This window comes from Battus philenor, unplaced genomic scaffold, assembly GCF_028537555.1.
Source record: "Battus philenor isolate CCGP_79_NKW_IND1 unplaced genomic scaffold, ilBatPhil1.0.hap1 SCAF_9, whole genome shotgun sequence".
Classification (NCBI taxonomy): domain Eukaryota; kingdom Metazoa; phylum Arthropoda; class Insecta; order Lepidoptera; family Papilionidae; genus Battus; species Battus philenor.
In genome coordinates this window covers 9,297,838-9,419,292 of record NW_027181759.1, presented here as the reverse complement: position 1 = coordinate 9,419,292, position 121,455 = coordinate 9,297,838, and the positions used below count along the sequence as shown (strand labels likewise).

At 31.6% G+C, this 121,455-nt stretch overlaps 7 protein-coding genes across 9 annotated transcripts; 3 read left to right on the top strand and 4 right to left on the bottom strand.

Annotated features, from left to right (window-relative positions):
• Positions 1-2,794: 2,794 nt before the first annotated feature.
• Positions 2,795-9,457, bottom strand: LOC137932300 (uncharacterized). Its single transcript, XM_068775906.1, has 9 exons — positions 9,272-9,457; positions 8,975-9,097; positions 7,969-8,076; positions 7,115-7,269; positions 6,480-6,641; positions 5,642-5,748; positions 4,482-4,593; positions 3,985-4,115; positions 2,795-2,961 (listed from the first exon to the last, which is right to left on the bottom strand). Exons 1-9 carry the CDS (start codon positions 9,434-9,436, stop codon positions 2,795-2,797), a joined length of 1,230 nt encoding a protein of 409 aa, XP_068632007.1. The 5' UTR covers positions 9,437-9,457.
• A 1,067-nt stretch (positions 9,458-10,524) lies between these two features.
• Rpn5 (regulatory particle non-ATPase 5) lies at positions 10,525-20,283 on the bottom strand. 3 transcript variants are annotated; one of them, XM_068776114.1, is made up of 9 exons: positions 20,213-20,283; positions 14,790-14,842; positions 13,847-13,963; positions 13,633-13,745; positions 12,660-13,038; positions 12,247-12,470; positions 11,521-11,677; positions 11,095-11,258; positions 10,525-10,749 (listed from the first exon to the last, which is right to left on the bottom strand). In XM_068776114.1, exons 2-9 carry the CDS (start codon positions 14,823-14,825, stop codon positions 10,611-10,613), a joined length of 1,329 nt encoding a protein of 442 aa, XP_068632215.1. In that variant the 5' UTR covers positions 14,826-14,842; positions 20,213-20,283; the 3' UTR covers positions 10,525-10,610. The 3 variants fall into 3 exon arrangements, with proteins under 3 accessions (XP_068632215.1, XP_068632214.1, XP_068632216.1); XM_068776113.1 differs by lacking the exon at positions 20,213-20,283 and adding an exon at positions 14,943-15,033; XM_068776115.1 differs by lacking the exon at positions 20,213-20,283 and adding an exon at positions 14,943-14,999 and having other exon boundaries at positions 14,790-14,836.
• Marf1 (meiosis regulator and mRNA stability factor 1-like protein) lies at positions 15,652-39,300 on the top strand. Its single transcript, XM_068776112.1, has 17 exons — positions 15,652-16,007; positions 16,115-16,275; positions 16,393-16,536; positions 16,975-17,135; positions 17,236-17,353; positions 18,372-18,559; positions 25,936-26,089; positions 31,290-31,437; positions 32,050-32,243; positions 32,680-33,263; positions 33,542-33,717; positions 33,933-34,068; positions 34,410-34,515; positions 34,804-35,830; positions 36,138-36,316; positions 36,476-36,575; positions 37,334-39,300. The coding sequence occupies exons 1-17, from the start codon at positions 15,872-15,874 to the stop codon at positions 37,369-37,371; spliced, it is 3,750 nt and encodes a 1,249-aa protein (XP_068632213.1). The 5' UTR covers positions 15,652-15,871; the 3' UTR covers positions 37,372-39,300.
• A 1,378-nt stretch (positions 39,301-40,678) lies between these two features.
• ND-PDSW (NADH dehydrogenase (ubiquinone) PDSW subunit) lies at positions 40,679-42,439 on the bottom strand. Its single transcript, XM_068775824.1, has 4 exons — positions 42,247-42,439; positions 42,035-42,170; positions 41,748-41,887; positions 40,679-40,867 (listed from the first exon to the last, which is right to left on the bottom strand). The coding sequence occupies exons 1-4, from the start codon at positions 42,347-42,349 to the stop codon at positions 40,761-40,763; spliced, it is 486 nt and encodes a 161-aa protein (XP_068631925.1). The 5' UTR covers positions 42,350-42,439; the 3' UTR covers positions 40,679-40,760.
• Positions 42,440-43,520: 1,081 nt separating this feature from the next.
• On the top strand, positions 43,521-56,017 carry Usp15-31 (Ubiquitin specific protease 15/31). Its single transcript, XM_068775740.1, has 14 exons — positions 43,521-43,948; positions 44,026-44,217; positions 44,526-44,660; positions 45,161-45,295; positions 46,614-46,717; positions 47,140-47,260; positions 47,684-47,831; positions 47,995-48,141; positions 48,816-48,991; positions 50,107-50,213; positions 51,274-51,405; positions 52,009-52,104; positions 52,357-53,375; positions 53,800-56,017. Exons 1-14 carry the CDS (start codon positions 43,616-43,618, stop codon positions 53,838-53,840), a joined length of 2,886 nt encoding a protein of 961 aa, XP_068631841.1. The 5' UTR covers positions 43,521-43,615; the 3' UTR covers positions 53,841-56,017.
• A 743-nt stretch (positions 56,018-56,760) lies between these two features.
• On the bottom strand, positions 56,761-69,780 carry LOC137932299 (uncharacterized). The gene is made up of 6 exons (XM_068775905.1): positions 69,560-69,780; positions 68,095-68,242; positions 63,565-63,684; positions 60,133-60,329; positions 58,070-58,293; positions 56,761-57,044 (listed from the first exon to the last, which is right to left on the bottom strand). The coding sequence occupies exons 1-6, from the start codon at positions 69,778-69,780 to the stop codon at positions 56,761-56,763; spliced, it is 1,194 nt and encodes a 397-aa protein (XP_068632006.1).
• Positions 69,781-90,403: 20,623 nt separating this feature from the next.
• On the top strand, positions 90,404-120,487 carry yellow-e (L-dopachrome tautomerase yellow-e). Its single transcript, XM_068775446.1, has 7 exons — positions 90,404-90,673; positions 95,796-95,993; positions 103,453-103,600; positions 114,369-114,555; positions 116,192-116,386; positions 118,436-118,568; positions 120,074-120,487. The coding sequence occupies exons 1-7, from the start codon at positions 90,404-90,406 to the stop codon at positions 120,179-120,181; spliced, it is 1,239 nt and encodes a 412-aa protein (XP_068631547.1). The 3' UTR covers positions 120,182-120,487.
• The last annotated feature ends 968 nt before the right edge of the window (positions 120,488-121,455 follow it).

Genomic DNA, 121,455 nt, shown 5'->3' with positions numbered 1-121,455 from the left:
ATAGCGAAATATATGTACACTGACAAATGTAAGACATTATCATATAATTATCAGACCGTGAACAATCACTATGTTTGAAGTTTTATTTGTATGTTTGTATCGCATTAAGGAATGTGGAAAATAAAATGTTTTGTTAGTGCTTACAGAACTTACAATTAGCTGTTAAACCTTTTTTTTTGTTTTACGTACAATCAATTGTTTATTAAAAGTAGCCAAAGAGAGAAAAAATTGTATTTGTTTTTATTTAAATAAACCGACGATCTTTTGTATTTATATGAATTTATTTATAATTCAATTTAACTGTTTTTTATAGAAAATATTAATGTTGTGACTAAAAAATTAGATACATTAATAGATAGAGAAAATCTTTTATAATATAATCGTGATAACTTTAATTGAACCAGAAACATAATTTATAATTCAATAAGCATTACTTTAAAAGTCTTTTGTCTGGAGGACAAAAAAATTATTTTGACACAAAGTCAAATCTGTCAATTTACATTTGGTCTGTCAAGAATGTGAAGTGATATAAATGTAATTTAAAATTGTAATATATTAAAAATGTCATTTTGTCTAAGGAAAAAACATTGAATTTATGCACAATTATTATTGATACTATATTAAGTTTATTTTAAATTTATTGATTGATTTTTTAACTACTGCACTATGATTTTTTTCAATAAGATACCTGTGCTATGGTATTTACAGAAACTGATTTTTGGTGTTGCTATACCAAAATTATTCCTCAACGTAATTGTAATTTTCTACCTGTCTTCCATAATTTTTAGACAGTTCCCAAGCAACTTTTGTGCTCGTAATTAAAACGTAGTGTATGGTATGTGTCTTTGTGACTTGTAATGTGGTAAAAAGAAATACCATCACGAATAATTACATGAACACAAAATAATTTAACTTCAATTTCAATTTGAACCAGTAAATAATATTAGAGAAATTTTAATATTAACTTAGTATTGCTTAAAGTATGTATAAACTATTTTTGAGATTTAAATGTACATGTGTAGTCCAAAATTATGGATAAGCCACTATAAATTGTTCATATATACGTAATGTGGTACACTGGTGCCTGTGGGGTACTCTGACCGACTTTCATTATACCTAGACTTTGTCCGACAGATACAAGACCGAAGTAAAACATTTATTAATAATTATTTTACTTTTAGCAATATTATTGAGAAAGATTATTTTCAAAATTGGATTCTATAGGGTGAGCCATAATAAATTTACTAAACAAAGGAAGTAATGTAATTTATTACTTGGTAATGATATCGTCAAATTGTCCTTCGGATCCTAGGGGATATACTTCTAAACGATATTGAAGTTTTTTAAACACGTTTGCAACTTAAAACTATTGCAACCGCCTTCATGTCTTCTCCAATGTTATTCTTTCATTCATCAAGTGTTACAGATAACTGCTTTTGAAATGTTTAAAATAAGGTGGCAAATCTGGACTTCCTGGTGGCCACTTTAGGTCACACCCCTTGAATAAGGCTTTCCTTAGAAACATTTCTCCTACGACCACCATGTTGGCATTAGATGTGTTACAGGTTGCATAAAGTTATTTAAGAAACAAAAGATAACTTATGGTCCACCCTGTTTAACAATAACTATTGAAAGAAGAAACATAACTAGACTCAGCTTTTATAGATATTTTTTGCTAATAGTCAATTCAACCTGTTGTTCTTTATTAGTTTGGTGATCAAAAAATTGTCTTAATTATTCAACATTACGTCCAGAAACGTGCTTATTGAAAATTTTCCAATAATTTAGATTGATTTATCCATATCAATGTACTTACTATCACCGATAACACTTGTTTGTTTATAAATTATTAAAATGTTGCTATAATTTAAAATTTTTATTACTATTTTTGCTTTCAATGTTTGTATTAGTATCAATGTTCCCTGATATTTAATATATTAATGTATTAGTATTGTGTGTATTGTGTTAGTTGAAATTTGTTTAAATTTAAAGATAACTTGTCTTGAATCCTTAGTTAATATTTTAAAATTACAGAACATTAAATTGAAATATATACACAGACTGTTCAGGAATATGTTTGTATTATGGTGTATTTATTACATTAATGCAACTATACACAATATTTAATTATTGTTTAACATGCTAGTCCGTGTTTTCTATAATGTTTAGTTGCTATAAAAACTGTAAAATGTTAATTAAATATATCTTTACATAACTAGCTATGTGTTTTATTTGTTTTTATTCTATACATGCTTGGAAACAAAATTTTAGCCAAGAACAGGACTTATCAAATATGCACTTATGCTCAATTTTTTATTGTTTTTCAGCCTTCCTCGACTATACTATAAACAATTACTCTCCCTGTAATCTCTCTAAAATATCATGTAATACATTAATGAATTTAATTAAACAAAAACATGTAAAAAAATTTACAACATCTGTGTAACTTACACTTTCTCCTTTTTTTGCCAAAAATTAAAGCTTGAAAAAATACTGATAAACTTTTAAATAACGTAAATTATTAAATAATGTACTACGAGATTTTGTGGGTAATTGAAAATTAATTTGCGGTTTATTGTTAGCGCTCTAGGTGATAAATAACCGGTGCAGGATAATATGATATAAAAATTACATCAAACACTCAAAGAGAGTTTTTTGAAAATATTTAATGAAGTAATACTAATACCCTAAACAATTTTTTTCATATTTTTCTACAACACTCCGATTGTCCCATGCAAATAAATACCAAATTTAAATACAGCAAGTTTTTTTCCCCCATAGATTTTAGTTATTTTTATCCATTTCGCACATTGTTGTAATGCCATTCAACACAAGACCAGCCTTTTATACCGTTAATCTCAACAGAGCACCAACGTTCGTAGAATTTCGCTTCCCTATCTTTACCAATATAAAATACGTCTTCGTCGTTAACTTTAATCTTAACAGCGTACGATTTGCCACCTGGAACAATTTTAAAATAAACGTGTGTGAAACATTTTTATTTTAAATTTGTACTATTATTCATTTTTAATTTTATGAAATAATGATTCATTCATAACTAATTCATCAAAGAAGCAAAATATTATTTGGCAAATACCAAAAATTGTGTAGTGTGTTTAAAAATCCAGTATTAATGTATGATGAACATCATCATTTCAGTCGTAGAACGTTCACTAGGCAATCTCTGTTCTGCGCGCTATGTGGTCAGATCATTATCATTTCAACTTGCAAATTCCCTGAGTTAGGTTTGTTATTTCATTCGTCTAAGGATCTTCTTATTTTGGATTCGATCCCGTAAAGAAATCTCTGAGCATGTCAAAGGGACCCTTAACTAAGTACTGAGTACCTTGAATCATAATTCTTAAAATAACACTTGTCTTCAAGTCTCATCAATGGCCTGCAGAGAAATATTATATTTTCTCATATATGCTAATATTATATTTATGTTGTAGAATAAGAAGTGGCAGGGCGAAAATAAGAAAAACTATGAATTTCTAAATGAAAATTGAAACTAAATACCTAGAACTCCTTTATTTAGTAAAGACTCGAGGGTTCCGCCTGAAGCTTCAGGCCGGACAATGACAGATATTTCACTGGATTGGGAGACTTCTAAGGTCGCTTGCTGGATGAAGTGAAACGATGCTTGAGGTGGCCGAACATTAGCTTCACCGGCTGCCATTATCAGGATTTATATTTGCTCACAATTGCAGGGAAGCATGAGTTTGTAATTAAAATAACATATACTTTTCTATATAGACGCAATTATTCCCGTTGTCCGAGGCAAGCCAGTTCAGCCAATCTGATCTATGATGGCCACAGGTAAGAACAACGATATAATCTAATCATGTTTCGTCATCGATTCCGATATTTTTTGTGCGCCAAAATAGGCAGTTAAGTAGTGAAAAATATATAAAAAAATTCTAGCCTGTTACGAAATTTTTCTGATTTTTTATAAGAAAAAAACAATTGAAAATGTTACCGTACCAGCTCCAAAAACAAATCCATAATCCTTAGGAAGTACTTCGTTTTCTCCATGTTGATATAACTGAAAATCGCAGGAATCTACCGGTAAAACTGTATGGCTCGACTTAAGGCATACGTATCCGATAGTTAAACTAAAATAAAAATAAATAAAGTAAATTAAGACAAAAAGATGCTTGACACAATTGACGTTGTTCATATAATTGATCAAACTAATTTTTATTATAACGCAAATGATATATTTGAAGCTTCTTTCAAATTGCTTCTGTTAAAGGGAAATTAAAAATACCTTAAAAATAAGTTTTTTTTTCTAAAACCCATTAAAACTAATTCAAAATGATAAAATAAAGCATACATTATCAGTGACTAAAGGAGCACTGTTGTTATTAAATACGTTCTGCATCTAGGGTATTTCTAATACTGTCTATTTAACACCCAATTCTAGTGTTACTAGGTGTAATATGTACAATGATATGCCAAAAATTAATAAAGGCACTTACTGCGATAAAACAGTTGGCTCGGACACGGTGCCTACAGCCATACTATCTCCGTTCTCGAGAAATATAAAGTGATAAACATAACGGTGGAAATTTCGCCATTCCCTTAAAGGCCCTGAAATGAAGATCGGTGAAACAAGTATATATCAAAGAAGAGAAAAAAAACTGTACACTAACTATCTACATATCGATAAGCCGCTTAGTTGGGACCTATGACTGTAAGACCTGGACGCTGACATAGAAAGAACTTAAATTGTTACGAGAATATAATGGCGTGTGTCGTATAAGTATGAATCTGGAGCTGATCGATTCGATTCCGAACAAAATGATGGTCAGGTTCTACAAGTTCTGAAATGGGCAGGCCACTTTGAACACCATCTCGCAGTGGACAACGCAACAAAAAAGACACCGAGGAAGACTCAGGAAGAGGTGCCTGTGATATGTAAGATCTCAGAAGGATAGCATAGTGGAGATCAATATATACAAAGAATTGAAGCTCCACAGAAGGAAATGGAAGAAGAAAAATGCTATTAACAACTGCTGGTTATAATAATCTGTTAATATACATTAAGTAATTAAATTGATAATAAACTTTTTTATTGATTTATTAAGAAATAATTAATATTTGAGATTGCTCGACTAATTCGCTTTATCTTTTTAATTGGTTTGCACTAACAAACAACATTATCCGCAATCATAAACACCCTACATAACCAAACAAATCATTGAAAGTATAATTGTTCTATAGTCATTATAAATAATAGAGAACACCAGAAAAAAAAGTGTTATTGAATTAAACATGACAATCAAAACTGTTTTTTGCGATATTTAAAAATTTTAATGAAAATGAATCATAATTGACGAAGTTATCAATTTAAAATATAGTATGTCGGACCTTATATGTCAGACATATAAGGTTCTAGCATATCTATTTAATCAGTTTACACATGTTGTACATGTGATCAAAGACTACATATAGAATGAAAAGAGTCTTTAAATAAAAGCAAAGTAGTAAAGGGCTAAACCGATTTGAAATGTATTTCATTAAGTTTGATTTGTTTTCTATGTGAGGCTTTTTATGGGATCATTGTTCACTACATAAAACCTGTGTGAATGTATACAAACTCTTAATTTAAATTAAAAAAAAATCATCAAATGATTACCAAAACTACGATCCCTTACACATGGCATATTTAATAAATATTCTTTTCCATCAACTACAGCTGTTCCTTTAATGAAACCCATTTGTTCGTAATGAGTTTGATGTAACCTGTAAAACGGAAATAACTTAAACATATTTCTTAAATTCACCTATATAATTATTGGATATATAATTATGTATAATTATTGTATATGTTATGTATACAATTTAAAAATTCGAACTCTAAAATAAATATGTATAATGTAAGTATATTAAATACACGTTTTGTTTCCTCTGTGAAACCTGATAAAATGATTCAGATTAACCTAATATGTCTGCTACAAGCCTCGTCGTCATTTCAGACCAAAAGTCCACTGCAAAGAACGTTTCTGCCCATCTTCTAGAAACTTATTTATCAGCAGTAGCTATCCCATATAATTAATGCAGAGTGTGAATAATGTAACATCATATCCTTAGAATAGAACCCGTAACCTACGATCGCAAATATCAGTCCTTTACTGCTATTCGATTTCCATCCCATTAATCCCGCAGGTGCACACCATTAATAGAGAAATTGTTTTGATAAATACAAACATTCCGTAATGGCGTTTTATACAGAATAGACACGCGGTCGAGTCATCTTAAGGTTCTCTATTTACTGCCATTCCCAAAGTTACATCATTTAGAAGTAAATAACTATTGTATTATTTTTTTAAATTAATAACTTTTTCTTACAGTTATTTATTTGATTTGTTGCCTTTTTCATATTTTTTTTCAATTCCAGTATTGAAGGTGCCAAATTTTGGCCAGTAGGCTCGTTTCGATGATTTATTTCATAAAATAGCTACATTGATACTCACTTTTGAAGCATTTTAAAGTAATCAGCGGACCAGGGTTCCCGTGCTATGTCGTCCGAAAGACTTCGGGAAGACATGTGGACGTCATATTCGAACGGCGGCCAATTTGCACTCCATGTCAGCGCTACATCCACTTTTACTCTTTTCTCTACATTCGCCCTTGATCTAAATTAACAGGATATAAAGCAATTATTTACGTACAATAAATCATAAAATAACTACCAGATGAAGTTACAACATATAACTCTAAAAGCTGACTCTATTTCATTTTAATAATATGTAGGTACAACGTTACGTCATTGTCAGCGGCGCGTCGAAAAGGGGAATTCCACACAAATAATATTGTTCATTTACGTCGGTATAAGTACGGACGAAGCTCGTATGGATATAGAAAAGTGAACTATTCTACTGTCAGATAAAGCTGTAAAAGCCTTAGGGCTAACAGCATTAACATCATCGAAACAGTACAGCACAGAACGAAATATACACATTTCTAATTCGACTTCGTTTTGTTACTACCTGAAAACCTAACGGCCCTAGGAAGAATCCCACAAGTAAAACTATTATAGTTGTCACAACAATGTTTTAAAAGATAAATCATTAATTTCTTAAAACAATAATAAAAACTTTTAAATTACTTCATTTCACCGTTATAAGCAAGTTTCCATGTTCGCATAGGCATAAAATTATCAATCTTGATTCCTTGAACATTGTATTCTCCATATTCTGATGAATTCTGTTCGAGATGTGTATCTGGTAGATTCGGAGATAGTAGAAGATCTTCCCCGTTTATCTAAATATATAAATAAATCAATTATTTCATTTTTATTTTATTAAATTAGATCCGTATTTTTTAAAGTTGTGATGATTAATATTTATATTGGTCACAATAGGGATAACATGTCCAAACATTGATAAAACCTCAAGTTAAAATTAAAATGCAGGCTTTATATTGAAAATTAAACTATGATAAGTGTTCGGTTTCTTTTATCAAGCAACAAACTCGTACGAAGCCGCTTCACGAGTGGCACTACCATTAAAGTGCGGACAGAAGGCTTCGACTGTTAAAATATTCTTTCCGGACTCGATTACCGCCTATCCCATACTGAAAAAACTAGAGGTCGGCACAGTGCTCACTCAGGTGCGAATAGCATACGGCGTGTTTTCATAGTATATAACTAAGTTTAAATGTAAGAACAGACCTGCGTGCACCTGTGACCTGGAGGTGAACCAAATTGTAGTATATGTAAAAACTAGCTCTACTCTGTACAGCAGAATAAAAACAAGAAAACGTAGAAACGGAATTAAATAAGGAAGTTAATAACTCAAATATACACAAACTGATTAGCTATAGAGTATAAAGTGTAAATAATTAAGTCAAACTAATAAGTTATTTACTGTAAGCTGTAACATATATACCATACTTATACATATACTACATGTCAAGTATAATTAAAATGGTTTGCTTTTAATAAACAAAGTCTAACCTTACCTTTAGATATAAGAAGGCGTCACAAATATGTTTAGGTCTACGAGCTAGCCCGCATATGACAGCATTCCCATCCTTTGATAATCCATTAAAATAAACGGCATCAACAGCCTTAAATTAAAAAATTATTAGTATCTTTAAATGTTAAATTTATCGATTTAAATATTACACACTAAATAACTTCTATAACAGACATTAAAAGATCATAAAATTTGAACAGGGTGATTGCTGAAGCTTTTGAAGTCAGTTGCTATAAAGGACACTCTATCCAAAAATTAATGGTTTTAAAAATAATTAATAACTTAATGATAATGTGGTAAGAAAAATAGTTTTAAAAATTTAGATTACTACATATTAAAATTAATTATTGTTCACTATGTGTCTCTGAAAACTGCTTAAAGTTATTGGCCTGTCGCATTCAGAATAACAATATAAATTAATGTAACGCATTTCAGAGTGATCTCTCTAGACAATGTGATTAGAAATAGCTATAAAAGTTATAAAGCCATTTGCGTTCGAGTATTAACATGTAATTTTGTTTATATGACTGCGCAAATAAATGAAATTAAATCTACGGCTAGTTGTATGTCACTTTTGAAATAAACTGTCGAAGTGGCAGTGGTTGCACTGCAATTTGCCGCCAGCCAATACTGCGGTTTACTTTAGTTTAAGATTGCTATCAAAATTACTTGGTTTTTACCCCATTAAGACCCACGGATATCTCAAGATAACGAGTAACAGTGCTGTGTTTGATATTCTATTTCAAAATTTTAGCTTAACTTCACCAGGCCTTATCAAGTCACTATATATTTCCAAATAAGACTTTTGATAATGCCAATATTTTTTACAAAAACTTACTCAAAATGTACCACGTTTTAAAAATACGTATACTTTCTTTTATCATAATTAACAAAATCGAAATAGTATATATTTAAATATTTTTTTTATATATTTTAGTTATTTTTTTTTCAAGACTGCCAATAAAGATAAAACATAATTAATACATTACCTTTAAATTATCTCCCAGATTGTATTTTTGTTCCAAATCCAAATCATGTTTGTGAACGTGTTCTGTACCATCGGAGCTATGACCTAATTCGACTGCCAGTAAACGCTTAATCTCGTTTATTAACTATAAAAGTATTTTTGATTACAATAAACAAATATCACTGAGACAACGTATATAATATTAATACGTAATATATACATCCTTAAGATATTGAAATTGTGAATAGAATATTTTTTTAAAATTCTGCATGTTTAAAAGTATAACACCTTAAACATTTACCATAAAAAAATAACATACCCGTTTTATATTTAGAACAATGTACATAAAAATAAATTTAGCCCAGTATCCCTTATTCTGCTGTTGGTATATTCCTAAAATTGGCGGTTTATGTTTGCTATTTAAATACTTAAATATTATTACAAGAAAGGCGGACACCGCGATCGAAACAATATATGTTAACATGTTTCACAACAGTCAATTAACTTTCAAATTAATACTGAACTGGTAGAATCATAATTATTTGATAATAGATATAAATGTTTCGAAATCCGCTTCTATCTTATCTAATGTTTGATTAATACTGTCTCTAATACACTTGTAGGTTAAGCTCATTGACAAAACAGAAATAATTTGAAGGTAAATAATAATAATCGCGCTATAAAAAAAGTAAATAATTAACTTTTCAAAGTTTTATTTAAATTAACACATTTGATTATCCTGAATTAGTTTTTTTTTTTAAATTTTTACTTGTCATGAGCTGCCTGAATATTATTTAGGTGGTTTACTGCTACTTTTACTAAACCAACTTAATTACTATGTCTAAACTATAAGTTACTTATTATATAGTTTCGATATAGCTATAACAACCCGCAAGGCTATCAGTGCCAACTTCAACAGAAAGAAGAGAAGCTAGCTACATATGCTAAAATAAAAATAATCTAATTTAAATATTGTCTTAGTGTGCTTATGCATACATGAGCAGACATCAAATCCATATTTATTAATCTATCCTGTTAGCTTATTATGGAAAAGACTTTTCTGTACAAATAAATAAAATTGGAGTGTCTGTTTGTAAAATATAACTGCTTTTTAGTATATATTTATGATTATATATGCAGTACATATCCAAAATCACACTTTAATTTTTTGTCTGCCTGTTTGTTACAACTAATCATTGAAATAGCTGGACCAATTTTCTCAGGATTTATACTGGCTATTTTTATTTCAGACAAAAAATTAAACCATAAAAAAAAAACTAAACAACTAATTACTTTTTTGTTAACTTCCAGGCGGACGAAACCGCGGGCACGGCTAGTGTATCATAAAAATCTACAGATGCAAAGGGATGAGTAACCTTAATTTTGTATTCTTGTGCTCAGGGTTGTGTTAATACAGGAATATTATACATTTGAAGTTTCCTCTAAAATTTCCTAGAAATAAAGAAGACAAAAACAATAAAGTCATCATAAAATTTTAAATAGGAACTTATTGATTTACTGACGATGTTAGTATAAAAACAGCAGAAAAATTAAAGACAAAAGTTTAGTAGTTAATTGTTTATTAATAAACTTAGTGAATAAAATTAAACTTTTATGAACAGATAAATCTGAGATTCACCCAGATTCTAAAATTATCTTCATTCAGCCATAGCTAGCAGATGTTTGTGTACACACTCTTCTTTGTTAATAAGATGTGTTGTTTTATTGACGAGCTGCATTAGAGTATTCAGGTTGTTTGACCATTCATTGAGACGGTCCGATGAATCCATGTTCAAACTAAAAATAATTTTAAATTCAAACTATTTTATTAACATTTCTAACCAGTAATTAAATAACTTTTTTAAAACTAAAATGTGTACTAAAGAGGAATTTTAAAGTTAGAGAGGAGTTCTTGAGCTTTACATTTAAGAAATTAAAAAAATATGCAATAATCATAAACCCTTGCAAAATATGTAATATGAAAAGACATTTGGTTGATTTTGTTGATAACAAAGCACCATAGTTCAAAAAGTCATTTAAGACTGCATTTCTTCCAGACACCTATTTAAGGCCTATATCGAGTAGTGAATATCCTATTGCTGAAATATAATGATGTATAGATTAATATATATATATATATACCTGAAGTGCACAACACCAGCAGGACGGTCTATTTTGGCTCTCACAACACCACTGACGACTAGTTGGCTCAGGGCATCTTCTGTTTCCGTCACACTGAGACCCAACAACTCACTCATACGCTGGAGTGTTATACGTGTGTAATACATTGACATTATTCGGATATTCTAAAACAGGCAATCAATTTAAACAATAAATAAAAATGTCAATCAAAAGCCATCAATAAGCGACAACATAAGACTGAATTAATTGTGTTAGTATCTATTAAATATATGCTACATCACAATAACATTAAAATTACTCAGGATAATTGTCAAAAATTCACTTTTTAATTATTCCTTCATTTTTAAACAATGACATATTATAATTTATTAATTTGTTTTCTTATAACGATTGATTTAATATTGTAAACTTTGAAACAACACTTACATGTTCAACAACTCTATTCTTTAAGTCATTCCAACGTTCCTGACCTTTCTCATCTGATGCATTAAAGTAAGGCGTTTTACGTAACATCTTTTCATAAGTTGAACATAATGTATTCCACCTTATTATTTCAGGATTAATAAACAATCCTAACAACTGCCTGCAAATAATTAACAATCAAATAACTTAAGTCTATTAGCACTATGTATACTAATAGTGATTTCTAGTACTCATTATATAATAGTATAAATAAAACATTTGATCATATGCCACATTCATTCTGTTTTATTTACACTATAATAATTAAATAATTTTTTAGACTTTTAAATCCAAACAGAGGTATTTAATAACAACCTCTTTTACTTTTGTACCCTCTGGTACTACCATGAAAAGCTCCAGTGTACCCTGGGCTGTGTTACCACCCTTTTGATATAGATATTCGGTTTTTAATTTAAATCAAGGCTCACTTGTTCAACTTAGGACTTATAAATGCTGCTTATAAATGCTTATAAATGGTGGGAGGGGTTGATAGATAGCTGATACTTAGTTTTACAAGAATTGGGCCAGGAGAGATTATAATGTGATGATCACCCTTAAGATACTTTAATCTCAATTACAGATATATTAGAGTTTTTTCGTTTTGTTAAGAAAAGTAAAATTTCTGGTGACATATTTTAGGAAAGGCTTCAAAGAACTGAATATATGTGTAGTTTTGTAATTTCAACATACTTGTATTCAGGTAGTTTGTCCAAATCTTTGTCTTCATTAAGCCTGTGAGTTAGATCAGCTTGCTCATTATCATAAGGTGCAAGTATCAGAAAGATCACACTGCCAATAAGTGCATCAGACCCACCAGCTGCGCCCAGGGCTCGGAAATGTCTACACACAGCCAGGTACTGGCCATTTTGCTGATCAACAGCTATCATTATACGATAGAACTTCTCTTTCAACTCCTGCAAAACACAAAACATAAATGTAGGCTTGGCATTGAATTGTGGAAATCCTATATAGAGTGATTGATTATAGGTATAAAACTTTAGAGAGTGAACATATTAAAATATTTCTTTTTTTTTTCACAAAAGGTGTAAACCATGCAAGCAGGCATAGGGCAGCTAGTTAAATTATATTACGTTATTATTTACCTGGGTATTGTCTTCTTCAAAGAACTTGGTGTTAATTTTTTTGGAAATAATCTGTGTTCGAATGTAATCTTTAATGGCCAAACACAGTCTCATTTGTTCTAATATTAATTCCACTTTCTCCCTCTTATCCATTGACCCATAAGTCTCAACTTGGAGCTCTTGAATTATCTTTGCAGCTTCAGCAACATTACCCTCCTCCTCTCTTATCTTAGCTAAAATATTGGTAAGTCTTGCTCTTTCCACTTCAACATAAATTTTACCTTCAGTAATGGATCTCAAAGTTTCAATTAACTTAATTTTTGTTTCCTTATCTGGGGTTTTATCAACATAAGTACAGCATTCTTGCACCATTTTTACTACTGCCTGTTTTAGCTGTGACCTATAACGTAATTAATTTGACCTTAACTTAATTTTTACTAATATGATTTAGGATAGTTAAAGTACATATTAATTTCAGATTTCTGTTTACTTATTTAAAGATTCATAGTATATGGCATAGATTAATTCATTAAAAACAACTAATATTTTAAACACTGTTATATTAATTGAAAAAAAAATAATCCTCTTAAAAAATTAATGAACAAAAGATATAAATTATTTGAGATGATAACTAAGAAATAATATAGATTAACCAATAGTCAATAAACTAAATTAGATGAGTTCACTCTTTACTGGTTTAATGGCATATCAGTCTTTCAAATGTATATAAAGTAATTAGTAAAGTGTTACCAAAAATTGCTGTACCACGTCTTTGAAAAAGGTGACAAGCTGGGGGCTGTCAAAAAAAGAAAGCATGTATGCTGCCACTGGAAGCGTTGATAGAGTACTAATTGCCATAACGGAGATAACTTTTGTTGCCCAACAAGCTGTGCCATACCTAAGGCACAATACCATTTTTTTGGTAGCACTATAATACATGTCAAGGTAATACTTCTTCTAAGATAGTGATACAAATATTTTTAATAATAATTACCTTCTCTTTGACAGAAGTATAATGTGATCATTAAGTGCTGACCAATTCTTAGCCTCAAAACATATTTGAACAATGGCTACTAAAATCCTAGCTGTGGATGCCATGTCAGCGCCCTGTAAAACATATTACATTATTTTACCAAACTTTATTGTAGTATTTCTTTAATGGTATTTTGTAAACTTTATTTATGGGAATTATAAAGAAAAATAATTACAGTTCTGGTTTGTTTCTCAAGAGCCAGTAGCTGATCAATTGCTTCTTGTACTCTGCCACTGGAAGCCCATGATTTCCATAATGGAATTTTTTCATTACAAGTGTCTTCATAGTCCACCTAAAAAGATATAAAACAGCATTAAAACTTCTTGTCTTTCTTAGTTATTTTCTCATGATTGAAGGTCATGGCAAATTATGTCAATCTTAACATAATTTTTGTCCACACTCTTCTGTTTTCAGAGTTTCATAGAGACATGATCAGCTTGGCATGCTTTGGCTTTGCATCATTCTCGAGGATACTTGGCCATCATCTAGCCCTTTTACATTTTGCATTACATTTCCTACATGCAATAATGCTGTAGGCAAATAAAGCAAACTAATCAAGCAATGAACCTCTCAACCACCCTTAAATTGGAATGGGACTCTATAGCAAAACATTAAACCTCATACCCGCTTAAGCAATATGATGTCTTGGAGATCTCACAATCTAGTATAATACCTTTGTGTGTAATACCTTTTTTAACAGCCTAAACCAAAGCATGAGCTTTAAATAAATAAGATTGAGGGCTAGCCTAGTAATTACACCAACTATAGCGCTTGGTAATTGGCACTGCAAAATTTGGGCACTAATAATTTAAGCCCTTAAAACGTAAAAATAGTTTCTAGTATATGATTGGTTTTAAAATAATCATAATTAGATTAAAACTACAAAAATATCTGTGATAAAAGTCGGAGAGCATAAAATCATAGTGTTTTACTTATTGTGTATTTATTATGTATATTTTGAGTGGTACGCTTTTAAACAAAACATAGCTTCTAACCACTAAATTAAAATATGCTACTCATCATAAGCTCTAATAGTTTTAAAAAATACGACCATAACAGAGCTTGACGAAATAAAGATAGACAAGACTTATTAATATACTTATTACAGTTCTACTTACTTCCATTTTCACAATTTTCCCAGTATTCGAAGACATTTTGTAGTTAGCTGTAACTGAAAAATATAATTATAACATTTTAATTAATCAAAACATCTTTAAATATAGCTATTATTAAATATAATAAAAATAGAAGTCTCAATTTCAAATAAATACCGTAAATATGGAATTAAAACACCGTTTCAAGTACAAAGTAAATGCAAGCTCATTCAGTCCGTTTGACAGTGACAATTATAGACAATTTCAATTTTATTTTTATTTCAACTACTCAGATATAAACTCTACAGACTACTGCTGAAATTATTTTCTGCATGAATATGATAAATTTATACTTGAGTGCAAATTTTTTTTTTGAACGATAACTATAAACTTTTTATAACTATCAATTATACTTATTTTAACATCTCCCTATAAAAATTAATATTGTTTATCCAGATAGATTAGGTTCAACTAGGTTACTCTTTAATCATAGTAAGTTTGGTTTTGTTTTGGTTTGGTTTTGGTGACATCAAGATAATATTATATATTAAATATTATATATTTTACATTGCATTTAATGTTAAATAATGTTGCTATAATATTACTTGCGTTTTTGGCTAATTCTAGAATTATTTAAAAAACAATATTAACTCTGTTATATTTATAAATATCACTAGCAATTTCATAAAATTATAAACTACAGTTATTTATCTAAATATCATACTATTTCTATGAATATTTAACATCAATACCTGTTATATAAAATTTCCAGTTTTTTACAATTTTTAGACCAGGTAATACAGCTTGTATTTGATTGTAAATGAAATATGTAAATTTTTCAACACAATCTGTTTAACAGTGGAAATGGCGTAGCAAAGTGTCGATTTGTTTTCACATTTTGTATTATTAATTGTTTTACATTAGACGCAAATCTCAACAGATTTAAGTATTTGATGTAGTATATTAAGCGTTTCTTTTTTAATTTTAAGTGCTTTACGTGTTTCAATGTGCATTTAATCACGTAGCCTTTTTTTGCGTTTCTTTGTCCTATATTCTATGAATTACAATAAAATTTGCAGTCGTGGTAAATTACATTTATTAGTAAAATGAGTTTAACATTAAATTTAGATGATAGCGAGATGATTGGTTTTAAAGAATCACGTAGTCGCTCTGCACAAGGATTGACTAACATTTCCAGTATGGTTATGAAAATACCACTTCCGCCTCGTCTGTGGATAACTGGTGAGTGAAATTACAGCTGTTCGTTTGGTTTACGTGTTACTGTAATATTTTTTTTTCATAAATTCTTTTTTCCTATTGACTTTATGTAATTAAACAAATTTCTATAGACGTGGACGACGATTCATCTGATGAAAATAGTGGTAGCAATAGAGATGAAGGTATTGTAATGGCTGAGCGAACTAGAGTAAGATCTCGATTTCGGCATCACAAACAGCGTTGTACATATAGTGTGCCGCTTGGAATCTTTTGGGATATTGAAAATTGTCAGGTATCCACATTGCTTTAATATATATCTGCTTTGTTAGAACATCACAAATTATGACTACTAACTAAAACACCAATTATTAATTTTTTAAAACTGTTACATATTGGTCTGCATAATCAGGTGCCAAGAGGTTGTTCTGCAATAGATGTGGTGTCAGCAATACGAGCAAAGTTCCTTACAGGAAGGAGAGAAGCTGATTTTGTTGTAGTATGTGATGTACGGAAGGAAGCGCCAAATAGGTTACAGGAACTAAATGATGCTCAAGTAAGAATGTTGTTAAAACTTTAATAAAAAGGGGTTTCTTGTTTTTTCTACAAAGAAATCTATAAAACAAATATTCCATTTGTATTAATAGTATTTACATTACTAAGCAGTTTCATAAAGCATACAATATGGAATAATGTAAGATATAGTAGTTGATATACAAATTTGTGTTTATATTTTCTAGTAATGTCATATAAGCATTATCAAGATTTTTTGTGCAGGTTATTGGGTCATAGTTGTATACTGCCATTTTAACTAATTGCTGCATTTTATAAAATTACTTTAAATTATTTGTTGCCTAATTTTTTGTAAACTAATCTTTTGTGTATCTTTTTTATATATTAAGTCATTACAAAATAGTTTTATTATTTACAATCTCATTAATGATAGAATTTGTTGTTTGTCTTTGCTGTTTATAAAACTAGAAATATTTTGTAGGTAAATCTTATTCATGTGTGTGGCACTCAAAAGAATGCTGCAGATGAGAAGTTAAGACAATGTATGAGAAGGTTTGGCGAGCTGCATTCAGCTCCGGCAGCATTGCTTTTGATATCAGGGGATATAAATTTTGCAGCAGACTTGTCTGATTTTCGGCATAGGTATTTATTAAATATATACTTTATTTTTATTCTTGTTTTATTTTGTTTTTCTAACTAGATATTATTTTGGTTATAAACTGTTATTGTATCTGTTAACCAGGAAGAACATGGAAGTGATTTTAGTGCACAAACAGAATACATCTTCTGCTTTAATAACATGTGCTTCTTCTCATTATTCCTACAATGAGATCACAGCACATCTGCCGAGAAACCCAAAGGTATTTCTAATTCTAATTATTATAATATCCCTGAAGATGTCTTCACAGTCAGCCTTTAAAATTTTCATTTAATTTTTCTTTTACCAAGGCAATTCACGTGCAAAGATTAAGGAATAATTCTGTGAGGGTCTTCTGCATTTTAGGCCAATTTCTTGACAACAAGTATCCATTGTGTTTACCTGGGCTTGATTATTAATCAAGCATTTAGTTCATGTTAATCTTGACAGGCTTTTTGAAGTAATTAGGTTCTCTTTTATGTTCTCTGACCCTTTCGCTCTGTGAACTCAGTTCAGATGAAGCTGTAAAAGCCTTAGGGTTAACAGCACTTACTTTTACAGAGAAAATGCAATTAGGTTCTAATTTTTATTGCTATTAATACTAGTTACCTAAAATGTATATCTCTTATTATTCACCCAAGACCTTGTTCCTTGTCTTCATATATGAAAAAGATAAGTTTTAAGGGCTTATTCTAAAAGTTTTAATTACAATGAATATTTGACCTATTAGACTTTGAATATTTGATTTGACAATTAACAGATTTATTTGCAATGCAATAACAAAATCTAATGTATGTCTTTTAATTGTGCCAATATGATTAACCTTTAGTAGTTAAATCTTGGTAATTTTAGCTGTCAACAATAAAAAGATAAAACAGGGATATCAAAACGATTTTTTAAAATGTTTTGTAAGAACATTTCTTATAACATAATATAAACAATTATCAACAGTATGGCAATATTATAATCATGTAACTTAGTTATCTAAATATTTCATTTTTAATTATTTATTTATTTGCCCTATTCTATATATTAAGTACTATACTTAAAAATAAATTATATGTAATAGGCAAAAAAGCTTTCATAGTTTTAAAGTTTTATACTTTTTCTTTATCTTATTGTAAAATGCAATTTCTTTGAGACAACCATTGTAGGGCCTTTGTGAAAAATAAAGTGAGCTGTCATCAAATTAAGTAGTGACAAAAGACAATTGTAAAGATCATGTATGTATATTGGTTTAGGTCAGTCAAACGGAAGAAGAAGAAGAACCAACATGTGAAATGGAAGTGATCAATCTTCCAATGGACCAACCACCGGAAAGGGTGTCTCGACGATTACGAAGATTGGCTGATAATTGCGGAGGAAAAGTATTACGAGTAACGGCTTCTACCGCCGTCTTACGGTTCCCTACACCGGATCATACGTCAAGGTAAAATTATTCATAGTTTGATTTGTGTTAAACTTTAAGATATAAAAATTTGGAGAAATGGCAGCCAACAAATAATTAATTCACTACGTTTTATACCTTATGATAATATTAATTATCAGAAATCCCATTAAAGTAGCAAATGCATCCAGATGGTCACAAAAGCACTACAGTGTATGCTAGGTAAAAATATGTTTTTAAACTAGATACAGTACGATGCCACAGGCCGCTTCCATCGTATGGGAGTAAATCCTTTTCACAATATATTGTAGAAGCCTATGTCTCTACAAGTGGGCATCCTATGGCAGAAATGTTAATGATAATGAAAATATTCCACTAGTAAAAGTGTAAAATAATGTTAATAATTACAGGAGTAAAATACTAATCAATAAAAAAATATTCTGCATTGGATAATACTTAGTATTATTACTGTTGTGAAGTTTATCGTGTTTGAATTTAATGCATCAAGTGTTTCGCACAAGTTCTCAATGATTCATCTTGAATTAAAAACATGCCTATTAGAAATACATCATAGATAAATTGCAAACGATGTGAGTAAAGCGATATTGGGGTGTTGTGGAAACCAGCTTACAGAGACAAGAAAAGAGTGAAGGGATTGTATGCATTTACAGATACCCATAGATATACATTCAGTATACCTGTTTCTTTCATGAGAAAAAAGATTTTCTGAAGTGGAAATCACACCTGTAAACTTGTTTTGATACAAAAACTATGTCAATATGTAATTGTAAATTATTTCTTTATTTATCAAGTTAACAGTGAAAATAATAAATTGTAAATATGAATATTGACTGGTAGTAAAGGACTACATAATATATAACTTCAAACAAGACTTGAATTGACTTATTCACATTTAAGTGAAAGTTGTTTCTTATATAATGATGTTACCGTGTCACAGTTTAGATGTTAAGACTACAGCAATTTTATTACAATGGGATTAAACAAAGCTAATATTACATAACCATACTTAATTTAAATAATATGAATTAGTTCGGAAAACATTCTGTATATTATTGATTTTGATTTTCTCTGCATTAATAAATGAATATCTAACATTTTTTTATTATTTAAGTTCTCTATAAATAGATAGATATTTTATTTGTCAGTCACTATATTAATTTATTATCAAATTTGAGAAAAACATATCACATGCTGGGGAGGGAATATTTGGAGTGATACAAATGTTTGATGATATCAGTGTACAACTTTATATTGAAAGTTAATACTAATCATAGTATACAGATGTCATTTTTACCATAGGACAATTACCATTAATTTCTATGACCCCATTAGCACGAATATATCATGCATAAGCCATGTAAATACAAATCAAGAAGGCAAACTCTACAGATTTATCTGAGTAATGTCAAAGCAAGAGAGTAGGATTATCAAGATACCAAACAAAACCAAACGTGTAAAACGTGTGTGTAATATGTGACTCCTTTAAAGTACAATTTCCACACCTTAACACTATCTAGTGAATCTTTATGAGCAGTCAATTCAAAGTATTGTAAATCAGATGGATGTATCTTATATATCCACCTGGTATAACCTCACAATCGCTTTTCCAATTGTATTCTGAATTATTATAAGCTTGTTTAATATTAACAAAAAAAAATATGACTGATAACTGACCTGGATGGCACTGCAAAATACGTATTTATACTCAAACTACATTCCACTTTAATTCTGTCTTAACAAATACACTTATTTAAACTTATCCATACTAGGGTAACCACAGATTTTCTTAACAAAAAATAACTTTGTCTAATGTACCTCTCATCGCCGTATATTTATGTACTATTACATAATGTCGGTAGTTTTTTTCTAGATAATGAATAATATTAATATGAATAGAATTATTGAATCAAGAATAAAAATTTTATTTGAAAAAATATATACATATATAATTAAAATAATTTTCATGCAATAAAAACTTGAGAACGGTTCACTGAAGGCATATAAGGAAGAAAATATACAGATTATACTTTGTATAACTATATAAACTCACACGGCTATATTTTTAGGAGTACACTAAACTGCTATTTATGTTAAATTTTTTGATATTTTTTTTATTATATTAAATTTTAGTTCTTGATATTACACTTTTATTAAATTGAATTAATATAACTCATTTGAATATCTTTTTTTTAATTTGAAAATGAACTAGTATATTTTATTTTCTTGAAACAACTGACGAACTTTTACTTTAAAATTAATATACAAAATATGTAAAGATTACTAATTAAAACATACAGACTATAAAAACTGTTTATCGATATTTTGATCGGTTGCACCATTTGAAATACATTTTACGTATACCCACAGAATTGAGAGAATCTTATTGGTCAAAACTAAAGTCGATAGAGTAACCCAAGGGGTTTTGTCTACCTTCAAAAATTACTAAGTACTTTCGCCTTTTGCAAATTCAAACGGTCATTCAATCACCGGACAAAGGCAAGAAAGGAAATCCTAGTCACATTTAATATAATTATTTAATATTAGTAATTATTATTTATTATTTAGTTTTAAAATATTGATGTTAATAATAATAGTGCTATTTAGTGTAAAATGTTGTTATCCGGGTAAGAATTTATAATTATATCGTTTATACTACAATTTTACGTCGACTGCATTATTATTTCTTTTTTGGTTAATACTTTAGTTACATATCCCTACAACATTTTAAATTATGGTATGTTTAGTCTTTTGATCATAATATGAAAGTGGTGTAGTGTATATATTTCTCTCCGATTTTTCTTTTGTTTAAAAAGTCATCTGGGCCTACCGATTTGATTTAACGTTTATTATTTGCCTTTTATACATTGTTTAACGTCTTTAACTGGCTAGTGTTTTTTTTTGTAACTGTCATTATTCTTTCAAGTTTTTAAAATTAAAATTAAATTACGATAATTAATTTTAAATATTTAAAAGTATTTTTGTAAAAAACGTTTTAGTTACGTAATCGACATCATCGTTCAAAATTACATAAATTTGCAGTTTCGGTGTGTTTGAAAATTTTATAATATAGTTGAAAATTTTCGTGGATTATGTATCAGTTTAGTCGGTGTTGAAAATTGAAATAAAAAAACTATTGAGCATGAATTGGTTTCTTATGGCCATAATCGTTTTTATTTTTTTCTACTTTCTCTGCTTAATAGGTTGCTAATGTCAATAATTGGCAAAATAAACCGTTCTAAATTTAAATCGTTAATTGATGACGTAGAGTAATTTCTGCTAACACAGTTTATACATTTCGCCGAATAAGTAACGTAATAGTATTTATACCCGGATTGTGCCACGTATGCAATTAAGCTTCGCAAAACATTGGTATGAATTGTGTCGCGTTGGCAATCATTTGTTTTGATTGTAATTCAAATTCATTTTAAATTTATAAATGTTAATCGAAATATTTTCTCATCTTATGTATATAAGCTGTTAGCATTTATGATACTGCTGGATACAATTTATTTTTTATCTACCTCATGTTTTTTTTAAATAATCGTTTTTTTAAGTTTTATATTTTATTTATTTCAGAAATATCTTTATTTTTATTCAGAACGCAAGTATATTAAAATTAAGATAATTATATTTAAATAATACAAAGGACTGTTTTATCAGCTAAATTAGAATAAATAATTGCGATTTTACTTAGATATTTAATTCATCGGTCTGTGATCAGCGTCGACGGAGCAGAACGTATTGTTTCCGTAATTCTAAAATTAGTCATTTGATTTACTTTTTTCTGTTAACCTTAATTTTGATCTGATATTCCATAGTTTTTAATATAACGTTTACTAAAATACTAACGGTTTGTGAAATATTTTATTTTTTATAAACTTTAAACAACGGAATTAAACATTTGTTTAAATTATTTTATCCCGTTATTTTTCTATTCATTTATTTAAAATAATTTATATGAAATTATTTAAAAATAATGAATATGATTATTTAAATCAAAATAGAATACAAAATCGAATAAACTAACAAGAAATGACAAACTTTTTTTAGTTATATTTTCTGAGGTTTTCCATAAAAAATCTCAATCTTTGATATCTCTGAAATATATTTATGAATAGAGTGTACTGTACATTAATTGTCAGCAAATGAACTAAATATTAATCTCTGTTGTATTAACATCTGCTTCCGATCAGCCTGTATACTCCCAATCTTGTAGGTCCAATAAAAAAGTAATACGCTATTAACCATATTACATTTTTTGAATATGTATGTTTAGACATATTCATATGATTGACCATTTCAATATTTATGTTATTATATAATATATTTTTTGCCAAATTATTTTTTTCCCTTTTATGTTCTTATGGATATACATAGACAACAATTCTAACAGCAACCTTCTTTCACAAATAAATGACTTAAAAATAAAACTGAAAGTCTTATATGACTTCTCATAAAAATAGAATTATACCCGCTTCCTTACCTTACATGATAAACATAAACATCAATCTGGGTTTTGGAAATAAAATCGTACAAAGAAAACTGTTTTTTCTTTCATTTAACGCTTGTCACACAAGATTACAAATGTTTCTGTTACTATAAGATTCGCTCGATTAAAAATTGCAACCTTGTGACGATAGTAATAACAATATATGTCCAAGATCAATCTAAATACAGGATGAAATAGGTGGAATGTGTTATGGAAGTGAAAGTATAGTTCCTTTGCTATCAATTAATGTATGTACAACTTAACCACAAATAAACCGTTTCAAAAATAATAAATACCGTGAAGATAATATAGATAGAAAAAGCGTTTTCTATATTCGGATGACTGCTTTTAAAATTAATTATTGAACCTGTCCCTACAAACTCTTTACTGACAGAGTGTTTAGATAAAAATAAAATAAATACGTTATTGACTTATGTCGCACCCCAATTAAAAAAAAATGTATGTAACATATATCAGAGTGATCACCTAGCACAGGATTATAATAAATGGGTGTAAAAGCTTGAATTTTTTTTACTGATCCGCTATGTATGCACACCTTTAAAGTTTTTAAACCTATAACCGGTCACTCTGTATGTCTATCAGTTGGTTGATAATAGCTCGTGTTTTTTTTATTTACCTAAATATTATTAAATGTATACAAATGATATTATATTTGTGTAAATATCATTGTAATGTATTTAAAATTATAAGCTGCGCAAGCTCTGCATAACGTATTTGAAATTTAAATTTGAACGTATCGCTCGAAAAATTTCAATTTGTAATTTATCCGTCTTGTAACATAAATAAAACAAACCGATTGATATTCAAATGTAAGAGATCGTGGACAGAATAATCCATAATGATGTATATAGAGGTAAGATCATTCGCGTTTAAAATAAAACTCTTTATGTAATAAGTAAATTTTCCTTTAAGTTTGTTAGGAATTTTGTAAGAAAAAAGATAAAACAGATTACATATAGTATTTGAAGTAAAAAATATATTTATTTTTTGTTATTTCTAGAAAGTTGTTGTATTACAAAAAAGTATAAAACTTAGTACAGATTAACTGATAAATGATAAAGTAAAAATATATATTATTAGGAGTATCGGAAAGTAATGTCGTTTTCTTAAGTTAAATTCACATGACTAAATTTTTAACAAGTTTTTATTTCTAATCAACAATATTTTCACCTTCGTTGTCAACAATCTGGCATCTAGTATACAACATTTTTCAAAGGCGGAGCGGTAAAAATCATACGGTTCTTCTGTAAAAAATTTCGATAGAAACGACACTACTACTCTAGTATAGTTGGTAGTATTATCTACAAATTAATGATTCACTTAAACAGAAAATTTATTTCCATATGAGCTAACAAGTACAAATGTTATTTATAACTAATAAATATTTGTTTTTAGTTTATTCAATATTAATCGAATCCAAGAAGATGTTATCTCTCAATTATTATTTGAATATTAGCAAAAAGTAACGCCACGTTGTCTTAAGGTTTAAAATATTTTACTATAACACAAAACAGACTAAAAAAATACATTGTCATGATATTCGTAACGGTTAACATTTCAAATTTGTCAAAGCTATTTCTTTAAATTTCACCTAACAGAAAATTTAAAACGTTAAAGTTTACTTAAGAAGATTTTATTGTTATTTTCGGATCATAACAATATATTAAAAACATTTTGAATTAAAGTCAAGTATCCTTAGTATAAGAATGACTAAAATAAAATTTCCATAGTACGTCACTGATAGGTGATAAGTGCCGGTGTTCGTAGATAACTTATCATTACAATTGCTGCGGCATATATTTAGTAGGAACATGATTTAAATAATAACAAATTCACCTTTGTTGAATTTTAAAACATTTCATTGGCGTTCACACATAATCAGTTCACTTAAATCAATTTTCACATATTTCAAGATATGGCAAGTTAAAAAATATCCAACAGGATATAAATATTTACCAAAAAATATATGATATATTAGCATAAATACGTAAATGGCCAAATATAATGGCCATGTATATGTCTAAACATGTCTAAAAAAATATTATAAGTTAATAACGTATTACTTTTTATTTGTTGCACCTATGATTTGGAGAGTATACAGGGTGATTGTAACAAGAGAAAAAAGAGAGATGAATATTTAAACACTAATAAAAAAATGCAAAAAGCACCAAACAAAAATTTTATACTCCACGGTTTTAGGATAAATTGTTCACTGCAAATGTCACGTTTTTATAAGCAATTAACGCGTTATATTACCCTATTTCGAAATATTTTACTGCGAAACTCTGATTTAAGAGTTACATATCTATATATAGAAAGTAACTCTTAAATCAGAGAAGTTATGATATATATATCATAACTTGCAATTTTATGTATTTTACTGAACATTGTTTTAGTTACTTCTGCATATAAAATTTTGTCTGTATGTATCCATATAGGATAAAATATTAAAATAAATACAGATTAATTCCTAATGCAGATAAAAATATTGCATAGTTACAAATATCATCATCATTTAAGCCGTAGGGCGCGTCCCCATAGATTTCCAATAAGACCGGTTTGAAGCCTGCATCCTGTGTCTTCCGTCGACCTAACAAGGTCATCTCGTCACAAAAATACCTACATAAAAATTAAAAAAATAATATTTCGTATATTTAGTACGGATTATATATATTTACAGTCTGTACGCGTTAAGAATAGAGAGAATTATTGTCCACCGAGCTAGCCACGATACGTAACCAAACAAATCATTCGTAATTTAAAAGTTTATAGTGTATAATTTTCGAATTTGTGTATGTGGCGGACAATGATGATCTAGTCGTTCTTAACGCGAACGGTCTGTTATAGTTATGTTGATGAAATTATAAAATGATATTTGATTTGACAGGGCTTTAAAGAGAATGGAGGGTGAAGATGTGTTTGGGCGTAAGATAAGCACGCGGTATGCTCGTGGAACTGTGCCGGCGACGTACTCGAGCGACGAGGGCTACAGCACGGCAACGACGCAGCCGCCTGTCGTGCCTGCACAGCAAATGCATCAGGTTACATGCGCTATTTATATCCCAATCCCTTTAAACTAGCAGGTTGTGGTCCGATCCGAGGTTCCCTGGAGAGCCTTCCAGCTTCGCAACCTTAAAAGAGGTTAAAGGCTAAGCGCCCTTTGCGCCATGTCACCTCTTACTCGCGGAATCTACAAATGCCTTGGTTCACTTCCACAAACTTCAAAAAATTGTTCAATCAAAACTAATTTTTTTTAAGAACCTTATTATAGTTTGTCAAGTATTAGTATTGTGTATAAAGAAATCTACGTGTATATATATATATATATACACACGTAGGTACGTACGTATATATATATAATGATAAATCTGTGTTAACCTATGTATCAATTCCTCTAGTAAGAATTTTTCAATAAGAAGTTTGTTTTCAAAAACAACATTAGATTTTTTAATAAAATCCGTTTAACTTTTGAACGAAGATATTCAAATAAGATCAGGCTGATTGAACTAAAAAAGTTTTTAATAAGCAATTCATTTAAAAAGATGTATGACTGTTGTCAAAAGGTTTATATACAATATTGTATTATTTATTTATTTGGGACCATCAAAACAAAATACACAATTCACATGAATACAATTGTTACTCCATCCTAAATTATATATGGACAAGATATGGCCAGTGACGTTTTTTAAATAATTCAATATATATAATTATATTGTATGTGTTATTTATTATTGACCAAGTCTATTGTAACTTTCCAATTCGATTAAAAATTATTTTTCATTAAAACTAAATTTTTTACATTACTACGTACAAGTTAAATGTAATATCGGATAGTTTGTACGTTTTAAGGCCGCAATTGATTCGATTAGTTCTGTATGCATCTCTTTCAAGTGCCCCACAAAAATATTCCATTGATAGTTCCGTGTTAAATCGCATAGTTGGATCTGCACAAAATTATACAAATAATATGTTTAGTAAATAGTTTTTAATGCGATTACATAACTAACATACGCTTATGTATAAAACAACACTAAGGGGGTCATACAAGTGATACGTTGCATACATGTCAATTCGCTACCCGCTCTTTTAAAATTTAAAGTGTTCGTATCGATGCGGGCGGACACCTTGAGGCAAATACGTGTCATTTGCATAATTATTCAACCAGGTGTGCTTTTCTTTGTATTTCTTTACAAGATCGCATTAAGGTCTCCTATATACAAAAGTTCTTACGCCGTGAAAATCGACGCTCAATTCGTCGCATGATAGGAACGGTTATCAGTGTTGTATGGGTCATTGTGGGAGCATGCTACCATAAAGCAGCGAAACTACAACGCTACCACATAGGCCGTGCCTGTCGCTAAGCCATCCTTTTTTCAAGTTTTCTGTATACATAGTTTTGTTTATTAAATTTTACATTTTGTTTAGAATATGAATGAACGATAATGTTTTCAAATTTTGAGCAGGTTTTCAAGACATTACGTTCTCCCGAATTAATTGTGACTGCAATGGAGTATTCGCGTCAAATTACATGGTAACTAAAAACAAGCGGACTGCGGGCTATTATGATAAAGTTGCTAAGATGCTCCAATCGATCGAATAGCGACCACGAGTCGGTAAACGCAGTCTGAGATAGCTTTGTCGTGCCATACACAAGCATGCACGTCTTAATCGTATGGCATATTAGCGGCAAAGAAAACATGTCGTGCACATAACCCCTTCGGCTACTATGTGATGGTAATAGAGGTCTCTTGCAAAATAATACTACGACCTGTAGAATTGTAAGTTCACAGGGGCCTTAATGTTAGGATATAGTCACAATGAACATTCTTTTTGTCTTATTTTGATTAGTAGTTATATCTTGCATTTGAGGTACACTCGTAAATTGTGTTTCCGCTACATATTTACTTTACTAGTTCTCAACTTTTTATGGCCTACCGCCAATAAAAATTCAAACATAATATACAATAAAGTTTCACCTAACATTATACAAATTCAAGTATATTTGCCAACTGTAGACGTACAACAGCCCTGGCCATAATGTAACAAAACGTTAAAGAATTAATGGCACAAAATCAATATAAAACTAGATACTAATAATCGATGTTAAGTTTATTATAAAGATGACATTGTAGATGAAAATAAATAATTTCATTTAAGAATATATCAGCTAAAGTGTTTATGCACTTCCAGATTCCCCGAAAATCCTTCCATTCGCGTTAAGACTAGTTACCTACCGTTCCTTTAAAAAATCTGTTGGAGACCTTTGACTTTCAATGTTTGGTAAACCTTCGCGAGTAATCCCCGTTTTGCTTTATCTCGAATAACTTATGACCAATTACAATGAGCCTTTAGATAGTTATTGAAATTTAAAAAAAAAATATTTTTCACTTGATCAACTTAATGTGTCAAATCTGCCTGACCTTCGTCATCGCTTAAATCATAACAGTAAACATCCTTGATCTATATGCGTACTTTGTTGATAAAATTTCTGTAAACTCGTTACAATTATAAACATTTATACTTAGTCTGGCCATAAATACTGTTACTATTCAAAAAAAGAAAATATTACGTTTGAATTTGGAATCTGTCATTTTTATATGATTGCTTGATGTGTTTTCTTATTTTCGCGCCATTATATTGTTAAATATTTTGTTATATTAAAATGGAGTGGGGTGATAAAGAGAACAGAATCGCTGTGATTGCCTTACATAAAGTAGGTATGGAGAAAAGTGCAATTTTTAAAACCCTCCACCCGCTTGGTATTAGTCAAATGTTTGTTTACCGGGCTATTGATAGGTACAATGATACCTCCTCTGTTTGTGACAGAAAAAGATCTGGCCGTCCACGTACCGTTCGTGTGAAAAAGGTGATTAAAGCAGTTAGGGAAAGAATTCGAAGAAATCCTGTCCGTAAGCAAAAGATTTTATCTCGGGAGATGAAGATAGCTCCTAGAACCATGTCGCGTATATTAAAAGATGACTTAGGACTTGCAGCCTATAAGAGACGTACTGGTCACTTCTTAACTGATAATTTAAAGAAGAATAGGGTGGTAAAATCCAAACAACTACTTAAGCGGTACGCAAAGGGAGGTCACAAAAAAATTTTGTTTACGGATGAGAAAATTTTTACAATTGAGCAGTATTTTAATAAACAAAATGACCGTATTTATGCTGGAAGCTCTAAAGAAGCTTCGCAATTAGTAAACAGAGTACAACGTGGGCATTATCCCACTTCAGTGATGGTTTGGTGGGGTGTTAGCTATGAAGGGGTGACTGAGCCATATTTTTGTGAAAAAGGTATTAAAACGTCGGCACAAGTTTATCAAAATACCATTCTTGAGACGGTAGTTAAGCCTTTAACTAACACCATGTTCAATAACAAAGAATGGTGCTTTCAACAAGACTCGGCACCGGGTCATAAAGCTCGATCCACCCAATCTTGGTTGAAAACTAACGTTCCGGACTTTATCAGCACTGAAAACTGGCCGTCGTCAAGTCCTGACCTAAATCCATTGGATTATGATTTATGGTCAGTTTTAGAGAGTAAGGCTTGCTCTAAACGCCATGATAATTTGGAGTCCCTAAAACGATCCATTCGGTTGGCAGTGAAGAATTTTCCTCTAGAAAGAGTTCGTGCTGCTATTGATAACTGGCCTCAACGTTTAAAAGACTGTATTGCAGCCAATGGAGACCACTTCGAATAAACATTGTATATTTTTAATAGTTATATATTGATGTATTAAACTAACTCACTATGAAAGGAATAAATGTTACGTATAAAAAAAAAATCGTGCTTTTCTTTATAACAATATTTATGGCAAGACTAAGTATATACAACAATCATAAATTTTGTTTATAATGAACCATACTGAGGTAGTTATAAATACTTTAGTATAAACACACGTACGTAGGTATTATAGTTTTGATTGTTAGTAATATAACACTTGTTTACGTTCTCTTACGTTTCTGTTTAATAATAAACACGTAATACAATACTAAAACATTTAGCTCTGAGAATCAGACATCTCATATGATAAGCCGTTTATTTTGAAAGTGGCATAACTCACTTTGTTTTTAAGTCGAGATATTTTTAAAAGTTAAAATATTCTGTTCAATTTTATTTAGTGTTGCCATTAGATTTTTTAAAAAAAAAATGACTTATGCCACTTTCAAAATAAACGACTCATAAAAAAAGCGATCGCTCTGTAATATTACGCATTAATTTATTACTTCTATTTCAATGCGACAAAGCAATAAGAAGTTATTGCTATTGGCAGTACAAATTCTGCAGAGACAGATAGTAAACAATAATTTATTTTAATATGTAGTAGTCCGAATTTTAAAAATGCTTCTTACAGTATCCTTTACGTTATTTATTATTTCTGAAACCAGTTTTTCTAGATAGTGTACCCTTATATAGCTTTTACACTTTTTAATCAACCCTGTGTACAATATTTTTATATGTAACATCATGAAAATAATTCAAATCTAGAATTACAATAAAAATCATTTTTATACTTTATTAAAGTTTGATTTGAAAAACACACTTGATTTATATGAAAATAATTTATTGATTAAACGTATTATTTTTTTGGTTAGTTCAAAATAAAAACTTTATCTTGTATAAGATATATTGTTATTAAAAATATTGCTTTATAATAATATAACATTATGACACTGTTTTATTTATTGTAATTAACAATTACAATGATATAAATAGACATATAATTTAGGAAACAATACATAATCTATAAATGTATATCCAAAAAAAATGCCTAGAAGGATATTGATGAATGTAAGAAAAAAATATCTATACACGGTGCCCGCTCGAAATAGAGAAATTCCTATTCTAATGTCTCTTTTGTTAGCAACTGTCTTTATATGCCTTTACAAAAATCTCTTCCAAAATTAAAAAAAAACCATGCCAAAACTTAGGTTAAAGGTGAACTGTTATAATTGTAAAGGTTGGTGGCATATGTTTAATTCTCAATTGAAGAATGCCAATTATTTACTTATTGAGAATATCTCGAAGTTATTTATCTTTAAATAGAAAAATGGATTATCCCATATAAAAAAGATGTATTCATTTGTAAACTGGCTGTCATAGATCATTGTGCGCCTGTCGTTTGAAAACGAAATAATCGTAATGAGATGTGGAAGGTCTATTTCATAGTAATTTCACAAATTGGAATCTTTGTCTTTCTTCTCTTGGTGTAATAGAGCGGTTTACTTTTATCAGGTCGCTACCGGCGTGGAGAAGCCTGCGAACAGGTGTGCGGGCAATGATTGGGCGTTGGCTTTACAGCAACTGCCGGCCCCTACACCACCTCCCCTAGATTTCTGCCCACCGTTAGCGCCCAAACCGCGCAAGATTAGGGGAACGCATGGTATTTATTACATTATTATTTCTACTTCATTACTAATATTATATATGTGCGAGAATATCTATTCCATTACGTTTATGTTTTTGCCTCTACATTTATTTATACTTTTTTTCAATGTTTCTATGTGGTTGTAATTATGTACATATGTTAACATTGCAACACGAAGAGTCGAGGTGATCACAAAAAAAATATTATTGTGTTTAAATTCCTTATTCTAAATTAAATATAAATCCGGATATACGCTCATACGTGGAATTCCGTAAAATCGGGGGTTAAAAAGGCTTTTGTTAAATAAATGCATATTCATCCATGGTTCTTATAGGTATAAAACTACAAGAATATTTTATGGTATGTTATACACTACAAAATGTAATTTTATAAAAATATACCCAAAAACCAGTGCGAGTACGCGATGCATGCGGACAGTTAGAATTGCTAAAACAATTAATGCGTTTTAGGTAACTGACTAAACATATATTTTTAAAATACTGTTTCAAGTACTCTGAACACTACTAATATTTTTTAGCTCGTAGATAGATCCTATACAATTGTTTATCATTATTTTAGGATTTTCATCTTTTTTCTTCAAAATCAATGTATTGGTCTTTACCCTAGGTTCGGTGAACTTAGATAGGTCCGCATGTTCATCAAGCATCAGCGGTGACGACAGCCGTCAGCGGGAGAGCCGCGCCGCCTCGCCGTGGAATTCTTCTGCCAGCTTCAGCGAGCACAGCGACGCCGAGGTAGAGGCCACTGCAGCAGAGCTTACCGTGTCCAACTTGCCTCCATATGAATCCGCTATGCTGCAGGTAATTATTAAAAAAGACGCACATGATAAATACAAGAAATAAAATTAAACTAGGTACGCCTAAAATTCTTCAAGGGTCTGAAAATATGCATATATTATAAATTTCAACATTTCTTATACCTTCTTTTTTACTTTAATATCTAAAATAAAAGAATGTTAATAAATAAATCTTATTATAGCATTCAAGAATTTTAAGTGTGTTAGTTTGTTTAGAAATGTTTAGAACTTGGTTTGTCGACCCATTTACATGGTTGACATTATGTATTATGTGTTTACAAACAAACATTGTAAAGGTTGATTTAAAAACCGCTACATGTTTAGTTGCTTTATAACATTGTAAGACACTTGTTTTATCTATTATTTCACACTTAGGTTGATTAAACGCTTAGAACTTGAACAAGCTTTTATAAAGTTTTTCACAATGAATTATTTAACAGGAGCTGCTAACGAAGCTTTTCAATCAATACGTAACAGTTGTCCGAGTGTCAGTGTGGGCGGCTGGAGATGGACCATTAGCCAGCGTACTGTTTCGCTCAGAATGGGACGCCCGTCTTGCCATTGCACGCGTTCATAAACGACGTCTCGACAGTCAGTGGGCGGGAAGACGCTTAGAGCTTTCCCTTGGCAGACCTTCCCCGGCGCCTAATCTAGAGGTCCTCAAAGCGAGAGTCAGGGCCATACTCCTGGACCAACAAAGCCACTCACTCCCTCTATTGAGACTGCGAGATGCTTATGCAAGCCGTCATTGTTGCGCTTTAACAACGTCAGATTTGGTGAAAATAAAGGATGCAGTTATAGTACACGAGGGCTATGGTCGAATTGTCCAGCTGATTGATCTTTCGCCCGTTTCTAAACTGGACGTTGAGGAGGCACCGTGGAAGTGCCACATGCACGCGATGTTGAATACCGGGCACGACGACGGAAGCAGGATACTGCAACCAGTGTTCATGAGGATATCGGAACTAGCGAAGAACACGCAAATTCTTTTGGAAAGCCACGGAGGCATCCTGCCACTACTGAGGTATGGCAATTTATGCTTTTTTTTTTAAAAAAATGTGTATATTTATATTTAATTAATACAACAAAACATAAGTTTGTGTATCAATTAATATGTGCTTTTAATAAATGATTTAATAAAAAATATTACATATGCATTTATACCTACTTTTCTTGGCCTAAATGTTCTTATGTATAACATATCATTCTGTGTTAATAATGAATATTGATTTGGAAAATTGGCAGGTTTAGTTTTTCCAAATTATGTAACGTATAGTTTGATTTTTTTTTTTCAAACCATAGTTTCGTGGAGTGCTACGAAGCCATGTTCCCGCCACTGATGGCCGAGCCGCAGAGGGGTGTGGCGCTAGAATTATTGCTCCGCAACGTTCCCAACATCGAGCTGAAGGAAACACCGTCGCGCCACCTTGCATGGGCTGCAGCGCGCTCCGATACGCCCCCCTCCAATAGCAATCAAAGTATGTATTATACCGACCAACTTAAACTAAGTCATTGGATCACATTATGGGTGGAGGTTCTACACTAACATTGCTGATCCGTGATCTCCGTTAAGAATCATAAGAATTCCTGCATTTCTATTAAATTCAATCTATCGTTGGTGTCAATGCGTTATTTGTTCTATATTTTTGTTACAGTAATATAAAATTTTTAAGCATTGATATTTTATGTGCAGGCGATACGTCCCGTTCGAGCAACGAGCGTGACAAGCCGCGGACAGCGCCCGCGCTGGAACCGATGCTGGCGTTATTCGAACGCGAGCTCATCGATCTGCTACGAACCGCGCCGCGTTGTACTATACCCTTTAGCAAGTGAGCTAATACATATGCTTATTCAATTAATACATTTAACACGTTTAGGCGGGGCCTTTAGGTTCTAGAGTGTAGACAAAGCACCTGCAAAGTAGACAGATGACCTTGTTAAAGTCATCAAAAAACGCTAGATGCAATCCGTTTTAAACCTGTCCTATGGGATATCTATAACAGATGCCTGTATCCGTCAGTCCTACTGGTGAAATGATTATGATGGTAATCATTGACAATTAGTTTCAACAGTAGACAGTGCTATATGTCACGCAAGCACCGTAATGTGCGTGACCAAAAAATTCCTATAATCAAATTTACAAATGTACAATGTTAGTTATAAATTTCAGACTCATACCGTCTTTCCACCATCACTTCGGCCGCCAATGCCGTGTTGCTGATTATGGGTTTACAAAACTTCCAGAATTGCTTGCAGCACTAAGTAATACGATTGTGGTAAGTCTTTAGTAAATTGTTACATTTAAAAGATAAAACCAGAAAAAGACTAGACTCTTGCAGCATCTTATATGCTAAAAGACATGATAAATATCTAACTAATTTATAGTGTAAAACTAAGTTTAATTTTTTATATATATTGTATTTTAATAAGTAATTCCAATTCAGTCTCTCTGTTCTATAAGTAAAGACAGTGTTGAGAGAAAGAAATGTAAAGTTTGATCGACATACATATTTTTATTACTTCATGTTTTAAACTGCGTTATAACTGCGTTGTTTGTTCTTTAGGTGCTCGGCACTGGATCTTATCGCATGATTACAATATCGGCAGCAGCACAAGGTCGTCGCTGGACATCTGATCTTGTAAAGCTTCTCAAAGCCCACCCAGGCCAATCGATCCTTCCACGCGACATACCACATATCTATGAAGCAACTTTCGGCCGCCCATTCACACCCGTCGACTACGGTCTGTGTACAATCGACGAATTAATGCATTACATCACACCAGGCACCTTTGTCGTTTACCCGGACAACAGCATAGCGTTACCTCGACGCACACCGACACCCGAAGAGAGAATCCGCACGTCGCAATTTGCAGCGGAAGCCGTTGAGTTGCTTTGCTACACGCCTAACTTACGAATGGAGTTCGCTCGTTTCGTCCCGGCTTATCACGCTCACTTTGGAAGACAATTACGCGTCGCGCAGTACGGCTGTGTCAAGTTGATCGAATTATTTGAAATGATTCCCGAGACAGTTACCGTATGGTATGAACCCAATGGAGAGAAGGGAGTTCGTTTGGCAAACAGCGCGGCCCGGGCGATTATGGCGCAGAGATTTAAAACGCTAACTCCGGTGGTATTTAAAGCATTGCCTGCACTTTACGCTACGAGATTTGGAGCCCCGCCTTTACCCGATGTTTTGAATGTTAACACGCTAACGGAGCTAATCCTAGCCGTCGGAGGATACATAGACAGAGGTGTGGCTCATATGGTGGGCGATTTGCCGCACTTTTCGAATGCTGCGTTGACAGCTTGCGCCGTGCTCTCGGCTGACCGCAGCGTGGCCAGAGGTTCCACCGAAGAGTACTTTGTCACCGCATTCAAACGTCTTCGCAACGAAGAACCGAACCTTAAAGAAATGGTTACGTCAGGCATATTGGAAATCTCGGATCATTACGTGAGGTTGACTCCTGTTTGGCGCACTATATGGCGGGTGGCTCAAATATTGGCAGACCAACCAACACCTATAACAGCTACTGAAGTATTTAATCAGTATCTGAAACGATTCGAACCGTCTATAATTTGTGCTGATTTTGGTAAGACTTTACTATTAAATTTGAAAATGAATTAAGTTTCTGGAATATTTTATTTTCACATTGATCTACAATTGATTGTATATCAATATAATAGTAAATATTTTGCCTATAGTAGCTTTTACCACAGTTTTTATTTTATTTTCAAATAATGGATTATGTTATTAATTGGCTAGTAATAATGCGAAAAACTTGCACATTTACATAATTTTAAATATTAAAGTCTTGGTATATACATAGGACATACTACTTGAAACCAATCGTAAGCTCGTTTAATCTTAATCTTTTTTAAAAATAAAATTTGTTTTAGGAGTGGAGAACTTCAAAGAGTTGTTGAATTGTTACCGCGGCCTGTTTGCACAAGTGAATGTTAAAAATAACGCGGAAGATAGCAAGTGGACACTGTGCGCGGGTGTCGTCATGCCGCCGCCGCTCCACAAGCCGTTTCACGAAGATTACTCTGTCCATGACACGCCACCTGGTCAGAAGGTACGTCATGTGTCTTAACATACATACGTCATTTACCTTAACATTACACTTACTACTTTTCGCTATCTTAATTGAAGTGTAGGTTTGTAGAATGCACATTTTGAAATTATATTAAATAAACCTCTTTTTAAAATTATTATTTAATTTGCCATATTACAGGGATCTCGCGTTTTCGAATCTCCTAATAACAACATTTGGTGTTCCCCACCTGCTAGCGCTTTGCCGACTCCAACGGCATTGCTTACTCAAGAAAATAAACGTAAGTAATAAAGTTGTTCATATTTATATTTTACTAGAGATGTTTCTAGTTTCTGTGAACCCCTTGCAGCAAAATTACTACAATATTTCAAAACTCGACAAAAAAAAATTTTTGAACTGCACTGTCACTGCTGTCTAAATGGTATGTACACATTCCACGGGCTTGAGGTGGCGGGGCGCAAAGTCTAACCTAACTTGCAAAAGACCTTGCTATTGTCTGGCTAATTCACTTCTATCACCTGGGAAAATGATAGCGCTGGGCGAAGAAATGGCGGAAGACACTTCAGGAGAAACGTTTATATCTAGTATGATCAGAGTTATATAGGATCTAATATAAAAATGCGAAAATAACGTCTTTGTTGCATTTCATACTTGGCATTCACAAGTTGTTGTAGGCACACATAGCACAAGTCGTTTTTTAGTCCCTTCCCACGTTTGCACAAGTGTTACGCACGGTGGCATCTTTGCAAATCTCGACAGGATGTGTTGAATACAGAAAACGTAAGATTTTACAACAGTTAAGTACCGAGCTTCTTAAAATATCGCCTACATTTGTAGTGGAAGTCTATCATTTTAGCTAATAGTTTCTTAGACTCTCGTTCACGAATCGTGAACCTTAATTTTTTGTCATGTCAACGTAGAGAGTCTAGTCTCCCGCGGACCCTTAGGGATCCCTGGGAGACCTGGACCACTTCGGAAAGCACTGTTTGACATATAAATATGTATGAAAATTAACAAAATTATTTTTGGCTTCAACAGGTCGAACACGTTTAGCGGCTCGTTTCGATGCACCATAAAGTCCATTCCAGTAATTTCAAGAAAGTAATTAACAGTAATTAAAAAATGCATTCCTTTTTGTTCAACTAAATTATTATAAAAAAGTGCATGTTTGTCGATGTCGAGGTTTTTCAATGAAATTTTTATAAAGGGTTGCAACGAATTTTATCAACAAGACAAATAAGTGTCCTAAAAATTGTGATGTCTATAACAATAATGTTTTAGATCGTGTATATTTTTGTGTGTTTATTTAGGTTAAGGAAAGTGTTTGCGTTCGTAAAATGTTATCAAGTGCTTCTTATAATCGAATTGATAGACAGTACAAAACGTGACAGAATATGAAGAGGTAATAAAAATATTGTTTAATTTTTGTATGAAATCGGATAGATCCTTCTGTTCAGTGTTTGTACGTAAGTCATACTGTTTTGTCACTTTTTGTTTGTTTATGTATTGTTGTTTGTCTAACGTTAACTTGTACAGGAGTCCCCAGTACATCAATTTGTAAGTACATTGGATAAATTTTAGTCAATCACACCATTTTACTCTTTGACTATTTTATACCTATCTTTCAAAAGCTTTAATTGTGCGAATTATGACTGAAACAAATGTACTGTAAGTTATAATAATTATGATTAATTGGTAAGTTTGTTTTATTTCTAATCTATAGCAACTAATTTAATTTCGTCAACGAAGATATATTGACTAATTAAATTAGTAACAAACAGTATATTTGATTATTTTGAGATTTTTAGTGTTTTATGTATGTTTAGCATTTACCTATTACATATCATTTACATGTAGAAAGGCTCGGCGTTGGTCAGGAATGAAATGAATCAACGGTTGCGATGTATAATGTGATATATAAGCGCTTATAACATTTTTCGAATGTCCATATAAAGTACAATAATCATAATAAATGTTGATTTTTGTGAAAAAATTTATCCTTTGATATATGATCTCAATTGATTCAATAAGTATATTATGTTTATTTCATTTTGGCTTTACATGTATTTAGTTATGAAATTTTGCCAGTAGATGCTAGGTATTGTATATGCTTCTAATGATGTTATTATTAATGTGTATAAATATCAAAGAGCCGAATTTACGTACTTTTAGATAACATATACATTCATTTAACGTTTATAGCTCTTTGTTTCTTAGAAAAACGAATGTAAATGTTTCTAAAGTCCTGTCCACATTTGGGTACGTTTTAAGCACAATTACGAATTGCAGCGGCCTTGTATTTGTAATACAAATTTTTAAAAGCAACTGTCACACAAATAACTTGTTTTTATTAATAAAGAATATTGTTAAATATAATAAAAACACGTGACAGCAATTAGATTCTGTACCCAGGTGTAGACAACTTAAGAGTCAATTATAGATGTTCAAAGGTTTAAATATGAAAATAGGATTAAGTTAATTCCCATAAGTTAAATAGTTTGCTTAAGCCTAATGTGCAATGGAAATAAATATCGTCGTCCATGTTGATGTAGAGGAAGAAAAAGTAATTTAATATTTGTGTATAAGTGTATTTAAATATTTAGGTGTTAAGACAACCATCAGTTGGCAAAGTCTCACATTTGTTTTAAATAGACTTCCAACAGTACTTATAGTATTTAATTGTATAAGGGCGCAAGCCCCCATAGTATAGTCGAATGTAGTCTTAATCGTGTCGTGTGTATGTCATTGTGTAGATATAGATTATAGATTCATTGAGAAAATTTATTGACTAATTAATGAGAGCATAATAGTGAAAATTGAACTTTGAAAAATCGTTGTTTAATTTTTAAAAATGAATAAATATTTTGTTTAATATATTGTAAAACAATTATCTAATTTGTTGTTTAAGATATTTACGTTTAATAATCATTTTAAGAAATCTGGTAAAATCGTATTTATTTTTATAATTAAATATTGGCCCTTTAATAATTGCGGAAATTACGATTAACTTATAACGCAATAACGCAATTATAACTTATTTTTGTATACTTGAATTTTTTGTAAATAAAAATGTACAATAGGTACCAAGTTTGCCGCGAAATATTCATAAAATTGCAAATTTATGTAAATATACATAAAATTTTCTATAATTTGATATAATCACAAACAAGTTCAGAATATAAGTTGCTATTATCAACATGGAGTTCGATATTTCAGTTCAATCTTTTTGATTTATGTAAGCAGGCTCTTGCATACTAGTTTAAAAGCATTTCAAATACACGCCACACTGTATAAATGTGAGACTTAAACACTGCCAGATCTGCATTTTATGTATTTCCACCTAACGCGACTACACACACTTCTGTCCATTAATAAAAAATTTGGCTTTGTTTATAGATTTCTTTGGTTTGTTGATTTTTCTTATTATTACTCTAGTTATTAATTGGATTTAAACTTGCAAAAATATTACTATGTTGAGTACAGTGTTACCAACCGAAAAAAGTTCAAGTATTACAATCATTCTTATATATAATTCATCAACAAGTGTTAGGGAGTATATTTTAAGTATTTTAAGGTAATATTGTTTTTACTTTTGTGACCAATAAAATTTAAAATTTATATTGATAGGATAGATATAAGATATTTGAAACAGTAAAAAAAGGTGAGATTGTCATTTTTTTCTATATCTTTACATCTCTGTGATCTTGATTTCTTATTGTAATTCCAACTTTTAAGTCAATGTATGTCTAAAAATACAATTTGTCAAATTGCATGAATATGATTGTAGTGTTGGAAATAAATGTTATTTTTCGAATATATTACAACCTATTTTTTATTTATTTCTTCGATTCAATACTTGAAGAGGAAGGACTCTGACTGGTAATGCCTTATGGATGCAAGACTTGTTCATTTACAGTGAGATGTAATTGGGTGTTTATGAAAAGGCTTAACATCACTCTGAGGGCAACAGAGATACTTGGAGAAATGTGAAGATTGTCTGTGTGGGTGACATGTTCTTCTGTGGAGAACCTATGTCACCAACATAGCTCGAAGCTTGCTTGTTTGAAGTGGGTGGGGCATATCGCTCGTTCAAGCGATGGGCGATAGAATCAAAAGGTTCACAAGTGGCGACCACTAAGTGGTAGACGATCCTCAGTAGGCCCCCACTGGGTGGATCGACGACATAAAGGTCGCGGGAAGACGCTGGTTGCGGGCAATGCAAAACTGATCATCAATATAATGTGGAAATTGGTAATAACTATGACATTTCTAATTTTCTCATGAAAATGGTATTAGATAAATTTTTACTTAGGTTCAACAAATTACATAATAGAGGGTTAAATTTGTAAATGTATATATATATAAAAGAGATTTAAACAATAGTAGAAGTATGCACTATAATTTATTTAATATATTGCAACAACATCTACTAACACTTCCATGGTTAATTGGCAAAAAAAAGTAATCACTTGGTTTGGTCAGAGAGAGGTCCATTACGTCTCTCCCAAACCATGCGGTGCTTTTGCTTCATTAAAGCTTTTCTGGCATCAGCATAAGCTCCTAGGTCTCCATCTGTAAATAAAATACATAAAAATTAAAAATACTGAGGATATAGACAAAAAAACTCATAAACCAAACCATATGTTGTAATATTAGGACCTAAACTACGCCCATTTTACATAATAGATATAACATACACAATAAGTATTCTATAACATACAATAACAATTAAACTAACATTCTTCCAGTGGTATTAATTTATGACAGCTAATAGAATCCCACTGCAAGGCATAGTTTCCCCAAATATTGCCACAATGACCAGTGTTGCACTGCCTATAACTTTCTCCAACCTTGATTATGTAGTTGGTCCACCAGGTAGGAACCTTACCTATGCCACATTTACCAGCTCAAAGTTGCCATTTGAGAACCTTTCAGTCACAATGGATACAGGAGTTATGTGCCTTGCGCGCTGCCACTTCACTCAAACAATTCTTCCAGCAGCAATGTAGGTGACTGCTTCTTTTGCAGATTTTCAATAGTATTTCTATTAAATATATAACTTTTCAGTTTGCAGGGTCAACTCAAAGCAATGTTTGTTTGTATGTTTTATTTCTATGGCCACCTAGTAATAATGATTTATTTACAAATTGCATATTTTTGTTAAATAATAGTTATCTAACTTACCATGTTTATCAGGTAATCCAAAAATAATAAATATATAATTCACTTGTAAAACAATATGGTATACAACAATATATTGATGAAATATGTTACTACAAAACTATGTTATATTTAACAAAATAAAAAAGATAAGTTAGTAATCCAGCAATAACCTTTTATCTTTTTTCTTAAGCCACAGTTATGAATAACTATCAGAATTTAGCTACCCAGAAAATCTAGTCTACATTAGATGTTTATTCAATAACAATTCATAAAACATTGGAAAACTCACATTTGATAAACCATGCTTCTTCAGCATTTTTGTATTTCTCCCATAAAGGTTTGCACACAGTAAGGTGGTCTGGAGCTTCGTACATCATGCAATCTTCATAGCGAATACGCAAGATACTCAGAATCTCTGAATCAACAGCTCTACAATATAAACAAAATTTATTGCTTAAATATATAAAGTAGTTTAATATTGTATTTACACTAATACCACACAGTAATACTAATATAAAGCTGTATTAATTTTTGTCTAAATATAAAGTAATATATTAACTAGAAAATATGGATAACCTGTCTCGTTTAAACTGCGAATTAGCTTCGAAATCACAAACGGGGTCGTCAGAATAGCACTGGTCGATAGTAGGAACGCGGCGATATTGCCGATGGTACCAGGGATATTTTTTTTGGTTCGGCACAACCACACTTTCTGCAATATGACCAAGTATTTAATAAAAACATATGACTTACATAATAACACATAGATACAAAACATTATATCTTACCTCTGAACCATGTAACTGGGCCATCTACTGTTCGGTATAGAGCATGGGCGAAGGCCCTGAACAAGTTATCATCTTGTTGAGTACAAGGATCCCCTTTTACCATTTTTTAAGACTATTGCCGATTAGATGTTAAAAAAAATCAAAGTATATTTGAAGTTTCATTTGACAACGACGTTGAACTAAATAAGAAATAGACTATATAAAAATAGTACATACATTTCGTTGTTTGTATTCAGTAATATAAATGAAAAATAAAAAATTTGTGTTGTATTTAATACAAATTATTCCTTAGTGTTACATAAATAATTTAATACGGCTTTACTATTCCGGTTTATTGTATAATCACCAGCTACAATTTAATATTTGAATGTTCTTAGTGACTAACATGAAATTTAAACAATGAGACTAAGATTGGTAAATAGTTTAAGATGTAAATTGAAATATTTTGCATAACAATACGTCTAATATAAACACGGTCAACGATTAATATGTACATTGTGATTACAAGATTATACGAAAATTATGCTATAGTGTTTTAAGAAATGTATTATCTGTTGCAAATAACCTACCAAATAATTTAAATCATTTCAATCAGTATGAACATCTATATGTGTAATCGTTATGTTAATCAACATCTCTAACCTATTTTAAAGAATACCGTTATTTCAATAATTCAAAGAAAAGCTTTATTCAACTGCCGGGACCGAAAATTAGTTCTAAAGTGTAATGATGTAAAATTGGATAACTTTTTACGTTACCACTGATTTAGTTAAACTATTATAAGGAATACTGAAGCAACTTCACCATCTCACCCGTACATTACCGTACCGTACACTCGTAAAGAAATTGAATAACTCCGGGAATAACTTCACATTGTTTTAGTATAAATAAAATATAATAAGTTTCAGTTTAGATCCTAAAATCTTGATCACGACGTTTTGCCTATTTAACAGCTGTTAGTTTTTGGTCGCGGGTTTGGTTTTCGACAGGCATACACTTTATTTATTTTTACTACCCTATTCTACTTTTGATAAAATGGGAAAAAATATTTTTTAAGGTCAAAAATCTAAAACGTATGTTTCATACAATGGGTCTGCTTTTTCTCTTTCAGGAGGATTTTGTTCAAACAGTAAGGACGTTTCAGGACAATAAACGGTTATCGGAAGATGTTTACACAAATATCAGGCCAGGGCTGATGTTTGTGTCTGAAAATTTTAATTGCGATTGCTTTCTGTAAATGCTCATGGCATAGATAATAAACAAAATGGCGTTTCTGTCAATCAACATCGCATATCAACATTTTCTAATTAGTTTTCGTAAAGATGTTTGAGGTGGATAAACAATAATAATAGATTTTTGATAATTCATTATGTCCACAAATAATCTTTCATCAGTTTTGAAGTCCTGTTCTGAAGGAGAGTTGATAAACGAGGATGCAGAGTCCAGCATGATACCAAAACAAGTGGAAGGATCTCGATTGAAACGTACTTTTACTTTACCTCGTAATCCCTTTGGTACAACTAAATCTAGTTCTAGTAGAAATAAGAGCAGTGAGGGTGATAATAAGTCTGCAACTGGTACAGTAATAGGGACTACGCAAAAAGATGAAGTTATTGTCGAGAGGAAGTTATTTAGAAGGCCATCATGGAAGATTTTTTTGAACAAAATAGCCCAGCACATGAGTACTGTGAATGTATCGGGAGTAAGTAAAGACGTGTCTCGTAAATATTTATTAGTCGAAATAATTTTCCGTCATTAATTTTTATTTTGACGATCAAGGTTAAAACGGTACCAACAATAATAAGCAATGAGCGAGTACCCTGCAGCGGTGATCCTCCGTGGCCGCCAGGAGCTACGCCCGCTGCAACCGGAATCAAGAATCATGGAAATACATGCTATATGAATGCAGTACTGCAATGCCTCTCACACACTGATGTTATAGCTGAATACTTTGTATTAGACCATTATAAGGTATTTCTATTATTATGACGTATTCTTTTTATATATAGATTATTAATTGATTGTTTTATAAGTTACATTCTGTGTTTTTTTTTATAAAAAATAAGTGCAGACAGTGATTGTAACAAATAACCCCATAATTTACACATGTGTGTAAGATTGCTTGTAAATCTACAGTTTTAGGGTATCTAGATTTGTGGATATTAAATCTGTATAGTATATTGACAATTCTTTACTCATATTCATTTTTACATTTAAATATTGCTGTGTTTTTGTTTTTACATAATATTTTTATCAAATTTAAATAATTTGCATTGTAGGTAGACTTGCAAAAGAGGAACAAGATAAATTCAAAAAAATATGGCACTCGTGGTGAAGTTACTGAACAGCTAGCAGCTCTCCTTAAATCTCTGTGGTCATGTCAGTATACACCTGATATGAGTGTTTCATTCAAGGTAATAATCAATATTATTTTTGTTTCCACCAAAAACATCCTTTTTATATATTCAATAAGTTCTTATTTAAGGGTCTCCAAAAGCCACACTGATGTATTTTCAAATACCTCTGTTTTCTATTTTCAAGAGTACATTCATTTTTTTTCTTGTCAACATCCTTAAAATTATTCATTAAGATATTAATTTTAAACATACCTTTGACTACTTAACTTGCCATAAGATTCTAGAGTGGAGACCACTAACCAGCAAGTGCAGTGAAGGATGCTCATGTCTGTCATCAGATGATGCTAAACCCATCTTATTAGTAATCTATGGGGGGTAACTTTTATTGCTAAAATGAGAAGTGTTTTATAGCAAAAATGATGATAATGAAAATCTTTTACCTTTAATAAAATAGTTACCTTTTGACTGTCGTCATTACATATTGTAAAAAAGAAATATTGTTACAAAATATTTTTTTTTGTTTCACCAGTATTATAATTATTTTAATTTGTTTTCAGAGTGCAGTTGAGAGACATGGTACACAATACCGTGGCAACAGCCAGCATGATGCACAAGAATTTCTCTTTTGGCTTCTGGATAAGGTACACGAAGATTTGAATACAGCAACGAAGAAAAAGTATAAAACAATTAAGGTTAGGAAATATAATTAATTAAATACATAATTTGATTGTGCATTACTGATAATAAATATAGGTAAGAAAAGGAATAATATTTAGCCACTTCCGCACATGCAGTGGTAGTTGTGCAACGAGTGGCACTGATTAGTGCAGTGTTTGTTGTTGTTGTTTGGTGGTTGTTGTGTTGTTTGGTACTAATCGGTGTAACATAACTCCTGAAGATTGTTTGTGTCATTTGCTCCTGTGATTGGTTGTGTGATTCGCATTGTTTGCCGCATACGCATTTATCAGCGGGCTGGCGGGCGGTGCATTTTATTGCACGACTACCACTGCATTTGCAGAAGTGGCAAAATATTGGTCCTTTTCTTACTTCGTATGGACTTCGTGAGGTAACGCCTGATTCCCTTAAATATGATAATAAATATGTTTACGAGGTTATGTTCTTGATTTAGGGAATCTATAAATGATCTAAAAAAGTTAATATTTAGAAAAAAAATTTCACAACCAAAAGTTTGTTTGCATGATTGCCATTATATGTTGTTTGTGCATGTTAAAGGTAGCAAAGTGGTTGAGCCTTTACTAAAGTATATATAATATATAATATACTTTACTTTCTTTACTAAAGAAGAGATTTAGACTTATGGGATTCCTTCAGCATTAGCTTTAAATAATACTACATATTAAGAGCAAAGAGCATGCATAATAAGATACAACATGATTAGTTGCTTTCAACATCATTTCAGCTGTAGGATATCCACTGTTAAACATAAACAAGCCTTCCATAAAGATTTACAATAAGACCGGAAATGGGTCTGCCTCCAACATGTTTCGGATAACTTTTGTCTACCTCATGGACAAATATCCTCTGCTGCACTTGCCAGTCCTTTGTCTGCACTCCATAACTTTAAAGTCCCGGCGGCTTTCTATTCTGCTCACTATGTGGCCTGCTTACTGCCAATTACGTTACTTACTTGTCAGTCAACTGTGCTATGTCAGCTTCTTTTGGTCATCTATGGTTTTTCTTATGCCTGATTTGATCTGGTAGAGAAAATCGGAGCATCACCAATTGTTATAGTCAGTTTTATTCACTGAGACATGTAACTTTGTTATTATTTGAAACTACTTGCATATATTGTATACATCCCTTGAAATATGAAATTATTATTCAGTATATTACAATGGAATGTTATTTAATTGCCATGAGAAGCCATGTCATGATCACATCTTGCATATTAGATTATTTGTCATAGAAGCCACATAACTCCTTACATGGACTTATGAGTAAAAGTGGTATTTTTAATTATTTAACAAGCTAACAATAATATTCTTTTAGAATACAGGTGGCAAGTCAGATGAGGTAGTAGCAGCTGAAACATTAGCGAACCATGCAAGAAGGAACAGTTCTTTTGTTCAAGCTGTTTTCCAAGCTCAGTACAGGTATATTAGCTTTTTAGTAAAATTACTATACTTATTTATTTTTTTACTGCATTTATCTATATGTATAAGAATTCCACCTATGTACTGATTTTTCACAATATCTGTGGAACTGTAAGGCTAAGAGACTGTTAGGAAAATTCTGAAGAGGGGCAGGCAGTAAATGATAAAATCATCATCTAATAACTAGCCAAAAAAAAAAAATTAAATACAAAAATAAAACTTTCAACTTGTGATAAATATAGTCCACACTTACAAATTTCAATTTTTGAGTTTGGACAAGAAAAGTTAGTTGCACCTTATATGTTTCAAAGGATAAATTGTATAATTATACATAGTTTTGTCAGTATAGACACAAGGTAAAACCATCTACACATAAATTTTTATATTATCTAAATTCCAAAATAATCCTATATTTTTTACAGGTCAGCATTAACATGTGCCAAATGTGAGCGTACATCATGTACATTTGATCCATTCCATTGTGTAAGTGTTCAATTGCCCACAAGACTGAACACAGTTCAACCTTCCCCGCTGCCTGTAAATGTAAGTAAATAATTCATAAGGTAATTGAAAATATTACTGTTTTTAAAAATTAACACATAATATAAATTTTCAGATATTTAATGCTACATACACAAATATTTTTAATTACTTTCATTAATTATTAGAGTTTATGTTTCATTTCCAATTAAATTTTTCTTAGTTAGGAAGTCAAGTGACACAGTGAACAGTTTAAAACAACCTTTTGAATCCAATGGTTGTGTTTATCGATCTATGATTGTGATGCTAACAAATGATAAATTACAATTATTACAATACACTTATATAACAATCAAAACAAAGCTATTAAATTTTAGCTATACATGCTCTGAAGTTTGTATACATTAGTAGAAAATGAGTTGTAAATAAACAATACGCAACATTCAAAAATATTTTTGGTTAAAAATAGTTTTTATTGCTTACTAGGTTGTGTACGTGAACCAACAGCCACGTCAGGTCCGTATCGGCGTGGAACTGCCCCCTACAGCAACCATGGATGATCTAAGAACAACTCTCCATAATGACACTGGGATTGACCGTGACCATATCATACTTACCGAAATTAATGAGACAGGTAACTATTCATTTTTAACTTAGTCCATTGCTTAAATATTATAATATCTATCTATTCATATGTAAATTCATCTTAAATTTTATTAATCTTAACTTTCTATCCTATTTTAAATACTAACACTATTTATCTTTGTTATTATACTAAGTAGGTATTTCATTTACAGGCTGGTGCAACGCCCGTGCCGGCTGGGAAGTGGCAGGTATCGATTTTGGTGCCCTGTATTGCCTGGAGGCACCACCTTTACTGCAGACTCCAACAACACCTTATTTGCTTATACTTTGGGTCAATCTACTTGACGGCGAGCGTTTTGGTAAATTCAACTTTATTATTAACATTAAGTCTATTTGTAAAAGATAAAAATGAATTTTACTAATTCTTTTAAATTTTACTAAACAATTTCACTGTTTCTAACAGGTTGACAATTTAGAGTTGTTTTTATTTGCAATGTTTATCCAACAGCTTTGCATCTGCTACAAATATTATTAAATGATTAAAACTTTTTTCATACTTATAGACATATATTTTAGACAAAATAATTTAACATAATTGTTTATTTGGAAAAGTAGATCTTATTAGGTCAGAAAAAATAGATTTGTGTACAGATATCATGGCCTTCCATGAACCTTACACCTTATGCAATTTTCTTTTTTCAGTGTACATCAACTTTTAGGCACTATTCTTTAGTTGGGGCTTATTATTAAATAAGGCCTACTTCACGCTAAACACTGTCCTCTTTTTTCTACCGTCTGTCATCATTCGCCCAACTAATGTGGCCAGCTTGTTGACACTTCAGTTTGCAGATTTAAACAACTGCATAGGCAACTTTATATCTGAAATTAACAGTTTTTGGTTAAAAAAAGTATTATTTATTTAGCAAAATTTGTAAAAGTTGTTAAGTTAAAATAGTGATATTTATCATAGATTTAAAATAAAATTATTCACATTACTTAAATGTTCTATATTGAATTGTTTTTCTTCTTTCAGGATCACCGTATGCAATGCAGGTGCCTCGTGAGGTGTCATATGAGGATTTGCAGAAGTTGTTGCTTAAGGAGATGTGTCAGGTGGTGGCTGAGCGGGTACTGGAGCGTGCTCAGGGTGCTGACATCTTCCGCGCAAGGCTCGCTGACACGCACCCGCCTGCATTTCTACAGCCCGAGGTACCCATTCTTTATTTCCATCTATCAGGGATGAAATCAGGAAATATGTGTAAGAACTTTAAAATTTAGAATGTATAGCTCATTTACTGTTAATTAGTGTAGGGTACATTATCAAAAAATCAATGGTTTAAGAAATAATAAATAACACTGTTAATATAGAAAGAAAAAGCGTTTTTAAAATTCTTTTATTTGCCATCTGTTTGTACAGACTTTCTACTGCCAGATGTTATTAGCCTTTTGCATTTCAATAGAAAAAAAATTAATGTAATATTTTCATCACAGGAGGCACAAAAAACATGTTCACATTATGTTTACATATTTAATTATTTAGGAAAATTACAGCTGTACATAATAAACAGTATTATACCGATTGTTAAAATGAGGCATTGTAATAAAAATAATAATAATTCTAATTGTCAGTTACTTCTATTTCACTATTTGTGCTTTCAGAGGTCAGGTTTAGGTTACTATGTTTTTTATTTTATTTTAACCCCAACCTAAAGCCACCATTAATAGAAAAACTGGTGTGTTTTATACAAAAAATAAAAATTATTATCAAAAGAAACAAATTATACTTGTTTTAACAGATCATAATAGATACTGGACTGTTTGTATTTTGTGCGACAGAGATAACGCTCTATGAAGCCGAAATTAGCCGATTGTCTCTTTCCAAAGGTTGATGTGCAATACTTATCGCCGGTTACTGTACATCTATTTCCAATCAACCTGTGTACAAACCTCAAGTTGTTATCAATATAGACTAATATACATTGATTTTCTTGCAACAAGCCATGGATAGGGCTAGGTTCTGTATTTATCAACAAAATTTAATCAGGAATGAGGAAATCCATAGACGAACGAAAGTATCCTGCGTAGCCCAGTACATGGTCTGCTGGACACCACAAACTGGTAATTACAGTGTAGGATATCCACCCACAACGTTTACAGATGACCTTGCTAATGTCATTTGAAGACTAGATGCTGGCTGCTTCCATTTGGTCCTTTTGAACATCTACATAGAAGGCCTATGCCCAGGAGTGGAAGACCTACGGTTGAATTGATGATGATGAAATAAATATTGAAATATGCACTGACCGAAAAAAATCATTTTCCAGCTGCCGCATCCGCTCTTTGCGCTAGACGTAGAACAAGCGTTATGTGCGCATGATAAACACCCACACGTACGACTCGAACTACTGTGGGACCCGGCACACAGAGATAGGTGAGACTATTCATTTACTGGTTTTGAAAATATTAAAAACAATTTATTTGTGCTTATTTAAATTTATACTTGATTACTTAAATGTGTAGTCATCTCGAAGAAAATGTTTCTATTTCAAAACTTAGCATGACATTATCTAAATATGAATAGAATGAAGATTTAATAAATGTTTTTAATTTGGTACTACATTACTTTCAAAAATTTAAGATATTTAACGTTCAATGTGCTATAAAACATTAGCGATGTTGTGTATCCACTACTGGCACACCTAGATTGGTTGTCACTTGAGTAATTCATGAAAAAAGAAATATTTTTGAGAAAAATATGTATATTGGAGAAGTAGTGTCAGTAACGTTTTCTAAAGTGTCATGTTTCTAACTCTAACATTACGTTCGTAATTTCTTTTGAAAGTATGTCTGATTTGAGGAAGAGTTATTTATACAGGTGGTTAGTTCTAAGTGTAAAGGTTTGGGGTAATTTATGATGCAATCAATGGTTTCAGAAATAATAAATAACCTAATTATAATATAAGAGTTCAATAAAGTGTCTGCAATGTATTTCATAGTGATCATTTCACACACATGCTAATAATAACAGCATGATTGCAAATTTGTGTAAAAGCCTTAAAGTTTTTACCTCACAAATGAGATAGAATTAGATTATATTTTCAATTGAGCTGGGACTCAAGCAAAGGCTTCCGAGAGGAGACGGCGGCTAAGGTTGTCATTCGAAATTAATTCGAAAATTACAAAACTACAGGCAGCGAAGCTAGAGTGATCTTCTGAGCGCAGTGACTTTGGCCGCTGCATTCTAATATAATACTCGATTAGAAGGTCGTTGAACTCTTAGATCGTTTAGGCTGACGCTCCATGCAGGAATGACCAGGCGCAAAGGCACATAAGAAGGTACCTTAGCGTGGGCTGTTAGTCGATACTAGTTTTGTCTTGTTTCTACGAGCTGATTTCCGCAACCAAGCGGCATTGCACTCATTTTGTGTCGAGCATTAGTGCTGGGAGAAGAAGCGGTTGAAGAAACTTTGATCATAGTTTTTGTTGTCCAGTATAATCCGCGAAGCGGGCGAGGCGTGCGAGGTGCACGTATCGGCGGCGGGCGGCGGTGGCCCGCTTACGCTGCACGCCTGCCTGGCACACTACACACGCGCAGAGCACCTCGCGCAGGAGGACGCATGGAGGTGATCAACGGATACTTACGCACACACTTACTTAAAATGATTATTATTATACTCCAACACGCTAATCAGTACAGTGGAAAGACGTGATTAAAACTACAGGCGAGAATGTTGTCAGATTTTCACTACTCTTTTGACAGCCTCTCATTGACAGCTCTTATAAAGAAGCACCTAAAAATGAAATAAAAAAAACTAAAGGGTAACGGAAAAAAAAATATTTCCTTCTATGTACTGTCTTATTAGTATATCTATCGAACCATAAAGCTTTCAAATTTAAAATTGCTATATTTGATTTTATTTACATTTTACTGTCTGACGATGACGAATTGAAATTAAAAATATTTTGGCTTTATTTAAAAACTTGCGCTCTTCACAAATTTAAAAATTTCCTAATAATGTTAATGACATTTTTGTAAAGAACACTAATGAATGACTGTGATGGTGATATTTTAATTCAGCCTTTTTCAAAAGACTTTCGTTTTAAAAATGATTGCTGAAGAGGCACTAAAAATTAATCTGGCGAGCCTCTTTTTGCCGACTCTTTGTATACTATAGATATACCAGCATGTTCATATTTATTATATTTAAAGATTGTTTGTTCTACAGGTGTCCCCAGTGTCAAAGGTACATGCCGGTGGTAAAGACATTGGGACTTTGGTCACTTCCTGATATTTTAGTTATTCATTTGAAGAGATTCCGACAGTAAGTACGAATTTTATTTTGTTATTGAACTTAACACGAGCATAACAGTAGAAAATAACTGCATATTTTTTAATTAATTTTGTTTGATTGCCAATCATTTATTCTTTGAATTCTCCTAACTTGTATTATTTTTTCTGTTATAATTTTAATTGTTCCTTATTTTAGAATTAAATTCTTTTTTTACTTATTTTCAACAAAATTTCTTAAATGAGTATGTTATGTATTATTCGATCCATATTTTTTAAATTTCAGACAAGCCAAAGGTCGTACTAGTACGAAGCTGACCACAACAGTAGAGTTTCCATTAAACGATTTAGATATGACGCCCCATCTAGTCAGAAGGAGCTCCTCCAACGGCGATTCTCCGGGGCACTCGAGGTCCCCGCGCCGAAGACATTCCAAAGCGGCCGTTACCAATCCTCAAGATAACATTTACGACCTGTACGCTATTTGTTACCATCATGGCGATGATTTAGAAACCGGCCATTATACGGCCGCGTGCAAAAATCCTTACGACAACCGTTGGTACAAATTCGACGATTCGAGAGTTACTCCTGTTGACGAAGAAAACGCTTACGCCGAACTCGTTAACAATACAGTTTACATGCTCTTCTATAGACGCAAGAAACCAACTGTCATACATTCTTGTTCTACCAACGACAAAGGACATTGGGCGTTATTAATGCCCAAGTACGTAAAACCGGCTGGCGAACTAAATGATCTCACTGAAGTTAAGGAAGAGGCTGAAAATGGAAAAGGTGAAGTAATAACTAAAGACGACTCCGAGGCTGAAGACGTTAAACGAAGTTCCTCCCGATCCCAAAGTGTTCCGAGCTTACATGAACTAACAAAAACCGAAGATATTACGCCTGTGATGCATAATACTGCAAGTATAATACAGTCGCCCACACTTCAAAGGCCATTGATTATAGAAGTAAATGGAAATAGAACAAATGAAGAGCTTAGCGATTACGAAAACGAACCGGTCGCCCTGGCCGAGCCGTATATTCACAAGGACGTGCACGTGAATCCCAAGATGACACCAGTTGACAGCAGAAGACCGCGCTCCGTGGATTATCCGACCAGGATGAGCACTTCGCCATCTAATAGAGATGGAAATAGATCTTACGAGAGCTCGCCTCTTGTTGCTAGCATAAACGGAGTGGAATATCATCCCACCACTGAAGACTTGATGCTGTCCATGTTTCAGGAGTCACAGTATATTGTTCCTAGACATAACAATCACGTCACTGGGGAATCTCATAGAACAGGTCAGTATATACAGGGTTTCCCATAAATCATCGTCAGATAGAGGAAGTAGTGGTTGTTAACATCAATAATGTAATTTAAAAAATCTGACTCAAATTTTTAAAATCATTACCATACAAATCCATGTTTTTCAATTTTTTTATATAATTATGTTGGTGTGCATATACAATCCAAAATTCATTCTGCAATGACCTTGTTTCAAAGGAAAATAGCACTTTTCGTAAACTTTTTACTTAATATTATTGATACAAGGTGTGATCAAAAATACTGTTTTATTATACCAGGAACTACTGTATCCACATCCATTTCAATGAATATATTCAGTAGTTGAATACATTGAGATAGTCTGCAGCAAATTTGTGTAAGTTGTGAAAAAAAATAAAACCAATTTGGCGATTGAATTTTATAAAGATTTTAATGTTCCAGGTGAAAAGTCTTCCATATGGAAAACTCGAATATCTACATGAGAACAGCTGAAGCCACCGTCGGTGTGCACGCGCCTTAATAATTTTATAAATCAAATAACCTTAGATCTGAAGGTTTTCTTTAGTTGACAGTTTTATTGTATGTATAATTGGTGTGTATCTTAAATGTTCCCTGGATGTTTTTGTGTCAATCACAGGCAAGAATTCATCAACATTGACGGTCATTAGTATTGTGAGATGATAACGTTAATTGGCGTTTTTACATTGAAAGTTTGGTTATAAGTAATGTATATTCAATTTATAGTCAGCAAATGTGAAACAACTCATTTACTGGTTGTACCGTTTTTTAGTTACAGTATTGCATTATAGTTTATCATACTAATATTACGATATTTTTGTTATTTATTGTTTTCTTTTATTTACTTAAGAAATATCAAAATTATTCAATTAAGTTGTAGTGAGCTAATAAGTATATCTTGGTTTCTCCTATATATTTTTGTGTATTTTTGATTAAAATGTAAGCATTGTTTACATTTAATTTTGGCAGCTATGAAAATTTTGTTACCAGGACTTTGGCAAAGAAGTCAAACGTTTAATATCTCGCCACCAATATCCTTTATAATTTGTGTTTTTTATTTTATATTTACGTAACAATAATCAACTTTACTTTAAAAATAATGGAATTATTTTTAAAGTAAAATTCCTTTTATTTAAGCAGAGACTAAGAAAATTGTTATGGTCTTATTAAATATAAATAAATATTTTAAACTTGTAGATACTCGGCGTCTATTCGGATTATAAAATAGAGATTATTCAATTAGAGGATTTGTTTAATATCCGGCCCTTCATTTAGAATTTTTATCTACATTCAAAAGATGTGGTTTTTCTTGAAAATGAATTCTTAAGTGATATATCATTGATGAACATTATTTTTACAGATACCACATTTGTGCCTTGGCTGTATAGAAATTGTAATTAATAATTTTTGTATAAACTACTGACGATTTTAAAATTTGTATTTACTACTACAGTGTCAGCAGAACGTTCAGGACACAGTTCTGCAGCGGTTGTGTGATAATCGAAATTATATAACTTAAGCAAGTAAGCATCTCCGGTATCTGTATATATGTTTAAAAAGATACGTTTTAAATGCAGCCTTGTGGATTAATGTACATATATGGCCTTTTTACTATATTTTACAAACTTATTTATTAACTTTGTATTGCTTTGGATAAAATATTGTAAATATTGAAAGGTTCTGCACTGGAGATGTTTGTATGGTATTAATTTACAAACACACGTTTACAATAAAATCAGTGTGATCATATTGTGATGGTTTCGTGTTGTTTTTCTTGAAATATTTTAAATGGCCTAATTAAACAGTCAGTTTGAAGAAAGAACGGCTCGGTGCTTACTTCATTGATGTAGCCATTGTCAAATTTTACATTTGCACAGTAGATCTCAAGCGCTGAATTTGTGGTAATATCAATGCCACAATAAACATGGTTTAGTTACTCTTTGTTTAAATAGTTATGGTTTTGTTGTAATATTTATTTATTCCAGCAGTTTATTCTGATAATTAATTATGGGGATATTTAATTTTCCTTGCAGGATAATAATTTTTGTTATTCTTAAATAGAGATTAGTTTTCTATTGTCTTGGACAGAATATTATGTCTTACACTATTTCTGTAGTATGTCTTTCAGTCATCAGTTTGCTATTGAATGCCAATGGTGAAATACGTTCTCTAAACTATAATCATGGTGGAAAAATTTGAAATCCTGTTACAACATAAATGTGAGAAAATGAATTAGAAAGTAATAACTGTACAGAATAAAATATTAGTAAATTTTTAATGCATTGCGCTTACAATTTCATATACATTTACATTATATACTTATAGGAATAAATGACTGGCTCTCAATAATAAGAATACTTTATAAGATGTTATTAATCTGGAATAAGTGGCCTAATCATGCAGCAGAAAATGTATACTCTTTATAACGTCTTTGATTTCAGTTATTCAGATTGTGTTTGAAATAATTTGTTATAATCATTTGTGCGAAAACATATCGGTAATCATGTTTTATGTGTTAAAATAGATAACTAGTTTCCCTTAATGGTCTTTCTTTTTGCGAATATAGCTTTTTAGGTTCATTGTTTTAATTTAATAAAGTTTATTTTATCTTCAACACGTTACGTTAAATATATAAGTGTTATGTGCACCTCTATGTTGTTTTGTTTACCTTCATGTCCACCTATTCCATTCTGCAGCATACATGTGGTTTGTTTAAAAACAAACAAATGGTGAATTTCGGAGATTTTCAGACTTTTTTCCTCATAGAACACTCAAAATTTATCTGGTTCTGGTGGAATCCCCATTGCAATACTTCTGGTATATTTTCGAGACTTGATAAAAAATGTGAATATTAGATCTCTGAAAATTAGCGCTGCGGCTGAGTTCAAATCACGAAATAATAGTTTTTGTAAAAAAGGTACTGAAAATGGTATGTACATATTTTCAAAAAGGTCGCTACGCTTACGCTACGTTTACAAATTATAAGGCCCTATTTTTGTTACGCCAACTGCAGACCTCCGTCGAGTTTCCTGTGGACTCTCGGAGGGTCCACCTGGACCACGAAAAAATGGAACTGGGTATGCGGGCCGCGCTATGTATGTGTTAAGTTTATACAGATGCAGTGACTGTGGGTGTGACAAGATACAGTCCAAGTACTAAATTTATAATAAAACTGACTGGTTTAAATACACGCGTAATTATGTGTTAAAACTAAACTCATAAACTGCATATCTACTGACTGCAACATTGCATAATTAGCATGTGTATTGCCACTCCCAGGAAGGGTTGAGGTAAATGTTTGGGTTATGGAAAATGCATAATTAGTAAAATAGTAATTTTGATGGAACTGGTTTATTACGTAGTAATAAATGGTAAATAATAACATTAAATTTGTCCAATAAATGTTAATTTATGATATGTAGCTTGTTGTTCATGTGCTGTTTCTGGGTAATTTGAATCTAGTATTAAAAGAACGTACTTAAGAGGGTCACTGAACACCGAAGTTGGCATCATGTGTGGGCCAGCAGAGTGGATGTTGACGAGATTAGACGATGTGTACGGCTTTCGAATATCCCATGAGAGAACATCGGCGCATTCGGCGTGTCGTAAGTATAAGTGATACGAGTTGAAACCGAGAAGAAATACAGGCTTATTGTTTTCGCCTATAACTGAAATAAATATAAGAAACAAAATACATAATTGAAAACTTCCACCTTTTTTTTATTCACATTCGCGTTACTAAACCATAAACAGAGGTCGGAAATTTGGATGCATTTTTATCTAAAGTTAAAGTGTTGGATGCACATGAGTAAGTCACAAGAGTAATATTCGAGCGAGATACTAAACTTCTGTTACTTCTCCCTACTCTAATGCTTTTCGAAATGGTATTAATGTTAGCTAGGCAAGAGTAAACCACTAACCACTCGAATAACGTCTCGAAAGCCCTTCAGTCGGAATACTAAAGGCTCTTTTTTTTGATAGTCCGAGCCGAGGTGCCCATTCTGCGGGCATTGCGTCAGGTCACTCCACATTGCGCCCGCGTAACGATCTTAGAATTCAGCATTCTTCCAATCTAGTAATAATGTATGAGATATAATGGCGTGAGCAAAGAACCTCTAGGTTTCTCAAGTTATGTAAACGAGATTAAGGGTAAGCGCTTCTGCACTGTATTCCGAACGAAATCTGCAAATGCTTATGAGGTATTAGTGTAGATCAGACAGGCAAAAATCCTTTTTCGTTTAACAGTATGAACTAGTTGCCGTGTCTCTCTCGTTGAGTTAATTTCGCGACATTTACCAGTTACATATTTAGGCTATAAAATATATCAGCCGCTTTAATAACTCATAGAATACGCATGTGCATATCGATCTCTAATTATAATCATATTTGATTTCTTAAACTTGAGTAATATTAAATTTAACTTCATTCGGTATTATATTTTTCTATTGCTAGTATGACTGTATTGCTAAAAATTATTCACTTGTCGCATTTCTATAGAAAAAATAAACGTAATATATCAAAGTGATCACAATTTATATTGGTGATTGGATATAGGTATAAATATATAGGTGTAGTGCATTAAAGCTTTTTGCTGACAAATGAGCTTTACTTACATTCACTCCTTTAAAGCTTATACATCCAAAACCAATCACCCTGTATAACGACTCCATGTAAATGCTAGTTATGAAATTACCTGTCAACGGAGAATTACACATTTTTCTCTTCAATATTGCCGTGTCGAGTTCCAAAATACCACTGAAATGTATTCTTATAATCATAAGAGAATTATGAAAAGGGTCTCTTTTTACGAGAGCCAGTTGTATCCCATTTGCAGGTGCGCATGCGGCTACTGACCACACGTCACCGCTAGAAACATTAATAACAAGAATAGCTCCATTTGAAGCGTCTGAGATATATCTGTAAAAATATACACATTTTTTTAATATTAGCAAATTAAATACAACAACAATTCAGCAAAGTATACACGAAATGTACATATTAAGCCAAAACAGCGAATAAGCGTTGAGGTAAAAATATTAGTGCAAAAAAAACAGGAAAAGATTTCTTAACTATTATATAACACAGGTAAAATGATACATTACTAATTACGTCATGCCGGAGAAAGTTCAATGTATAAGCCAAGTTTTAATAATTCCATAAGGTATTTCTTTAAATGATATAAGGTATTCCTTTTAATGATACAAAAAACTATGAATATGTCGATTGTGCGTATTATGCCTATTATTTCTTGTATTATAAATTTTACACTATTGATCGAAAACTTTGATTTGTAAGTGTTTTTTATAACATTTTATTGTTAATGTTGTTTAATTCGTACGCATATAAGTATGTACACAAGTGTATACCTATATGCGTACTTATTAAGTAATAGTAATTAAAAAATAATATTAATTAAAAAAATTAAAAGTTAAGAAATCAAATCTTTCTTATAATTTTAAATTAAATTAATTTTCAATTTATTTATTCAGGCATAAGTGTAATAATACAACAAACTCAACATAACCACTAAGAAATAAATTGAAAATAATCGTAAAAAGTCCATATCATTAATATATAGTCACTATAAAAGGTTTAATACTACTTAGGCCGAACGAACATTGTAGAATAAAAAAAATATAGTAAAAGTTATAACCTAGTAAGACTTATGTGGAACATCATTTGGCAATCATATTTTTGACTTCTTTGAACACCTACTTGAATTTGACATGTATCATATAATCTATTTTTAAATATCATAACCATTTACACAAAAGACATGTTATTGAACGTTTCAAATTGAAAGTACTTTTTTTTATAAGTCAAGATTATTTAAGTGCTGTAATTTGGTTTAGCAATCATTAGTATTAGATAGTAATCTCTTTAAAATCCTTGCAACGGCTTGTATTTAGAAATTTAACGCAACAACTTACGTTATTTTACATACTTTATTTTGTATAATGTAGTTTTCTAAAAAACGTTTGTCTTTTCGAAGAAGTTAGCGAATAACATTTTAAGTATTTCGTTCAGTGATTATAATATTCATTTTTATTTCTTAGGAAAACTTAAAAATTAAAACTTTATCAGACGACTTACATAGCATACGTTAAGAGATATCTTTCATATTATATATTTGTACAGAAGTACACCTAATTTAACACAGTAAAAAAAACTTGTAATATCTTAAAAAATAAATAAGTCGTAATTACAATTATTTTAGGTAAATAAAATCGTGAGCAAAGGTTAGTTTAGCATGTGCTGACTGGTTAACGCAGTACTATTTAGACATTTCAAACTATTCGCCGTAATTCGTCTATTCGATTTAAAGTAATCTAAATAAGTCCATTATTTAATTATAATATTACTGAAGTACACATATAAAATTATAAATTATTTTGAGATCACATTGATATATGTATTATACAGCGGTTACTTCAAAAAAAGGATCATAGAAGCAGTATTAGCCATGCGGGTTGAGATTTTGAGGTGGCAGTGAGCAGGACAAATACCACGCAGAACAGATGGCCGCTGGGGTCTTAAGGTTATGTAGTGGAAACCACGCGTTGTAACATACGACGTACCTACAAGGTAGGCAGATGACCTTGTAAAAGTCATCGGAAAATGTTAGGTGCGAGTGGCTTCCTCCCGGACTTATTGTAAATCTATGTCGGAGGTCTATGTCCAGCAGTGGACTTTCCACGACTGAAATTAAGACGAAGACGATTAAAAGAATATTAAAAGAATGCTGAATATATTTACACGAAGGCCGTTCCGCCAATAGAATATTCCACCACAATATTTTGCAGCTGTGACGTCGCGTCGACAATAGAGCTTAGTTGGATACTCTTCGTGATTTTTTTCAGGATTACGTTGATGACCATCGCCTTAGGTGGACAAGTGCATCGTGGATAATCCATAGTCTCTACAATACCGCTGTCCAGTATCCAGAGATTACCCTTTAAAAATATGTACAATAGTAATGATCATTAAAAATGTAAAAGGCATTGAAAGAGTTATTTTATTCTTTTTTGACGTAAATAAATACTATCCTTCTTAGATTGTCTAAGTAAGGCTCAAAAATATCAGTCTGATACTTTGGTGATAATCTGATACCTTTGCACCTTATGCAGGTAAAGAAGGCCGTGCCTTACACCGTGATATAACATCGTCAAAAGTGATATAATTATTGAATTCTTTTTAAATATTATGGACTGTGTTTATAACCAGATCATGTGCCTACGTTAATTTACATTACTTACCGAGAGGTATAAACCCATTAAAATTAATGTAAAGTAGTCCCATTTAACTTTCCAGTTATGCATATTATTTAAAAAATTGTAAGACATGTTTGTCCTGGATAAATTCTAAACAAGTGTGAGAAATAAATTGTGAATTGCAAAATATAGACTTGTCATATAAAACTCTGGAATATTAATTAGACAATTTTTATATAAATTCTGAATCAAAATTTTTGATTTGTATTATATTATTAATGAAAATGTTTGTAACAGACAAAAAATATATAGTAACAATAACATTGCATTTAATAAAGAGTTTTGAATTGCAGGTAAAAATATTTATTCTTTCCTAAAGTAGTGGAGAGAACGCCTGCTGACCTTTTAATCATTGGGCAAATATCCTAAAATAGGAAGAGTACCTCATTGATTTCTCAAACATTAGTTAAGGTTTAGTCGTAGTCATGAATGGTGATATCTGTAAATGTGAATACCACAAAATTTCTTTTCAATATTTTCAGATAGTCTTGCAGATTCAAGTTTAGAAGTTTATTCTGAAAATCTGTTAAAATAAATATTAAGACGTAATCTTAAAGATCTTTTTCTTAAAATATACTTTGTATTCAGGAATTTCTTTTAAACCAGTAAAAATAATAAATAGTTTAAGAAACATTTTATAGTTAAATAAGGCAAACAGTGCTTATAAAAACAAAAAGTAATTATATATTATATGAACGGGTATTTAAATTTCCAACTAATTAAAAAAAATAATTTTGTTTTTCTTGAGTTAACTCAACTTTTAAAACCGAAACATATACCTCTTTTGTCTACTATTCATAATGATTAATTGGTGTGCAATTTTTGAAAATCAATAATTAACATAAATGTACTTTCACAATGTTAGTAATTGAAAACCAACAAATATATATGTAGTATTAAGCATAAAGACAGTTATGCAAAAGTGAAGTTAAAATTAAAAGTGAAATGCATGTTGCTCCGGGTGGCGCGCCTCGTGAATTGATATTCTGATTCATAAACTCGAAAAAGTAAAGGCTGTACAGAAGTGTGCCCTAAACGTGTTTCACTTGCTGCGGAGTGCAATATCCAGTGCGAGGTCTTATTTAAATATTAAGTTAATTTAATAACTTCAATGCAGATTTTATAAATACGTTTCTCTATTATCAAGATTTAAATAAAAATTCCGATTATTGATTTTTTCTTCTTCTTTTCAGCCGATTTTTACATTACAAGGCATAGGCCTCCATTCAAAGGTCGCCAACGACTTCTCGCGACCTTAACTGTGTCGTAGGTCCTCCTGGTGGGTGCCTGCCCACGCCGCGTCCACCGACTCACAGTCACCACTCGAGAAACTTTCGGTCCTAATAGCTAACGCTTGCAGGATGTGCACCGGCCACTGACGGTATGTCGGTGATTTTGGTTATTCTGCGGATCTCCCCATATCTGATTCGATTTCGCAGCGAAACTAAACACAGCTCTCTCTAATCTACTTAAATGTAATTGCTTAATATTCAAGTCAAAGATTCGACATTACGGAGTGCTTTAGTAGAACGCTGCGATACTTTGTCTTGCTATAAATATTTATACAAAGAAAAACAACAGGTTTTTATTTTACGTAACAACAATTACCATTACAGTGTGTTCAATTACATACATCACATGGTTTAGGTGCTATCTTCATCTCCCGAGATAAAATCTTTTAGTTTTGGATAGGATTTCTTGGAATTTTTTTCCCTTACCGCTTTGATCGCCTTTGTCGTACGAATATTACTAGTAGTTAGTATTTATAGCCAGACAAAGTATAGTGTACATGCGACTATTTGTCACACTCGACATGGCCAACTTTTGTAGGTTCTTGGTTCTGTCTAATATAAAGTTATGATAAAAGATACCAAGGGGGTTTTTTTTGTTTATTGGGGGTTTTTTTGTTAATTGACTGTACTTAAATATTTACATTGGGTGATTAAAATTAAACAGAAAATTTTTAGAAGTTATAATTTTTTTGTACAATGCAATAATCATAATAATATATGAGCAAGTGTGCTTTAACTCTGACAAAAGCTAGGCGATTATATTCTCGCGTCGACTTTCGACTCCCCGGACACGCAAGCGAAAGCGTCTCGCCGACCGGGGCACCCTCACTCTCTACGACCGACTCATCCCTTGGAAGGATTCGGCCAAATACCTCGGGGTCACCTTCGACTCCAAACTAACATTTAAACAACATATTCGCCAAGTCAGGAATAAAGCCTCTCACATCCTTAGTAGGCTTTACCCTCTCATTTGCTTTTCAAGCAAACTGTCCTTTAGGCACTTGTACAAGGCTTACGTAAGACCAGTTTTCTCTTACGCGAGCGTTTTATTCGCGCACGTCGCACTCACCAACATCAACGCTCTACAGACACTCCAAAACCGCTTCACCCGGATAGCAACGGGGGCTTCGGTTGACCTCCATAGCGACCTCAAACTCCCCACGGTCCAAGAGTTTTTTCTGGCTTGCTCAAAAACTTACTTTGAATCGGCCTCCGCAATTGCCAAACCCCTAATAGCTAGCGCCTCGAGTTACTGCCCCCGCACCTAAGTAAACCAAGAGACGTTCTAAAGATGTTCTCCTCACGCCCATCAGAGGGCTCCCACAGAACACTCGCCACACCACACCTCCTGCAGACACTCACATCACTGCAAGCGCAAACCACTCAACATCAATAGCAACCACTGCACCTGCAACACTTTACACAGGTCGTCGCGGAACGGCCGCCCGCTCCCTTACCGCCAACAGCGGGGGCGAACCGTGGTTGGATCCGGATCAAGCACACTCTAGCAACACACGCTGTCAAAGCTCCACCGCGAATAACTTTAGAAACGTGCGAACGTCCCCATGCAACTGGTAGGCGCTCTACCAGCTCTAGTTTTTAGTTTTTAAATCTACTTCACGAACCCTTCCGCTCCGTGAACTCAGTACTGATGAAGCTGTAAAAGAAGCCTTAGGGCTAACAGCACCAACATCATCAGAGAAAAAGTAAGCCCTCATAGCTTTTACTATCTGTTCCCTCTCAACCTGTTTACGAAAATGAAGTAAAGTAATCCAAATTAAAAATAGCAATATAACACATTGATTTTAGTGGAAAAAATATTATTTCGTCTAGGTTCATGGAATACAAAACTTCAATCTGATCAAAATAATTTTTTGAAATTATTGTGACATTAATTTATTTAAAAATAATTAATTTTCTTATTTTAGACTAGTGTGTCTATTATAAATGAAAATGAAATAAAAAAAATTACACAGTGTAGTAAAGATTCGTGATCATCTCGGAGTCTGTATTCTCATAAAATAAACAGTAAAAAACTATTTCAATTAATAATAATTTTTCTAAGGAAAATCCCGAAAATTCTTTAACGATCAACGATAAAAACTAAATCTCACACCATTAAAAATGCACCTAAACGTTCTTAAATGAAAAACTTTTTTCTACAATTCTGTTTAAGTTTATATATATTGTCTAATAATAATTATTAGAGCTTTAAATAAAAATTAATAATTATATAACTGAAATAGCTAACTATTAATTTTTTTATCTATTAGTCTTGACTTGTTATTATTTTTTTTAATTTGGTATTGGTATAATATGCAAAGTTATACTACAACATCACGCAAGAAATTTCCTGTATTTTTTTAATTTATTCAGATTAATATTAAGTGGTTTTTAATATTCATCCGCATATAAAAAGAAAAAGTATAAGTTAAATTATAACAAGATCTAAGGTTCAAAGAAGCTATGTATTTTTATTCGTAATTTAAATGCAGATTAGATATTTTTTTCAATTCTGATCATTCTGATCAGACATTGTCCTCCACCTCATTGTCAGACAGTGAAAACTTTTTGTATTTATGTACACTCTATAAATACGTTTACATTATTTTGCAGTTAAAAATTGTAACAACATATCTGTGTCAACTTGCGTAAAGTTTATTTTTATATCATATCATATTAAAGAGGTTGTAACTGCAGTTCACAGAATTGCGCACAGCATTCGTGCAAAAACGTAAATGTTCCGCAGTTCTTGCATGTTCGCAATATAATGTCTGCGGAATCAAACAAAAACATATTTTTATAATATATATATATATATATATGTATATATATATCGATTTTCAACACCAGCTATCGCTTGATGACCGTCCGCTCAAGTTATCATTATTAACCAAGTTCATCCAATGGTTGTTCGGGAGAAATCGCGTTTTGGCCGTCGTTAAGGCCGTCCTTTGTACTTTTTTTTGCCCAAAGTGAATAAACATATATTCTGGTTGATTATTCTCATTTTGAGTTCCTCATTTGGAACCCGTCGTCTCTTGCAGTAAATCTAGTACATTTTTGGATGATAATTTTTTAATTTATTATTTTTGACCTGGCTAATTTTGCTCTTACCCTAGTGGCATTGACAGACTAGCGGATCGAGGAAGCAGAGCGTAGTACGCAGTAGTACTTAGCCTACCCCGTATTAAGGCAGCGGAGCTTGAGGGCTAATAAATGACGTGGGGCCCTTTACATTCACAGCTTATCCCGATCTGAGGTTAAATAGCATTGAAGGCGCTTAATTAAACTCGATAGCTTCGTTGGGTATCTCCTTTTGGGCCTTTATTGCCTTTATTTTATGTATTTTATAGTATGATGCCAGCTCTCAGGTTGCTTGGGCGGACTGCCCATGAAGCGCAATGCTTCGAGAGAAAACCTCAGCTTGGTCGGTCACTGTAAGCATGTTTAGTATTTCAATTGGCACGAGTAGGTTTCTATTAGCGAAACATGTTAGAAAGAGAGACTTGTAATAAAATGTAATTTATAGTAAATATTAAGTACTAACGGTATATTTGGTATTTAAAATTACCTCTCACCAAAAATCCTTCATGATATTTAAACGGAATGCTAAATATATCAGACTTAACCATATATAATAACAAGCTCCGTACTAAAAATAGCTGCAATTTGCATAACCAAGTGGCACGGTAGGGCATTGGCACATACGAATTTTTTTCATTATGTATTTGTATATGAAAATAATATCATTTTATACACGAGATTAACTTTTGTTTATATGGACTGAATCTTGTGTTTATATAACATTACATATATATGACCTAATTAATCAATTATAATTATGTACTATTAATTTTTTACTTCTAAAATAATGATTATTTTTAGACAGATTATATAATCATTAATATTTAAATTTTGAAATAAAAGAAAACAGCTGATGTTTTTATATAGGTGAATGCGTTTTTAATATATATATTACAGAATTATTAACAGAATTGTTGATTTGTATTATGCACAGATTTGTGCTTAATCAGACATCGTTACCAGCTATTTTTAGAATGTTAGTATTAAAAATAGCTTTTGTTTGAACTAAAAAATTAAAATACTTACGTATATATATGTAAAAATGAAACAAATATTTATTCTATCGAACTGGCTTTGATAAGCACGTTTGAGATGGAAAAACATTGATATAATGTATATTTAAATATATTTTATGCTAATATTATTGGGCCCAATTTTCTCATTATACTAATGCAAGGAATATTTAATTTATAATTGGTATATTGGTTAAGACGTAGACGAAGAAATTATAGACTCACTAGCTTTATGTTTAATATACAAGCTGGATTTCGAAAAACATTCTCTAGCATAGACCACATCCACAGCTTTAGACAAGTTCTATAAATATTTAAGGAATATAATAAAATCTATTACCAATGGTTTGTCGATTTTCACTAGGAATTCGACACATTAGAACATAAATCTATCTAGAATGCAATAGAAATACAAGGTGTATAAATAAAAACGTACATATGGGATTATATATAAATGACGAAAGCGTGACCTACCTCCGCTTCGCAAACAAAACACAAAGAATGTTTTAACAACTTAAAATAGATATAACATGAAATTCTTTACAGACAGAATCTACTACAATATGCATTGAACAAAGAGAACACATATATTAATATATATGGGACAACTAATATCTGTCGAAATTGAATATAGAAAGAACAGGAAAAAAGAGTTCCTAAAACTTAGAAAGGGGAAAGAAAGATGAGGCCTTCGTCGGAAGGTAATCTGATTCTATTTAAGGATCATTTTCCAATATTTTTATTATTTTAATATTATCAAGCCTATTTTATTTATTTACTTTATAAATGAAAGTTATATTTATAGTATATACCAAATTGAACATCGTTACATCCTTTCTGTTCTAGTGTCATACAAAGTTTACACAATAAAAGGTGTGCTAGAGTTATTCGAATAAATTATAGAGCAATTCGGGGCCAGTTCGCGAAACGCAAGCAATAAAACGAAGGACACTCTTTGTCTTTCAAGAAGCTTTATTAAATTTGCGACGCTTCACGCATTTAATCAAAATATTATTCAACATTTACTATAGCTTGCGGTATAAGCATAAATTTAAATTTTGTGGACGCATTAAGATAAAAAATATTAATTATTTGATCTAGTTTCAATTATTAATTAGCCTGGTGATGATGATCGCATTGTCAGGCTACTTGAAGTGCCTATTGGTCGTAAAATTTTGATATGAAAATACGTAACACCAGTTGTTAGTTTGTTGCGTTTAATATGCAAAAGAGCGTATTTTTTAAAATAATACGTTGCAATAGACGCCATCAAAAGTTATACTTGGGGCATAATTATTTTTACGGATTTAACGTGGCTTCACGGATGGTACATTGCTTTTGTTTTTTTTTATCATTGTTGTGAATGGTAATTACAAGAAAAAAGAATAAATGATTTATGTGAATATCTAATATTTTTTTAATTACTTTAATTCTTCAAGGTTTATAACTAAATACATATTTAAATTTATTATTTGAAATAACTCCAACATCCAAAGCTGTCGTAGAAATTAATTTTTGATTGATAGTAGACGAATGGTGAGGCCTGTGCTCTTTCGTTGAAAGATCGAATCAAAAAATAGGAGATCCTTAGAGGAACCAAAGTGAAATGTGCGGTGCAAATCGCGTAACCGACCACCGTTGGGGCAGAAAGCTTCATGAGTGACGACCATGAGCCGGTAGACATAGCGTGAGTAGGCAACGGGCCTGCTCGGTGGACCGAGTGGAGATATTTGAGGGAGACCTGAGCTTTGCAATGGGCGTCTATCGGTCGACACGATGATGAGATGAATATATAAATGAAAAGTATAATTTATCTACGTAGTTATAAAAACTAATTATGTATTATCTTCCTCCGTCCAGCCATTTTAAAATTACAATATATAGTTATTTCTGCAATCATTACAATATTCAAAGATAACGGTGACAATTACAGAAATTTCAACATAAATTCATTTATTAAAACGTCAATTTTGTATTTCTAAAACAATTATCAATTGTGTTCTTGTTTACGAATAATTAAAAAAAATAAGTGAAAGGTCGACAACTGACGCTTACCAAGTGGTCAAGGTGGAAGTCTACGGCGTTCTGTAAAGCATCACAGTCGCCTTGCTTATGGGCGGACATACTGGGGAAGGCTTCGAGTTCTACGCCTTTACGTCCCCTAATCACTCGCCAAAGTGTAGCTAACACCCCACGTTTTAATCTATAAAAATACACAAAAACTATTTTCTACATTTGTGTACCAAACAAAAATTACAAAAAAGTGACAAATAGTCCATATTATTAATAATATACAGACCCGTAATAACTTACATATTATAACTATATACTGGTAATAGAATATCTTCTCGTCTAATATCCCTCAGTGACCAAATACGAAGGTATAAAATCGATGTGTCTTACTAATGATAACTTACAGTACAGAAACGTAGCGTCTCACTTAGAACTTTATTGGTAAGCCCGGAGTTTCTCAACCAGCCATAGAAAAGGCATTGTCCGGGGTTTATTTATGAAATTGTTTATAGAAAGGAGGAAATCCTTAAATTAAGGAAAGTACGTGGCATATCCCATCGAATTGGCAAGTTAAATATCAGTGGGCAGCCAAAAAACCGTGCAGATCAATGGCCGCAGGAGCCTTAAGGTTCCTGATTAGATATTAGAGACCGACGAGCGCAGCGTAGGACACCTTTCCACAAGGTTCATTCATGACCTTGTTTAGGTTGTCAGGAAACGCAAAATGTAGACCGCTTCGATTCAGTCTTATTGGAAATATATGGGGAAACGAGGAGGGGAGACGATGATGATATATGGAAGAAAAAGAACTTATATTTCTCATGCTAAAATTATACTTTTTTTCTATAACAGCGCGATGTTACTTAAGGATTTAAATAATAAGTTTTACACAAGACATTTTGAAGATTTCCAATCTAGAACAGTGTTTCCCAACGTGGGGCTCACACCCCACACAAGGAAAATTTGACACGGGTTTAACCCCCTTTGCTTTAATATATAAATATATATTACATAGGAGAGAAAGAATTTTAGAAAGGCTAAGCATTGTACATAAAATAATGAAACATGATCTAGAGATATAATTTTATGTCAATAGTTGCCCAATTTATGGCGCAGTGAAATTGGAAAAGTATTCTTTCGTGTACCATTGTTATCCAAAATAAAAAAAAAATATTAGGCATTTGAAATTAATAAAATAATCAAGATGTGTTTGTCATAGGACTGATCAGTAGCCGCTTCCATCCAGCGTCTGCCGATGGCCTTGACAAGGTTGTCAGTTATACGCATACAAATTTTAGTCGCTTTCATTATTCTGCTACTTTCGATCTGGAGATGATCTATATGCCATGGGACAATTTCGTAAAAATTTCTACTCTCTCAAATATATACTCTACTAAGTTATAATGGGCTGGGACACTAGATTAAAATTATGTGTCTTACGTAAATTATATAAAAATACGAATATTCAACAAAAATCTGTAGCAGAATTTGTGCCTGAACAACTTACCTCGGTGTTATGACGTAAATATCATCGTTGAAGGAGACTGCCTTAATTGCGATTACATTATCTTTAATGTATTTGCCGGCATGTGTCCACAAATCGATGCCATGTTCACACTCACAGTGCAAAGGTCCGCCACTCCATGCCAAGTTTTTCGGATGAGCATCTAATTTATTTATGCTCCAAATAATAAAGAGAATATATACTGATTTTTTGTAACTAAACATTTTGAAAGTCGAAGGTTTATTCGAGTCGGTTCACGCTACCGAATATCATTGTTGATTAAACGATTCCAATTGACTTAAGCAATAATACGTATGATTCATCCATTTCTGAAAATCGGAAGTGGTTATAAATATTTTTACGTAACAGTGATTGCCTCTTTCTGTGTCAAAACGATCAATTGCTATACCTATGTAATGAATATTTAATTCTAAAGCCATTTTATATCTAATGTTAGGACGAATGTAAAATTTGATCCTAATTTATGTAATCTGGTAGTGCATAATGCTGTTGAAAATAGTTGAACAGACGTCGAACAATACAAAAAGTACTATGAGTAAGTAAGAACATTTGTATTTGTAGTAGCCGTTATTAGTGTTAACTTGCGCAAATAGTATGAAATAGCTAATATTAATTTAAAATTAAAGTGAATAAGTCAATGTATCTGTGCGGAACCAAAATATTTTATTATGTGTAAAGATTGGCGGTGCGCTACATTCGCCCCCTCAATCTCCTAGGGGGTGGAATTTATAGTATTCGTTCTGAGTTTCTGCTCTTATCTGTTCTAATTAGCAAAAGAAATATTTTTACCAAATTTCATATCTCTAAGCTTTATGGTTTCAGAGATTTCGAGATAATTTTTTTATGTAATTTATTTACACAACAATACGTACAAAGTTAGAAAATATATCCTATACAAAGAAGTCATTTAATTTATAGTAAGGAAGAACCTAGTTAGGTAGTAAGAAGAATGAACTTGTGCAGATATGTTCTAGTGTTTTTTATACTATGAACAAAGACCAATCGGATTCAGCGGTGTCAAATCAAAGGTCCCAATTCCGTTCCGGACTAGTTGGAGCGTTTGAAACGCGAGACTTCCTACACGGTGGGCACGGCTCGGGTTTCCTGCCGGTCTCACAGTTAGTGTCACAATATCGTTATGCTGACAAAAAGGTCCAATTGACTGCGATGTGGGAACCGCAGTCGATTAGTGTTGTGGTATTTAGTACGCGTTTGTACTTGCATTATCGATTCTATGCAGCCAGCGAGTACTGACGCATGAAAATGTTACATATTGTCTTGTATTAGAATTTTCGATAGTAATAATCGTCTCTTCGTCTAATCGCCTTCTTTATAATCAATTGCTCATTTTTTTACTATTCAGAAGTACATTTCAATGATATAATTTTATTTACAGTGTTAAAATTAATCTGCTGAAATGTCTCTGATAATATTAATTTACAACGACAAGTTGAGATGCACACTTCTGCCTATCATTGGACATATGTATATACTGTATTATAAGCTGCATTGGCAGCTCATTTGTGGTCGTGGGTATTTGCTCGATGTGAGAGGAGCAAAACCTTATCTTGGCGATCTATGGGGCGACCTATTCCTTGCAATGGGCGTCTGTCGGCTCCATCCATTTGCAACTCCTTCTATTGTTTGATGACCGCCTGTTCTATTCATTATTGGTTAATAAGTTTATCTTTTTATGTCTTCTTGATGTACAATAAAGGGTAAATAAATATAATAAAATAGTTACACGTAAAGCGTGTTATATAAGATGATTAATAATGTGTAATGTTACGGATATATTGCGTCGGTGAGGCAGAACTTCAAGATTAATGCAATATAGACTTGACTTTAGCATAGGAAATGCTATTATACTGTTACTATTAGAAAAGTGAGTTTGAACTAATTTATATTCATATCCAGATAGTTGTGACCGTTGAGCCTGGTCGATAGAGTGACAGCCCAGGTTAAAGTCATCGATGAGGCTACCTATCCCTTAAAGCGTATGCCGGAGTGCTCTAAGAGTTGGGCGGCCCGCAGTCCGATGTATTAATGTAACACCGAGTCAAGGTTTCCAACGGAACTCTCGAGTTTAGTTATGTAAGGTCTTGTCTATGTTCATCGTTTTGCCAATAGAAAATCTATGAAAGCGTAAATGACAGGGAGAGCAAGTAGCATTTATGACAATTTTGAAAGATGATTTCGTCCTTTGCGTGTAAATTTTTAAATTTTTGTCAAGTCGTATCAAGATTCGACATAATTGTACAAAATATTACCGTGGAACGTTTAGTAAGTGGTAAGAAATGGTAACTTCTTTACATCATATCAGCAATCTGGTCAATATACATAAGAATACTATTAAATATAAGAAAAAAAACGTTGGACATAGTGATACCACCAGAGATAAAGATAAGCTTGTTACACATTTCTCTAGACTTTATAGAATTAGAAACTTTTTTGTGAACAGCTGTGTACGTTATTACAATACACTTCTGTATAATGTTTCTGAATTATAATGTAATAAATTTAAAAATGTTATTTAAAGAAACTTATGAAAGGAACCTATTACAGTATGAAAGATTTTAAAGTAATAATAAAGCTTGCGAATCAGTTGATCTCCTATTCTATTATGGATATTTAAGTGACCACAAAAAGCTCCGTCTTCATATGTTGCGCAAATTCAAATTCAAAATATCTTTCCTCAAGTTGGTAGACGTGTAGGTAGCCATGCGCTTATGATTCATCGATTATTTTAACAGTATAAGTAATAAGCTACTCCCGGTTCGGAACGCTGATCTCAAGAGATGATCTGACCAGAAATTCAACAATTGCTCTTTTAAATGAAATTAAACATTTTTTTCAAGAGTACATTATAATATCCATCATGTAAATGAGTCAACAAACCGCGTTCCACACACACATCAACTAAAACTTCTTGATTTTTTGATTTTTGAATTTAGGCATTACGTTTGTTCTTATTTCTTATATTTATCATGTGCCTGTCACTATTTTTATATAAGATTTTAAATTATGGCGCATGAATAAAATGTTAATCAAAACATATTGCGAAGCTACCGTTAGAATACTAATCTCCTTAAAAAAACACGTCTCAAAGAGTCTCTGGCTTTAAAGTTATTTTAACCTGTACACGTTTTTTCTAATAAATTAATATATAATTTATATCTGCGTCACTGCCCAATAAAAATACCGTAAGAGAGAACGCTATGATAATAACTAAAATAGACGAGTTAAGCCGTGTTAACGTCCGTTAAATGTCTTACTATTTAATTGCAAACACGGCCGTGCTGAGTTTATCTGCGAGTCTTGAGTGATGGGAGTTCGACTGAAACTTCCTGTGAACTGTTCTCAGTGTGAGCGCGTATGGAATCCTTGTAGGTTTTATTTTTAGTTTCTGTCAAATTGGCATTTTTCTTATGACGTATATAACTGGTTGGTAAGGAAGCCCAGATGGAGAATAATATTAACAAAATATTACGAAATTGCTGATGGATTGCGGCCCACTTCTTCTCTGTGAGAGGAGATTGGTAACTTAACAATGGGAACACTACCAAGACATTAAAACTTTATTTTACATTATAATGTTACATGTATCAACCCTCCCAATCTTCATGAACTGTTTCTTCTCCCATAGAGTGTAAAGAAGTTTTTTTAGTACGACAAAAAGACAGTAGTCAAAATAATTACTGCAGTAAAATATTTTTAATTTTTTGTTTAAGAGTGACGACGAAAATTTCAATTACATAAGGAGGATCGTCTATTTCGAAACTTCTTGGTTACAACATTTCGTCGTAGGTAGTATGAGGACTATATGAGACGTGTACGAGCAAATACTTTTATGATGCAAAACACTCTCACGAGGTTGCTCATGTTTTATACCATGAGATTAGAACCGTCTATATAGTGTAATGACCTATCTTAATTAAAATTCACGTATAGAAACCACCATTAGCCGCAAGCCCTCTTAACCACAGGAAATCGCAATATCTAGAAATTTTCTACATTAACAAATGGTTTGGCTTTATAAGAAACGAAATGCAAGGTAAAAAAAGATCGAAGTAAAAAAGTTTGCAATGATTAATGCACAATCCTTAAGCCGTAGAAAACCATGACAACATTATATTGGAAGGGGCACCTCGTTCGCTTCTCAATATATCGTCACTACGTCAACCATGGATTTTAAAATATATTCAAAATCTAAATATAATTATACACCATATAATTACACCATAAAATAAACTATCTTGTTTAAATACTGTATAAAAATATTACATTGAATAAATTATCACTAACACATAATTAGTGATCAATTAAAACCTAGGGCAATTTAACTTTTTGTACCCGTTTTGGGTAATTAAGTATTTATTTAAAGACATTGGGTAAGATATTACGAATTTAAGAATAGCTTTCAAGGCAAATCATTAAACGCCTTCAATGTACCAGTTTAAGTTAAAAGTAAAACTTTTACGTAATATTTCCTCGGAGCTTGATAATTTTAGCATTTACCTTTAAAAAAGTGAAGTTAATGTTCAGTTTAGGTAAATCGGGCGGATACAAAACAACATAGGGATCGAGGGAAACGAGAGAGCGGTCGAGTTAGCTAACGCATCCCTTAAAATTATCAACCAAACCTTATTACAATAAGTGTCCGATTTCATTGGTTAGACTACAAATTTGTTTAGGAATTGATTCACGAAAGAAAATGTCGTTACAAGGAGGGACCGACAGCTACGTCCACTACGGTGTTCTTGCTTGATACAACACAATTTCTCTCGACTAATTTTCTGTAATTTTAATTTAATTTTACATTTATATACATAAATAAATAATTAACGCAACAACACACGTTTGCAACACACTGTGATCCGAAGACACATCAAAGTACAATCCATATAATAACCGATTGTCCGGTGTGTACAGTGGAGTAAGATATAATTGAGAAATAGGATGAAATAAAGATAAATATACACAAGCTAACTAAAATTAAAGAAATGTACACGAGAGATATACATATCAAGTAAAGTAATTAAGTTAAAAGAAATAATTTATAACAAGCTGTAAAACACATGTATGTCTCTCATATTAGATTTCCACCTATGTACTGATTCATCACGATATGACTGAAACTATGAGGATATAGAAACTTGAAATTCTGTTTGCATATTTTATTTACAGAGGAGAAATTAGCTACCTAACGGATTTTACAAGATTCTGCCCGCAAGGGCTTGCTGTGGCTACTAAAAAAAGGATATTTTCAAACTACTGGTTGAATTGGGTATTAAGCTTAGAAAATGTTCATGCTAAATAATTAGGCAGCTTGTTAACTAAATTTATTATATTTCTTGAAGGATAATTAAGCAGGTTACGTTTTAGGCATTAGATATAATGCTTGAGCATGGTTTTAATTTAGTTCTACTAGTAGTGTCCCTAATTATTCCCATCAGGGGAATAAGCACAAAAAAAAGGTTCATTCTAATAGAAGCTGCATTATTTTTTTGTATTTGGCAAATGCTACCTGTTGGCATTTACAACTTCACTGAGCTTGAGGTGGTATAGCACTAAAAATGCGTAGCCTAGATCTTTTTTACAGTACCTAAGCTCTAGTGCACCTTTGGGGGCCTCGGGTTCTGTCGTTATATTATTTATTTCACCGGATTTGGTTTATTTGTTAAAAAGAGTACACAGAAGAAAGTCTTGTTAAATATACTAAAATTGTACTTTCCTAGACGAGAAATAAATAGATTTAAACGAATCTATATAAATTAAAATAAATCGCCTTAGACGATGCTAAGCTCAAAACATCGGTTCGGCTGGACCAATTCGGCTGACTTGTTTTTTTATTAAGGTACGGAAATATGTTTTATGGATAGTTATAATCAGAAATACAAATAAAGTATATTAAAACCAATATTGTCCGCTAATCCACATCAATATTTCTCGTCAATCAAAAATAGGCGAGCGAAAAAGTCATTGCAAAATAGACCTATCATATAAGGCAATTACAATCATGCATAATCGTTAGCTATAAAGTTTAGATTAGTTCGTAATGCGCTACCTACTGAGAAAAACTATTATAAGAAGAAACTCAGTGGTGTTTGTTATTTTTTTTTGAAGATTGTTAGAACAAAAACAATTTCTTCCTCTTAAAATTAGAATAATTCATTACTAAAATTTTTAATGTTTGACAGAGCCTGTGCTTAACAAATTTATTGAATTTACAAAGAAATTAATTTACCACAATGCTTGGTTATTTGTTATTAAATCGTAAAAAATATTTTATCTACCAAAAATTCATATTATGTAACAATAAAATAAAAATATAGACAAAAATAATTTTTATTTTTATTTCACTTTTAATTCTTTTTTTTCACACGATTGTGACTGGCCAATAATTTTTATAATATGAAAGTTTGACTTGTATGAGTATATATTTAACTTTTTAATATAATGAAAGGAAAAATCTAAGAATTGGCAAGCATTTGCTGCTGTTTAGATCAAAAATTTATGCAAAGTTTATTTTCGTACGTGTTTATTATGACCCTGAAATGTCCAATCAAATGATAAGTGCACTCGGCGTAACAACGGGTCGGGCGAGTTGCTTTTGTTGTAGGAACAAGGGCCCAGGGTTGGTGTCGTTCGGTCACACTTCAGGATGGACCACTTTTACTTTTAAGCTCTTAAGTTCAACGTGGAGAGGGGAGAGTAAATTTGGCGCGCACGGCCACTTGGTATTTCAGTAGTGATTGCGGAGGCTTACAACGTTCGCGCCTCCTTGTGTCGTTAGCGGTCGAGCACGTGTACCGGAGACGCCGGCTAACGAACATTCGCTCCAATTCACAGGTGACATTCTAAAAGTTTTGCTTGTTTTCGCGGACCTCGAACTACCAGTCGGTTTCTATGCGAACCTACTTGTATCAAAGTTTGTAATGCTTTACGTTTATGCGCGCGCAACATAACGAACCGTAATTCACATAAACGATTTCATTATTGGATTATAATATTTAAATAATATATCAATGGACTTTAATATAATGTGTTATACTTACCTCATAATTGAAAGTGTGTTAATATTTCATATACACCTCGTGTGCCATTTTCAAGTAAAAACAAGAAACGGGTAAATTATTTTACACATATATAATAAATATATTTTTTTACACATAAAGAAATGTTGGACTGTTGTAAGTAACGGAACATTTAAAAATATTGTATTATTTGTGTAAAAAAATTTAAGGTTTCCTTAATACTTTCGGATACCTTTTTTAATTAATCTTAAAATATTAGCACGCGACGTATTGATGTAAAGTATTTTTTTTAGTTTTAAATTATTAACAATTAAGATTCTTTATTTCTTGCCTTGGTCTTGATTAACTTCTATATACAATAGTATTATAAACTAATACAGTATATGTCAATATAAGCGGTAAAATTTTGTTTTAAAAAAGTTAAGTTTGATATAAATAGGATAATTAAATACAAAAAATATTCATTTAGTTAGTATTGTCCCTTCACAGTGAGTAAAAAATTCTGTTAATCCAGGATGTAACAAGTTATTTAGAATTAGTTTCTTGTATATGCAGGACTGGTTTTTTACTGTTTTTATACTTTATAATTCTGGCAATGTATTTATTAATATTTTACTAACATATATTCATTTAGAACCGTTCACAAAAAGTAAATACTAATATCACTATGTTGTGTGTGTCACTGTAATAACAATGACGACGACTGTTTATGTATTATTTAAAGTTTATGTTATGCATTTTAGGAAATATATTTTATAAACTATACCTTATTAATAAATCGTGACTAAATACATCCCGAGTCCGCATTCTCGATAGGTTACATATTACTAATACAGTTCTAATTCATTGGCTTCATTGCTATAATCATATCGACTATCATTCACTTGTCATATTGACAGACGAATTATCTGAAAATAGTGATATATAACTTTGCTTTTGTTATTATCATTTATTTAAGTTTTTCATGTACTATATAAATTAATCTAAATCGAAACAGTTTTTTATAAAACACATGGTCGTATAAGCGTGTTTTTTACAAGGCAGGCCTATGATAGAGGCCTAGTATAGTTAATTGAGCTCGACTTGCCCGGTTTTTTATACCACTTTCTAAATACTGTATAATAACATACCGGAGTAGTGAGTTGGAAATTAATTGATTATGACAAATTTTTATGTGTCTTCAAAATAGCAGCACATTTTCTGGCTTAATTTCATTAGAATAGGCACTGAAACCTTCTTCTCTTGCTTTCTGGTAATAATACTGCCCTAACTGAATTTTTGTCAAACACCGTAATTGATTGTACAAAATTTTGTATTTCTAAACTCTGGGTAGGAGCATCTTATAATGGACGGGGAGTTTAACATACTATTAACAAATATGTATGGTACATCCTACCCAAAAATGGTTAATAACTTCATGATATTATAGTAAGCAAAAGCATTACGGATTTTGTACTATCAGAAGTTATTAGTCTATCGCACCCCAATAAAAAAATTAATTGATTTAACATATTTCAGAGTGCATTTTTTAAACGGGGCTGAATGGATGTACTTACTTGCAAAAGCTTTTCACTTATAAATGTGCTATAAATTTACCCCTTTGAAGCTTTTACACCAATTTAATTTGTTACAATAGACGAATAAAAAAACTTTAAGATCAAAAATTAAAATTAAAAATAATCATAAAATGAGTGAATAGCAAAATCCTTGAAGTTACTGTCAAATTCAAAGATAATGCTTGCCATCGTATAATAACTTCGTACGGGGTAAACAATAGTTCATTGTCTAATAATTTGCCTGGAGTATATTTACAAACATGCAGGAACAATGAGCGATGACGGGGAGAGGAAGTTGTTCGAAAACTATGAACACATCGTCGTGTAATAGTTATCACATTAGAGACGGGTGCCTCGTATATAACTTGCTTAATTTGTATTAATTGATTGTATAATAATCAATTGTGTTCATATAATAATTATCGATACGTGTATTTGTGACCATACGAAAAAGTTAACCTTTTTTATCGAACGGTGAGCGGTTGTTTTTAATTATTTGCAGGTATATTTTTGAACGGTTGACCTTTTCTTTGCATGTTAACTAACTTATATTAATTTTAGTTAAATATAAATTTAAATTTAAAAATAAAATAATGTATCATGTAATTTCTTTAACAAAGTTACTTTTAAAAATATATGTATTTACCAATTGGTAATTATTTTTATATTAATTCAAATTGGAATAGATTATTGTTTTAACTACTATCTTTTAAATAATTAGTTCTTAAATGTGATAATTGTGTTTATTTCATAAAAAATGAATGAATTTCCTCTAACCTTTTATTAAAAAAATATAGACTGTAAAACGATACTAACAAGTATTTTACCAACTTAATGAAAGCCTCCTTAAGCCCTTACAAGTAAAATCTTGTAAAATCTATTGATAGCTGATCTCTACAAACTCTCTTGGCAAAACAAATATTTCCAGAGGGTTCCAGAAATATTGTGATGTGTCAGTATATAAAGTGAAATCTCTTTTATTCAATATGACGACACTCAATGATATTCTCAATGAAAAAGAAATGTTCATTGTTATTTTTTAATAAAAAACTAAGTCTAATGTCATAGACTCGTATTTATTTAATTATTAATGGAAAAGAGTTTTTATCATAATAATATAAAAATAACTGTAGGCTCTTTGACGACTTACAAACAAAGTATAAATATCTATAAGTACGTAAATATAGTAAGTATAAAATAAGGAAAGTGGAGGATATTGAAAGATTTCTTTTCAGAAAAAAATGAACAGAAAATTAATGTGATTTATCATCGATTGACATCGCCATGTACAATATTTTTTCTAGTCCGAGTTTATTTTTTATTAGCTTTGTAAAGTGAGTACACTCTGTGTTTTAATTACAAGGTTAAATAGTAAGTAGAGATAAAACTTTTTGCTCTTAGCAGAAATCTATCAATAGAATGTAATTGAACGAGCCGTAACTGAAGTCGATTTATAGAGCTTACATACATTTGTCTGGGAATTGCTTCTATAATCTAATAAAGGATTTGATATTAGTAATTCAAATGCCTAAGGTTATTTAGTAATATGCAATAGTTATTGGATAAATTGTAAATTAATATGTCTTTCGTTACTTGTCTACCTAATGTCGATCAATTCTCGACGGTTCATTACAAAACGGCCGGCAGCGAGGAGCGTTCGCACGCACATGAATTTTACGCTCGTTATTCGATTTTATTTAATGAAACAAGTCTTAAACGGTATTATTACCTTGAATTTGCAATTGCAAGTCAATGACAATCGTTTAGTATATGCAAAATACGCTATCCATTATTATTATTAAAAATCACATGTTTATGATTATTTAACTTGTTAACAGGATGTAATAAGTTTCGTAAAACTGGATACGAATGTTGTGGTTGACATTGATTTAACTTTTCTATATAGAATTACGAAATATTATAATTGCTAGTAATTCGTCTAGCAAATTGATCAGGTTTGTTAGGTTTTTTTTATTATTAGTAAACCGTCCGCTGCCTGTATTGCCTTAAGTTAGAGTAATTTCATAAAACCTATTCTTAGTTATAAATGATATGAAAAAATGTATCCTGACTAAGTTATATAAGAGCTATAGTTTGAAAATATACATTTTTATGAACATTCCCTCAAAGTCCATGGTTTTTTGTATAATTTTGTAAAATCCGGATTTTACAAAATCCGTCAAAAGAAATATTTCTACCAAATTTCTACTCTAAGCCTTATGGTTCCAGAGATACCATAATAAGTTAATAATAAGACACAAGACTCATATGAATGTACGCATCTGATGATGCCATTGGTGTCCCTGTTAGATCAGTTCTTCTCTACATACACACGTTGTAGTAGAAATGACGAATCCCAATCGGCCAATAATTCCACTACTTACTGTGAACTTCTTGTCATGAAACTGACATAAACATAAACTTAGTAATAAATCGCATGTAAAAGAGATTCTTACTTTACCCATGGCACTAATTGCAGGTCTTTCTTGCTAAAGAGCGTCTAAATATGTACGGTGGCACGTCTGTTATTAAATCATGTTCAGTGATCCGGTTAGCAGGAGCAGCTGTTTATATAATTATTGAATTAATAGCATCTCCGATCTAATTGCGGTACGCAATATTTTTATATTTCGTGATTAAATTCTGTACCGTACTGTTTTGGGTGGGTTCGCGACTGGATGTTTTCGAGTTTTTAATATATCATTAAATAAATAAATTATTGTATGTAAAATTAATTCTCAAAAAATAAAAGCTATCTGTTGACTATTTTAAGTGAGCCTTGTCTCAGGCATAACGTGTTTTATCATTAAAAAATTTCAGAGTCAACAAGGTGGAGCTAGAAGCGTAACCACTACAAGTAAAAGCTATTGCATGTCACAGTTGAAAGAGTCGCATTCGTTCAATGGGGTAATAAAAAGAAATGTTCGCACGAACGATGGGAATATTAGCTACGAATAGTTAACGTCTGTGACTTAGTTTTTTTGTCCACGCTGTAGGGTACCAGGCTATATGACGTATTTACGATTTAAGATAGAAATTTAAAATTATACTGTACAGTATTTTAATAACTTAACTTTTAGCCCAGGTATAAGTTGAGTTACGTAAAATATAAAATATTTTAAGTTTATATTTAATTAAATTGTTTTAAAATCATACACACAAGGCTGGGAGAAAAACTTACGTTTCCAAATTAAATTACAGATGATTTATGCATTAAGATCATTAATTGTTTTGAGCTACAGTGATTGTGATCAGTGGTAGCCCGGCGGTAGAGGACTGTGACTTGCGATTGTAGTTCGTGGGTTCGATTACCGGGATACACTCTTATAAAATTCACTATTTGTGCATTGATTATATGGGATTGCCATGGCTCACAAACAAGTTTCCAGAGGATGAGTAGCAGAGTCCTCTGCGTACCATAATACCATACTGTGATCGCTAGCACGCTTGCCAAGCGTGGCGATTATAGTATATCTCCCCATAGATCGCTTTGTAGGAGGTTAATGGGGTGAAGCGATTGTGATAGTCTCAGTAATAGTTAATTAATTTAAAAATATGACTATGAATTAAATTTATTGACTTCTGTTTATTTTGTTTATCAAATTAGGTCTACTTACAGATGTTACAATTTTCTACAATATTACACAAACTAATTTAGAACCAATTAGAGCAATTATAAGCAAACTGTACTAACATTATTTAGAAATAAGATAATAATTGGCCAATAAAGATGCGTGGTAAAAGAATATCGCACTAATCCTGTCACAGACTAGGAATTAGGACGGAATTCAGTAATAATTGAGAGGGTTGCAATGAAAACGATGACTTAATAATGTCATTTAAGGGAATTCTCACGTGTTTGCCTGTTTGTTTTTATTCACAAGCAGCCACTATTGTTCACCATTGTTTATTTCCCTGTGTACGTATATTCTTATTTATATTAAACATATAACAAATATAGACTAATTTATTTTTCATTCCTTGTTTATTTGAAACAATTATATTGCATGTTATGCAATTGCGATGTAAATAGAATCGAAGTCAGGAGGTTACGACATGTGTAGCGAAAGTGTATATGTCTCCCGCCGCTATAAAACGCCATATTTATTCATCAAATGCATTGTCAATGTCTCACACGTATACCACTTTTACTTGAAACAGAGTTACTTTCAATTTTAGTTGCACAAAAAATATGATATAACTTAGTTAAAGTGTATAATAGTGACCTCTGTAATTACATCTATCAATATTTTAAACTTTATAATTTTATTTAATATGGTATTATTTTATTTAAGATATGTTTGCGTGGTATAAAAGCGGTTGGTTTGCGGCTGCACGTATTTGTAGCAAGGGTTTGATTTCCACAGCTAATGTATACAGGGTGATTGGTTGCAGGTGTAAAAGAGGTCAAGGTATAACTTATTTGCTGTCAATTAATGTATAGTACTGTCTATTTAAAAATTAAAAGGTTTCAGAAATCATTAATAATGTAATGATAATATAGTAAGAAAAAGCGTTTTTTTAAATTCGGAATACATGTTGAAATTAATTATTGTTTAATACCTCTTCCTGTAGACTTTGTAATGCCAGAATATATTGGCCCATAGAATTTCATTTGGAAAAATAAATAGAAGTCACATATTACGAAGTGAACACTTTATACAGGTTGATTGTACTTGTTAGTTGATTGACTGAGAAGTTCTAAAACTTTTTGCTGCCAAATGGGCTATATATTCATCCTTTTAAAGGTTTGAAATTGACCAGTCTGTATAAATGTGATCTGTAGTTACATTCTCAATCTGGTTTTACTTTCTATTCTTTATATAGGGATTAATTTAACGTTAAAAGACGTTATTTACATTAAATAAGATAAGTAATTATGATTAATTATTGCTAATAAGGAAAATTTAATTACTGCTCAGTGTTGCCAAGTTTTCCGGCTTTGATAACTTCGTATAATTTACAAACGGATCCGGATTTAACGCGCAGAAAATAATAGAGACAAAACTATTAATCACTTATCCAATTTATAAACAATAGCGTGGCGTATCTAGACCATATCATAATCGCAGCTACTAATATATAATTCAACACCAGGTGGAGTGCAGCTGTGTGCATATCAAACAATGGCTAATATCTTATAATTTTAACGTAATAAACTATACATTTAGCGATCAAATTTATTTACATAAAACAGCTTTGTTAATGCTAATTATAACGTGAATTCATTGAGTATTTTTTTTACATATTTATGCTGTTTGCGGACCTTGAATCATTTATTGATTTGGCATTCACCCTCTCTTTGCTTGACCCGTTTTCTTAATAATAGCCAAGATCTTCCCTCTCGGACATCCTTCGCTATCACATTATATTTATAGATTCTTTTGTATCCATTATGTACATTTTTATTTCAAACTTGTTATGAATATTAATCGGTGTTATTTAATGTACAGGCTAAATCATTTATCACCACGCAACTTATAAAAGATAATATCAGTAAGTTGTTAGACAAACTTATACCTGTCGAAATATCATTTTAGAATGTTAATTTTTCGTAATTATGATCGATACTTATCTGCCAGTCCCAACAATAGATAGAACTGCGAGTTTTCATTATTAGAATATTGTTTTGAAGTACTCATTGGTTATTCTAAAGGTTTTTAAGTATAATGGTCTTAATTTTTTTAAAGTTTTGGCGTAATGATAACTTTGTGTAATCTTGGAAATAATGTCTAGACCATCCGGGAGTAAGATAATTTAGTAAGAAGTGTTTTTTATCCTAACCGTATTTCAGTTAGGATAGAGAACTTTTCCTACTAAATAGTGGTGTGTGTAGTAAACTTCATGGCTGTTCCATACGGAATATTAGTATTTGAAAAAATTACATGGTTATCTGTACACCCGCATAAATAACATCATAAATGTTTCCGATAGTCCAGCGGCACAACGAATAGCACACCGTTTATTGTGGCGAAGTTTGTCAACGCGGTGTCCTATTGCGGCGGATTTGTTCAAAGTTCGTTGTCCGTTGCGGCGTTCTTGAAATCGAGTCGCATGTCAAACAAGACTTGTTCACTTAAAAGGGAGTCGAATTCGCTCAGAGCGTGCCGCTTAAACGGTGGTAGCCCAGTGGTAGAGGAATGAGACTTGCAATCGTAGGTCGTGAGTTCGATTCCCGCGATTTAATCTTTTATGGAATTGCCACTGCTCACTTATTAATTTCCAGAAGATGGGCAGCAGCGTGTTTTGCATACCGTAATATCGCACTACTATCACCCACCTGCCTGCTAAGCATGGTGAGTTTAGCTTCGTATATCACCCCATGGGAATTTGAGAAAGGTCTATGTCTTGTAGTGGGCGTCTATGGGCTGCAACGACTTGGCAGTGTAGGCGCGCAGATTAACGGTTGAGCGATGGGCGTAATTTCTACTGTGGCAATTACACTGTCATCAAAATCTGTATTATCCTATACTTACTTTACTGAGCATTTTAAGTTGGAAAATGAGAGGAGTTGTAATAATAAACTTTATTATTTACAAAAGAAGCACCATTTTATCTTGTAATGAATAACGTGAACGCTATCGGTAATTCAGTAATAATTTCTTCTAATCCGGTGAAAATATCGTATGTAACGACCCGAACCGACACTCCCCTAGGAGCCCACGAACTTCACTACCTTCAGTGGTTTTAGGCTACGGGCCCTCTTACCGGTGGAATCTGCAAATGCACATTGGCAGCAATGTAAACCAGGTAAAAGGAATAGTAATTTATGTATAATATATGTAAATATATATATTACTTATTATAATACTTTAAAATAAATGTTAAATTTTACTCTACACAAATATCAAAATGGCGGTTCTTATTAAGAGAAGGCAGTTACTTTATAAATTAATAAATATAATTTACCACTTATCGTGAATGATTTATATACACGGTAATTTATAAATATCATGTACCTGCTTTTTATTAAAACAACTTTTATGCTGTCTTCAAAGGATAATTACAGATTAATAATTTTTATACCTCATTTTTTTTCAATTTTATATAATATAGGAGACATTCAGAAAATATCTGATGGTTTGATATAGACCCTACAAATAACAATACGGTGCTGCCTAGACTTTCGTAATACGTACTTTTGTGATGCGTTTGCAGTCGTCACTTATAACAAAATGGTACGTATCTTTAGTTAACCAATATTGCTTCGGGCAGATATGCCCGCTCAACCTTTTTCGAAGCAAATGCGCAGTGTAAGAAATTGCAGCATAAACTTGAATTGGCGTTACAATGTTATAATGATTAAAATAATATAATAGAGAGCATGGTAAATGGCAATAATAATAATACATAAATACTAATTTAAATCTTGCAGCTGGCATATTACAGATCAACCACGCAAGTACACCCACGTACGCAGGGTTTGACCACCCTGCAACATTCTTGTCCAATAAATCATTGCTATCTATACTTTCTCATATTTTATCTTGTTGCTTTTATATATATTACTTTTAAACAAATGAAACATATTTTGTTAGATGATAATAACGGAAATCATTTCTACAAATTGTTATATACTAGATCACATTGTCTGAATCATATAATTGAAATTATTAGCAGACACTTATAATAATATAAGTGAATTTTTTACTAATTTAAAAACGATGTGTGTCAGAAAATGTAATAAATTGAACGATAAATTGTACAAAACTCCCAAAACTTTCAACTCTTTTAAACTTTAAACTCCAAACGTTAGTAATTAAGAACTCGTTCAACTATTTCCAGTTGCGCTTTGGCCATTTGTCTTAAAGATATTTCAGGGTTGGCAACTTTTGTTACTAGAATGGCGCATAGTTCTGTAAATTATGTCCTGCAAAAAATATACTTATACTTAAGGCTAGATTTTCAAAGAATGTTTACGCGATAAAGTTATATGTTGCATAGAATTTTTTATTAAAAATCGAAACCATTCCATTCTTTTTTTTGTTTTGTTTTGCTAATTAACGTACAAATAAACTAGGCGGTAGGATAGGTTCCCACTAGGCGGACTGATGACATAATTAAGCGGAAGAAGACGATGACTGCGTGTAGCACAAGACCGGTCATTGTGACGATCTTTGGGGCTGGGTTAGCCTTGCGGTGGACATGCATAAATGACATGTATGAATGAATGTACAAATAAAAGATAATTATAAATTTATAATCGCCAAAGTAGACAAATGACCTTCCCAAGGTCGTCCGATAACGCCGGATGCAGCTACTTCCAACCGGTCCTATTGGAAATCTATAGGGGAGGCGTATATATATAGCAGATGTTTTACGGCTGAAATAATGATGATGATAATATTTACGTAAGAATTTAATAAAAAGTATCAATAAATAATGGAAAAGGAACTATAGTGCACTATTTTCAAAAAGTTTTCATTAGGCAGGAACTTGTAGGTCTGAATAATGAAAATACTTTCTATATGCTAAATAAATAATAACTGGTAAAATTAATAGAAATTTAAAAAGACGTTCTAGCACAAAGGCAATGTATTTTTAGATATTAGACTATTTATTTCTTAAATTCTTAAATTTATTTGGTCTATGAAGCCCCGCTGAAAATATATGAACGGGCAAATAACTCATTATTTATTTATTATAGATACCCACTCTATTACATTATTTATTCTTTGGTAATATTATTTTCTTATTTTTTTGTTTAAATCCATCTGTATATTTTGCCAGATAATATTGTATTGTATATTATATGTTGGACAGAGCTAATATAGTGTCCTTTAACTGGCTTCTAAGAAAGTAATGGTAGGATCATTAAAATTTAGGTAGGCAGAGAGAAGATGGAGGCCCATGCATTAGGAGGTCTTCCTAAACTGATGGGCTGTTAGGCCTGGGTATCGTACCTGGCTCCCTCCCCTACAATGCGATATACTCGGCACCCGCACGGTGAATCCATAGAATACTATGAAGTTACGTTTTCAAGATATTGCTGTTAAGACCTTCGGTTGTTTACTTAAGCCTTAGATGAATTATATTATTAAATTATAATGTCCATCAAGAGTAAATTGATGGTACGAGAGGAAATAAAGTCTATTATGAAAATAGATAAGGTGAGCAAGTTAATACTCGCTCGAGTACCAGCGCGATAAACATTAATAAATAATTTGACCTAATCTTTATATTTTGTTTAGATCATTAACCGATAGATTCGAAACCGGATAGGTTTACTTGCAATGAGAAGAAATCTCGGTCAAGTAGTGTCGGGTTATTTTAAAACAATTATCGCATTGTGTACGTAATTTAAGATTTTTTATTACATATTTCTCATTTTTTCACTTTGTAATTAATTATTTTTAATAGATTTGCCCAAAATAATACAAACTGTAAATTTCCTTTAATTTCGTATAACATAGTACAAAATTAAATATGTATGCCTTCTGTAGGCGTTCACAGTACTGATCATAATTAAGTTAGCTTATGTCATAATAACTAAATAAAACAGAAAACAATATTAAACGGTTCTATTAATAATAACAAAATAGGACACGATCGATTTATTGTAACATACAAAATAATAACCACGATTTCATACTTCCATTACAAACATATTATAGGGCCAATAAGGTCAAATAAATATAAACCATTTGAACATTGAACATCATCATGAAAAGTGTTTAAGCACTTGGAAGCACCCCCAGAGTTTATAAATAATGAACTATAAATATGTTTTTGCCAAATTCATTTACATCTCCTTCATTTAGGTATACGAGTTCGTATTTAAATCCTGCGTTGTGTTAAATTATACGGTAGATTGAATATTGTAATATAATTTGTAACTTTTTTTAATTTATACCTTTAAAATGTTTTTAAATATGGATTTAAATTATGGCCTTGAATGATTTTAATAAATAAAGATCGATTAATACTAATGTAAAGTTTTTTCTATATGTTAAAATAATAATCGATTTTAGTGATTTTTGATGTTTTGTTTGTATAGTGTAAATTTTAAGTAAGTTTCCGTAACAATCGGTGATTGCGCTTTGTCCTTGCAGTTAGTACGCCAGCATGCGTTTACATTCCAGTAACGGGTTAATCTCGATTAACGTGACATAGATTAAATACAAAACTGGCGGGAAAATGTTAATCATGATTTATTTTGTAATTTAAACATTAAAATTCACATCGTAAATATTATCGGGGTCAAGAAGATTTCATACGGTTTCTTTTTATACATTTGTTTCCAAACTTAATATAAATAATTTATTATTAATTGTGTAATTTAAATTCTTTGTGTTTTTTTTATATCTATCACTAAGAAAGATATTGAAACACTTTCCGATTAATAAATTGACAGATATGTTTGGTTATTTATCTATTTAATTATTTTTTACATTATAACAAATAATTTTTTATTGTGAGTCGGGACACAGGAGCAAAAAAGTATTTGAAATGCGCATGAGAAGATGACAAATTTTTGGTCGGAAACGGCAAATTTTACCGGCAAACATTGGATGATCTTATTAAAAAAGAAAAAAATAATCGGGCGATTATCAACCGTTAGAAGGTGTTGGAAAATCTAATGTACATAAATATTACAATAGTCAGGACTTATAATTACATATATTATAAAAACAAATTCATACTATAATGCATGAACTTCGCAGTTAATAAAGATAAAACAGAAGATTTTTTCTATACATATAGTACATATTTTGATACTGTTTAATATAGATAGAATAATTTAAAAATGTGTCGTTATCAATAACAGGTTTCAAACAACTAGTACAGTAAAATTTAAGGCGTGCGAACTGACAAAGGAAACCACTGCGATTATATAGTTAGAATGATATTTAAAACCGATCCGTCAATTAATTTATTATTTATAACGTTACTAGTATATAATTTGTCTTATGACGAATTACTCACCGGTCTTTGATATTTATCCTACTCGTTATAAGCGTGTACCATATTATTTACCTAACAATCAAATTGTATCGTATTACAATCTGATAATAAAATATGTAGTGGACGGAATTAAGGCTCCCGAGGAAACCCCCGCATTTCGCTTTCAAAAATGATTTAAGGTTATGCGCCATCTGCGAACTGCCACTTTAACTTTGACCCGAGGGTTCTGCAAAATGGTAATAACCGATCAAACCAAGTTTCAACCATTGTCGGTACGTGCGAATCTTTATTTATTAATTTATTCGTATTATTATTCAGAGGAGATCCGTGGTAGAACCAAAGACGACCTATTTTTCGAGCAGTGTCGCTTTTGTTCGAAGAATAGCTCGTCTAAAGTGGCAGTGAGCGCGGCACGTGTCTCGTGCAACCGACAGTCGTTCGGTACAATTGGTTCTCCCGTCAACCACCAACCTGTGGACGCGGCATGGGTAACCCCCACTAAGTGGACCGATGACACAGTTAAGGTCGCAAAAGTGGCTGAAGGCACGTAATGCAAGATCGGTCATAGTAGCGATCTTTGGGGGACGCCTACGCCTTGCAATTGGCGTCTATTGGCTATTATGATGATATCCACTGTAGATAGTTTATTGTGATCGCTTGTGTAGTTCGAGAGAAGTATGCTAGAACAGCCCAAACTGATAAAATTAGGAAACAAATTGAGTGTCCCTATTATAAGATCCTTCACCTTAAAACAACAGAGGAAAATAAAGCACAACAATGCATATGTCTGAAGGAAATTTAATAAGATATATGTCGGAGTTTGTCGACATTACTGTTAACGGCAAGATGATGAGCTCATGACATTTGAATGGTGCGTGTTGCATTAGTATGAGGTTCAAATAACGAAAGACTTGCGACAGTTACAAATTATACAATGCTACTAACGCATGTGTAACTTAACTTTCGTAGTAGTATTTATCAGAAAATATTCATATTTATCCTTTTTAAGTCTTTGCTTCATATGTTACTTTATGGCCGCTTTAATAATTTATCATTGCTATAAATACATTTTAAAAACCTTGAGGGAAATACGCGTTTAAATAAGTAAGTAATATTTTATTATTTAAATTTTGAAAGCCTCCATTGTGTAAATTTATAATTTTTAATATTATTTTATGTACTAACCTTAATCATGTTCTCTTGGTAAACTGTTATATATGAAATGAAAGTTAATTTGTAATTATGTTAATTTAAACTAAATATATCGTTAGTAGTGTACGTTCTGATATTGTTTATGTATCTAATAATTAATTTTACAGATATACAAAATGGCACAGAGATTATTAATTTTGTGCATTTGGGTGGCGGCAACGAGTGCGGCGCTGGACGTTGTGAACCAGTGGAGTTATCTGCAGTTCGATTTCCCGCCTGATCCTGTGCTCCTAGAAAAGTTTCAACCGGAGAACACTGTGCCTACCGGCCTAGAAATTGGATGGGATCGCTTGTACATCGGAATACCTCGGCTAAGGGCAGGCGTGCCGGCTACATTAGCCTGGGTTCCTCGCAGCTTACCGCCCGGTGTCAGTCCTGTTTTGCAGGTAAACCACTATTTTTTATTTTTGTATTTATTGCAAAACAAACACTTAACGTGTGTTAGTCGTAACTAATAAGAAAAAAAAACTTGAAGAAACAGATATTTGTCTGGTTTTGTAAGTAACAGTAATTAAAGCCTTATTAGCAAGCTCACTGTCGCTCAACGAGCCTTGGGAGCTATTCTTGAAATTTGTCTCTGAGATTGAATCGATGATCGAACCTGGAATTAGGAGACCCGTAGACGAACGAAACTAACTAATATAGTCAAGCGGTTGGCAAGTTGAAATGACAGTGAGTAGGGCCCAATGTCGGAACAGATGGCAGCCGGAGCCTTATGAGTCTGGAGTAGAGGTTATACTAGTATGATCTAAATTGTACAAGTATGTGACTGGATAATTAAGTCTGCTCTGTAGACGCCATAAAAATTCATTCGGTTATTTAAATGTGTTTTTCACTTAATACATACGAGTATGTAGCGATTTCTTTTTTTCAGAATTTTAATATGTTAGGGATTCATTTCAAATTTATCACTATATTACTCAGGTTGCAAGTATGACAGGATCGAGGATCGATAACAACATTCTTTCTTAAAGAAAGAAAGTTTCATTTTTTATTTAACCACTTCAATTTTTATTTGTGCCTGCTGCCTTTGATAATAATTTCAAAGGTTTTTATCCTGATCAAATAGTTGAAAACACTTCGTGTTTATAATGACACGAATTTATCAATCACACCTAATTAAATAAATAAAAAAACTTCGTATCTTAATCCTAATAAAGATTTTTTTTGATTATTCACAATTTAAACCTATCCTGATGGATAATTATTAATATCTGAGTTATCTCTTGGGGTTGGGTTGTCTGGTAGAGAATAAAAAATGGCTTTAAATCCGTCATTAGACAAGTTGTTAAAGAGTAAATATAGGGTTAAATAACATTTATGCAAAATTAACATTTCATTTAGAAAAATTAAACTACTATTTAGTATAATTTAAAATAATATTAAGTATTGTTGATACAAGTTAATAAATTCAGATGTCGTTTGTTATATAAAGTCAAATACTCATTTTAAAATAATTTAAATGCAAAATTTTTTTTTAACAATTGTATGCTCTGGTTATTCTTCTTAGTAAAGGATGACGGCAAGATGTTATCTGTTAGAGAATTTTTTATCACTTTTACGCCTTGTGCTAATTTAGTTTAATAAATGCTTATAGTTTTGCAATTTCTAGGACATGCAGTTTGTTACAATATTTTATTATTGAATGTACGGTTGCTTAAGTTGTTACTAAATTTGCCAAGTCTATTTTAAGCCGTCGTGTTATCCGTGAAAGTAACCTTATGGCGGTAAACCTTTAACTGTATCACTAAAATCGAGTTATAACTTTATAATTAAAATATGTAAAAAATCTGATGGGATTACTAAATGATGACAATAATACATAACACTAACAATATCGTCATGTACAGCAATCATTCAAATCATAGAGGCCCAAAGGCATAGACCTCCCACAAAGATATCGATGGGGGATATACCATAAGCGCCATGCTTAGCGGAGAGTTAGCGATCGTAGTGTATGATGGTTTGCAGAGAACACTGCTACCCATCCTGTGGTAACATGTTTGTGAGCAATGTTAATGTTATAAAATTAATTTTATGACATTTTATCTGCGGAATCGAACCCGCGACCTACGTTCGCAAGTCTCAGTCCTCTACCGCAAGGCTGCCATTGCTTATATACAACAATGCTTGTTTTTAAATAAAATAAACATATTGGTATTAAATTCATACTATCTTGCCAAAAGCAAAGTATCTTTAGTCGTCTTTGTGTTTTTTCCTTTGTAATAATGAGTGAATATTCGTAATTCTTACTAGTGTATCTATTAATAGTGTAACTATTAAGTTAAAATTTTTAATAAATGAAATTTATCAATTTAATGCAAATTTACTTAAAACGCAGAGTTAAAGGTTGGCAATTAATTGGTTTGAGTAGAACAATTTCAAAATGATTTAAAGTATTTGAAAAGCTGCACACGTTAGTTTATTGAATATTAAGTGTAAAATATGATTCAGATTAAAAAAAACAGCGCCTACAGTTTTATAATTTAGCCTTTAACGTTTATTTAAGGCAAATAACCAAAGTGCTCATTTCTATATCGAGCAAAATCCTTTTAAAAATGATGTGATTAAATATTTGAGAGTGAATTCAAAAATCCTCGGAGTCGACCCACATCCTTAGAAGTCGTTTTTAACGTTCGATTTATTAAGAAAAAATATAGTAAAGATATGAATATTGTTAGTTATGTTTTAAAACATTTGTACAGAAGTTGTCTACAAACCGGTTACGTTTATTTGTGTTGCAAGTTTGAAATTGTGTTTGCTCTAATTTTAAAACAGCATTTTATACGGTTTTGGTAATGGTAATGATAAAACTTGTAATGAATTACATTAGTATCGATAGAAATACCTACGGCTATACTTGTGTGATAATAAATTGTAAATATGATAAATAATAAACGAATAATTGTTTCATAACAGTATATAATTACTTCAATAGTCATTCATTTTAATAAAACATTTATTAATAATATTACACCGTATTTGTTACAACAGGGTAGAGTTTCTCAATTCTTAGTTTTTTTTTAAATCCCTTTTCCTCTTATACATTTATTTATAATGAAGTTTGTCACAACAGACAGATTCATGCATAACAAATTATAGACATAAAATTAACTAAGAACCAATAATGAAGTACACGCCGTTATCAACTAAAATTAAAAGCATTACGAAAGTGGACTTGAAAGATGAACAAAAACAAAACAGAGGATAGTGTATTATATTAAAAGTGTGTATGTTAGTTGTGTGGAATATATGTGCAATCGGTGTTTGATTAATGATTCCGATTATATATAGTGTAAGGTTAATAATCTTTTGATTTATAAGTACTCCATCACTGATAGCCTCACTCTTAAAGATATGGATCGTTTCCTTTAAGCTCTTTCCTAAGAGATAATAGTGAAGTTCACTTTTAAAAATAAATAAAATTATTAAACGTAAGAAACAATCATTTTTTGAAAATTATGTAGTCAAGGTGTTCTCCACCTTCTTGGGTATTTTTTCCAAATGACAGTGCAGGTTTTCAAAAACACGCCTGCAAATTCAAACTACTAGAACCATCGAAATTTTTCTTCAAATATTTTGCTGTAACAGGTTACAGAAAGCTCTGCTTGAGATGTTCTTACACAAGACATCACAAGACGACAAACCTGTCCTTAGTAAAGGCCACCCAAGTGTTTTTGATATCACCATTCATAGGATATATCTCGTACGACTTTAAAGCGCCATGCCTCCATTACATTTTTTTTATTTTTACTAGTTTAGGAAACTTAAAAACTTGTTACATTTTAAAAGATTTAACATATTTTTGTATATTGTTGACAAAAGGCCCGGCCCTTCTGGAACCATATCACGGAGATTTACTCGTCGAGTTCTTGAAACTTTCATTGGCAAACACTTATTTATAAAGCAAAAAGTGAGCTTTACTTTGGCCTATAGTTTATTATTCTGTTACTGCCACTACAGACTTGTAACCTATAGAGAGTTATAGTAAGATTCCCGTTATGGACATATATGTATCTAATATTGTTTTTAAGGATATTCTTAAAAAATTTAATAGTGCGAGGTTTACTATGAATTTTGACATAAATGGTTATATTTTCGATTTCATACATTAAAGTGACTTTATTAATATAACTGTTAGATATCAGTGGGTCCTTGGGCAGGATGCGTACTAAATTGATACACTTCGACCGCCTAATCATACGTATCTTTCCGTCGTGTGTTTAATATGTAGGTATATAAAAAAAATTGTGAATGGCTGTCAACTGGTGTGTTATTTGTTATTTGTTGTCAGATTAGTTAGTTAAGGAAAAATGTCAAATATCTTGAAAAAGGTGTAAATCTTCTGTAGAAATATTTATTAATATCTCGTTCCAAGTATCTTGTCTTCATCAAACCCTTATAAATCCTCAAACATCGCTTAAAGAAACACGTATTTAAATATGAAAGATTTAGTAAAAAGTTTTACATCGGATTCTCACGGTGTATAAATAAGAAATTGAAATTCATTCCATCGAGCCCTTTGTTCTTACAAATGATAATGGAGTTCAATAAATAACGTCGTCTGAATAAAAGACTTGCTAATTTAAATGTATTTGTTGCCGCAAACATTAAAAATAAACACAAGTGAAATAGTTTTACATTACAATGATAGCTACACATTTGATTTGCAAATGCATTGTGAATAATCAAAAGGTTTTTTTTTAAGGAAAAATACAAATGCATTGTTGTAAATAAAAAGGATTGTTGAATTTCATGTCAAGAATAAAAATATTTGTAACAACAAAATTGAATTAAAATCTTTTTTTAAATAATTATATAGGTATGCTGGGCGACTTGCTCATCCACTGGATTAATTTGGTTACATTTGTTTGTTTACAAATTACCTGATTGCTTATTTGTTCTCTTTCGAAACTCCTTATTTCTGATTCGGTCATAAATTCTTGATTACATATCTCTTCAAATTTATTTAATACAACCCGCATCGACAGACTTTGTACTATCAAAAGTTATTGACCTGTTGTAAACCTTATGAAAAAATTAACGAACAATATATATTTGAGAGGGATCTTTTATTACATAATAAACAGCTATCGCATATTGCAAGTTTACAATGAATTTAGTAATAATTTGATTAATTAAAGACGCGACTTCCGATATTAAAGCGCTAGAGATAAGTAATTCAATTTATTTGTGGTTGATATGACTATGGTAAAAGTAAATTGTTGTTGCACTTTAATTACTTTTTGCTTGGGTCTTAAAGAAAATATGAAAAAGAAAACAATTGCGGAGTTGGTTACGCCTAACTCGAGTGTTGCGTTTAGCAAAATATTGATGATTTATTTCATTTTTTATATAGATGGATAGTTCGCATAAGGTGGAAGGCATCGTGGAAAGTCTATGGTGTTGTAGGTTTATATGGTTAATAATGAAGGCAATTATGAATTAATATTTTTTCAAATAATTTGTCGCTATAATTTTTTTTTATTGAAATAACTAACATTGCAGGCGTACCCTGACTGGTCCTGGCATACCGCAGGCCGAGGCGATATCAACTGTACAGGCTTGATATCTGTCTATCGCACACGAGCTGACCGCTGCAACAGACTGTGGGTCCTCGACTCAGGCGTCTTCACGAGTTTAGATGACTTCCGACGCGTTTGTCCGCCCAAGATTCTCATCTTTGACATGGCTACCGATCGCTTGGTAAGTGTTTTTCTAAGATGTCTAATTTGTGTTTTCAACTAAATCAAGGTCAAACTAGCGGCAGAAGAACAAAGAAAACTCCAAATTTGTTAAAAAGAATTATATGTATTTTTTGTCTCAGTTCACATTTTCATAAATAAATTACAAGTAAACAATGGGATTTTAAGTTTCTTTGACTAAAATAAATATTAATGTTAACTATTTAAGTTAATAAAAATTATACAATTAAAAAAACGGATTTAATAACAGCGTTAAGTGTAAAATTAAAAAAACTTGATCATCATTTCATCATTTATTCCCATGTCCCCAAGATGAGGCAGAGGGCGTCCACAGTACGTCGCCATCTCGACCGGTCTTGAGCATCGCGCTTTACTTCTTTTTTTAGAATAATTGTTATTAATTAAGAACGTAAACAAAAATGACGTAATGAATGTTTTCATCAGAAAATATTTACACGTAATACAAAAGAAAAGGTTTACACCATTTCTAAAGAATTTTAATGAAAGTTTGAAAAAAAATTTAAGAGCCTATGCTTTAATTAAAGTTTCGGCTGTACTTTTAAAGTGTAAAAAATTATAAGTAAATTAAAAAACTTTTTTGAGTAAAAAGTCAAAATTAACATATTTTTGAAATAAATTTAAGAATATAACTTTTTTCTTACATAAATGCTTTTACTTTTGCATTAGTCTCTTTAATGACTTAACGAATTTAAAGAACCTTTTGATGATGAAATAAGTTGAAAATGTTCTTATACAAAATGTAATAAATTAAAATATAAAATATTGAATTAATTATTTTTTTTAGTAGTTTTAATTAATACTAAAATAAAAAAAGAAACAATTACTTTCAGCGTTTTTTAAAGCTACGTTCAAGTTCGTGCCGTTCAGGGTCGCCGCCTAGATTTGTTTTGGCTTCCGTAATGGTTGCAAATATCACTTCATTCACAGTTTCAACTAAATTAAAATAAAACGAAACAGTTAATTACTACTTTCGCGTGTCAGTGCGTGGATAAGATCAGTACGGTTTGGTAGTCGACAAAAGCAGTAATTTATTATTTGTTCGTTGGCTCGCATGAATATTATTTCTGTGGCTAAAAGTTTTATCTATTTACACTAAGAAATAATTTAGTTAAATATTTTACATAAGTTAAGCTTGAAAAAGGGATTAAATATTTTTGAAGCATGACATGCAATACGTAGACGGGTGGATTAGTAATAATTTCGGCGCAAGAATTAAATGAATATTAGATATTAAAGGTTTAAGTTGCATATCTGATAAATACTTATAAACTAAATATTAATGTTTGTTAAAAAATAATGAGTAGTATCAATTTGACTCGATATGTTTTAGTAATTTACATTCTAATGAGTGTTTGCATAGGAAAAAAGTCAAGCGATTGACGAAGAATGATGTTAAACGTGAATGAATATAGATACTTTTCATTATCAAAATACAAAACAGTAATTACAGAAAACTTTCAATATTACAGAATGTTTCTGTATATGTAATCAACAGGTATTAGGGGGACCGGATAGTAATGTCGTTTCTCCGCATGTAGATATGTGATTGTCATTTTCTCATTACGTACTTGGAAGACGTATACTAGATAACAAAAGGTTGTTGATAACGAAGGTGAATATATAGTTGATTAGAAATAAACCCTTTGCTAAAAATGTAGTTGTGTGTTTTTAACTTAAGACGACATTACTCTCCGATCCCCCTAATAAAAACTGATGGATATTCACTGACGTGCCTCTATATTCAAAAAGTTTAAAAATAGCCGCTATTGCGGTAAACAGAGTAAAAATTTGTGACGTCACAGTTAAATAATCAAAATTTTTAATTAAGTATGTTTAGTTGTTACCGACAATAATAGTAGATATAATTGTTGTAACTGGTTACCCGATATCTTGTTTCTTTCGCGGTGAATATTGTATTATTTAACCTTTCAAACGGCTAAGCTATAGAGGTAATAGTTCCGTTAATTCATGCGCTTGGCAAATAATTTATTTCAGATTGCAGTTAGACAAATATGAATGTGATATTATTTCTAGCTTCATTATTTCGAGGTTTTTTTGAAAATGTTATAACCTTCACTTCTGCAGAGTCGGAATAAAGAATATTATTAAAATACATACTTAACTGCGAAAAAGGACTTTTTCAACCAGTCCTATTGGATATTTATAGGGGAGAACTATGTCCAGCAGTAGACGTTCGGCTGATTTGATGCTGATTATGATGACATAATTAAGTGCAAAGTTTGTCCCGTGTAATAAAACACATGTGAGTTAAGATATTATATTGACAAAACTAATTGTAATACTATGTTGTTATTGAATTATCATGAACTATCATGTCGAATTACATTAAATAAAAAAAAAACAGTGTTGCGGTTTATTACCATGTTTGGGGTTTTTGGTTCGTAACATATTTCTAAGCGCAGGGATGCCCTAGTACCCGAGTACTAAAATGATCATAAATAAAAGTTTCATTTTCAATTAACAAGAAAAACTATATAGACTACGTGACTTTGTTAAAACATTCACAATGATTGATATTTAAAATTTTGAAGACTGTAGTTGTTCTGTGTTATTTGTAGATATAAATTTTATTCAATTCGATATCCGATGGTCTTTAATATAGCATAGACCTCGTCTAAACTTGTTATCAATCTTTATGCTTATACTGGGTGATAGATGATAGCTGCAATAGCTTTAAAGCGGTGTATTATATATAATATAATTTGCTGTCAATTAATATATAGTTCAATCCAAAATCTATCCAAAATCAACCGTTCCAGAAACAACAAATAACGTAATGACAATATGATGGAAGAAGCAGTTTTATAATTCAGATAACACATATTAAAAATGATTATTCACACTCCCTACAGGCTACGTACTGCCACAAATTATTGTCCTGTTGCATTCCAATAAATAATTACACAAAAAAATTATTGACATATTTTAGACTAATAGCTTTATACAAGGTGATTGGATATAGGTAAAAAAGATTTTTGCTGACAAATGAGCCATTAAAACAAACGGTGTTTTAATGGCTCATTATTTATTTATTATCACAAATATTTTTCCTCTAAGGACAATTAAGAAAAACGCCTCGGGTCTTGTCATCCGTAAGGCACGGCCGCATGTTCCAAGGAGTGAAAGGCCGTCACACTAGATTCTTGCTATGGTGATTAACGTTAGATTATAGTGTGTACTAACAAAGCTTTGATCGGTGGGTGAAGGTAACAACGCCTATTCAGGAACTGAATAGTTTTTGTTTAACTTTATCCCTTTATCTGTATAGTGAGTTTTTGTTATTTCAAGGAAGATAGTGGAACTATACCATAAATTTTCTTAAGCAGGATTTCCACATTATAAGCCAAAGCAGAAATTCCTTAGAATCGTTAAGGTATAACGTTTATACTTATGCCAATTAAAAAATTATTTCCAATGTTCGTCGAAGTATTAACTAAGTTTTTTGCATTTAATGTTGTTAATCTGAATTTATATAAAAACTATTATTTCGCGAAACTATTTGTCGTATCCGTATACAATTACACGGAAAGCAATATCCGGTATCCAGGAACGCGTTATACGGATAAAGAGAAATATGTTAATTTAAAAACAAGTTGTGTCATAATAATGATACATTTACGTAGTGAAACAGTTTTCAACGATGTGTTATTTTTTAATTCTAATTATTTTATTTTGCTTTTAAGGCACATTAACAACGTTAACACAAATATATGCACATTACAGCAAATTTGAAAACTGGTATATACTTTAATGCACTATACATTCATTAACAAAAGGTAATCATAATTGAAATAATTTTTTACATAAAATATTTAAATAAATATGTATATTAGTAATCCCTTCATATATACTATATATTGAAGAGGCGGAACTGCGTTTAACTAAGTTTAGTTAACTTTAAATAAAAATAATGTGAATCTCTGTTGGTGCATATTTAATAGATGCTAAGAATGGGATATAAAAAAATACTTTTTAAAACGTTATACTTTCGATAGAGTCATAAAAGTTAGTCAGGAATCTGGACGTAAAAACTACTTTTTTTAATCTGTGTTGTTACGTTGGAATGTAAACAACAGCTATCGCCGGTATTGCCATTAGGGTGCAGGAAGAGATTGGAATCCTAACTTTCTGCATCTGTTTGCTTTTCTGTTTCCTAATGTTTTATATTATGGCAACTCTACTGGCGAGGTCTTTTTTACACCTCTTTATTTACAGTAAACTACTTTATAATTTTAATATTTAGTATATTATCATGAAACAATTATCAATGTTTTATTTTAGCAATTTACGTTGTGTATTACCTTTGGTATAAAGATTTATTTAATTTATTAACATTACACAAGTCAACAAAGTATTAAAAAATAACTTATGTTTTTGAAGACGGCCGTTAATACATATATTATTTTTTTTTTAAATATAATCAGTATAATGTGAAAAAAAGAAAACTTTTTTAATGGACACAAATGGCATATTAACGTTTCATTAATGACATTTAATGAGCGATTTATAAAGATGTGAGGCTTAATATCAGAATTTATTTAACAACAGAAGTCAATATAATCAAAAATGTTTCAATGTCAACCGGATTAAATAAAATTAGTGATATGAAACGAGTTTTATAATTTTTTTATGAGGGAAAAAAAGGATATAAAACTATTACATCGATAAATAACAACTAAGCTGTAATTTCTATTATATAATTGCTTCGCATATGGAAGTAAATATTTTGATTTGTATAAGCACAATGTAGTTTTATGGCAGCTACAATGACCGAGGTCATTCTTTTATAACATTGGAAAGGGTGTGGCATGCCGTGTTGCAATGTTCACTCTCAGTGTGCACGATTATCATTGAACTCTATGTCGGCTGATCGAATTTCAAATTGTTCGTTGCATGTCATTCGCTTCCCAACATAGCTATAATAAAAAGGTTTCGCACAAAAATAAGTTATTTTTTAATTGTTTTTACTTAAAGGATATAGACGGTTTATGAGTAATTGCTTTGTAATATTTACAATCTTAATATCATGATTTAACTGAAAATTAAAATATGTAAATTAATTACAGTCCACTTGTACCTGTTCAGTTCGCTTAAATATAGTTTAATAAGATTTTCCATTGACTCTCATTTCCGGCATATTAATGTCAATATATAAAAAAAAAACATTTCAATTTTTATTAATTATAATTGATGTATCCATATATTTTTGTAAATATATAAGGAACTTGTAAGACCTGGGTTTTGTAACCATTCGAACGTTCCAAAGAACGCAAAATTCATTTATGTTTAGGTTTGAGGAACTAGGAACAGAGCCTTACAAAAACTAACCATATTCTTTGAGTAGGTTTTTCTTCATGAAGATGTAAAAATGGCGGTAAATGTGGGAGACTTTCAACCGACCTTATTGGAAATTTATTAGGGAGGCTTATGTGCAGCAGAAGACGTTCTACTTCAGAAATGGTGATGATGATGACAAATGATATTGAGGCATAATGACAAATACGTTCGAATATTTATTGTGTTTTCTTATATAACTTATTATTACATTTCATTTTACGGAAAATATAAGTTAGAAGACGAAATAAAGTTGAAATAAAGATGACGATGAAATATAGTTAAATCTTTATGGTTATCACTTAAAAAATCAACATACTTTTAAAGGCAGTTGCTGTTAATGCTAATGAATCAGTTTATTTCGTCTCGCATAGACAAGAAGGTAATTGCAGCATTTAAAATGAATAACCCGTTTAGCCATTTATGGTCGAATTATATTTACAATTGTCCTAATTTAAAAACTCTTCAAATGGTTTGGTTTACTATTTATAGGAATTGAGAGGATAATTATTCTAACGCACTATTGATCTAATTTATCTTTAATCTAAATAGCGGTATGATAATACCAACTCCGCACAATATTATGAAGGAAGGCTTGACTCCTAAATGGGGAGAAGATTATAACATTCATGACAAATTATTTAGATGTTTAATAAAAAAAAATCTGATTGATAAAAACCTGTAGAATGAAATCGTATACATTGCCTTTGCCTGTGCAAAACATAGCCTTAAATATATTTCTTCTATTCTATTCGAATATAAATTTTTACTGTATTTTGAACAAGGAATAGTCATCTAAGATAGAATGAAATTCTTAATACAAGTCTGGACTTAATAAAATAATCGAATGATTTAAAATTATTGATAAGTCAAGATTAAAAATTCATAGAAAACAAAGGATTATCGTAGGTGAAGCCGGTTAGTTTAGTTGTAGGTAAATTCCGCTTCGCTTAGAATTTTGTTTATGTAACATATTTGTTTAATGCTTATAATGTTGACATCTTTTACATATTGACAAATAAATCACTGGTTATTACTGTTGGAACACAGGTGTCCTCCCCTCAATTTGTCAAAGGTGCATGTTAAGTAATAATAAACATAATGGTTAACCCTATTATTAATTTATATGAAGACAAGTATTTTACGTTTTAATCATACTTATGAGTTTTTCCGTGTGTTAAGTCAAATTTAATTTGAAAAGGTATTTAATTCTCATTTAACTTTCACTACCGCGAATTAACAACACAAGGTCGCGGTTTTGCATTGATACCTAACATATTAAAATATATATAACTTAATCATTGTATATAATTAATATATTTTCTGTTATTTAATCAAAACCCTCAACCAAGAACACGCCGCGTTATTAAATTGAGTCCGATCCTTATTTACTTTATGGTATGTCTCTAGAAAATGATTGTTTTTTCTACTTTTTTCTTTATAATACCGCTCAGGCCTGTTCAAGAAAGAGGTCATTTTTCACGTGGAAAATTGTTTTGTTACCCCATCGGAGGTCGAACAGGCGAGTAAATTGCAGCATAATTTTGAACGCATATTCTCTTCAGAGTAACGAATTTTATCCGTTATTTCTTAGCATTTTCTGGTTTATCAAATTCCGAGCAACCTTTGTAATTTTGATTTCTCCCTTAAACAATTTGTTCCGATAAATTAATAATACTATTTAAAAAATGTTCGAGGCAGTTTTTATTCTTCACTTTTGTCAATTAACGAGATTCTTCGTTCACTGTGATTAGATCGCGTTGAGTTATTTTATTTCCATTAATGACATAAAGTATTTAAGAAAGTTACAAATGGTATTTGTTACTAATAAAAATCGAAAATAATATTTATGTATATTTATGCTGTCAGATCTGACCACTTATTATAGGTGGTATAGAATTACAGTAACGTAATGACAATCGGTCTCTTATTTCGGAAGAAGCGCGGGATAATAAATAACTTTTAAAATTAATTATAGTAAATATTTTATTATTATACATTTATATGGTTTATCTAATGCAAATATATGCATTTCATTTTGTGGTTATTTAAATCATTAAAGAAGTATTACAATTTTTTTGTAGGTGAGAAGCGTGTACTTCCCTCGCGAGCTGTTGCGGCCCAGTTCACTTCTTACTAACCTGGTATTAGACGACACAAGGTCACCAAACCCGCACCTCTCGGCAACATGCGACAATATTTTCGCTTACATCAGCGACACAGTTACTCCAGGTAAATATATCATGACGTTTATTCATTATTCTTTTGTCACTTTTATTTATTTATAGTTTAAGATCATCATGACCCTGCATATCTCGAGATTGTACACTCTGAAGGAGCGGTCGGTAAATTACGTATTTTATGAGGAGACTAGAGAAAGATAGAATTTTTTGATTTTTATTTATTGAGCTAAACTTATGTACATGTCCTTTATTTATTATTTATTACAAGATTATCATTTATAGATAGACTGTGTTTATATATTTTTCTTGACGAAAGTTTTCCCAGTTTTTACAATAAAAGGATTTTTCGAATAAAACTATGTTTTTTTAAGTAAGTATAAAATAACAGTTCATATGAACATTATTGAAGCTTTTATTGTATTCGAAAAAATAAGCATCAATATTAAAAGACACATATCACATATGGACAGATAGATAGATATCAACAATTTTATCAAAATTTACAATCACAATTCGGTAAAATAGGGAGTTTATTCAATTGATTACGAAACTTTTTTTAATATTCAAAGCTGGAATCAATTCTATGTTGTTTATTTCGTGTTCGATATGGGTAACTAAAAATTCTGTAGAGTCATTTGAGCGGGAAATTTTCTTAAAGGAACCTTAAGGCTCTAGCGACCATTTGCGCGCAATAGAACCTCCCAACTGCCACTTCAACTTGTCAATCCGCTGGCTTATGTTGGTTACTTTCTCTTCATTCCTCATTTGATCGCGTAAAGAAATTCTGATCATAATCCTCTCCATGGCACGATGAGCGACTGCGAGCTTAGAAAATTTTAGTTTCCAAAAAAATCATAGTGTCGGTGGGCGAGTAACACATGGCACCATCCTGTTGAAACTACTTGTCAGTGATATACATGTCTATTACAGTACAGGTCTTGTTGAAAATCCACATATTTTTATTTTAGTAGGATGAAACTAATCTTTATTTTGTAACTTAAAATTAGCGTAGATATATATATAATAAACATGGTGCTTAAAGTATATGCAAAGCTAATGCTGAATAGATATTATGTTATAAAATTATAAGATATTTTTGTCGTGTTATCTGGCCTGAAGAATGTTGGCAATTCTTTTAGTATTTATAGCTAAGACATCGTCATACATATGAACCAAACAACAATTTATATTAGTTACAGGATTTTATAGAAGAAACATTAATTAAATTTAGTTTTTAATTGTAAGGCGCACTCGTTTAACAAACTACATACCTTGAAACAATGAAACAATACTCACTCTTACTTTTTGTATAATCCTAAATAGGTTTTTTTAATTTTGATCACTTGTTTTAAATGCTAAATATTAAATTAAACACTTCTGACCCCACAATTTTAATTTCTTTTTATTAGTCATATTAATTATTGAATTACTCGTGTTTAATAATAAATATTTGATTTATTTCAATATATGACTCGAAGGCATTCAAATGTTACTTTTGGTGATATTAATATCACTATCCATTTTCAATACTCAAAACCGAGAAGGCGAATTATATATTATTTCCTCGGTTCAGTTATTAGTAACATGACCAGGTCTTTAGATCCTTTAGGCCTTACTTTTATTACCATTATTTAATGACGAATGATAATTAAATATCTTCGCTTTTGAGTTATGATATATAACATAAATTAGAGCAATATAAATCTCAATATGAAATAATATATAATCAAAAATTATACGTTAATTCAAATTATAATATTTTATATTTTCTTTAGGATGCCTTAACCTAATATCACAAATAAAATCGTAAATATGCTTTGTTTACATAGGATTTTATATAAAGCTTTTAACAGCATATCATTGTTAATGGTAGCATTATTTATGAATAGGGATACAAAGAAGCATGCAAGGGAGATTAATGAGATCTGTTATGTTCACAGCAAACATGGATAATTCAAATAGATGCATACATTATTATCAATAACACAATTCACTACTATTCAAGTCGTGTGCTTTGTAAGCCGGTTATGAAAGATGACAGTTTTTAAGGTGTGATGAGCAGGAAGGTAATAAATAGTGTGGACTGGATATGTTACTCGAATATTTACTTCCAGATGATTGGAAATTGCTGTAAATAATGCATAAAGGGATACGGTATGAATTATTTTAATACGTAGTGTTCAGGCAACTAAGACTATTATTTATTTGAATTTGGAAACATTGCCGTCCTTGTAATTTCTTACAAAGATAACATTTTTTGTCCTTGTTTAACATGAAGGTTCTCTCGATGTTCTCTCAAGAGGTTTTCTCAATTTATGGCATAACATGTATATGTCTCTTAATAATTTCAAGTAAATTATCAATGCAAAAAATATTCTGACCAAGTTTTATACTTAAACCGCTAGTTTGAAAATAAAAAGCATTTAAAAAAAAAGGAGAGAAAGAAGTGGATTATCGGCAAGTTCGCTTTTTTGTCGGAGACTGCCTAGGTGAGCATCGAAATATTGAAGTGTAAACATTAATGGGTTCCGGTTGGAGAGCGCCGTAACTAGCGAGATTCCTGAACTAATGAGGCGTACCATCTCATGTCTCAAGGTTATAAGCGAAAAGTGGTGTTGCGCTTGATATTCTATAACGAGTATAATACTGTGTATCGTTAGATAGGTTCTGTTACTTACATAAATTGGGGAAGTTTAGCTGTTCATTGTAATTAATATATAACTCAACATTGGAATTCGTTTTACTGGTTCGATGTTACGGCTAATGCGTTTTATCGTTTATTTTATATTGTTGAGATACCTTTTCGATAACTTTCAAATAAACGATGTCTTTACAAATTGCACATGAAAGAGTGCAAACATTTGTTGCACAAGAATTTGTTCGTCATAACCTGATCACCAAAAGAGCGAGACGTTTTTATTCTATAAAGATCTCTCTTCTTCTCTTGTTATATATGGATGGGAGTAAGGGCTCTTCGTCCCCTCCGTTTCGTAAGCCCACCGTAAACACACGTGGTGGCAGGTTCATTCTCTTCTTTCCTCGGCCCCATCTCACCTCCTAAGGGCTAGCACAGCGGTTTTGCTAGTACTCTATTCAACATAGATTTAACCTCTTGTGAGCATTGTCGATTTAAAATTAAAAAAGATTAAATTCTTTATTAAATATTGCTAGTTTTTTTTAAATGTCACGCGTTTCTTTTGTGCGTGAAATTTTATGAGATCATTTCAAATAGCTTACATATCGTTAGCTTCTAGTGATTATTCCTGACATATTCTTCGTTAATTCCTATTTGTTGATTAATTCCGATTCGAATGTATTCTATTGAAAATGGGCACTGCTAGCGTTTCTAGCTTTTACGAATTCTTTGGGCTCGAGGTTAACAGATGCCGAATTTGAACGTTGACATATAAAACGAAATCCCGATAAACCGTGCGCTGCCTTTGTATGCGAATGCAACTGTCATATACGTCACCAGTAACGCCATCTACCGGCCCCATTGGAAGTAACAGAGTTCCGGCACATATATGCCATTTATATTTTGTTACATTTCAACGTCTATTAAACGATGCAATAAATAATATAGACATGTTTCTGTTGAAAAGTGGAAAATGTCTCTTTTAGTGAATGATAAATGACAATTACATAAGATAATTAGTTGGTAAACGTATTACATGAAATGGGCAGCATCGTCAATATCTCTCCGCTTTCCTTAATCAACACAAATATTGTAATTTACGAGGCAACGGTGCGTTTCTGCTTTTCACTTTTTACTCGAAAACCTGAACGGTACGTAAACACAAATATGCAAGTTGGTATAATAAGGGGTCTTATAGGCAATCACAGGTTTTATTAAGGTCTAAAAAAGAATGTCAACTATATAATATGCTTAACGAAGCTATGTTTTTGTGTGGAGGATAAAATTTTTGTAATAATAACATTTCAATATAATATTTATTGTTCACAATACTCGTGAAAAGAATACACAAAATTAAGATAAAAATCAACATAAAAAATTAAACAAAATGAAATAGAGCTTTTTAGCTTATTATTATAAAGTTGTTATTAATTAGATTTATCAAAATTAAAAATTAAAATAAAGCCCAAAGAAATACTATACGTTGGTTTTCCATAAGCCCGTGTTCAACGCTCAGGGACGTGATATATTAATGATGAAACGCAATCATTATGTTGAATTGGTTACATATTTATGTATTTATCTTCTTTATATTTATTAATTTTGGGGTTAACCCGCAACATTATTGTTCTTTTTAAAACACATTGACATTTATTATAATTTTAAATGGTAATATATACGTTATATATGTTAATATTAATATAACATATGTAATGTTTAAAATTAGATAAACTTGAATGGTTGTAAATTTTAATATTTATATGAGACTATTTGATATGCTTTAGCTTAGCCATAGAGAATTAAAAAATGTTAATAAGTGATTTACATTTAGAATGAAGTTTTTATTATTCCAGTGGGCTGATTGCTTTTGCAAATTAAAAATATTGAACTACTAAATGTTATGTTAAATGTAAAAAGAAATAAGAAAAAAAGTAAAAGAAACAACACATACGTTTGCGACCAATGTTTGTTACCAGTGATAATTTACGGCAATAAAACGTGGTATCTCACTTCGGACATCGTTAGTAAGCTCACAGTCGCAAAACCTGCCTAGAGAAGGCTTTTAAAGAAAGTCCCGACTTTCTTTATGTGATTGAAACAGAAAGGGGATAAGAAGAGAAACGAAAGTAATAGACATAGTCCAGGCAAATTGAAATTACAAGAAAGGCCGGCCACATAGCTCACAGAACAGCCTGCCGCTGGAGCCATAATATTATGGAGTGGAGACAACAGATCAGCAAGCTTCGCACAGAATGTATGCTTACGAGCTGGTCAGATGATCTTGATAAGCTTTTCGGAACACAAATTTTATTGAAAATGTTTCTTTTATTTGAGTTATATATTATTTATATAATTTGTTATAGTACAAGCTACATAATTATTAGACCATGGTCTTCGAAAGCCGGTGAATGCAGGTCGCTTTGAACTTCCCATTGGAGATATTAGAGGAAGGCCGATGCCTAGCAGATGTCGTCCTACGGCTGAATAGATGATGTTGATATTGTCTTAACAGCATCCAGTGCCCATAATAAATAGCATAAACACATATTACACAATCATATTTATTAGAACATTTAAAAAAATAATTATGCCTAATAATATTGCCTAACAGTGGTTTTAATCGTTCCGAACAAAATATTGAATAATTGCGGTAGCAATTACAATAGAATTGCTCGTAGGTATTTTGATCCTCTACGCAACATCATAATTAACGTTTATACACTAAAAAACAGAAATCGATGTGCTCCGTTGATCAATTAAATCATGCGTTCTACAAACAAGTAATTAACTTAATACGAATTCGATTCTACTCATTTAACATCGCTTTAGTGGATTTCAGTACGTGTACGTAATAACTTAATTTCTTAGAGGTAAATGAAACTGGTAAATGGTATAATTTTCCTAAAAGAACACTTATGTTTTTTTTTTAATAGTATCTGATAAGAATGGTAAATGTACGATGGTCATAGCTTTCAGAACGGTACACAATTTGTATTATGGTAACGTAATACATATATACATAACATGGCGACTTCGTCGCAATGGCTACTGTATATATGTATTTGACTGCGGTTTCGTAGTGAATCGATGCTTGTTTTTAAAAGGTAGCTTGTGTTCTAAATGCTTGACACACGTCTTTATCAGCGTTATCATTTTAGCTATAAAACTTCCACTGCTGGGCATGGGTCTTCTCCATAGAATTCTAATAAGACCCGTAGGAAACTACTAGCATTCGGCGTCTTCCAACCGCATTAAAAAGATCATTTGTTCACCTTGTGGGAAGACACCTCGCGTTGCGTTTGTCGGTCCTTGGACATCGGAAAATTAAAGCACCAGTGGCAATCCATCTGTCGGTGTGACTGCAACTTTTAAAACCACTAGGCTATGTCGGTCATAGAGATATCCCGAGCACAGCCTTCTTCAACGAGCCATGAAGACATGGCTCGTTGAATGACTGAGCTTGCTAATGAGGTTGTTAAACGCTGTTAGCTCATTGGTATTTTAATCTGGTAATAATGCATGTGATGTAACAGTCTAAGCTGAGGTTTTCCGAGGAGCTCTCGAGCCAAGTTAAGTAAACGAGGTTTTGGGTTAGCCCGTTTCTCAATTTGTCACCTTAAGCACGCGTAGTTTATAAATGCCATTAAAGCTAAAATGTGTAACAAAATATTCTTTGACGTTTACTACTTTATCACGTATAAGCGCGCTTAGTTATTTGTAGTAAATGCGATCGAGAAACTCGGTTCGAGCAATTTCAATAGTTATTCCAACGGAATAGAAGGTAACAAAGTCCTTTATACCACAAGTGGACGCTTCATAGAGTGATTTAGCTTCTTAGCCAGCAATATAATGCCCCGACTAGTATTGTTACTTAAAACGCGTTTAATATTCTAAGTCGAAAGTATCTTAGCCGAATCTCGGCTCGATCAGTTATTATTGGATTATATTCTCTACATTCAGCCAAAATAAAAGCGTATTTGCATTGATAGTTTTCACTTAAAACGTGTCTTCACTTTAAATCGAAAGAAAGGATTGGTTGAAAGAGAAAGATAAATACTTTTCCTTTATAAACTGTTTTAAGATTTTTACTAACTTTGTCAATGTACTTTAAAATAAATCTTTGTTACCGTACATTAAAATACCTGAACGTTATTATTTATTTCTCGTGCGTGATTTAATTATTTAAATTAAGCGGTAAGGTAAGCGGCCGATTCCACGATTGCGCGAGTTATGTAAAGTTCCTTTTAAACGTCTTCGAATCGTGATATGATATATCCTCTCAAAAACATCTGTTTTTTTTGCCTATATTTTGAAAATAACACCCAGGGTGGTTCCCCGTGTCTGGATATAATATTTAAAGGCATTTGGTTTATTATTTATATTATATCGTAAAAATCTCACTTCGGCGCTATGTGTGTTGATAAAATCTCGATAAAATGTGTGGGGTACTGACACATTAATTGCAACCATCTAATGTACATTGTATACAAACATACTTTTACTGATTATGTATGTTTTCTTCTATAAAAGGATATTAAAAATGCAAATGAAATAAAATTAACCATTCATAATCAAGAATACGTTATTGTTCTGAATTGTTTTTCCATTATACAGCATCCCCCATTACGTTTTTTTACACTGATTGAAATGCGAAAATCACTATTATCAGTTACATTTGGGATCCATTTCATTAGCAACGCCCGTATTCTGTGCTACTACAATTAAACATTTAAAATTGTAAATGAATGTTGTTCATCCCAGAAAGCTGAAAAAACGATAAAAGTAAATGGTCTATGTAAAAGATACTATAAATGTAATGTTAAATAGAGTAATTATTTTAATACGGGAATCTCCTATGCAAAATCCTCTTTATTCAAAACAGACTCCAGCTACCAGATTGTAAACAATAAATATAATAACCTTATGAAAAATTAAATGAATTAAGAAAACTGAAAAGTTTAGTTATGGATATCAAGTCATAGAATAGAAAGAAATTTGAGAATCAATGAAGGTATAGGTACAGGTACAGTAGCCGGCGGAAAATATTGCACATCGGCCTTTGGAAAGAGACAATCGGCCAATTTCGATTTCATAGAGCATTATCTCTGTCGCGCGAAATACAACGACTGACAAAACGTCACATAGGTAGTGTGGGACAGAGATAGTACTCTATGACTGCAGAGATAGTACTTTACGAAGCCAATTGACTCTTTCCTAAGGTCGATTTGCAATATTTATCGCCGGGTACTCTAGGATATTATTAAGGGATTATTATAAAATGCACGAAGCTGTTGGTCACTGGCTTCGATATGTTTGCAGTAAGAGGAAAGCGTGATTTATAAGATGTAAAAGATTTTAGAGAATAGACGGCTTGACGTCTATTTATCTCTACGTCCTGCCGCTTGTGTACATCAGAAGGTAATTAGGATCCCCTGATCGACGCCCCCGACTACTATAAGAATACTTGTAACAGTATTTTTAAAAGATGTAAAATAGTAGTAGGAATGGATATTGTTGCCACTTGTTTTGTAACTTTGTACAACAATCGGTGGCGCGTTAAAATCTAATAAATGACTCACTTTGAACTACGGCAAATATCTATTATTTGATAAATAGAATATTGTTGCTAAACAAGGAAAACCGTAACCGAAATATATATAAAAAAAGTTTTTGGTATAATAAGTACATTCTGTATACGTTTATACGCTTACAAGAAAAACTGGTACGTCATTCATAACGAATGATTTCTCCTCCTGACTGTTTTATGTAACCACTTGTTACAAGTTGAAATAAATCTCAATTATTTTACACGTATTTTTGGTGTGCTTGTTTTTCAATTAAGAGACTAACTTAATATAATATTTTATATTTTTCGGAAATTTATCTTCACGTTTATTTTAGAATAATAAAATTTTACCATTTTTTATAACAGAGGTATAAGCAAATGCAAGCATTAATATGTAGTTTGTTAGTCTTTTATTGTTTAGCAATTGTAGTACGTATGTGAACAATAGTCAAAAAGCGTCAGTTATTACGAAGGCCATCAAAATAACTGGTCCGTTCTTGGCACAGATCTTATACACGATTGTTATCGTTCCTTAGCGAGGAGCGTCCGTGACGTGTACACGTCTGTACTTTCTTCGTATGACGTAAACAATCCAGTTGTATAGTGAATATCAGAGTAGGCCAACGTGCGGTTCGCAAGCTACTTGCGGCTCTTTGAAGGATTATATTTGTTGTTCTCAACAAAAGTAAAAGAGTTCAATTTTAAATTTTATGATATGAGTATTTGAAAAAAAAAAACATTATCGTTCCATGTATTTCAAAATACTCTAAACTAGATGAAAGACTTAGAGTAATTATACAACGAATACTTTTATTTATATGTTCCGCCGGTGAAGAATTATAGATCCGTAACGTGGTTGTTTAAGATGGGCTTTATAAGTAAGCTATGCTCAAAATTTCGCTGCGAGATCGAATTAGAAATATGGTGATACGAATTGCTCGTTAAAGTGAAACTGCCGCTGGAGCCGATAGGTTTTCTAGTGGCGACCACAAGTTAGTAGATGTGGTGTGGTTAGGTCTCTTACTAGATGGACTAACGATATAGATACATACGTCGTGATGATCTTGGAGGTGGCCTATGCCTAGCAGTGGACGTCTATTGAATGACATGATAATAGTAATGATTAATGTTTTCAATATTTAAATGCATATTTCCTTGCAACTCGCAAACATTTAAAATAAAAGAAATTGCTCGTGTTATTAAGGAGCTTGGCCACCCCTGGTATATATGGGCAATTAAATTAACGCACTGGTTCCGTAAAATATTTTTACATAACAAAAAAATTGTTTCGCGATGCGTGTTGCGTCATAAGGTTTTCATTTCAATATTTAACAAAAATGTTCTAGAGTATTACGTGATCAGTATGTTATTTCAGCCTATTAAAAATAAACAAGCTGTGAATGTAGGTTATTTAAGAGAAAAAGTTATACAGAAAGTGTGATTTTATTTGAATCTCGATTAACCAAAAAAGGTAGCAACAGTTTACAGCACCGAAGATAAATAAACGTAGGAAAATAAAATTAATTATGTGAATCTTTACTGTTTAAAAAACTTTTAGCTATGAATAGAGATTTTAAGCGTTGGTTGAATAGTCGATTATTTATACATTAAAATCAATCACCATCATAATTGTTTATCCGTCTAAATTGAATATGAGACCGGTTAAAAACGGTCTGCATCCAGCGTCTTCCGACGATTTTAATAACGCCGTTTGTCCATCGTGTCTATTTTACGTTGTACTTGTCGGTCTGTGGTCTCCACTGCAGAAACTCAAGGCCCCAGAGGCCATCAGTACTCCGTGCTACGTGGCTTGTTTGTGGTCACAATGGCAATGTTTATGGTCGCTATACTTAGTTTTATTTCGTCATTAATTTTTTTTAAATAAAACAGTTTTGTTTATTGATTTTAGCAATGTTACTTAAAAGTGAAATTAAAAATTAATAAGGTCTTATTTGTGAACGACTACAATTTACGCAATTAATTCCATGGTCGACTTGCGTTACGCATTGTGCGAAATCATACTTAACCTTGGTAGTTTTATCAATTTTAATATTTTTCATTACTACTTTTATGCGTTTGTAGTAATATCATTTACAATTGATTTCATTTCTTATTTAGTTGCACTTTAGGTTTGAAATATTTTTTGTGCCAATTCTTGCGCTAGTATAATATGTAAACTAACATAATAAGTATTATCTTTATGAAACATTATTAGGAAATTCATATCTTTTTAATTCTTTCGTTGCCTATTTAATTTGTTTTGAGTTACTTTTAACGTAATTACAACAGAAAGGAATATTCTGTTCCTGCTGTCTTTCTTAATCAGATGACTCTCTGACTAGCGAAAATGGTACTCGGTAACCTATTATTTTATCGGCCTTCAAAATATTACTTTAAATATAACCATAAGTATTACATAAAAAACTGTGCAATACTAAAACATCCAATTATTTTGTACACTTTATCGGATCATAGATTGAGGCCTAAAGGTTTTGGAGTAGACCACATATTGACAAGCGGAGCGCAGAACATCTATCCGTAAAGTGGACGGACGAACGTATTAAGAAGAAGTGAATTAAAGAAGTTTATTAATGATAATGTTTTTTAATTATCCAGGTATTATCGTCTATGACAGCAGACGAGACAACGCATGGCGCGTGACGCATGCCTCCATGTACCCAGACCCTAATCTGGGCGAAATCGACATCTCCGGTGAAAAGTTCACTCTCATGGACGGCGTTGTTGGGTTGGCGCATTCACCAGCCCAGGGTCTTCTATACTACCAGCCTCTTGCCACTGACAGGTGAGAATAAACACACTCAAAGGCTCGTTGTGATTAAATTATTGAACCCAGTATTTTATTAAGTTTCGTGAGTACCTCCTATGACAATCGTCTTTTCGTAAAAAAAATATTTAGGTGCTTGGTTTTTTGTACGATGTTTTCTTTCTTTCTTTCCGTTCGGCTGACTTTCGACATTTTTGTTCTTGGTTTAAATTCGGAGCCTGTGTATCTCGTTTTGGACATACTAGCTCCTAAATATAGCTTAAAGCGTGAAAGTTAAGAGTTCATTAGGGCTCGTACTATCTTTTTAAAAAGAGGCTTACGGTACAACAGTAAAAACGTTACAAGACTATTGAAATTTGTATATATTTTTTGGCATATAAATTACATGAAACTGTAATTTATAAAAATACTTTATTATAGTATATGCGTAATTGTACGTATTACGTGATTGTATTATGATGTTAATGTGATAGGAACGGGGACAGGAAAATAGTTGGTATTAGGTCAGCAGTCACATTTCACGTCGTCCTTTAGATAACTCAACAATAAATGAGGTGGCATTGTACTATTTTTAACACAATAATTTCTATAATTAACATTGAGTGTTGTCGTATCCGGATTTTTTTTATAACAATTTCATTTTGCTTTTATGTAACGTGTGTATATTAAAGGTCAGTAACTTAGGTAACTCGAGCATAAATACAGTTTTAATGTTTTGCTTCGAACTCTTATCGAACCAGATTATTTAATTATGTAATTTTTAACAATATTTTAAAGAGTTCGATTCAAATTTTTGCACTTAAAATAGACATTTCGTTTTTGACAGTTTCTTTTTTAAAATGCTACTTATTAAACACATAATTAAAGGCGCATACGTTGTTCCTACAGTTAACAAAGATGATAAAAATTAAACATCAGGAACATTACGTTAAAAATAAAATAAAGTTATAGCCTAAGAGAAGTTTCTAAAGTTGTTATAATTTTATAATGTTATTTATAGTACATTTGGAGATTCTAATAAAAGAAAAGATTCTAGTAAATCACTTTGCATTGTTTACCTCAATCGTTAAGGTTTTGGTGGGTGTTTTAAAGCTCTAGGCACAATAGTGTTTGTCACAAACATTTTACTGTCGATTCCTTCCAAGTTTGTTAAAAGATGACGTACTTATTCTATTCCTTTATTGATATTAATATTTACTTAAAACCACTTGCTTACGTTAAAAGAAGAATGTTAGGAGAGCTCAATTTGACAAAAACTAAAAACATGTTGAGATCATCTATAATGGCATCCTTCAACTTAGAGCTTAAAGTTCCAAGCGCTGCCTGATTTTAGAAGAGCCTACAATAAACTCAGATGGTTTCTTTTTTATTACACTTTAACAATGTCCTTAATACAGTTATACTTGTGTCCTTAATACAGTGTTACTATATTGTCACTTAAAAATCATTCATACTGTAATAGGTTTAGGTTATTTGTTAGTAAGTATAACAACGTTTTTTTTACTTAATGGAATCAGGTGTTATTTTGCGGAGGGCCATCCTAAGTACTTTTCTTACAAACGTATTTTTTTTTGTCAAAGTCTATTTAAGTATACCTTAGCAAAATATTTTTTTGGTAAACTTTTTAAAAATCATCTTTGTTGTCAATTTTCAGATTGTTCAGCGTATCAACGGCGGTGCTGGCCGCTGGTCCTCTGGCAGAGGGAGCTGACTTGCCCGTGAATCTTGTGGGTCGGAAATCATCTCAAGGTCTTGGTGTGTCAGTGGATCCGAGAGACGATACCATTATCTTCAGTCCCATGACTGAGACTGCACTCGTTGCTTGGAATCCTATCACCAACTCTCACAGGTCCGTGAAACACTTGTCAAGTAAAATTAAAAAGAATTTATAATATTAAGAAGCAATGTGTCACAAAGCCTAGTAAGTATCTTTGTAGTTAAACAGTTCTTAAATCGTATACGTACCTATCTATTTAACAAAAGCTTCAATTTATTTCAAAGTAAGTAACATGATTAAACCATAATATATAAATCGGAATTACGAAATGTTGAGATTTGCAGAAGACCTAAGTAGCACGGCGTGGGTATACCCCCCACTAGGAGAACCGACAACATAATGAATGTCGCAGAAAGTCGCAGAAAGTCGCTGGAAGCAGGCAGCGAATATGGGCGCTCCATTGCAGGGGGCGTCTATCAGCTGTCTATTAGATATAATGATGATCACTATGATTCGTTTTCAGCAATTTCTCGTGTAAACGTCAATTATACTATTACGTATTTATAACATATGTAAGTTTAACATATGCAAACAATATAATAAGGCAATGCTATTTAGAAAATAATAAGCAAATCACATAAGTTAATAAAATGTATCTTTATAGAGAGATGTACAGAAAGTAAACATACATAAATTACATAGTATACAATATTATTGACAAAATGTTTACCTAAAGTTAACGAAGATCAAATAACAAGAATATTTACATATGTATTTATCTTGACGGTATTATTTACATTTTACATTATTTATTTGTACAAATAAATAACATTGTAATTATATTGAAATGTGTGTAAAACAAACACTTGTAATAAATGACAGTCATCGTACATAATAATACTAATTCTTCGAAATTTAAATTTAACTACGTTCCAAATATGAAAAAGGATCATGGAAAAGAGTAATTCCATATGTGGACGGGACAATAATTAAAGTTTTGTTTTTTATTTATTATGTCATGATTATTTTTGGTACTACTAAGTGAGCGTTGATTTTACATTTCTTGACGTTAATGTTGTAATGGTAAAGATGGGATTTGAAATTTGACACATTATTTGTCTTAATTTTTTCTTAAAAATAGCAGTTTTTCTGTCATATTTTAAAAAAATTAGTTGTACTTGAAATGAAATTAACAAACATGTAAAGTTCGTAATCCTTTTCATAATATTGTTCTAGAAGAAGAAGCTTTTTTCACTTAATTTAGTATTTTACATTGTATACGTACACTATAAAGAAAGAAAACAGTTTAAAAAGCTAAAAAATTACAATGGTAGGTCATATCACTCGAGGCAAATTCTTAAAGACTACCATGATTCTATGCACATTACAAATTACATTATACATACTGTTTTAGATATAAATTCTGATAAATGTAAGGAGGAGTCGGTTAGTGTCGGGTTGAAATTTATATTTCTTACTATTCTAATTACCATACGTCTATGAGTAAACAGATACGTGTAAATATAAATATGACGAAGGTTCTAGTTTTACCTGTTTGTTTTGACGTGATTTTAATACACCAGACGTCATTTCTATCGGTTTAATAACGGCAATAAGTAATAATATTTAATTAATCATTTCCTATTTTTATATATCAAAAAACCTGATCTTTGAAAATAACTTTAATAGGGATTCTATTAATTTAACTCGAAACTTTTAAAATGTTTAAAATTTTATAGTATTTAACAGATTACAGAAGTATGGTTAAGTTGATAAAATATTGTTTAACAAGAGTAAATCAAAAGGTTTGCACAGTGCCTATATCTAACAACTGATGCCGGCTTAGAACACTTTTATTTTAACGAAAACCTTCAAATGTAATTGTTATTTATCGAATGAGCATCGTGCCATCGTTGATAGACGATATTAACAAGCTTAGATGGCAGTACGCTGAACAGATGACTAATGTGCCTGGAGTGGGGACCACGGGCCAGCAAGCGCGGCATGTATAATAATATGATGTAAGCCGCTTTCAACCGTTCCTATTAAACCATGGGGGAGATATAGGCTTCCTCAGGATGCTGCACAACAATCCATCAGTGGATGTCCTGCGGCTAAAAGAAATATTAACGATGAATAGGTTCGCAAATGTTTAACATATCCAATGCTTATATGTGACAGGTTGTTAGCGCAGGACGCGGAGAAGCTGCAGTTCTGCGCGGAGGTACGGTGGGCAGAGCGCGATAACGGTGCCGTGTGGGCACTATCCTCTCGATTCCAAAAATATTTCCTTCGCACCATCTCCAAGCATGAGGTAAATCAACCTAATGTTATTTGCTATTTGACCGACTATTAAAAAAAACAATTACTAGAATCTATTTTCACTCGTTGCATATATAATATAGGTGTTTAATACGGTTAAATTATTCATTAATTTAAGCAAGGAATCAAACCAATTTAGTGGTTAATTTCTGCTTTCAGTTTAAAATAAATGCTAATGAAGACCCAAATTACCTTACTTTTTAGATCATTTACAAGTAGTTTTTATAAGAAGAGATCTAGGCAGGGATGCCGGAGATCCTCTCTGATAAAAAACTGAAAATGCCTTTTCTGCAATTGCCGTATGTCATATCCTGGTGGTAGTTTGGCATCGGCTTTATGGCCAAGTGCCATATTAGATTACGAACTACATTAGGGCACAAAAGTGAAAGTGTAAAAAGGTTTCTTTATTAGGTAAATTGTATATATACAAGAAAGTAAGTGATAAAAGCTAGTGAAATTGTTGCAATTAGTTAATGTCATAACTAACTTAATGTCAATAATAACGGATACAAATATGCTAATTGTCATTATATTATATATTGATCCAGTGAGGGCACTTTGACTTTGGCTGTCACTCAAAATGCGTTTATAACTCCAATTCAAAAGTTCTCTTTTATGGCTGAACATTGACTTGATCAGGATAACATTAAAGAATGGGATGAATAGAGATAACAAACACAATGACAAGCAGCGAAGTAATATATATGTTAGTGCATTACTTTATCGTTTATGTATCTTTTCATTCACTTTTAATAAAGTAACAATAAGGATTTGGTCTTATTTTGTATTACACAAGAAAAACTCAATACTAATCACTCTTTATGTTAGTTACCTTTATAATATTTAATTACGTTTTGTATCGATTTCCATGAGTATTTTCTTAACATCATATTACATTTTACATATTAGGAGAAACTTACAAGCAACAAAGTTCCCTTGCTCGACAGCCCGTTTATCTTTTTTAGAAACGACGCACTGGAAAATACGACGTCTTGTAAATTCCAATTCGTGACTGCATTTTACGAATACGATTGAAAAACCATTTTCGTGTACGTAACGACGACGTCACGATTAAGTTTCACGTTGCTCAAGCTTAATGATGGCAAGCGGTCTTAGATATGTTTCCTTTATTGTTGTATCCTTATTAGGACTGTAGATACTTTACCTTTTTGTCGCCTGTGTTCTTGTGTAGAAGATAATAGATCCATAGTTTTTCAACTCTTGGTTCGGAAGGCCATACCTCTATTCTTCGGCCATCACTAATGTCCAGATCTTTGTTTGCAACTGCTGAAAAATTACAATGTTTAATAGAATACAAGTCTTTACAAGAAAAATCCTTCCGTCGACCCTTTTTTAAATGCTCAAGTTTTATTTACGCCATATTAAGGCAAATGTTTAAATGGTAACTTAACTGGTTTTTTTCATATAAAAACAGAGGCATTTTATAATTTGAATTTTTATTTAATTTATTAATATTTTGATTTCAATTTATTACAGATTAATATTCGAATAGTCCGAGTGGTAGACGGCGGGTACGTGAATATCCAACCGCATGTGCTCCGTCGCGCCGCTACAACGGCGCATTTCAATTCAACCTATTATTAAGTTGACATTTCGAAACATTCTTGTCATAATGTTCACACACCTATTTGTGAATTCTAAAATTCTACATTAAAATCTATGATATATCATCATATGTCTCTTTGTATGCATTATTATATTATTACTACACAGGAAAATTTTAACCTTTGTTTTATAGATAATAAACTTATATATAAGCTGTTACAAAAACGATTCGGTTTATTAATGAATGTTCTGTATAAAGTTTACATTGCTAATAAAATTTCAAAAGTTAATTTACGAGGGTAAATCCTTTTACTATGTTTTTTTAATTACGAAAAGGAAATATGATTATACGGTTTTAATATTATATAAAATTTGTGGATTAAAAAATATTATCGAAATTACCAAATAATATAAATCATTACTGTAAAAATTTCACTCAACGTAATAATTAACGTTCATTTACTATTTTCTACTTCTATATTCAATCAAAATATACTTCTATATCTTTACATTTTTGTCTATTACATTTGTTCTTAATGTATGTTTATTTTTCTTTTATAATATTGGAAAACAATTTCAAATCATATTAAAAATTACAGGTAATTTTTTTTGTAAATAACGAAATTCTGAAGCTTGGAAAAAATATTTAGAACGTAGTAATGTAATTAACTATAAAGAATGAATTAAAGCTGCTTAATTTTAAGAGTGAATGCTATGTCTTGTTATGTAATTGGTGAATGTATATTTGCTTGATTGGGTTACGGGTTTGGTTGCCGCCATGTTTTGATTGTAGAATAACTGTTTCACGTATTTTCATCAAACCTGAGACAGAAATAATATACGTACTGGCTAAAAGTTGAACTCCGTAAATTTAATTTCTGAACAATTTCTAATTTTATTTTATTTCGTTTCCTACGACGGATAGCGTCGTTATATTTTTAGTCAATACAAAATATACAAGCCAGTGTTTACGCAATTATTTAGAAAAATATTTAAATTAAATAAAAATAAGAATTTTTTTTATTTATTTTCAGATAAAATACACAAAAGTTTGTAAGTTTTTTCTTCAAATTAGTAGAAAAAACAATCTAATTGTTTCAAAGAATTGTATTATGGCGTTGGTTACGATGATAGAGCTCTATGAGTAGATTGTAACTTATATTAACTTTGTCTATAAGCAACTGACATTTCTGTTCTCTAGCAGTGTTTGTAAAACTTTTTTATTTATGTATAAATATTTTGCTTAGATTTTGTTGAAAAAAAACATAATTATCTTTGATTTACCTTATAAAAGGATGATTTTATAAACCGCT

Coding starts and splice junctions, on each gene's coding strand:
- LOC137932300 (XM_068775906.1), bottom strand. CDS start 9,436: ATGTTAACATATATTGTTTCGATCGCGGTGTCCGCCTTTCTTGTAATA. Junction 5,749..6,479: donor TACTTTAAAATGCTTCAAAA/GTGAGTATCAAT, acceptor TCCGTTTTACAG/GTTACATCAAACTCATTACG. Junction 4,594..5,641: donor TGTAAGGGATCGTAGTTTTG/GTAATCATTTGA, acceptor TCTTCATTTCAG/GGCCTTTAAGGGAATGGCGA.
- Rpn5 (XM_068776114.1), bottom strand. CDS start 14,825: ATGTCTTCGAATACTGGGAAAATTGTGAAAATGGAA. Junction 11,678..12,246: donor GACAAACTACCTGAATACAA/GTATGTTGAAAT, acceptor AATTATTTGCAG/GCAGTTGTTAGGATTGTTTA. Junction 10,750..11,094: donor GCTGGTGTTGTGCACTTCAG/GTATATATATAT, acceptor AATTATTTTTAG/TTTGAACATGGATTCATCGG.
- Marf1 (XM_068776112.1), top strand. CDS start 15,872: ATGAGTTTAACATTAAATTTAGATGATAGCGAGATGATTGGTTTTAAA. Junction 16,537..16,974: donor AGGAACTAAATGATGCTCAA/GTAAGAATGTTG, acceptor AATATTTTGTAG/GTAAATCTTATTCATGTGTG. Junction 32,244..32,679: donor ATGAATCCGCTATGCTGCAG/GTAATTATTAAA, acceptor ATTATTTAACAG/GAGCTGCTAACGAAGCTTTT.
- ND-PDSW (XM_068775824.1), bottom strand. CDS start 42,349: ATGGTAAAAGGGGATCCTTGTACTCAACAAGATGATAACTTGTTCAGG. Junction 42,171..42,246: donor CCCAGTTACATGGTTCAGAG/GTAAGATATAAT, acceptor GTCATATTGCAG/AAAGTGTGGTTGTGCCGAAC. Junction 40,868..41,747: donor AGAAGCATGGTTTATCAAAT/GTGAGTTTTCCA, acceptor TTTTATTTACAG/ATGGAGACCTAGGAGCTTAT.
- Usp15-31 (XM_068775740.1), top strand. CDS start 43,616: ATGTCCACAAATAATCTTTCATCAGTTTTGAAGTCCTGTTCTGAAGGA. Junction 43,949..44,025: donor GTACTGTGAATGTATCGGGA/GTAAGTAAAGAC, acceptor TTGACGATCAAG/GTTAAAACGGTACCAACAAT. Junction 44,661..45,160: donor ATATGAGTGTTTCATTCAAG/GTAATAATCAAT, acceptor ATTTGTTTTCAG/AGTGCAGTTGAGAGACATGG.
- LOC137932299 (XM_068775905.1), bottom strand. CDS start 69,780: ATGTTTAGTTACAAAAAATCAGTATATATTCTCTTTATTATTTGGAGC. Junction 68,243..69,559: donor ATTTACGTCATAACACCGAG/GTAAGTTGTTCA, acceptor GTATTTTTATAG/ATTAAAACGTGGGGTGTTAG. Junction 63,685..68,094: donor ACTTCCACCTTGACCACTTG/GTAAGCGTCAGT, acceptor TTTCGTAAACAG/GTTGAGAGGGAACAGATAGT.
- yellow-e (XM_068775446.1), top strand. CDS start 90,404: ATGGCACAGAGATTATTAATTTTGTGCATTTGGGTGGCGGCAACGAGT. Junction 103,601..114,368: donor CAGCGACACAGTTACTCCAG/GTAAATATATCA, acceptor TTAATTATCCAG/GTATTATCGTCTATGACAGC. Junction 118,569..120,073: donor GCACCATCTCCAAGCATGAG/GTAAATCAACCT, acceptor AATTTATTACAG/ATTAATATTCGAATAGTCCG.